This window comes from Amblyomma maculatum, chromosome 3, assembly GCF_055883805.1.
Source record: "Amblyomma maculatum isolate TAMU_Amacu chromosome 3, ASM5588380v1, whole genome shotgun sequence".
Classification (NCBI taxonomy): Eukaryota; Metazoa; Arthropoda; class Arachnida; order Ixodida; family Ixodidae; genus Amblyomma; species Amblyomma maculatum.
This window is the reverse complement of record NC_139346.1, coordinates 196,451,675-196,573,570: the sequence shown is the minus strand read 5'-3', so window position 1 is coordinate 196,573,570 and position 121,896 is coordinate 196,451,675. Positions and strand designations below refer to the sequence as shown.

The following is a 121,896-nucleotide window of genomic DNA, read 5'->3' as shown; positions in this document are numbered from 1 at the left end:
TTCATTTATTCGCTGCTTTTTCCGAAGACACCTATGCTAAGATAAACGACATGGACATCATATTATACCACCAGAAATCATTTTCGGTGCAGATGCAGGTTAGTGAGCATACTATGTACACTAAACGTCGATCAGGCCGGTGAATAGGACCTGAGTAATGTAGTCTCCTTATGTAATCCGCGCGGTTCTGATATAGACGCGCTCATGTTGTGAGGCGATACGGAGCTGAGCTGGTCTCATCACAGTGGACAAAGGTAGCTTGATGCACTGTCTGATCTTGTATTGTGTGCGTGAAGTGCTAAATGACACGGGACATAGGGAAGAGATGAGGACTGAATAATCACGATGCATTCTTCACCTGGTAAGGGTGGAAAACAGTTTCACTTTCTGCAATTTGGTGCGGCGACAGGGACGCTAGTTTAGTGCTGTTAGCGGCGATGGTCGCTACCCGCAGGCGCCACAGCCGTTATAGTTCCGGGTGCGATGGACGGCTACGAGCTTATCCACAGCGAGCTGGGCGCACTCGAGTGGTACAAGCTGTTCGATCCGGCCATCCAGCTGGCCTCCGAGGGATTCATCGTCGGGCGCCACCTGGCGAGTGCGCTTGAGAGACACAGGGCCTCCATCGAGGCCAGCGCCGATCTCAAGTGCGTCTGCGGTTAACTTCACTTCAAGCTACTCTAATCAATACCCAGAAAAAAAATTGCGGAGGTTAAAGTATACTGAAACACTTCATAAGGAGCGAAAGCACCCGCCACAGCGTTTGTGTATTTCCTCCGGGATACGGATTAGACTGTGTACTGTCTAGGAAGCCGCTGGGATTGTCCAGGCGAGACCGAGAGTGCCCCGCTACCGCGCGACGTGGCCAGATTGCGGACACACACATACATGTTAATTAGACGACGTTAGAGGGTTTTCGCTAGGCTCCGATCCTTCGGATTTGTTCTTTCGCAATGAAAACCAGGAGTCGTTTTCGTGGCCGTCGAAGCAGCTGCCTTCAACACTATGAGAAGAGCATCCGGGTGTCTTGCACGTTGTCCTTTAATTGTTCTGCGAGCAGGGGTTGGCACCATCTCCGCACATATAATACCGATAGCCATCGGTTGCTCCGGGAGTCTATGGATTGCAATGCAATACCTATAAATAAAGCCCTTTTGCAGCATGTTGAGTGTATGGGGACGTCTTCAATCCGCTTATTTCTGTCTGCAGTACTATCATGACTTACTTCCGTTCCGTGTCGTATTATCTGCCAACATTTCGACTTGGTTGATAAACTACGCATGCTAGCCTCGTATGCAATTCGCAGGACCCGTTTCTGGAACACGGAGACTAACAGCGTGCTGAAGGAGGGCGACCTCTTGGTACAAGGCACGATGGCAGACACGCTGAGCGACCTGGCCATACACGGAGCCCAGCTCCTGTACGAAGGAACATTGGCTAAGGAAATCGTCGAAAGCATCGTGGCAGGAGGTACCGGCGCGACTACTTGGCACAGTCAAACGGTTGCACATTCGCACAATTGTTTTCAGCATGGAGGAAAGAAAAAAATTTCGTTCCTCCATTGTTGTCAGCAAGATGTCGCATTCCGCGTCCTCGGTATAGCAGAAAGGCAACCGAGACTCGGTTTTGCTTGGACATTCTGAATATCGCCTTCACCGCATCGGCATTAAAACCCAGGGGATATTTGAACAATTCCGTAGCAAAAATAAACTCATTACTCCAAATGCTTTAGGACTGAAATTTTCGCATCTGTCGCAAAGAAAAAGGACGTGCTCTTTCGCCAGTCACCGTAAGTGAGAAATGCGTAAAGCCTGTGCGTTATCATGGTATCATGGCGTCAGGAGGTAACAGCCAGGCAATAGCGAATATTGATGAAAACGGCGTGTTCAAAAGGGAAGAAAAATAGGGGCCGCTGTTATACCTTATATAATACTTTATCATTGTGTAAAAAGCTCACAGTAAGGCTGCAGTAATAAGATAAAAATCAGCTGTGAGAAAAGGAGATGCAACACGCAATACCTACCTGACCGGAGTTAAACCTCAATGGTGAAGGCAAGAGGAATGAAAGAATGATTATTCGAATGCATGCGCTTAAACGAGGACACACAGGTACAAGACAGATAACAGGACAAGCGGTAACACTTTATTTCCAGAAACGGCTCCTTTTATAGTCGTCAGAGGGAGAAGAAAAAATAAAGATAGTAGAGAGATTTAGCTTACCGTGATCCGCGATCCGCCACCGTGACTTTCTACCACGGTGGGCGGAGCGCTCAAGCTGATTGGTCCCGACGCGGCAGGCCTGTGTGCCGACATCCAGTATGTGGCGCCATCTATCGGCGTCAAGAGGATCTGGGCATGCGCAGTGGAACGCGCGGTAGCGGATCACGGTAAGCTAAAACTCTCTAATAAAGATTGATCACGCACGAGATCAGGAGTAAGGCACAAGAATGGGACACAGCGATACAGCAAGACCTACCCCATTCCTAAAGACGCATTCTTTTTTATTTACCATGATCGAGGGAGTGCTAACGCAAGCACTCACACTCACGATTTTTCTGGTTTTTCTTATCTCTACCAGTTCGCGTGCTATAGCGTCTTTACCTCTGCTGATAATACTGGTTTCTTGAAGGCTTGCACTTCGCGTGTCTTTTTTTTTTTACGTCCTTCTCGCATTTCTTGCAGTAAAGCGGCAGATTCGAATCTGTTCAGTTCTTCAGCAAAAGTTCGTGCTGTAAACCTTCATTAATACAACGGCCTGTTTGTCGGATGTAAATCTTTCCACACTCAAATGGGATCTCATGCACAACAATGACCGCGAATTACACAAAATGCTTTGCATGCTGGGCTTGGCACACTTTTCTCAACATTTCCAGAATGAATCATTCGGCACAATGATGCGAGTTCCCGTCGTCTTTAGAGCCTCAGGAAACTGGCGGTTGAAAAGTGACTCCAGGAGCAAGTGATTAAGATGCCGCAAAAGCGCGGTATCGGTTACCGTGAGCTTTAACGATGTGCTGTGAGATATAACTATTGTTTTTGTTGTTGTGGCTGTAGGAAGAAGGAAAAGAAAATGCACGGGCCTGCTACTGGCTCTGTAGCTGAGCCACATCCACTGCCTCGTGCGGACAGAAGAGGAAATAGAGAAGAAAGGAAAAAGAAGAGGGAGAGAAAGACGCGCGCCTCAACAGCCGTCGTCCATGCTTTCTCTGACAACGCGACTCAACTGGCACAGAAACTCCGGGACCAGTATCTGTGTACAGCCCAAGACCCCCGTCTATTAGCATATTCTTATGCAAGCAGAGAGAACACAGAGCTGAATTAACTTTTCCAGCTCCATGATCTCTGGGTGGCTCTTGCCAAAATGAAATGGGGCACTGCCCCGGGAAGGGATAATGTCACCGTGAAGCTACAGAGCCAGTGGCAGGCCCGTGCATTTTCTTTGCCTTCTTCCTACAGCCACAACAATAACAACGTTAAAGATCCCCAGGTGGTCGAAATTACTCCGTAGCCCTCCGCTACGGCTCCTCTTTATCTCTTTCCACTTTCACTCCCACCTTCCTCCCTTCCCTTAAGGCGCGGTTGAGGTGTCCACAGAAAACAAGTGAGACAGTTACCGCGCCTTTCCATTCCTATAAATCAATATATCAATCATGTCTACAGATGCTGCGTCTTTTTTGTAAACCAAATATTTTTTGTCGACCGAGAAGAGTGACAGATACGGCACCTTTCCTTTCTTCTAGGCCCTATTACTAATAAACATGGAAGACAAGGCACTTTAATACAATGATCTCAAGGCTCTGTTTGTAATCGTTCCAGAGTGAAACCAATAAATTAAATATTGAAAATAGCGTCGTGTCTTATATCAATAGAGATATCTCTCGACTACAGTGTTGCAATCTCGACGTTTGGTTCATCAGCGTTGAACCCCCCTAAAAGTTTTGTCAAGGCGAAACCCTTTCTAGACTATTGGAACGAAATCTCATGCGCAAGAGTTGCGCGCGAGATCTGTCATATTACATTAGATTCCACAAGATTAGTTCTTGTCTAGCGTTCCTGCCATATGCAATGCCACACTCGATTGATTGATTTATAGGATGGGAAAGGCGCGGTAACTGTCTCACTCTGTGGATACCTCAACCGCACCGTAAGGAAAGGGAGGAAGGTGGGAGTGAAAGGGGAAAGAGAGAAAGAGGAGCCGTAGTGGAGTGCTACGGAGTAATTTCGACCACCTGGGGATCTTTAACGTGCGCTGACTGCACAGCACACGGACTCCTTTTCGTTTCGCCTCCATCGAAACGCAGCCGCCGAGGTCGGGATCGAACATGCTACACTTGAACGCGCGTCAAGGTGGTGGTGGTGGTGACAAACTTTATTAAGATGAGCCTTAGCTGTGACATCCTAGGGATGGAATGGCTCTTGGGTGCGTGTCGTGGCCGGAAGGTGACGTTTCCCGGCGACTTCCAAAGCCCAGTCCACCAGCTGCCGTTGGGCAACCGGCTCAGAACTGGACAAGGATCGCCACGCGACAGGAGCGATGGTGTACTGTCCCAAATACCGGAGAGTGTGTGACAGATACTGCGTCTTTCCTTTCCTGTAAACCAATTATATTTATATGTAGCAATGCAGTGAACGCCGACAAAAGGTAAACGATGAGAGGCAGGAAGAAAGGGTAGGCTTTCGCCATTCTAGTTAAAAAGACTAGAGACCCTCAAAAAATGTTTACAACTATGAGTGGGGCCATTGAAAAACACGGATTTCAAAATTTTCGTCAGCAGCCAGCCAGGTGGTAACGAACGCTCCATGCATGCCTTGTGACACCTAAACCGTGAGTGCATGCTTTACAAGCCTTGCTATTTGTGAACACGGTGTGTCCCATATTCTCTTTAATTCATTTTATTTCATAGAATAAAGACAAGAAACTTTGTACATTATTCGAGGTTCATTAATGAGGCGTAACTAATATGTGCCATACCGCAGTCATCCACGCCAACAGCAATTTTCTTGCGCATTCCGCCACGTACTAAGGCACAGCTGGTTAACTGTGTCTTTCTGGGCGCAGGCGGTTCCATCAGTGAAGGAGACATGATGGAATACGAGGCCGTATGGATGGACGCGATTAACCTGAACCTCATGAACGGCTTGGTGTTCCACTCGGCGCCCGCTCCGGGAAGCGGTACCCTGCTGGGTGCGGCCGTGTCGCAAGTGTCCCTCGAGTAAGGATGGTGGGCGATAACACGTGCAAAGCATGTTATCTCCTCACCATCACCGTGCCGTGTGATGGAAGTTGGAGTAGGCACTGTTTCAAAATATGGGTCGATAGGATTTGCATCGTTGTTCCCCGTTAAAACTGGGGTTCGCCTGATCGTAGTTTGATCGTAGAGTCCAGTGACTGGCAGTTTGCGAACTGCTACGATCGACAGGCTGACATTGCTCGCTCTAATGCACTAAGCTAATGTGGAGTAGCGCGTAATTACCAATGGACCGCTTTGTTCCTGATCAAAACTGTTCATGAAACGAGTCGTCAGTAACCAAATGGTGAGAAAATTTAGCGAAAATGCCCGACAGTAAAGTCTGATTCTGTGCATAATGGTGACAATGGGTGAAACACAGGCATGTGAGCTCCAAGTGCATTGTAGCTTCTGCTGCCTAAATTGCGTCTTACGGTAAGACATAACCCTTTGCTCTCAAGAGTTATGCAGGAAGAGGAAACTTTTCACACTGCCTCTTTTTTACAAGGAACATGCATGGCAAACGCAAAAAATTCCCGCGCTGCCAGAACAATTACGCAATTTCTATCGCGCCTTTATATACACAAAGCATTGCTTTGAAGGTCTCAGCTATGCTTCGTTAAGCTGAAGACTGAAGTTATGCAAACCAACATATTTTGCAACATCTGTAACTAAAACCACTTTGACAGCGATCTTGTTTCCAAAACAGGCAAATGAAACTATCCGTTCTCCAGAGCTTCAGTAATACACGGAGGCATTTCTTCCACCTATTCTGCGTTAGCGCAAACAGCTACTTGCATTCATTTCGAATACCTTGCTTCAAATGACGTCATGCGGCTCCTGACCGAAGGTTCCGCATATAAGCTGCAGCCATCCGCAGAACGCTCTTTCTCATCGGTAGTCGATACTGAAAAAACAAAAAATACCTGTCATAGCCAATGGAACCGCAAGTGCATCCGTAACGAAGTTTCTTTCTTGAAAGAGGTTTAGCATTGCTTTTACATTGAGACAGAGGTGTCGTTCGGAATACCGTGACCAAATCTATTTCGATTGTGAATAAGACAGCATCAGATGATGCCCGTTAGAAGTATATGAACGAGACGCACCGTCCTAACACACATAATGCTCTCTCTGTCTCTGCTGCCCAGCTTTGCCCGCAGACACGAAGAGGATGCCGTCGCCATTTCGATGATGTCTGGTAAAGAGCTCCACAAGTAAGTGCGTGGCTCCTGCTTACGAGCACTACCTGCTTTCTTCCAGTGGAACAAGATTGGTCGTTCCGTGCATGAGTGCACTTGTGTTCACGACAACAAATGGGTGAAATAGGAGTCAGCGTTAAATTAATTTCCTACCGTCTGGTAACAAGGATTGCTGTAGCAGCTGGAAGGCCCTTTCTGATTTATTAAGACAGTTTAATAATAGTATTTTCAACGAGGATGGCAGAATTTATTGCAGGAACGTAGACAGTGCGTGTTAGGGAAGCCCAGGTGGTCAAAATTATCTAGAGTCCTCCACTGGGTGTCTCTCATAGACTGGTCGATTAGAGGCAATAAACCCAATAAACCTGAAATATAAATTTTTTTTATCTCTTGCTATACTATCACGTCACTTGCGTGGCCCTTTGGTAAAAATTCCCACAATTTAAAATACCTTAGTTGCAAGTTGCAAACACGTGCTCTCTCTCCCTCCCGCACGCGCGCGCACGCGCACACGCACGCACACACACACACACACACACACACACACACACACACACACACACACACACACACACACACACACACACACACACACACGCACACGCACACGCACACGCACACGCACACGCACACGCACACGCACGCGCACGCGCACGCACACGCACACGCGCACGCGCACGCGCACACGCACACGCACACGCACACACACGAATTAGTTGCGCACACAAAGTATATTTATTGTTTTGTTGTTTGACATTTACATATGTAAACAAAAACCGTTGCGGGAACCCCAGGATTGATCCTAGTGACGAGGACAAAGATATAAACTTTTATTTAAGGCTGGCGAGAAATATCTGTTTTCTGTGGGCGGCCTCCTCAGTCCAAGAGGTTGTGAAGTCGAGACATCTCCTTAGTCTGGGCGACTAGACATATATGCTGTAGGGCGTTTGGCATTTTGAATGGGCATTCGTAGCTGGGTAGGCGATGGGTGACATCTTATGCAGCGAGGTGCTGTGGACGTGAGTGTTTTTATGAATTTTTGTTTTGCAGGATGACTGCTTCTTCACTTAGTTGCACATGAGGCGAAATTGAAATTAACTTTATTTCAGCGCCTTTTGCATTGATACTGAAGGGTGGTAGATTAAAAGCCATCCAAGCGGCTTGACAAGGTCCATGGCCCCATGCACTTGAAGAGGCAGACACAGGAAGGAAACGTATACAGGGCGCGAACTTTCATACCTACTCTCAGGCTTTCTTATGTAGGCATAAAAACACAAGAAAACAAAATCAAAAATCAAAAGAAGAAAATAAAAAGGGAACAGTGTAAATTAACATGGAAAAAGCTTGCCCACTCGTATTCAAACAACTGGGAGGGAGAAGAAAACGTAGCACTTGCATTCTGTAGTTGGTGCGTGTACGCGCAGCTTCCTACGCTTGCTACATGCGGGGGTCATGCGCATTTCTTTTTTTTTTTCAAGATAAGAAAAAGTTCTGAAGAAATGGTCCTTATACATAATGGCCATTTAATACCGATTAAAAAGAGCCTTTTTATAAAGTTGAGCATTGAGATTAAACCGAGGTCTTTAAAGAGGGATTCATTATGACAGCCCTGTGGAGAGTTAGTAATAGCACATATCGCTTACTTTTGAAATTTATGAAGTTCGTTAATGTTGATTAAAGTGGCGGTTGCTCCCACTAAATAACAATATTTGATGTTAATCATGAACAAACTGTTGTGAATTATGAGTGTAAAGCTTCTTGTTAAAAAAAAAAAAAACCAATTCACTGAGTAAGTCACATACCCTCGACTACCTGGCTGCGAACAAATCTATGTGCATGTATCAGCTCACATGTTTCTCAAAAAGTACGCCAAAGCATTCAACTTGACAGACAATTTCAATTTCGAATGTTCTGCATTTCAATGTAAATTATTGTCTGTTCTGCGGTTTTTCGGCCTGAACAACACTGGTTTTGTTTTAGCTGCATTAATGGCGAGAGCGTTTGCAGTGCTCCATATCGAAATTATTGCTAACACTATGTTGGCATAACTAACCACGTCAGTAGGATCTCACCCTCTAAAAAGTAATCTGGTGTCATCTTATTCATGGTTAATAATGCGTGGCAGTATCTATGTTAACGAAGTCCTAAGGGAATATATGTCCTGCTATTAAGTTTATTGCTGGGGCATGTCAGTTTATTTCTTGGACACGTATCCTGGCTTTCCTAAATTCTCACTGGCATTAGCGCCAGGCTCGCGTACTCTCGAGCTGAGGCGTTGGCAACCTCGTTTCCTTCCCGGCGGGGGGGGGGGGGGGGGGGAGGGGGTGACCCGGAGGATAAGATGTAGGCGTCTGTGAGGTGACGTAAGTGATTTGAAGAGATATGATAGAAATTATTCCCTTGTGGTAATTTCTGCATTCAGACTGTGAATTGGTGGAGATGCTGGCAAGTTTCTCACGCGCCAAGAAGGCTAAGGCGAGTTTATCCTTTTATTTTGTGACAGTGCCATTTGTTGCCAATAATTCGCAAGCCTCTTTAATAAAGGTAATCCATGACGTTAATGGCATGGTCGTTTCTTTCGCGTATCTTTCTGCATCAGTTCATCTAGTGTCTGGGTTTGTTCCCTGCGCTTCAATTAGTGCTCGAATTCTTGCCAGCCACCATTTTTTAGTGGTTGGTAGAATGAATATTTCACGATTAGGGGCTACTGTGACGTATGCTCAGCAATCTTCCGGAATGCGTTCCGTGGTGCAGTTTGGTTTCACGAATCTTTTTATCCATATTTATTTTGCGTTTGCATGCCCTACTTCTGTTAGCTTTAAGAATTCACTTGGTCAACTGTGTGCGCCTCGGCTAGCTTCTTCCACGTGTTGGGGAGGCCGAGGTGGAGGCATTGCGTAGAGGCGCGTACGGTTATACCAGTGGTGATTTTGATAAACTTGCGGATGAGAGCGTTCAGGTTTTAGACTTCTGCCTCCTTTAGAATAGGAAATGTTGTCCAGTATGTTACGCAGCTTATGAAGAGGAGGGCGAAAAACTATGCTAACTTCTACACGCAGCAAAGTATCGGTGTAAACAGAAGCATTATTCATCGATTACCGACAAAAGCCCGTTTTCTGTCGCGCCTATATTCATAATTCTCTCATCGTGTTCTTATTAGAAGCTAGTCCGTATAACATGAACAACCTACATCCACCAACATCAATGACCATGTATACAGTGTTCAAAACTGTCCATAAAGCAACCGTGTTACCCATAGTAACGAACCGTGAAGGAACACAAAACAGCCAGATTAAAAAGTAAACTGATTAAGGCCTCCTCCTGCGCGTGAAAATTGACAGCGAAGTGGAAGTTAGATAAAATCCCGGGAACTCCAAAGCCTTAAATTTATTGCTTTTTATTTTTGAAGTAATACCATACAACCCTTAATGGCGAACGAGATGTGTGATGACAACTTATGGCATGATGACGTCACTGGTATTCAGATTTTGTTCCTTGAACAGGTAGTGTAAATCTACACTTAATCTGCTGGATTTGCTCAACCTGGCTGTCACCGTAGCAGAAGTGGAAGTACTATTTTTTGTTTTCACTCCAATTCAGTGCGATGCTGCAGATAGTAAGGCGCGTCGACCCGGCACATTCATACTATTTTAACCCCCGGGTTTCTCGGTGGTGTCTGGGCGAAAGAAAGAATGAAAACTTGGGGTGCAGTTTATGTTTACCTTATGAATATCAAGCGACATCGTCTGTAAATTTCACATCTGCATTAATTCTTTCGCCTATCCGAGTGAGACCTTTAACGCTGTCAAGCTATGTATGTACAAGGTCGTACGCTTTTAGTTAGAACATGCATGCTTCCTTTAAACTTTGCCATTGTCTTCTAGATGGCCACGCATTCAAGCAAAGTGGCGCAGGCTCAAACGACCCGAAGGCGAGGATTCTCATAGTCGGCGACTTGGCTTCAATGCATGGTAGAATCGGAGGCAATGGCGCTCTGAAGAGAGCATGCTTCTTCGCACTAAGAGTGTACGACCCAGTTCATGTATGAATAATACATGATGTTGGGGCAGTCTAGATTTCGGTCTTTTCACTGTCCATGTATAAACGCGACAAATCTACATGGCCTCCAGTCTGATTCGCCGGATAGCGAGTTTCTATATTAACGAGACCAATTACATTGAAGGAGTCTAGCTGATCCACACACAAAAATACTGTCCGTAATTTCTGTCGCATATGTATAATAACAGGGTTCGAGCTGTCGTGAAGCCAGTGTATAACATGTCATATACTGTATACAGGATACGCTTTGATGGTATACGTCGTTTCTAGTATTTCTGCATTAAAAAGATTCGAGCAACGTTTGTAGCCGTCTGAGCTTTCCGCGGCAGTGTGATGATGTCGTCTCCAATAGGGCGCATTAAAACTGTCAAAGTTGCAGTTTTCCGAAAGCAGCCTTTGACATCATTTGATTGCGTAGCATGACAGCGACGTTTTAAATGGATGCAAACCAATCAATGTTCTTTTTTTTTATGCTAAGCCATATTTTGCTAAACGCTATACGCTGTGATTAACGCACTGTGTTTGCCTTTTCGCGCAGGCTTGTCGAATCGCTGAAGTTCGCATTCGCAAGACGAGGAGAGCTTGGGGATGATGTAGAATCTAGAAATGTAAGTGTACCATATTGCCACTACTTTATTCGTGCTTCCTTCTGTTATTAAGCAATCCTGCTATAGCGCAGCTTTAAGGCACCCATTTCTCGATTTAGCTAATCGGTGGAATGAACAAGGAGAAGGGAATGGGGAGGGGAGCGAATGCGGAGCATAACGCGCGATCAAAGCATAGCGATATCGAAGAAATCACACAGAGGAAAGCGAAAAGGGGTGCACGGCGGACACATGAAAGCCGAGAACGCGAAACCGTGAAGAGGAAAATGGAAGTTTCGGCGGCACTAGGCGTCAGCACCGAGATAGTGACAAGATCAGCGCGGCCCAGCAGCGTAGGTCGCGACAACGTAATGTAGGATTGAATAGTCAGCAAATGAATCCAGGCGCGGTTATCAGTCTAGTCACGAGGTGCCCTATGTCACCTGAATCATAATCGGGCAGCTTCATTTGCTTACTCTTCACCGCCAATCACACAGCCCTGACGTAGGCTGCTGGGAAAGTGCGTGATGCACCGGGATTGCTAAGTTCTCGAGGCTGACGGGGTGGGCGAGGTGACAAGGAGACAAGTGGAGGAGAATAGGGCGACTGGGACTGAAACTGTCACGCCCACTTCCGCTGTGCTACTTTGTGGTCGAGCAGCGGCGTCCCGTTCACACCTAGGCCGATCGCCACCGACTTTCAACACTGCGCGTTCCATATGTTATCGCCTATGCACTCACATGTCGCATTACCGAATATCATAATCGTCTGCCAATTGTCGCGCATGTTATGGTTTTAAGCACAATAAAAAAAGTCTATGTATACGATAGTTTGGTGCATTTTAACACTATAGCGTTAAAGGTTCCATTCACCGAAAATCCGGCTCCAGTGGCCTGCGTTGGCATTGTGAATGAAAAATCATGGCCGTGTCTCTGGCAGGCGATAACTGATAGCTGATATGGGCTAGCACTAACTGGACGTAGTAGTTACCTGACATTACGTTTGGCAGCAGCTGCCAACTCAGGCCTCTCCTTTCGCATGGGGAGGTAATATCAGAATAAGCCTTCCATGATCCTTGCATGCACGTTACCCGTAGGCCACACAGGCACGTTCGTAGGCTTTGTTAAAGCGGGGCTTTATATGTGATATGGTAGCCTACGCTATCGCGTCCTACCCTTAAAGGCGGAGCTTAAGTGTACCCCATAATTTTTTCAGGACGATCACTTTACTTCCTTAGGACGATAATTAAAAAGGTAGCTAATTATTATGCGAAGCATATTAACGTAGGTTTCGGGCCTTCGCGCGACGCCCGGCGGTGGCCACCATTGACCCTGAAGTGGGGTCACGTGACATGACGTCACGTGATGATGTCACACCGGCTGCAGATGGGGCCTCATATCGCGCCGTCGGTCGCCTCCCGGCGGTGGCCACCATTGACCTTGAAGTGAGATCACATGATGTGACGTCACGTGATGACGTCACACCGGCTGCAGATGGGGCCTCATATCGCGCCGTCGGACGTCGCCCGGCGGAGGCCTCCACGCTTCGGTTCGCGCCGTCGCGCGCGACGCGGCGGCGGCGCCACAATCGCTGCATCACGTGATATGTGACGTCACGCCAGGGATGAAGCGGCGCGCGCCCGCCGTCGCGTCAGTCTCTGTGCCCGCAACTGCGTCAGCGTCTTTGCGCCGGGCGTGTATGCGGTCAAGATGCCTACGACGATTAACCTAAAACCACGTCTCCGTTACTTAGCCCCATCCACACTGAGGCAGCTGCTTATAACATGCTTCGCATCCACTGGGCTTAACCTTGATAAGCCTCCAATTTTTTTTTACTATAATCATTCCTTGGAAAAAAAATATGCAGAATAGGCCACCTAACGTTCAAATATTCTTAGTATATATCAGTGGACAATGATATCATCTTCCTAAAAGAAGCTTGGTCACTTTAATCTCGGACAAATGGTAGGAATAAAGACAGAACTCTTTGAGAGTTCTTTCAATCCGAGACTGAGTAGTATACCGGTGCATAAAACGGCACCTAAAACGTGTCATTTTTGACTAATTTATATATCAAATTATTTACAACTGCGTAAATTCTACTTTTTGAACAGAAAGAGAAGACATTGCTACAGAACATTATCCAAAAAATTGATAAAGGCTTAAGAAGCAGCGATAATCCGCTGTTAAATCCCGATGACTACGGACTGACACATTCCTTTGCCGAGGATTATGGCGGTGCTCATCTATGTATCCGGGCTCCCAACGGAGATGCTTTCTCCATCGTCTCCAGCCTCAATGGCGAGTAAGTGCCTTCTGCATTAAAATCCGCAGTTCTTAAAGAGCTCTAGATAACCTTCGCAGTCAGACACGTGTATATTAAACCTGGGCTAAAACTTCGCGTACCTAGTCTAACTTTCGCGAGACTCCTACCTTTCTGTGGATTTAGGCATGCATTTCTAGCCAAGTACCTTTTTCTTATTTCATGATCTTTCGTTTCAAGATCTCACCGTGAATTAAGTAGGTTTGATTCATTTTTATTTTTGCGCAACTCATCTTGTGACGGCCGATATGAACTTCTGTCAGTTATTTCATCTGGCAGAAATAAATTATAGAATTTTGACCATGCATTTTCGACCCCGAAGGTAAATGCAACTGCGATGAAAGAGAAACATGCACACACAGCCACAGGGCGAATACAGATATCTTGTAAAGCAGAAAAAGAACTCTTCTAACATCTGAAATTTGTGGCAAGCTCTCATTTACTTCAATTCTCTTGTGCACTGCGCTTCCGTCACCTTGCCTAAGTGTCGCCAGAACTCGTTTGCAGGATGACAGTTGTAAGCAGCTTTTCTCATTCATTACGAAGGAAGCCAGATGCCATTGAAACAAAACAACGTAATGGGGGAAGAGGAAGGAGAGGGTGGAAGTAGTCCTTTTAGAGGTGGCGATATACACATTAAACTGGCGCAGGTTCGGCAGTATGTTCACAACTTCATCTGGTCTGCTGCTGAACAACTACATGGACGCTTTCGTCAAACGTCTCGAGCCGGGCGCACAGACAGCCAATCTACTGGGACCGTCGAAGGCACCCATGACCTCAATGGCCCCCGTAATCATCACCAAGACGTCTTCGGCTTTCCCTTTGCACTCGCTCTTCGGAGGAAGCGGCGGCATGGCCGGATTATCGGCGGTCGCACAAGTACGTCACAAGCAGCGTGGCGTTCTCTGCTTCCGTGTTTTCCATAGCATTCGCTTAACGTCGTCTAAAGTCGCAGGCAAAATGTACACAATATTTCTGAAAAAGCTGAACCTTGAGATTTATTGAATAATACGAAACGTGCGCGTAAGTAGCTGCAAGCTCTTTCATTTTTACGATCATCCTTATAATTCACACGCACCGTAGTATAATAGTACGTGGAGTTTATATTATCCCGAAGCGACTCAGGCACGCCATTTTGTCGCCGAGCGAGGAGCCGACCGGCGGCACAGAAAGATCGAGGGGCGCCGGTCAACAAAAGGCTCGCAGCAGCGATGATGGTGGTGACGACAACGCATAAAGGGCGCACATTTCAACTTCCCAGATCTATCGGCTCTTTGACGAAGTTCGGGCTCGGGAAGCCGCGCTAGAGCAAGAGCGTCGGAAACATAGGAATCGACAGCGTCATGCGGCCGCCGGCGACCAGGCACCTACTCATTGGTTTGGACAGTTTTTAGAGCGTTAGCTCCACTGATAGCATTCTTCAACGTCACATTAGTCTGACACTTGACCTTGAGGAATGGATCGCGCAGCAATAGCGCGTACCACGTGAAGGAAAGGTGCTTTAACTAGCCCTTCTGGTTCGAAACCTCAAAACACGCCTGCGAGAATGGAGGAAGGCGGGAGTGTAATAAAAGGAACAGCTGCCATTAGTGGAGACCTATGGAGTAATTTCGACCACTTGGGGATCTTTAACCTCCTCTAGCATCGTACAGCACACGGACGCCTTTGCATTTCTCAACAGAAAAGGCGGCCGCGCTCGGGTTTGAACACGAGTACTGATGGCTTGGTTTTGGTTTATGGGGTTTAACTTCCTAAAGCGACTCAGGCTAAGAGACGCCGTACTGAAGGTCTCCCTAAATTTCAACTACCTGGGGTTTTTAACGTGCGGTGATATCGCACAGTAAACGGACGCCTATCCGATTCGCCTCCATCGAAACGCACCCGCCGGCGGTGGGGTTCAGTGTGATGTCATTGCTGTGGTTGTTGCGACTGAAGGAAGAAGCAAAAGAAAATACACGGGCCTGCTACTGGCTCTGTAGCTTAGCCACCTCCGCTGCCTCGTGTGGACAGAAGAGAAAATAGAGAAGAAAGAAAGAGAAACGGGGGAGAAAGACGCGCGTCGGCAATAGCCATCGTCCACCACCGAAACGGTAGCGGGTGTAATGACGGCCTACAACAGATAAAAATATGGTGGAAGGTTAGCCCCCGCCGCAAGCTGCAGTGACCTACCAGTCCCAGCCCCGTAGGGCCAGGAGCAACCATTAACCCGAAGTCCCGCCCCGGGTACTTCGGCACAGTGTCTGCAAGATCTCTCTAGTATTCTAGCCACCGTAATGTCTCATCAAAATGTATCACCGGATGTGACGTCATCAGCTGTTGACGTCAGCACTCATGACTGGAAGGGAGTTGAGTCAGTTTTAATCAATATCAAGTCATTAATAATTAAGGATGATAATAAATAACAATAAAGCAATATCAATAATTATTAGTGATAATATAATACTATTATAATAATTAGTTATTGTGGTAAAAGAAGATGATACAATAAACTCATTAAAAAGTTGAAAATCACAAAAACGTCGAATTAGCATTAATGTTTTCGCATTTTCTCAATGCAATTTCTGCAGTGACCTCTAAGGTATTTTTTCCGCGATAATGTTGAATCATTTCGCCATATCCTACCATTTGTTCTCCAGACCCGCCGTTAAATGATACGGAGGCCGTCGTGTGGAGACGACTTCAAACATACACGCACCCACACCCGATTGTGGCGAACCGTGTGTTCCGGATTGGAGATTATACGAGTGTACACACTGCGAGTTGAGAGGGTCCCTTGACCATAAAATCTGGGAATGCTCAAATGCTCCTGGGAGGGCGCTAAATATAGGTTCTAAAGAGACCTAGGAGACCTTGCTGCGTATTTCGGAACCTAGCTCCAGCTCCGTCTCGTCAGACAAGCTGAATGGGCCGACGGGACTGGAGATCTCCCCGGCAGCATCTAAAGCTGTGCCTCTCGCCTTTCCGACCTCGTGCCGAAGGGGGGAGTAGAGGTGGTGGTAGTAAAACATTTTATTGCCATTGGAACAAATACTGGGGGCGAAGCTCCCTGAATGGCACTTGGGTGCACCCTTACTGCATGGGAGACGCCCTGTTAAGACAAAAGAAAGTCCTTTAAGAGCAATCCTCCTCATAGCACTGGAAATGATCTTCTGTCGGTCTTGACTTGAGGGGCTCTTAATGAGAGACTCCCAGTAGGACTCGGCGACGTTCAGTGATGGGGGATGAGGAAAGGTGGGGCATGCAAGAAGGATGTGTAGGAAGTGTCCTGGTTTGCCGCAGAGTCTGCGTGATGAGGAAAACTGGTCTGGGTATCGGGCATGTAAAGTGTAGGGTATGAAGCAGTCCAAGTCTGCAAGCTTCGACAGTGTACGGCCTGCGCTATGGTGGGAGAGGGGGCTGGGGGTATATATTTTCTTCGTTTGTCCCGGTAGTACGAGAGAATATCACAGAAGGAGAGCAGGCGCTCCTCGGCCTGCAGAGGGGGCTCCATTTCTCTAGCCCGGAAAGTAAGACCTCGGGCTAGGGAATTAACCTCCTCATTGCCAGGGAGGCCGGCATGTGCTGGAGTCCAGATGAGGCTTGTGGGGGGAGGGAAGGTGCCATTTCTTTCGGACAATAAAAGCTTTTTTCCTATTCTTGCTCCTCCACGATGGTGCAGCGGTTAGGGCACTCAACTGTTGTGCTCAAGCATGCGGGATCGAATCCTGGCCTCGGAGGCCGTTTTTTGATAGAAATGAAAAGTGAGGCACCCGTGAACCCTAGAAATTTCAGGAGCCTTCCACTACGGTGTCCCTTTATAGTCTGAGTCGCTTTAGGACGTCAAACCTGATTAGACAGGCAATAAAGAAAAGAAAACCGCGTCTCTCATAGCATGAATCAGTCTGGGGCATTAAACCCCATAAACCAAACCATCTAGAGGGAGAGGTTCCAGTGACTGTAGGAGAAGTGGCTGCTCCCGGCCCTCTGGGCTGAAAACCAAAGGCCTACGCCATTTGCGGCGGGTGCTCATTGCCACCTGTGTGTCTGTACCTGTTGTGTATGCCGTTATTGCACGTCTGTCTCTCTTTTTTTTTTTCTCGTCTTTCTATTCTTCTCTGTCCGCACGAGGCAGCGGTAGTGGCTTAGCTATCAAGCAACTTGCCAGGACCGTACATTTCATATTCCTCCTTCTTGCAGTCGCGACAGCAGCCAACTATTTTTTTTTTTGTACTGGGTTACGGCGACACCTATTATTGAACGAGATAACCAATATGTCGTGTAATAAAAGTATGGAACCTTACCGGCTTGTACGTCACTGACAGCAGAGAGTTAAATATTGCCTGAGCCTTTCCTCCCACTCACTTTCAGCTAATCACGTGCGCTGCGGACTATACCTACCGCGAGTGCGTCCTCAACGACGTAAGGATTCACCCAACCCTGGTGGGCAAGGAATTCGTTGTGAACGTCGCCGGCAAGAATCCGGATTGTGACGCGGTAATTTCGCCCGTCGCCTCTCTAAACCACAAGGCACAGTTGAAAGAAATAATTCTACGCGAGCACACTGAGTAGCGTAATTTGTCGACGTTCAGCCAAACAACCTTAAAACATGCGAAGTTTTAGCTATATAGAAAACAAGCGAAACGATGCGAGTTTGTTTAGATCTTCTCAGTGTGAATTCGGTATATTTATTTATTTTTTTAAATTCATTCAATACTGATAACCTTGTACAGCTCCAAGCAGGGTGGGTATGGTACTATAAACAAAGTCAATAAAGTATCAAAGTGTGGGAAAAGGCAACAAAGAATCATTTCAACCGGGTATAGTGCGAGGAAAAAGGAAGATAAATAAATATATATGTGCAAATACGGCGTCAGTGCATTAGGATGACGGTGGCGAGTGGGCCTCGACGTTGAAGGCGACAGATAGGGTGAAGGGTAATTACTAGATCATGATCTCGAAGTCAGAATAGAAATCGCAACCGGAATTGTTTCCTTCTTTTATCAAAACAGTGAATCCTATTAGCCTGCATTATTTCGGAAGGTGACTCATACGAAGAAAACATAGAGAATAAACTTTACAGCTTTCCTCTGTATCTTATCGCGGCGGGTAATGCATTTAGTAAATGAGTCCCAAACGATGTATGCATATTCAAGATTCGGTCTGATCAGTGAATTGTAAGTAATTTAACACTAGGGAGGGGGGGGGGGGGGTGAATGTGTAAGCTTATGTCTTAAAACTAGAGTTTGCATAACGTAGAAGAGCAGATATTATGTATATGTAAATTCCACCCGCATATTATTCCTAAAATACGTACATAATAGTACAGTTATAATATTATTACATACAATAATAATATATTACATTAACCTTTACCTGTCATTCATAGGAGGTCCCGATACAGTCGTTGAGACTGGTACCTTTTCTGTATGTATATGCTGGAATGTACACAACCCTGATATAATAAAATTGAATTGAATATTTTACATAATATCTATATGCGTATGTGTATATTCTATATGTCAATTCTATGATTGTAGTAAGCATGGCACCTAAGCACTTATATTTATTCTCTTCATGCAATGGTGTCGAACCTAGCCTGTACGTAAAGGAAAGCGGTGTCTTTTGTCGAGAGAAGCGAACAAGGACGGTCTCATTACTGTTAAGCTTCATATTCCACCTTCGACACCACTGACAAGTCTTATCAAGGAAGGAACTATGATCAATTTTATAGTTAGTTGAAGGTATTTCCTTAAAGAGTAGACAATCATCCACAAACAACCTGATTTTCACGTTAGGAAGGTCTACCGTGACAGTATCGTTGGGTTACAAAACCAAAAAAAAGGAAATGAAAAGACAATAATAATGGTCCTAGAACACTATCTTGAAAGACCTCGAAACCTACCGGAAAACAGCCTGATTGTTGCTCGTAAACTTGTACAAATTGGTAGTGATTGGTTAATTAGTTCGTTATCTATATGTTAAAAATTTCCACAAGGTTAATGCTTCTTAGCTTTAGTATGAGTTTGTCATGTGGAACTATCGAAAGCTTTGCGGAAATTTGGAAGTATTGCATCAATCTGCCCATTTTTACCTAGAATGCTGCGAATGAATGAATTACTGTCACTAATTGCGTCATTGTTGAGCAGCCTTTTCTAAACCAGTGTTGAAAATTGGAGACTATTGTGTGCTCACCTAGAAATGCGTTAATCTGATTGGTAATAACATGTTCGATTAGATTACAACATAACGATGTATGCATTATTCGACGATAATTTTGCGCTAAAGTGCGATCACCTTTCTTGTGTACGGGTGCAACTATGACTATCTTCCAGTCACTTGGTAGTTTTCCGTGAACTAATGAAAAACGATATATAGTAACAATAAATTTTGCAATGAATTCAGCATATCGCTTCAAAAACACGTTAAGAATGTTGTCAGGACCATATGATGATTTCCTTTTTAAATTCAGATAACTGTGCCGGGGCATCAAATAAAATTCACATCGGAGGGGTGAAATACTGTGTAATAGGAGGGCAAAAGTGTGCTTTAAACAAACTTGCAAAGTAGTCATCGAAAGGACGCGCAATTTCACCGACTATTGAACCATAAACAGACATTTTTGTCAATGGTTTCTTTTTATTGTTACATAATCGCAAAACGTTTTGGGATCCTCAACAATGAAGCTAGGCAGCACTGTAATAAAGTAGCACAATGGGGTTAGCAATGGACTATGAAACGTTTAAGTTCAGCCTGTTGTCTCTGTTGCAGTCGTCATATAGTCTTAAAGTCCAGTGACTCATTACATATTCGAGAATATATACGTGATATGCGAATTGCTTCGCATTACACCATTTTTTTCAGCTGGGAAGACAATTACTGTCATGTTCTATGTTAATAATTATATAAGATACGATTTTTTCTTTTTTAATTACCGAATCATTATTTAATCTGATCGCAACTTTAACTTCGCTCCTTGAGATTTAGAAATTTGGCAGGATATTTTATTACGTGGTAACATCAATACTTTCTATTTAAAGTTGAAAACAAAACTGCTACTGTGGGTTTACAAAGACATTTTAGCACAGGGCTTCTTCAGCTAATTTAACGGAGTCTGCACTAATAACTCATTGTGATACTTTCCGGTCAAGGTGTGCTGAATTTAGCCAAATATTCGTGCAAAATGAAATGCGACAAATAAAGTTAGTACAGTGCATGAAAATAATTATTATTTACGTCATGTTAACATTGTGTAATACTTTCAAGGCATCGTAGACACAAAATACGAAATAAACCAATAACAGAACGCTTCGTGATCCTTCCAATGTCGCACATTAATTTTTATTTAGGCATGGCGAGAGCGAAGGGCTTGAAATGGGCTCGCTAAAATGGGACGAATGTCCAAATAAGTGGAAACAGAAACATAGGCAGCAATTAATGTTTTAAGGCAGTATTATTGGGCCATTTTATTAAGCACGAAACTTGACACTATAGAGGACCAAATTACCGCCAGAAGAGCAACTACGGGAGTGCTTCATCTATCGTCCTTCAGATTTGGGAAGCGCTACCTTCGTACCATGAAATCAAACTTAAGTACACAGTGAAGCGTTTCGTCATGTTGATGAGTGCTTTCCTTCTATGAAGTTAGCGCTTCACAAACCACTAGGGGAAATTATTTTGCGTGATCTTTGCTGTCAGGCTCGTTTGTTCAAAAGCAATTTTAAATTGTGAATTGCAGTTGTGAGCAGCATTGTGACTAATCGACCCAGACGTTTTACTTTTTTTTATGAGGAGAACGGGAAACTGATGATGCAATTAAGGAGTCTCTGAGGTCAGTTGGAAGTGTCATTAAAATGCGGTAATCAATCGGTACACGCCAAGTACTATTTTTTTCCTATGTGGCCTTTTGAGAGCGTTTCTTACGATGCTGGGGTAGGCGACTGCGCAGGTATGGGCGGCAGAGCGGTAAGCGCTGTGCAGTGCAGTCATCATAGTCACAGCAATTCATAGCTCTGGCGAACACTTTTTTAATTATGATAGAATGCGTAATGATTGGCGTGCGCTATAACGATCTAAACGCAGACAGAAACTCGAATATGGAGGCCAACATGGCTCCTTAAGCGCCGCCTACTTTCTGACGCAGAAACAAATGCTCACGTCCTGTGGCCACAAGGTGACCGAGAGGCTCATTCCCAGCACGGCCATCGGAGTGATGCCCACACGTCGAGGAAGTTTTTTGGCCATCAACGACACCAACCATGTGGACGGCAGTAACGCAGGAGGCCGTTTCTCCCTCTGATTCTGGCCTCCTGCACTAATATAATATCATAATAATAAAACAATTCGCGCTTAATAGTAGCGCGAAAGGTATCTTGCGAACGCCTTCTTCCTTCTTGAACATAGATATTAAATATCCACTGGAGGCTATGTCTTGATGTGCCTATAAGTTGAAGTGTTTTAAAGTAAAAATTATCTGGAATTATCCAGGCCTTGAATATACGCTTTCTTCATACCGGTAACAACACTGATATATGCGTGCGGTGCGCTGGAATATTTTGGCAGCTTTTTGGCATATTTCCTGCCTTACTACTTGTCTGAGTATTTGTACATCAATTTTGAGTATTCGTCGTTTTTCATAAGGCATCTTGATTAGTTGCATCTGCATTTCGCGTTTTGTTTATGCCCGCTACGCTGGCTTTGTGATTTGGCGTTGGATTGCAGAGCTTTAAGTTACAGGATGGGATTCCGGCAGAAATAAGGTGAATGCTTCGGTAGACAGCGGCATTGTATCAACAAAAACTCTGTTGTAACTGCAAACTTCACTTGTCGATTTCACAAATAAGCTACGGAGCGTTGCCAAGAAATAAAACGGATCTCGGAGAGTAGAATTGTAACGCTGTTCACTCAAAGGCGGCGATAACAGTGTCATTTTTAGCATAGACGTCACAAGTTCTACTCCAGTAGAGGATAAATGTTTAACATTGTGATCATTTGGGCCAGTTGGGAATATTAAATCGCAATATGTATCGCCCCAAATGCGTCTGTGGTTGCAGCACGAGCGTCAGCATGACCTTAAACAGCGATAGAACTGTTTTGCACTGAGAACAAAAATTGCGTAGAGCTGTTTTTTTACCTCGTCAGCTCTTAATGTAATTTTTGCTCTACATTCTCAGCAAACTTCCGGTTCATTGTGCGAGATTTAATGGTGGGCAGAGTTTGTTGTGGCAGAAATGTATTTAAAAATATCTTATTTCGCTGCCTTAATTAAGGAGATTTCTGCGGACAACCTTGAATGTGTCACACGTCATGAAAGCTTGGCTGTTGATATATTCGCCCTGCTTTCGTAGCAGGACAAAATTTCGTGCTGTATTTGGTTCATTTAAGACGAATGCTGGCTTAAGTCTTCTCTTACAGCTGCCAGTTGGCTTTGCGAGAGTATCAGTGACTTCATTGAACGCTCTGGCCACAATAAACGTTCACAGGTAGATGCTTTCCGGTAAGATTTTATGTCACCGACACCAGGAGAGAAAGAGCGTAGCTGGTCTTCATGTAACAGTTTGACTTATCCGTCAATAACCTTGATTGGCGAATGTTCATAAAACATTTTCGCGGTCTTTACACTTATCTTGACGAGGCTGAAATTAGCATCCAGCGAACCGAATGGAACAGAAGCACTAGTTCTAAAATATGCCGCAAGTTCAAAGCAGTGATCGCTTGAATTTTATTAGCTTCCTCTTTGCTCGGATCTCATGTCACATCAAGAGTATTGTGTAAACCTGAACAGAAATGAAGCACCGCACCTCTTACGCATGCCATAATAAAGGTTTTCAGGTCAATCTGAGTGTTTCTCAGCGTGCAATTAGGCCAGATGTCACATGACACAAGTTTTTGGCACAACTACTGGTCGCCACTCAATTTTACTGCAAAAAAGTACCCACGCAGCCACTCACACGCATCTGCAGCCCGAGACATTGAAACCACTGCTATCCAGGTGCCCCACAAATACGAATGATGTATCGAAAGATTTAACATAATGGGAATCGAAAAGACAAATACCCGAGTAGAATTCGAGTTCAAAATTTGTCTTCGCCGCGTGTGTGATTGCTTGTACAAGAATAACATTCTTACTCAGCAGTGAGTCGCTAGAGGTGGCGCTATAAACCATGCGGTAAATCTTACCATAGGTAAGATTTACCTATGGTTAATCTACAGCCGTCAAAGCACACAAAGCCAATCTCCACTAGAGGGATGAAAAATATGAAGTGAGCGCATTAACTCTAAACTTTGCGGGGAGAAGGCAGGCCTGCACCACATGTTATGGACCTGCTCAAACAATCTACCTAATGAACTAAACGCAGTGCCAGCTACTGACGGTTGAGGCTGCCCTATCCAGTTCCTAACTCGAGGCTCGAAGAGCCCTCGTAAAACACGCACGGATAGCTGCGGCAGCCGCGGGAGTCCGGGTCTAGGGACCCCACCAACACCCCCCTCCCTTGTCTCTCTATAAAAATTTTCAGTCAGTCAGTATAGCCGTCATGTCACTTATATAGCAGAATCTTGTTGACGACATCCGGCGGAACGGATTTTGTGCGTTATGTCACTGGTTAGTATTGCGGATCGTGAACAAATAGCCTACTTCATAACGCTGGCGATGACGCCTGCTGCTCAGGTGCTGATGCCAGAGAGCGAAAAAACTAATTGCAGAATCCAGTACATGTGAGGGGCGAGAGTTTCAGCCACCGCATTCGATTTCGGGTATGAAGGCAGGCTAGGCCTGACAGAACTCTACTCCATCGCCCAGTTTTGGAGGCTGCGCATGTGCAATATGGACGCCTCCACGTGTGAAGACACGTGGATGGATGGACCCGCACAAATCGATCGCGGCAGCCTGCTGTTGGAGTCTGAGTGGGTTCTCTTATTGAAACGACCGTCACAAAGAAGCTACCGCACGTTCTGTATGTGTACTTCGTGCAAGTTGTTCGAAAACTATCCAAAAACTTTAAGGAAAATACAATTCGTTTCGAATAACCTTGAGCACAGACTATTTTTCTTCTTCAACGAATCGGACAGGAAGATACTTTATTCTTTAATAGAAAATCTCCAATATTCGCGCAACCATAGCTTATAAAGTAAAAACAAAAAGCCTTGTTGTAAACAAAAATTGGCGAGTCTCCTATATTGACCGTCATGAATCCAACTCCTCTGGGAGGCTTACAACCGTACTCTCTGTGGGTAACAGATCCCAAGTGCACGTGCTAGCTTCATAAGAAGAAAAAGAAGCCTCCATCTCGTCTAACACGCGATCGCTGGATCTAAGCCGTCTTGCCCCGATGACAGATTCAGAGCCTTCCTCAAGGGTCGGCGCCTCCAGCCCGACTGTGCCTTCCAGGCCCAACTCGATCATCGTGGCCGTGATGTGAGTCCGGTCTTTTACCTCTTATGGAGTCATCAATGAAACCAGAGTTGATTTCGTTGAGAGAGGCGTAGGTTGTCGCATCGCTATCTAGAGCGCCTCAGCGCGGTTGAGGGCACTATCCGGCCGTCCTCATGACGATACTCATGACAGCTCTCTCACCAGTGACAAGAGTACTAGTTTCAATATTTGTTATCATCTTCTGTGCACTTGCTGTTTTTTAAAGCTGCGCAGTCTAAGTTCTTGCTCGAGCTCCTGACTAAAGTTCATGGACACATGAGCTTCAGCATCGGGCCTGGCTGGAATTCCTGAAAGGAACAGATTAACTATCATCGAGCTTTAACGTAGAGCATACAGTGAGCACTGCGTTTGCGCTGTTTGAATCTTTAACGTTCCTCTTCATTTACGTCACAATAGCTCATTAAAAAAGGAAAATGTATGAACGCAACCACCCTCATCAACCACGGTTTGAAAGAATCGGAGACTTCAGTACCTTCTTATGTCGTTTCACGTCTTTAGAATTGTCCCACTGGGGAACACGTATTCGCGTACTCCTGCCTATTAGGTGGCAACTGTAGTAAGTCTGCTGCCAGAGTATGCCGCGGCCTAAAGATGAAAAGCTAGGCCTTTATAATGAGGGCTTTGGCAATAACGTTAATAAACGAAAACGTCCTCTGTCATAAGAGTAGGCACCAGATCCGTATTCCGGCTCTGTAAATTAGTGTCGCATTGGATACACCCATGCAGGCTGGACATCCCCTGGGAGTGCATGGCGCTAGTTCTGCTCCTGGCAGCTGGCCTCTGCACGGGTCTCACCTTGGCAGTTCACGCTCTGTGGACGCGCTACAGCGAAGGTGCAGCCCGCGGAGGAGTCGAGGAGCGCCTCTCCAGCAGCGGGGACTTTCGCTCGTATGCGGCCGCCACCGATGCCGTGCAATGCGCTCCCGTCACACGGTACGCGTGGTTTCCTCGCGCGTCATGGCCGACATTGGTGCGCATTAAGCGCATTCGCCGATGGGCTTAATTTGGCTACGTGCGTACCACACTCTGCAGCAGCTTTCAATCAAAAGCACGTGTCTGGTTGCACCAGTATGTTTTGAGCTGCCAACCGCACCGTTGGCGTAGCCGACGAAGCCCGAGAGCTGCTAACAAACACAGTCTCTATTCGAGCCTGGCATAAGTCCAACTGCCCAGCACGAGCCGCGCCCAAGCTGGCGCTAGCTTCCGCGAGCACACAGCAGTGCCCCCCAGGCTATCCAAAACTAGCCACTGCGAGTGGCTACTGCCTAATAGCTTGAGGGGCAAGTTGGTGTTGTGTTTCTTTTCTTGTGATTGTGTTTGTTGCCCCACATTTCTGGGCTACTGCCTACTACATCATCTCCCCTGACAGAGAAGCAGTCTCTTGGGCGGAACGACGCAACGTCCACACATTGTGTGCTGGTGGGAGGCGTCAGTGCACGCTGTGCGTGAATCTGTTGGAGAAACTGAAATCTCTGGGAGCGTTACGTCCATGCCGTCACTGAGAGATGCCTTGTCTGCGTGTGTGTTTTCATGTAGAGATGCCTCATAGATGTCTTGGGTCTCTTGCTTCTCTTCCGCAGGCTTGAGAAAAGGGAAAAGATGGGTCCGATTTCTCCACACAGTGCCGTCTCCGGTGCCAACCATAAACTATCTAGGATCGCCCGAGGGTGCCACCACGGCCCCTTATCGCTTTACGTGCGTCACCCATACTTCATTTCCGTCCAGAAAGTTGGGAAGTTGCTGCACGTCATGTCGTCTGTCGTAGTTTCTTCGCCGCTGTTCGCGGAAGCTAGCGCCAGCTCGGGCGCGGCTCGTGCTGGGCAGTTAGGCTTATGCCGGGCTCGAGTAAAGACTGTGTTAGCAGCTCTCGGGCTTCGTCAGCTGCGTGAATGGTGCGGTTGGCAGCTCAACATGGTGTCAGAAGTAACGCGACTCCCACAGTAAGCCAGCCCGGGGCCCCTTCCTGTCGCATTGTCACCCAAAATGTCAAAACAGCGTCTACGGCTTGGACTACGCGGCCGGCACATGGCATCCTTCGTCATTCAGCCACCCGAGGCCTTCTGCTTCACGGCTCCTGCCGAGTGGCCGAATTGAAGGAAGCGGCTCGAGCGTTTTTACACAGCTTCTGGTCTCTGCGACAAGTCATGGTCACACCAAGTCGACACGCTCCTTTACTTGATGGGCGATCAGGCCGAGGACGTTTTCGGAACATTCAAACTCTCCGAAGAGAATGCCAAGAACTTAGAGGTTGTCCTGAAGCAGTTCGACAACTTCTTCATTCTGCGGCGAAACGTGATCTTTGAACGGGCACGCTTCAACACGAGGGTCCAGCATGACGGCGAATCCCTGGAAGACTTCGTGACTGCGCTTCACACGCTTTCGAACTATTGCGAGTATGGCACCATCCGAGAGGAACTGGTTCGAGACAGGCTCGTCGTCGGCATTCAGTATAAGAAGTTGTCTGCGAGACTGCAACTTGACGCTGATCTTACCCTTCAGAAGGCGCTTGAGTCCGTCAGGCAGGTCGAAAGCGTACGTCAACAGCAAGCGGAGCTTCACCCAGAAACGCTGATAGTCAACAAAGTTGCAACAAGCAAGCAGCAAGTCAAGCATCCTACAAACGCTACTCATGTCAACAACGGCCGATCGCAGTCTGAACGAAGGCCACATATACGTACACCTGACGACGTTCCGACAACGTGTCGTTGGTGTGGAAAAGACCGACACCCGCGTTCACTATGCCCAGCGCGGTCACAGGTATGCAAGTGTTGCCCCAAGAAGGGCCATTACGCATCTGTCTACACATCATGCCGGGTTGACATCGTTGAAGCATCAGGACCCGACAGCGAACATACACTTCTTGGAACGGTCTCGTCCTTCAACACATCGACATGGGAGATGACTGTCCTCGTACAAGGCCAACCAAACAAATTCAAGATCGACACAGGCGCCGATGAATCTGTTCTCCCTTCCGCAACTTTCAGCATGCTTCGACATCAGCCTCTGTTGTCGTGGGCTTCGCGTCAGCTTTACGGTGCTGATGGGAGACTTATCGCAGCCAAAGGCATAGCACGTCTTCTACTCTCCTACCGTGGATGTGAAACGCTGCAAGTCGTCTACGTGCAGGAAGATGCCCACACTCACCTACTCGGCAAGCCCGCTATCAAAGACTTGCAGATGCTGACCTTCGTCAGCACCATCGCAAAGAAGGTGAGCCCAAGAGACGAATTTCATTTTGTTTCAAGGACTCGGCAAGCATACAGAGAGAGCACCGCATTTGCTTGCGCGAAGGAGCGAAACCATTTGCTTTGAGCTCCCCTTGCCGAGTACCATTTTCAATCTACGAAAAAACAAGGCTTAACTGCAGCAAATGAAAACAAAAGTGGCGTCATTTCACCTGTGGATGAGCCTACTGAATGGTGCGCGCCTATAGTGGTAGTCTAAAAACCATCCGGTGATGTTAAAATCTGTGTGGACTTCACTGAACTCAACCGTCATGTCCTGAGAGAGTGGCATCCAATCCCGTCAGTCGAGTATACACTCGGACTACTTCACGGAGCAAAGTTGTTTTCAAAGCTCGATGCCAAATTCAGGGTTCTGGCAGATACCGCTCAGTGAAGACAGCAAGAAGCTTACTGCCTTCATCACTCCATTCGGGAGGTTTTCCTTCAGCAAGCTACCGTTTGGCATCGCGCCAACTCCCGAGAACTTCGAGAAACAGATGTCAAATTTTTTGGAAGGCGTCAACAGAGTGGTGTGCCATATGGACGACATCCTTATCTGGGCCTCAGACGAAACAGAGCACGACGAGACACTTCGCAGCGTTCTTCAATGACTTTTAAGAGGCAGGTGTCACGTTAAACGAGAACAAGTGCCTGTTTCACCTCGACCAGCTCACATTCCTAGGTCACAAGCTTGACCAGCACGGAATCAAACCCAACGAAAAAAAGGTTGAAGCCATATTAAAAAGGAACAGTCTAACTAGCAGAAGTGAGTTGCAAAGGATGCTCGGAATGGCTACATATCTTGCCCGTTTTGCTCCCAACCTTGCGGACTTGCTCTAGCCGCTTACTTGCTTGCTGTCAAAAAAGCAGGACTTTGGGACCTTGTTCAACAGCAAGCGTTCGACAAATTAAAACAGCTAATTCCATCTTGGCTAGTGTTGGGGGTGTACGATCCTTCTCAGGAGACAGTGGTCAGTGCAGACGCTTCTCCTTTTGGACGATGAGCAGTGATTCGACAGAAACAGACCAGTGGTAACTTTTCAGTCATCGCTTATGCCTCCTGGCTTCTGTCTGACACTGAAAAACGATACGCTCAAATAGAGAAAGAGGCTCTTGCATTGGTTTGGGCTCACGGAAAGTTCAAGGACTACCTGGTCAAAAGTCATTCATACTCGAGACAGACCACAAGCCGTTGGTACCTATTTTACGTAAAAAGGTCTTGAAGAGCCAGAAAGCGATGTCGAAGCTTTCGTCCGCTGCATGAGGACAACTCTTCCCATCAAGCAGCACTGCCTTGAGTGGCTAAAAAAAGCCCACAAATCAGATCGCGTGTGCATATATCTCTGAGAACACTGCACAAGAGACTGGCCTTCCCGACAAGATTTGCCCCTGGACGTAAGAGCTTTCTAAGAGCATCGTCAACAGCTTACCGTAGAAGACGATTCGCTGCTCTACGCAACCCATGTGGTGGTGCCACTTACTTGCAAGAAAGAAATTTTGCGTTTTTTTCACGAAGGTCACTTCGGTATCACGAAGACACAGGCCGCGCAAAGGACTCCATTTGGTGGCCTACAGTGGTCAAAGACATCGCAACCACCGTAAAACATTGCAGAGAATGTGTCAAGACGTCCAGCAACCGCAAAATGCCTTTTCAGAGCACTGAGTTTCCGTCAAGACCATGGCAGAGTTGCAATGGACCTTTTATTGTTCAATAGCCACTGGTGGTTGATTGTGACTGATTACTACTCCAGATACCCGGAAGTGACTCGTCTAGAGAAGCTATCATCGAATACAGTGATCAATCCCTGCAAATCAATTTTCGCCCGACACGGCATTCCAGAAGTTGTGGTCTCTGACAATGGTCCTCAGTTCTCGTCCTCTGATTTCACCAAGTTTGCTCAAGAATGCGGATTCAAACACATCACATCAATTCCACGCTATCCTCAGAGCAACGGACTCGCCGAGGCTGCTGTAAAAATCATCAAAACTTCAATGAAGAAGACTTAAGACCCGTACCTGACCCTCTTATCCTACAGGGCGACTCCATTGAAAAATGGCTACAGCCCCTCTTAACTATTGATGGGGAGGCGGTTACGGACAAAGCTTCCTCTTATTCCCGGAATGCTTGTTCCCCATTTGCCAGAGGTCACTAAACTAAAAAAAAATTGAAACCCAATACCGCACAGCAGCGCCCCCCAGGCTATCCAAGGCTAGCCACTGCAAGTGGCTACTGCCTACAACAAACTGTATGTAGGTGAAATAGCGACGCTATTTTCTGCCGCGAGCTAGTGAGCAATATCAGAGTCACTGCATCATCATATAGGTTCTGTGCAATATGTTCTACCTGGCGCACTGAAGTTTGCCATTAATGGCAAACACACGAGCACACATATCTCGCTTGTGGAGCCAGGATCGTAATTGGTTTTCTCAGCGCAGCAAATCTGCCCTGTCATCTTAATTTTTATTGTGTGGATGTGTGTTTTTTTTTTACACAATAAAAAGCAGAATTTTTGGTAAATGCTTGTTAGCCGTCAAATACATTTATCAGCAGCATGGCATAGCGCAAACCACCGCTACCATCCGTAAAAACAAATGTTTCTATCCGCATATCAGTAAGCGGTTGCAGCAAAAGCTTGCAAACTTTCCAAGACGTGCTATCCGCGAATCTAAGCTTCCCTCCTCATCTTGATTCTACCCTCTGGACAGAAGTTACAGTAAAGAGAATATCATGGCTGCGGACTTATCTTGATGAACACCTTGTAAAGCAGCCGTCCTCAATTATTGCGGCTGATTCTAATTACTTGATACTAACTTTGTAGTCAGGGCACCATGCCACGACTTACGCAGTGCGTGCGAAAGACCTCGCCAGTGAAATAGCGTTTACCGCAGGTTCGTCTTCGAGCGCAACGGGTCTGTGGTGGACGCCGCCATAGCGACGCTGCTCTGCGCCTGCGTCGTGCTGCCCCACGCAGTTGGCATCGGCGGTGGATTCATCGCGCTCATCTTCGACAAGCTCGGTGCCATTTTCTCCTTTATAGACATTGCCACACAGTCGAGTAGGCTAAGAATTTCTTTCAACAATGAGGCATTCCTTAATGCACGTAGGCAGGACGAAAGCATCAGTTCTCATAAATCGGAAGTTAGAAATAACGAGATCCCGCAGTGTACTGTTTCACCTCCTTCATTCATATTCTAATCCGCACACGATGTCTGTCTATGTACGCAGGAAGGGAAACGCGACCCACGTGCTCGACGCGCGCGAAGTGGCCCCGTTGGCGTCCAGGCCGGACATGTTCATCCAGAACACAGACGAGGCGCTAGTCGGTACGGAGCTTTCCATCAAATCAATTTAAGTGGAAAACCAGATTGGAAATTCACGCATCTAGTACATTTCTTCGGAAATTCGCCGCTTTTTCTCTCGTGTCAAGGCATGCTTGAAATCGCTGTTCTTTTGAATTCTCACAAGTTGAGCGAAACTGAAGCTGTTTTGTGTATCCATGTGTCGCTGTACTGACTCAGTGGTTACAGTGCTGTGTTAACGAGCGAAAGCGCACAAATTATTCATTAGTGTTCACCTGAAAGCATCCACACGACAACTAAGTGAAATCTGCACAGCATTTTTTCAATCTCCGCAGTTCAGCTATTTTAGCGTGCTAAGAAGTGCTCTCATGTATAACCCAAGGCGAGCGTCGCATGTGTGGGTGCCGTCGCCCTGATTTGCTAAATTGTTTAGTTTTGTTGTTAATGCGAGCGACATCATTAGTTGTTACCATATCAGCCTCAAAAAATAGGCATCCAGTAGGTGACAGGTGAGAAGTCCAAGCACTGATTTCTTGGCAGGTTGGGCGGCGCTACAAGATCAGATGGTCCCGCTGGGGTTTCTTGACTCAATCCGTTTCATTTGAATTCGCGTGGGCCGCATGCTAACCGCCCGACTTCTTCGGCAGGCGGTCGTGCAGTGGCGGTTCCAGGCCTGATTCATGGCTTGGGCGAATTGCATCGGCAATTCGGCCGACTGCCATGGTCCGAGCTGTTCGCGCCCGCGGTGAACCTGGCGCGGTTTGGGTTTCCTGTCGGGCCCGAGCTGGCCGCGGCTCTGTCCGCAGCGCGCGCCATGTTCGACACCAACCTACGGGCGCGGGCGCAATTCTGGAACGACGTGTCCAACTCACCTTACAAGGAAGGCGAGACGCTCAAGCAGCCTCTGCTGGCGGACACGCTGGAGGCCATCGCCAATAGCAGCGCCGCAGCCTTCTACCACGGCAGGACGGCCAGGGCCCTCGTCAGGGACGTCAGGAGCATCGGTGAGGACAGGAGCATGATGGTGTTGATGCGTATTGCCGCGAAACCTTCAAAACTGTATTTGTAGTTTTTTTAACAGCCGCCGGCATACGGCCTTATTACTCTGATTCTGGATCGCGTATGAGTTCTGTATTCTTTGTTTGTTAATGCTCGATGTCGCGAGTCGCACCTTTATCAGTTCCGTTGTAGCGCAAGACGCACCGAGATCTGTCTCCAAGATTCCGGCCACTCGTGTGTCTTTCTACTATGTTCCAGTTTGTGCTGGCAGCAGTTTAAGACGTTATCTAGATTGTTCTGAGCAGCCTTTAAATTGAGCGTTGACGAGTGTGACGGGCATTCTTTGTTCGGCGATCGACGAGCACGTTTGTTGCTATCGCCGCCGCCGAGTTGCTTAGTTCTTTTGCGGGCGCAAGTCAGCCCAATAAAGAGTTTCTTCAGTGCAATCATCGACTCTTCATTTGTGTCATCGACCTTGTCACCACCAGGTGACAGTATTTTAAAGCCTTTATAGGCTCATTAGTATGGACAGGATTTGTGCATCCGTGGTGAATGTCACATCGTCATTGCCGCGAAATGAATAATGAGTAAAATAATGGTTATATGAGGTAGAGGGTGAAACAAAAATTATAACGACTGAAGCAGTGATAGGCGAAAGCTTGAGTGTCGCATTCTTCTACGCAACTGTTGCGCATGTAGCAATTAATGCTGCTACGAGTAAAGCGAGCGACTACTTTTTCACATTCTGCTAGTACATTAAGCCGTCAGGTGGTGACGAGTTTCGAGAATGTTCCAAGCATGTTTTGCACAACGTCTAGAAACATCTAAATTTAGATCATTAAGTAGACATTAATGAGTCATTAAGTAGTCAATAAATATATAGTTAGTCATTAATTCGTAATTGATTATCTGGTATTGATAATTAGCTCATTGATTAGTAATAAATAAATATTTAGCCATTAATTAGTAATTGCTCATTGATTGCCATATGGCCACATAAGGCACGCACTCACGCATACTGTGGTGTTGCCTGTGATTGGTTGAGACCTCTATGACGTCATGCCCACCTCAGCCAATCAGAGCCGCTGCAAAGCGTAACACTTTTGCTGACGACAACGATGAGCTTTCGCCTTAAACATTTGTCTGTGTGCGAGATTTTGTTGATGTAAATAATTAGTTAGTCAACTAGAGCCAAAAAGTCCATCAGACGTCAGAACAGCCCCGAACGTCAATGTTGTCCAAAATAGGTCGAAATGGTGCAAAAATATGTAAATTCACAAAGCAGAAAAAAGAACCAAAAGACAGAAAAGCAGGAAGAGTAAAAAAAGATAAAAGACAGAAAAGAAAAGAAAATAAACAAATGAATGAAAAAGCGACAAATGAGTGCCTTTAGCCTTACCGCTCTTAAGATAGATCTAAGTGCCTCCAACGAATGTTTTACAAGCAGAGAGAGCGTGGTCGAACAGCGCTAAGCTAATATAATTACTATGCACAGGGTTGATCAAAGCCGCGTTTTTCGGATTTCGCGCGAGTGCAAAAATGAACTGAAAAAATTCGCTGTCAAAGCCATGTTCCCCCTAGATCGACATGCCATGCAAAAATGGAATCAATTCATGATGCACTTCTAGTAGTGACTTGAAGTGGGTTAACAACTGTGACGCCGAGTAGTTCGCGTAGGAACACTGGGCAACCTCTGATTTCTTAGCGTCGACGTATAGTAGCCGCAGATGATGAGAGGAGCGTCTAACGCCCGCACAAAGCATATGCTCGCATTGACGTAGTTCTGCCACCACGCGGACAAGTCGCAGCGTTGGTGTCACCATCGCAATTCTTGCTTGAACAGCTGTGTACTACGTGATGGCTGCAATCCTTGGCGCCGGAGTGCACGCTCTAGATAATCTCCCAGTCTAACAGTCTTGTGCATTTGCAGCGTTGTTTCGGTAGGTAGTAATTTAAGAAACCTTTCGTAATTAGTACTACTTCACCTTATGATTTTTGAAGTGATAAAATACCAACGTACGAGAATTTGACACTCCTCTCAACCCCACTAGGATACCTATGGATCGATGTCTTGTAGCCTTGGTAAATGGCATCGTGACCGACAATAGTAGCTGAAAATGTTTCCGGTAGATTCATTCCTTGCAATAAAACCACTCGGTTGCCTGCTGCTGGGGTGAAATAATTACTCATTTTCTGCACACTATGCATATGCTGAAGCTCTTACGATATGCGAAAAAGTACAAGCAACAGTCGAACAAACCACAACAACGACCAGTACGAAGTTTAATGGCACCATGCCAGGAGAGAACTTGGTTGGCGCCGACATCAAGCACGAAAACTCACGTAGTCTGAGGAAAATTGGAGGTGTTCACTTGAAGTTTCACCTGCCCAGACTAAACTTATCTAAAGTAGTTTAGTGGTGAAAAGGCTGGCTAGTAACGATTTAATTTACTCCGCTAAGGAATGGTGTAGTGGGCGAAGGCGGTTTTACGCTGGGCAGGCATCGGCTACCTTCTGAGCCCATTCCAGGGTCTTGCCCTGAAGATCAGACACTGCGCTGAGCAGGGCCGCCACCCACTGCTCTTTTGAATGAATATTCACTGGCAGAAGAAAATTCTTGAGCTTAGCCAGCCCCGTTTATCTGCTGTCTTGAATTGTCATTTTATTGAGCATTGCAATCACGCCAGAATTAAGATGTCTCTTATATGACGTTCTCGACCTCGCTTAATGTTCTTGTTCGGTGGAATCTAAAGCGATCGCCTTCACTTTGTCGTGTTACGAACTGAGAAGCCGACAGGCAGTTGATGTTGTATTGGCGCCCGAGAAGTTGCGAGCTCAGCTGACTTGGAAAAATTCTCATTTCTGCCATGCGCAGTGCACTCGCTGTAATCGTTGCACATTCTTCATTGTCGTTTTCTGTAGTTCTTACGCAGTTAGATTTTAGAAAGTTTCAAAAAGTGCACAGAAAGACTCGAAGAATTACAAAGACGCAGTCAGATTGAGCATAAGCAAGAAAGTATGGCAGAGACCTTTTTAGTTTTGTGAAGACGAATCGAACAATGCAAGAAAAATTGCGTTAATTTCCTTTGCGCAGGCGGCATTCTGACGCAGCGGGACCTGCACGAGTACTCGTCCAAGTGGCGCGATCCCCTCGAGGCGGAGCTGGTAGACGGCTCGCGATTGCAAAGCGCACCGGCGCCCAGCTCGGGCCCCGTGCTTCTGTACGCGGCCGCGCTGCTCAACCGCATGCGCGCCCCACGATCGCAGGATTTGCTCTTCCATCGCATGGTGGAGAGTTTCAAGTACGCCTACGCCAAGCTGAATGAGCTCTCCGACGAGGACTTCGTCAGCCTGCCCCCGGTAACGGACCTTTTACACTTCTTTTCTTGCTCTTCAGGACCCTGCGGTAGCCGCGCCCATCTGAGCAGTAGATGCAGACAAGCCGAAAGGCTCAGCCTGGCTCGTCATAGACAATTTTACCCCATTCTTCTCGTTGTTTGCTGGTCCGCTGTACGTCCTCCACAAGTGCACTTAAATCATGCTGTGAAGATAGAAGTCTAATACCAACGGATACAATTATTATTATTATTATTATTATTATTATTATTATTATTATTATTATTATTATTATTATTATTATTAATATTATTATTATTATTATTATTATTATTATTATTATTATTATTATTATTATTATTATTATTATTATTATTATTATTATTATTATTATTATTATTATTATTATTATTATTATTATTTATGGCCAGTCTTTCTGAATGAACCTACATGATTAAGGATAGGGGATTTAGATAGGCGTTTGAAGTTACCTGCAGGAAGAATTTGGGTTTGGCGAGCCTGCAGTGCTGTAGGGTTTATGTATAAAAAGACAACCACTTCTTTCCGGCTGCATAAACTGGCTCGGCGGTACATTTCTAGAGCTAGGTTATGAGCTGCCTCACTACAGAAAGACAGGCATGAGCAGGCGTCCAGATTAGGCGAGTGCGCTGTGGGGGCTGATAATTTTCCGGAATACGTGCAGGTTGTGGGGATACTCTTTCAAGCGTGTCGTTACATATCGCCAGTTTTTATTCGCTGACAATGAGTCTTGCCAGGATACCGCTGTGCCTAGATAAGTGGCTGTTTCTTTAACATATGTGCTGAGGGCGTATAACGCCTCCAAATATGAGCGTATCATGATCTGGGGTGACCGAAGGTGCTATTGTGTCAGCCGAGGAATCTGCTGCATCTACATATTGCACAAGTATCATTAACCTAACCGAATATGTGCACGTTTCATTATCCTTCTTTGTGGATGTTATATATGGCGTGCTGGAATTGATATTAGTTGGACCACTGCTTTGGGACCAAGAGATAACTTCGGTCAATACTGTACCCATGGACGGGCTTACAAGGATAATTTTGATATATGGTTTGGGCATGCATGTAATTTTTGACCGAGGTTCAGAGCGTAGTTACCAGCTTTATAACAATTACATGATTACTGCGTCGTATCGACATATAAGAATTAAGATATGACATTCACGATCTGAACGCTGCGTTGCAGAGCATGCGCAGCATCACCTCGCTGGAGCACGTGCGGCGCACTTTGAATCTGATCGACGACCAGCGCACATACGATGACCCTCGTCACTACGGTCTACACCGACTGGGGCGCATGCAGCACGGCTCGTCGCACTTCGCCTTTCTGGGGCCCTCGGGGGACGCCGTCTCTCTTACGGGATCCTTGGGAGAGCAGTGAGCCATCTTCCTTCTTCTCACTACACATCCTCGTGCATACTGATCTGCCTTGACTGGCCGCGGCGCTTCTGAGGCATTCATTGTACAGTTAGCTTAAAGTCTTTTCATTTAGGCAGCGTCTTTTCTTCTTTTCACGTGCCATCTAGAGATGAACAGATGTAACGTGTGACTACAAATGCCTGACGCTACTCTTTTTAATTTTACGCAATTTTCCGCTCCTGTCCGTCATGTGCAATCACTTACCAGAGCAAAGCAGCTTCTTGTTTGTGTTTCCGTTTTCTTTACTTAACGCCCTTCCCATGCTGGCAGCTTCGGTTCCCGGTGCGTGTCCCCATCGCTGGGCGTGGTGCTGAACAACCACATGTCGGCTTTCACGCTGCCACGGCCGCCGCTGCCGGGCTACCAGCCCAACGAGAACAACTACATTGAGCCCGGCAAGCGGCCTGTCACCACCATGGCGCCTGGACTGCTCATCGACCGCCGCGGCGATGTCGTACTCGTCATCGGCGCTTCGGGTGGGGCGCGCATAGTCAGCTCGGCCGCGTCCGTGAGTTGATTCGATGAGACTCTGGACCCTTGGAATTTATGGCCGAGTGACTACTCTGGACTAACTGATGTCGGCGACAGTGCATGGCCAGAGTGAAATGGTGTCGCAGTATCCAGCTGTACTGCGTTCGCTTCTTTCTTTGGGCAGGCATAATGGAAGCGGAAGCTGAGCTCTCTCTCAGAAAAACTGAACAGTTTGCGAACAAAACGGACATTATCTGATGTAATTTCGCACAGTTCGTTTATGTTGAATTTTATTAACACGGGCCGTGTGAAATAAATATCTACTCCATTCTTTACATGTCGCGAAATGTTACTCGATACATGTCGTGTGCATTCTTCTATAATTGCTTTTTCTGGGGCTATCTTGCACGAAGAAGTCAGCCAGCTTCATAATAGGTGGTATGCACTGAGCCCACATGGCGCCCAACTATACCGGCGACGGCCATTTTTGCGGTGCACGCTTCAGACGAACTCATGCCAGTACTGCTCCGAAAGGGTTCTTTCGTCGGGTTACGGTGGCTCGCGTGCCACATTCATGTTGTCTCTTGGACTACGCATGCATCGCAATCGGGCATGTAATTGTCGCACTCGATAGCTGCATGAAAATGTGGAAACAAATGCCACTTAGGGTGGGCACATAATCTGAGTAGCGCTGCTCGAGCCGAGGTACGCGAAAAGGGCGCAGTGACGAACGTTGTTCGCGGGATTAGATTTCCCTCTATTCAGGAAAGAAAGCTTCGGACAACGCTGACAACAGCCGTTCCGTGAATTCGGAAAGCCGCATGTGTTTCTGCAGTGGGTCTGCAGGGCTCTCGCATTACTCTAGGCGACGTATCTGCGACCCTTGAATTCGATCTCTTCTGCATATGTGATCTAGACATAGCGCTTCAGAGTTTACCCTCGGGGTAACCTACGAACGTTAAGGACGAGTTTCATCATTGATAAGCGCAGGATGGACGCTAAGTTTTCCCAAAAGCTATACGTAAGAAATATGCGAGTTGGTCCTGTTTTGGACCTTGATATGATCGAGTCGTTGAGACATGCGCGTTTCCCCGGGGGTGTCGTGGCCACCCTGGCGATTACTTTTTTTTTTCCTTGTACACATGCTGAGAATCTATGCTTGCGCCAGTGTGCTAATTCAAGCTCGCCGCCTAGCTCGGCAACCCGCCACTTTAACTCAATCACTGATCTGCACGTGCAGTGTTTACAGATGCCAACACGAAACACAGACACCATAGGGATGAAGCTACCGAGTATCGGCTACACACTCTCGTGTCGGCTTTTGTTAACACGCACGGCGCACAGCCCAAAAAGGAGCCACCACCAGGCACTTAGCCCATTTTGATGCCTTAATGAGCTACCATTAATTGCGACTGTGAACAGCAAACTTTGTGTCAAAAAACAAAAACATTTCTCTAGTGGGCTAACAATAACGCTTCCAAATTCCAACTCTCCATTTCGGGGAAGCGCTGTTGTCCTTGACCATTATCTGCGTTTCGAGTGAGCCCACGGCGTCGTTGGACTTGTTTCTCGGCCTCGGCTCGAGCGGCGCTAAGTAGCGCCGCTGCCCACCCGAAATGGCGTTTATTTGCGACTTAGTTTCTTGCGGCGGTTGCGCGCGCCGACAGCTGGCCGGCTGATTCTCCCGTGTGCACGAATTCCAAAAGGCAATCTGAATGCGCTGCATGAGGAAAGCATTCTAGTGAGGCGTTCGTCTGCTACATGTACCACAAGTATGACGGCCGGCGGCGTAGTTGACGCCACGTGAGCGCCAGTGCATACCATCTATAATGGCGGCGACTCCGCGTTAACGCTGTGCCGTGCTTCACTCGCAGGTGATCCACAACATCGTGCGCCGTGACATGACCGTGCAGGAGGCAGTCGAGGCACCCCGCCTCCACCACCAACTGCTGCCCAACGTGGTCGTCTACGAGCAGCACTTCTCAGAGGTGCGGCATTTACGTATCAATATTAACGCATCTTGCTTGTCCGGTCACCGTTTCACGAGCATTGTGTTCACGGGCAGGTATCAGATGAATTTCGGGGAAAAAGTTTCGGAGGAGAGGAGGATTATTTCCATTCAATTCGTGTTTCCCCTTAGTACGCCGAGCCTTCTGGCGAGCCTTTGTAACTAGCACGCTAGGGACTTGCTGGATTAGTAACGGCAAATAAATGTGCCAGAGTTGCTTAGTTTGCGCCTTTGCGGGTGAGCCATTTATACCAAACGGTTAAAGGCAAGTGCTTATAAAGATGGCGGTATACAGTTTCTATATTGAAAGCCTTCTCTGAGGGCACTGCCGCATCATATAAATCATTCTACGGGGAAACAATGGCGACTGCCCAATTCCCGATTCCAGTTTATGATAGCTTCTACAACGTATTAACATTGCATCCCCAAGGGAAGCCACAAACGAGCTTAAGTGCAACCCTCACCCCCCCCCCCCCCCCCTCCCTTTTAGGATTTTCTTATTTTTCTGTTTTGTCTAGTCGTCTTGCGTCAGTTCGCTTTTCTCCGGCAATGTTTCACAGCCATCTTCGCGACAGAAGACGGACGTAACTGGCAGTAATAACTGATGGCGTAATTGTCTTCCCTTCCTTCGGCGTCATTCAGTGCACAGACCTTTGTATCCTGCATCACATAATTGACTTCGCGCAAATGCCTATTCAGAGCATGAGCTACCATCCTCGACCCGCAGGAGGTGCTCGAGTTCCTCCGCCAGCGAGGCCACGTACTGAAGCCCATGGACAAGCGACCCGCAGCAGTCAACGCCATTGGACGCGCACAAGACCGCGTCATCTACGCGGTCGCCGACTTCCGCAAGGGCGGTATCGTCGACGGATACTGACTTCTGCCGCCAGCTTTTTTGGACATTGCCCCTGCTTTCTTTTCTGTGCTCTTTATCCCACCTTTCTCTTTTTATTCTTGGATCTGTCCTCTCCTACTCCACTTCGGTCAAATAACTGTGCACGGCCATGGTTCGCAGGACAAATGTAGTCTTTATCTAGACTCTGAATATTTTCTTAGTGTTTTTATTACTTTACCCCGTTTATATGTTTTCCCATAGTTTTTCTTACTGAATAATTTCTACATAGATTCAATGGTAAAGACAGTGGTGATAAACTGAAACAACCCTGCGTAGATCGATTTTAGTGGTTTTATAGTCGGCCCTTTTTGGACACATTCGCTCGAGAATTTTTATAATAAAATGAACTAATTCACTGTTTGACGAATACCACAAATCTGGGTGCGCCGTGCGGTTTTCTGCATGAGTCAAAGCTAATTTATGCAAACTTAAAGGACTATAGACACCAAATTTCATTGACTTTTTTTTTTTTGCTAATGATGTGTAAGATATTCCTGTATATGGATCCCTACGCAGTTTTTGCCTACGACCAACAAATAATTTTCTAATTAAAGTTTTTTTCTCGCCAATTTCGGTTTCGGTTTCAGCAATCTAGAGATGGCTGCAACGTCACAAGCAAGTCTAGGTCACGCGCGGCATGAAGAAAATGCGATATAATCGCCGACTCTTCATCTAGTGTAATTCCTGTCTTTGAGGCAGGCTTGCTGTAGTGTTGTGTTGAATTAAGACTGCACCGAAACGGTCATAGCGCTGTTTTATTCAGCCCTCACGTGACCTTGACGTCACAGTCATCGGTCAGCTGTTGAAACCGAATCTGGTCGGAAAAGAAAATCGATCATTAATTCTTCAGCAGCCGTAGGCGAATATTCTTAGGTGATTCATGTACAGTACTGTCATACGCATTTCATGGTCCTTTAACAGTTTTATCGACTGCACAAGTGCAGCAAGTCTGACAAGTGCTTAGTGACAATTATTTGCCTTGATTGAACTGCTTTTGTGACAGGAGGTGGTGGAGAAACAAACCCAATCTCGAAAACTAAACTGTCAGAAGTGACTTTGGTTTGATCAAAGTGATTGGGAATACGGGAAGGCCTGTTTTATTTACTTCAAGCAAGTTATCCTGATATCTGATCAAATTAATCTCACGCCATATCCTTGAAAAACTCGTCGAGTCTACTACATGATACTGTCTCGCTACGCCTCATCGGCCCGATGTCCCGAGCCCCTTGATTACACGCAGCCGAAGTGCAGCTGATCAACGACGGAAGTCGACTGCTGCCTGTAGACCACGGGAGCTGCCCGGTTTCGTAATTAAAAATCATAAAGATTGGCCATGTTCGGAACCATGCGCACCGTTCTCCAGGCCCTGCTCAAACATTCGAAACGTAAACGCAACCACGGGATCTTTTTATTCAACGCGAGGAGCCTGGAAAAGATGGAATCATTTTGGTTCGGCCACCTTGCAAGCGGCGGCGGCAGCGGCAGACTGTGGCTGTTCAGTCTGTTGCCAGTGCTCGGGTGCGCTGGTCAGGCAGTGGAAAGCGTGCATCCTGGATAGCACGAAGGCCTGCACCACGAAGAAATGATATACGAGAACAGAGTTTGAGAAACGCCGTTACAGCACATGCAGTAAAACAACCGAGCAGTACGCAGAAAGCAGAACGTGGAACTGAGCTCTCGAAAGAATGGAAGAAGGAATAGTAAGAGGGATAAGGCGCCGTTTGTTAGAGGCCAAAAAGAGGCAACCGTCACATTTCTCACGCTTCAAATTTCATTACACAGACTCTGGTGGCGGTAGAGGCTTTCTACCTATATGCTTAAGGCACCGCACGAGACCAGAGGCCGAGACTGGAGCCCAAAGCACAAATCCTTTAATTTATTTCTCGATGAGTCATGCCCAGTTCTGGCCTGGCCTAGGCAGGCTAAATTATCGCTCTAGTAAGTACGCCCAGCCCGGGCCCATTCTCAAAGTAATATAGGAAGTAAAATTCTCACTTTGAGCAAGTAGACTTTTACTACATAAATAACTGGCCGACAAAGAAGCTGAAATTGCAGTAACGCTTCAGGAAATGTTTTGGAACAAAGTGATAATGAGGGGTGTTCACATAGCTTTTCGAACTGTTTTCTCGTAGATGGGGAAAAATTAAAAAAAAAAAAGGCACTGGGAAATTCCAATTAGCTAAATGAAACCAGTTGTATACACGCGTAATCAACTAGTTATCCTTCAGAATTTTTTTCAGCTACATTTTACGCCCCGTTATGTCTAAATATTAAAGCTTTCTCTCTGCCAACAAAATTGCATTTATTTTTCACGAACACAATTTAACGGGTCAAATTCACGACCAAACCGGTCGCCTTTCAAGAGAGACGAAATGCAAAAGGGCTTGCGTACGTTACAATGTGGTTCAAGCTATGAGAGACGCAGTATGGTGAGACTCCATGTCAGTTCAGCCACACGCGGTTCTTTAATGTACACTAGCGCAGCGTAGTAGACTCATGCCATGTTCCGCGCCTTAATCGATACGCCGGCCGCCGCGGCTAGGATCAGACCCGGCTGCCACGGCTCAGCAGTCGAGTGCTGTAATCACTAAGCTACGAGGCGGGCTATTAAGTAAATATATAATTATTATAAAGCAATTTCTCATTGCATATTTATTTCATTAGTATAACTGCTGTAACATCCCAAGTGTGTATTTCGTTCTAAAATCGGGAATCAAAAGCTGATCATCGGCCCCCTATGTACAGGCCCAAGCCAGACCCGGGAACGAAAGCCCAAGCGCGGCTCAGGCCCCCATCTTCAGGCGCAGGTCCGGCGAAACGGATCATGCCCCGGCCTGGCATTCGGGCCGGCCCGACGCCGTGCAATGCTCTATTACCGCCAACCATTCACTACGACCAGTGCAACAAAAGCTTGTTACTTCTCACACTGTGCAGGGCGAACCTTGAAAAGGCTAATCTATAGCCGCAGCAGAAAGAAAGAATGACACACAGCACTCGGCAGTTGGGGAATCAAATCTGCGCCCATTTCATGTATTATCCTTGTGCAGTGTGAAGTCAATGGATTCTGATGGGTTACGTGTGGGTGCTAGAACACGCATGGCCTTGTCGCTGGCGACTGATAAACATAGATCTTAGATACGGTTCCAGCCTCAAACCAATGAACTAGTAACAAGACCAGTCTAAAGACAATGGTTTGAGGTATGTTTATCTTCAAAGTTTTTAACTCACCTCAGCAAGAAGCCACGATGTCGCACTGATCACTCTTGTCGTGTGAGAGAACTGCGACGTGAATAAGAGTGGCTCGCTTCACAAGAAGGCACATTTCGCATGCAAACCGTGCTAATTATTTCGTGCTTACTCACTGTGGAAGACATGCCGAGAAAGTTCATGAGGTTCTCGGGCTGCATTAAAGAGATGGAAATGAGGGCCATTCACAGAAAACAAATGTAGTTTGGTGGTGTGTATTGCATTTGGAGACGGTACATTTAGAACAAGCCTACAAACATATTTACGCGCCCAGACATGCACATCCGCGCATGGGCTGGGGCATGCACACGGGTGCACTCACTAACATTCGATCTCTTTGTATCGTTGTGCTGAGGTAACGTGTAGTCTGTATTATCTAATATTAAACGTTTTGATATCTAGGGCTTCAGATGTCCAGACTTCACATAGCGATCACATTGCAATAGCAACACGAAATTTTGAGTCGTTACTGCGTCTCATTATATCTTCTAATCTACTTTCAATAAACATCGCGCCTGTCAAGAAACAGTGCTCACAAAATGATGTTTTAGACAAAGAACAATCTGTGCCTTGCAAGGATTGTTAATTACATGCCCTGCTTCAGTGGCTTCCCATCAATCCCGTGGTAATGGTGCGTATTCTATTCAATAATTTCTTCTATCCGCCTAACGTGAATGTGCTTTTGTATTTAAATAATTTCAGATTTTTGTCGAATATATTTAACTCTGCAAGCTCTAATGAACACAGTTTACTGCGGCGGTGAAAAGAAATCTCTAACTACAACCTTGCTTCCGTTCAGTGAGCGTTGTTCTCGACAAAAGAGTTCAGAGGCCTCACTCTGCGCACACAGAATGTAGTGTATTTCCCGAGAGATGTCTGTCCTCATTTTCGTGTCCCTGGAACTCCAGTGCTCAGTGCAGTGAGCGGAACTGCCTCTATAGCTCTCCAGTGTCTCCCAAGGTCGAGGACCACTACTCAAGTTACAGCTAAGCGACAGCTCCTTTAACGCATTAAACTATTCTGAACATTTTGGCAAAGACATTTCCAGAGAGAACGCTGGCTATTTGTGAACAGAAGACTTTCGCTTCAGCAGCGTGTTTTTGCCAAATGCTGTCAACAGGGGGACCAGCCAGAACCGGCTTCAAAGCCTAACAGCCCAGCTTTTCGTCACCTCAGCATCCAAGTTAGCAGACTACTTAAATGGGCGATACTTTTTCGTCAACTTGTACAAAGTTGTTCAAGACCTATTACTCATTCGGACATGTAGACCCGTAAAACTGATCTACGTTGTCCGCAAAAAAAATTAAAATCTCACCACGATGATTGTTTCGTAGAGGACATTTCCGTAAGCATAGAGGACGTTGCCAACAGTCCGGAGGAGGATCCAGGCAAAGGCGACCTTCATCCCTTTCGTCTGGGCCTGCGTTCACAAAGGAAGTGTGCAGATGTCCTTGTGAAAATGTTTCCAAGATTGAAAGCCTCAAGGCCGGGAGGAGCAGGCACTACTTGACCGGAATGATCATTTAAGCGCCACAGTCTGATACTCACATCCGGTGAGCAGCAAAAAAGAAAGAAACGCGTTACGTATTAAGTTTTTTATCTACACTTATCCCGTCGACTTCATTTTTTTTTTATAATAACGATATGGGGGAAATAGAAGACAAAAGTATGTAGTTTGAACAGCCAGGAGCCTATTTGTCATTAAAAGCCTTAACCACTTATTTTCTGCTACTGGTAAACTTCTCTCTCTTTTTTTTTTTTTTTTTTTCAAAGACCACGCTCAGACAAAATACAGCGCTTAGAGCTAAACGGGCTTTAAATATCTTCAGCCAATAAAATATCCTATGCCAACTTGACGTCATAAACATTTGCTCTTTGCGACTTGCCCTGTTGGCGGACAGGATCCACCAGGCACACATCGACATCGTGATCACGCGCACGATGCCATTGATGGCGGCTCGAAGGTACTCTGGCATGGTGTCTGAAAAAGGATGCAAGTGAGCCACGAAGTGGCCGACTTGTTTTATTGTCCCACACACACGCTAAATAACCGCAGTCTTCATCACAGAAATAATTTTAATTGGCACAGGTTGAGTCAGAGAATGCTTTTCTGAACGCACAAATATTTTAGAACGTACTTCCACACCTAACTTAAGCCGAAACTACACTCAGGCTACTTCTACATACCAAATTTAACGTAGAGAAAAAGCCGAAACAGCTTCATTGATCACTTCACGTGCTAGCACTTGCTAGGGCTGCCTAACAAATATATTTCACATGTAGTGATTATCGCAATAAAAAAAAATGAAGTCAACGCCTCCTATGCGCTGCTCTGCTGTCACTTTTATAATACTTACGGAATGACCACAATTATTTTTGCTGAGTGATATTAAGCGGAATACATTTTTTCTTTTTCTAATTTATATGTGGCGCATTGCTCGTGACTACATTCCTGAAAACAACTGTGCCCGATATGAACCAGAAGAAAGGTTTTCACAAGCTCGAAATGCACATCGATTAGTGGACTTAAACTGGCAATGCGGTATGTGCTACAGATGCGACCACGCACGTTCTGCATAACATCTGGAAGTGTTAACTTCAATGGGCGGAACCAGTTTGGACGGAGCAAAAGGACCAATTATACCACTACTCTTGGCTGGATGTGATGCGTCACTAAAGGCACCCACATGGTCACTACTTACCTGCTCCTCTCATGTCCCATTCGGTCACTACTCACCCGCTCCTCTCATGTCAGCGATGGTTGCCAGACTGTACGTGGTCTCGCCTACCAGTGCCAGGAAATTTGCAATCTTGAGGGAAGAATTAAAAAAAAGTTAATCGAAAACACGAAAATCCAGAAAATAGACATAGGGTAGTAAAAACAACTGTAATTACTTATTTCGGACCCATCAAAACAACTATATATATATATGAAGGAAAGAAGCCAACAGTCGCCGAGGCCAAGGAAAGCATTGGGGATGGTACTTTATGCCTTTTTTTTTTATTTCTACTTGGATGATCACAGAAATTAGTAATGTAATCTGTTTTCAGGGGAAATATAATTAAACACAAAGTAGAAGAAAAAACAGCGTGCCGATGGTGGGAACCGAACTCACGACCTCCGAATATCGCGTCCGGTGCTCTTCCAACTGAGCTACATCGGTCGCTGTCCCCCCTGCTACTTTCTTGGGTATTTATGTTGTCTGTATACGAACCTTGAGAGTGTTCACCAGCGCCACCCTCAACCATAGCGGCGGACGTGGGACGTCCTGTGTTACCGCCAGCGTCACGTAGAACGTGATCCAAGTAAAAATTAAAAAAAAAAGGCATAAAGTACCATCCCCAATGCTTTACTTGGCCTCGGCGACTGTTCGCTTCTTTCCTTCATGTATTTATAACGAGCACCCTCATTTTCCCTATATATATATATATATATATATATATATATATATATATATATATATATATATATATATATATATATATATATATATATATATATATATATATATATATATATCACCTGTACGTATAACGCCTACTGCTTCGTCGTTTATTGTATGACAGAACCACAGACATTATAGAATGTGGTTGTTGCCAGGTGGTTTCATCGTGTAAGATCCAAACCAAAACCAATGTTTCGAATTCAGTGACAAGGGCTGACATACGTGCATTACGACTACCACTGCCATATAAAGTAAGCATTCTGGAAGGCGAGCTTCAGTTGTTAAAAAAATCGGAATGCTGCAATAGTTCTTAAGGTTTAAGTTGCACTCAAGATCACTTCGTTAGGGCACCACCAACGCAGAAGTAGGCCGTCATGTCAGCGCCCGCTGGCTTGTTACGACGTGAAATACCACGGTCACATACTTGCAATATATAACTACCTAATTCTGAAGCGCCAATGGTGGACTTTGGCTGTAGGGCACGCCGGTGTGGAGAACTTGAGGTTAATTTTGGCCATCTGGAGTTCGTAAATGTGCGCTCCATGTGTGCCTTGACACACATGGAGCTTTGCTTAAATACATCAACTGGAACGCGGCTACGACGACTAGGCGAACCCGTGTCTTTGCGCCGAGGAAAAATCATCTCAGATACTATGTATGCCGATCTTCCCGCTTCTATACGACTGAAGGCAACTAAAGTGGGACAGAAAAGTAACGCTTACCCCGTAGACAAAAACCACCAGGCCCACACTGGGCATCTCACAGCAAGTCTCGAAGAACATGGTGGGCTTGATATGGACTTTTCTCGTAAACCGCACTAGAACAGCTGCTTCGGTGTCTTCTTTCTCAGCTAACAGCTGGATCGCAGACAGCAAAACTTTTTCGGCATAATCAACGCTAAATGCTGTTAATTTTCTTCGAGTTCATTTTCAAAGATGCAAGTGATTTTTTGTTCTTATCTTGCTTCAAGGTTGTGTACTGTACACGTTTTGATCGATTACTTCCTTGTGTTTGTCGTTCACTATTTGAATATAAGTGCTGCAAAGGTTCACATTGTTTTCCTCCCGATAATTTTCACTTCCGTTGCTTTCACCTTGGTGTTCACCTATATACCGCTGTTGTGAGAGCTCACCGTTAGCATACGCACTCTGCTATTGAGGTATTCGAATTTACCTACGGAACATGCAGTGCTGATCGGCGGTGCACCTCTATCAGCTCTGTCGGATATTACGCAAAGTCCCACGCATACGTTTGTTTACTACAGCGTACATGTTGCAATTGTGCCTAGTTATTTCCCACTCATGTTTTTCGGTTGCAGCCCTACGCCTTCATTTTTCGTAATGCCAAACCATTTCTTAATATGAGGCCTTCCAGAGCCTTTTCTACGCACTGCCCATTTGATTAGGACGAACATCTCTTCTTCGAAGAGCCGTATGAATAAATTCAGCTTGCTCAATTAGCGCAATGTTTTGTACCTAAAGCTACACTACTCTACCCTTCGTGCATTTCGCGGTGTCTGAAAAATAGCGGCAGTGCGCATGCGCCAAGACCGGTTTTCGCCACAGGTGCGCCGTGCGTTGTTGCAACTGTAGAAAGAAGGAAAAGAAAACGCACGGGCCTGCTACTGGCTCTGTAGCTGAGTCACCTCCGCTGCCTCGTGCGGACAGAAATGAAAATAGAGAATAAAGAACGAAAAGAAGAGGAAGAGAAAGACGCGCGCCGCAACGGCCGTCGTCCATCACCGAAGTGGTGGCGGGTGCGATGACGGCCCACAGCAGATGCGCCGTGTGGGCCGCCGCTGGCTGCGTTCGCTACAGAGGGGAAGGAAGTCAGTGGCATCCCAGCAGACACACGCACCAGTACGGAGAGAAGAGTAGTTTTCGCACTGCGCATGCGCGCACCGCCGTGGAGAGCTGGTCGAGTGGAGCAGGAAAGCGTCTGCCGGCATCGCATGCTTATGGCATAAAAGTAGATTCTGCATAGAACGCAGGTGAACTTCGATGTGTTCAACGGAACACTGGTTGTGTTCGATGCAATGCTCGGTCACCCGCAACCAAAGCTATCACTCCACACTCGGTTCAGCAGCGTTGAACCTCTCTTTCTTTCAGAAAATGTTTTCGGTAGGCACTGTAACATATTAGCTAATATACAAAGACAAATCACCCGGACTGAACCTGGCATAACTTATCTATAATTTCAAAGCGAGGATTTCACCAACCGCTACAAATGATTATCTGCGCGGAGAAGATGTCGCATGAGAATTCCAGACAGAAGCTAAAGGTTGCATCAGTCTTGAGAAGCTTTGTGGCAATGTTTACGAGACGTTTCTTACTCCTCAGAAAACCCGGTGTGAATAGTATAAGGCGAGAAGGAATAAAAATGACAAGTAGAGACATCAACAAAGAAGAGATCATAGATTAACACTCTTGTTGACAACGTGTCGCTGCGTTACTTGGCAGCTCTAGAGAGTTCGGGGCTCCGCTGCTCGTCGGGGCTGGTGGATGAGGAGTCGATGGGCGAGACCTGGTGCTCGTTTCGCGTCTCCGGAAGTGGCGACGTCAGCTGCGGCTCCACAGAAGCCTCGTTCAGGTTCTTCGCGTAGACGTGTAAGCGCGAAAGGATGTAGACCTGCAAGATACACTACACGTATGAGACAGACATAACTGAATCTTGAGTGAAAGGATGAGTTAGAGGCTACTGAGATAGAGATCGATTGATGGGTTAAATTGAGTGCATTGAGGATACCAGTTCTTCACTTAATCAATGGAGAAGACTACTCAAACCTGATGACTTGTCTGAGATAGAATAAAGGCATTCTGTTTACCGCTTAGGTAAAATGAATCATTGAGGAGAAAATAGGGATCACAAAAATTAGAAGACAGACATAGAGACCTAGCACAAAGCTTAAACTTACTTAGTTTAGTCTGTGTGCCGATGGCCGTTAGGATATGAATATGTAAATTAGTAGGGTACTTAACATCATGCGAAGGGATGAAGAAAGGGAGGGAGGGAGGGGGGAGGGAGGGAGGGATTCGTATTGCGTTATTTTTGTGTGCATTGTGGAGTACGAGTGGTTGAATCCGTATTGCGTGACTTTTGTGTGCATTGTGGACGCGTTGCCTTTTTCTTTGTCGTTTCGCGCTGTGTATTTGACGACACAAGCGCTAAGAATACTGCGCATCTTCCTGTATTACAACATCTTTTCGATGCATAAGACGTCAAAGACCAACCTCGACAACCAACCAGAAGATAGCATACCACACGCGGAGGTCAGTCGGTATCTGTAGAAAGAAAGAAATTCAGCAAGATAACGTGAGTTATTTTTTGTTTTCGGAATGGCGCCAAATCTACCTTAACAAGAACTTAGAAAAGCGCGAAGGCTTAATGTCCGCAGAAAACATAGCGCTCATAAAGCAGTTATGTGCATAAGCTTTATACCTACGTTATAACTCTAGGCCACCATGCATTTACAGAAAAATTATGCAAATATTTGACCGATATGAATATCTAACATTGGATTTCATTTTTTGGGATGTGAAACTGCAAATTGTACCTAGATAATTTCAAAAATATTATATCTGCATTAATAATATAGGCCCATTCATGAAAGCAATGCTCAAATATGAGCCCAAATGTGACTATTATGTTATGTAAACCAACAAGCGAAGAGATCATAGAATCAGAGCAATCAGAGGTATTGTTGTGCTTCACCAACATAAGCAAATGTGAATATCAGGCTTCTGACACAGACAGCCTTTTTTTCTTTTGTTCCCACTTCGGCGGCGGATATATAAACCAGTTAGAATTTATATAGGATGTAGAAATTTTCTCCATATCAAAGGAGCATTCTAAATTATTGATTGCATCGACATATAGACGCCGACAGTATACAAAACAATAGGACCATCCTTTTCCCGTTATCTCCCTGCCTGCGTCTACCATTTCTCTAACAGAAATGAATTAGCAACCTAGTACCAATTACCTAGCCCAACTAAACACTTTAGAGGTTAGTGTAGCGGAGGCAATTAGCAACCTAGTACCAATTACCTAGCCCAACTAAATACTTTAGAGGTTAGCGTAGCGGAGGCACATTTTCGCTTCCTCATTAAAGGGGCTAATGTTTCCGTTGCCGTCGTCTTATCGTCTCAGCTCTTTAACTGGTCTATTCATGTTCTACGAACTGATTCCTAAAGTAGACCCGAAGAAAGGGTAACGCCGCTCGGAAAAAAGCAAAAAGTAAAACTTAAGCTTATAATGTCACTCACGAGTAGAGTTAGCTCAATTTTATCTGTGCATCAGCAGGACATGTCTCAGTTTTGATTTGACATAAAATTTGCTCACAAGGTTTCTAAGCTTTACGGGCAACGTTTGCTATACCCGTGCTTTCAAAGGACAGACAGATGAACCAGCTTGACATTACACAAAATTACACAAAATTAGATTCTCAGTTTGGCTTAATTATTTACAAAATAAACCCTCACTGATTTAACCGTCCAGTAATGAGCGAAACTAAAGAGCCAGCTATCCGGAACTTATAAACGGCCTCAGTAATCATTTAAATTAAAGAAACGGTACCTTTGTTTGCGTTAGGTTGGCATAGGGCAAGTATCTTTTACTGAAGCGCTAAATAGGTCCATAAGGTAATATACAAAGTATATAAATTGACTGAAATATATCAGTCAGCTTCCAAATGTGTTTCCTTAATCCTAAACATAAAGAAGTATGTATCCCCACACACAAAAAAAGAACAGAGCCGCTAGATGGGTCCTGACATCGTTTTTAAGGACGCCAGGAGTTTTTCCTTACCCAACTGGAAATCTTGATAACGTTTATAACGGTTCTTGGCTGCAATTAAAAGACATGCGTTCACATTACGCAGATTCTGGAAGCTCAGTATCTTTATAGGAGCTACAGCCCACAGGATAATGTAAATTGGCCGCACTAATATTTATTTATTATACCCTCAAGGTACACAGTGCATTATAGAGGGGGAGGGGCAAAAAACAAGGCAAATTACACAAAATCTAGAATACAAATATAAAAGATATAAGATAAAGAATATAAATATACAAGACACAAAAACAACAAAAAAGGCAAACAGAAAAATCAATGCTTAAAAGAAAAAATTGTCCCGAGTTTCACATGGTAGTACGAGGAAAATAGTACAAAATGCAATGTAAGTAAGCAAACAATTTTACTATACACATTAAATCACTTGTTACATTACTTTACAAAACAAAACCTTGGACGGAAGTTTTAAAGTTATGAGTGCTGGTAATGCTTGTAAGGGACGCAGGTAAGTTGTTCCGATATTTGCTAGTTTGGGGAAGAAACGAATACAAATAGCTTACGGTGTTACAGGAATATTGACTTTTTTGGTGATGATTTAGGCGATGGTATAGGCGAGGTGAAATGTATGGTTGTGGTTGAATCTAAAGAAGACGTAAGTATGAATTGTGATAATATATTTTATGAAAAAGACATAGGCGAGATATTTTTCTGCGGATGAATAACGGCGAGAGGTGTAGGAATGATTTCATATTAGCTTACCAAGATAAAGAATTCGTAGCCCGCAATCCCCATGGTGTAAATGAAGTTCCCGCACGTTCGGATGACCATGGCGGAATAGGCGAAGGACATCCCAGATATGTAGTCCTGCGAACATACACAACCAAAATTTTCTCTGAACAATAAAACAGATGTATGTCATGAGGCCCTGTATGAAGGTAAGGCTGCATGATCATGCTCATGAAGTTTTCGACGGCTAATAAATGTGTAGTCTTCCTAACGTGGAACCTCACTGCACGTTAAGAACAAAACGGCTGGACGTTTAAACTCCTCCTTTAAGGCTGTGACGTAACAGCGGTAATGACTCCCGTTTGGTGCTCCCCTTGCAAATCGTCGCTCCCGTACTTAAACTCTACTACTAGCTTATTCCCCGGTTCCTTTTTATATGGGCATAAAAATTATCTCACACATACTCATAAGCATACAGTCGCAAGCTACCGCATTATACGAAAAATCACCCGACATAGACGTAAACCCCCCTGTAAAGAAGCCGTCCTGATATGCCTGCGTGGCCTTAGGTAGCGTGCCTAGCTCGGGATCTAAGCATCTGGGGTGTGGTTTGATTCCCATCCCACCTCCCCATTTCAAAGGAGCTGCCTGAGCTGGCGGCTCATGAAATCTCAGCCATGCCATGTGACCTCGTGACGTTACAGAATCTTTCGACCAGTCAGTGCCCAGTGCCCCTTCAAGAAGTAAGCTTGTGATTTTTTCATTCATAAATGCGTCGTCAGATTTTCTGGAGTGTATGTGGGGCCTTTAACGTCGTCGGGCTAAATATCTGTTCACTAAACTTTGTAATGCGTGGCAAAAGGTACATTATTTGTTAAATAAAACCACTCCTTAGTGATAGTCGTGCGAAGTATCACGCGATATATAAGCCTCATTCTGTGCCCCATTAGAATGCCCCCAAACTCCAATGTTTCATTCTAAAAACGGCATGCTTCTCAATCTTGGCATCAGAAAACGAACCTCGAGAACACTCGTAGACAATTGACAATATCAAGGAGCTCTAAGGTACAAATGTACGCCATACGTAGGTAACTTGAGTTGTGTTGTCAGCAGAGTGATTGACTTTTCTTGTTTTCTGGGTGTAAGTAACTCGGAAGGAACACTTATAAATGCAAGTGTTTAATCAGTGAAAATCATGCAAATTGGTCATTAGATGCGACGAGGATGCCCTATGTTTTAAAATATAATCCTCTTCCTTTGTGATAGTAGCTGAAGTTTAGGAGAGACCAGAATATCTGAACTGCCTTGATTCGTGCTAATATTACTTATGTGCACCTACGCACGCAGAGTACATTAGCTTGTAATGTACGTTAAAAGAAGATAATATTTAGCCCGGACATGCGTACTCTTATTTGCTCACACCTTCTCTTCTTTCCAAACCTGCTCCACTACATCTCCCCACGGAAATCAGTTCGGCGTGAGAATACTGCGATCTCATCACATGCACCTGAGGTCACGTTCAGTCTTGGCTGTACTAATGATGGCTACGTTTCAGTCGCCCCGCAGAGACAGAGTCTTGAGAAGGTAGACCTAGCGCATAACTGACTCAGCTGCAGTGGCCAGTAAGACTCGCCTGCCTGGCTGCATTGATCCAGTAGAGACACATGAAGAAGTGCACCGACTGCAGGAACACGTGGAGACCCAACCTCGAGAGCCGCTCGGGACGGTCTGTAATCGAAGCAGCGGGACGCGTTAAACACGTTCCATGCTGCGTGGACAAAGCGATATAGTGGTAGACGTTCGTTAAGCTGCATTTTAAGGAAACCACTGATCAGACTTAACTATTCCCGAATAATAATTAACGAGCTTTATACAGTGGGCTAAAGCAGCTTTCTAATGACAATAACGGCACGAAATAGAAAATGGCAACCGCTTGCATTTTTAGGTGCTTGCATCTGTGAACGCTGTCCAACGCGACAGAGATCACGTTTCAAATAAAGATAGGCGAGTAACGTGCTTCAATCCGCATGCTAAACGTCTGAGACGAGGAGGCAGGCCAGACGTTGCCTTTACGACTTAGAGTTCGGAAATGCTTATTGACTAACTCGATTCCATGATGATCCAAAGTACCATGAAGCGCAAAGTTTATCGAATACATTTGGTAGTTATGCAGACTTTGCATAAGCTCTGTCCTGCGTTCTAAGCGCGCAAACATGTATGTATCCGAAACGTCGCATGTTTTACGATGCCAGTACCACGGCCGCTCAAGGGAAGCGTGTTGTGCGTTTCCATTGAGTGGCCCTGCCGCTATATGCGAAAGCTCAAGCCACTACTTGAAATAAGATAATCCCCGTATTATTAGATTTGCTGATACTATAAAGGATCAAGCTGCGTCGGCAAATTTTAGAAATAAACAATTTGCTATTCGCTTTTATGAAGCCCCAGCCGGGGGATTCAGCTGAGGAAACGCGCTGTCACGAACTGACAATCTGACAAAGGCGTTAGTGGCCTTGTTTACTTACCGGAATAATCAGAGATGTCGTAGATGGCGTCATAGCCGAGTTTGGCCTCGCTGACTGTTGCGATGGCAACGATGAACTGAAATTAAAGAGCGACATAAAATTCACACAAAAAGATGGATTCACCGCAAGAAAAAATACACGAAAAATGTTTTTCTAATGCCTTATGTTGCCCTGCGTACCCTCAGTAAGTTCACTTTATAATAGAACAATGCTGCAAGCTATTATGCGATTAAAACTCATTTTATTGTACACTAATTACACACGTAATATTGCTCTCTGCACGACGCTTTACGTCACGAATCGGCCCAGAGATAAGTAAATGAAGAAATTGAGCTCACATTCTTTTCAACGTCATATGAATGCATAACAGTTAAAACAGACAAGCAAGACCATGCTGCGTAAAGGAAAGACATCCTTTCGTTAATATATCCTCTCGGCCTATATATTTCCTAGCAAGAGAATTGTGAAATATTCAGATTTTCTTCCCTGGTAAATCATTAGGATTGCCCTTGCTGGATGCAAACGAAAAAAAAAAAAAGCGCCCTTGACTGAATGCTTAACCTTTAGCATGACTCCCCCTCCCCAGGAACACGAAAGACCGCTACAGGTGTAAGCCACAAAAGAAAGCCAAGCTATGAACCGCCCGAGTATCCCTCGCTGTCACGCATATGGCTCCTGTTCCGACGCAAAGCGCGATCACTGGGCTCATCCTCGCGCCCATTAATACCACAATTTTAACTATCACATCTTCGGCTCCTGTACTTTTGTTGCATAGAAAACGTTATGTGCGTGCACCACAATTTCATCGCCCTCTCCTTTGGTATGGCCTTGTGTGAGCGCAGGGAATTGCCACTATACCCTTCTATAGCCACTTGTGTACTTTAAGGAGTCATTCCATTTGAATTTTTCAAGGCCTGTGTGAGTCAGGCAATAAAATGTTTTCCTCATTCATTCCCACGCCAATTCCTACTTTACTGCATGATTTCATAATGTGAGTAGAGGCATTATATCGTTACCGAAGAGTTTTTTAATAAAGAAAACGCACATAAGAAAACGCGGATAAGAAAACGCAGATAAGAAAACGCAGATAAGAAAACGCCCATATGGGAGAAAACACATCAGAAATAGATGTTGCGGTATTCTTTCGCTTCTTATTGTCCGGTCTAGGTCTAGTTAACGCGTTTTTGTGTATTCAAGGCCATGTTTTGACCTCACCCAAATTTCTATCCTTTCAAATGCATAATAATATAGTATTTATTGCCCCAGCTCGAAATTATCTAGGAGGCGAGTGAAGTGCGATGTAGAAATAAAGAGGTGGAAAATTGCTCTACGTACCAAGAGTAACCGAAAGATTATTACCAACAACTAAATAACTATGAGGTTCGTACTCTCGAACCAGGTGCGAAAATGTGGTGTCTACTCGCAGCTACATTTTCTAAATGCGGGCTTGAGCTAGCGAAACTAGGAAAGAGCGCCGTTAGCATTGTGAACTGTTACGGATAGAAGTGCGCTCCAAAAAGCCATGAACTCAGATGAGAGCAGGATTCTTTTTTAACGTCCTCCCAACCAAGGTTGATATATTCTGCTAGTCCTGAGGTAGATTTTCATCGTCAAAAATACAGATTATGTATGGCCGGCGACGGTAGTAGATTTCAGGTGGAACTTTACAAATGTGGATTACTTACGTCTACTATGTTTGTTTTTTGCGAGGGGCGAGGGGGGGGGGGGGGGTTAGTTTGGAGTCTACCAGATATCTAGTGCTCCGCATCTAAGGCAGGTGAGGCAGAGTATCTACCTTAAGATTGGCAAAGTATATAGAACCTTGATTAGGTATCACTCTAGAGGACAAGTCTACTTCCATCAGGCTTGATTTGCGTACGCGTTGTTAAAATGATAGCCCACTTAAAGAATATCGCCACCGTATTCTTTGTTATCAATTGTTCTACTGAGAAAACGACTAAAGTACCACAGTGGCAACAAAATACTTGTATGAATGAAGTAAACAACAACCAAACCTGGCTGCTCCGCGTTTCTATTTATACTCTTTATACCCCTCTACCTTGCGCACTAAAACATTTTCATTAATCTAGCTACTATATGTGTCCAAGACAGCAGCGGTCGCAGGAAGGGCACACTTGGCGCGTACATCTTTGCTCGGGAAACGTGTTTTCCTAGGGCGTATCAAGGTTCATTCCAAATGTCAGCGAATCTCAAGCTTGTGCAGACATCTCGCGTTATCGATCATCACAAGCCCCATGTCACTGCCGGCTACTGCTTGCATACGATGAAAAAGACAGCGGAGACAGCTCACAGAATAAAAAATCATGGCCCTCGTCGTGCCTGGATTCTTGTTCCAGAACTCTGACGCCATTGTTCCTGTGGAAACAGAAAGATACACAAAGACGATGCCATGGCCACGTTCGCTCCATTACAGTTCTCTTACACTGCACAAACTGCCCATAATAACTTTGCCTGCGGTTCCAAGAGTTCAGTTGTATTCAAAATATTTCGCTCAGACCGGAATATCCTTATATTTGTTATGATACGTCTCACTGCTCATGTTCTCAAAAAAGCTAGTCAGCCATACGACATGATAGACATGGCCAATGCAGCCCTCAAGACAACAACTGTGCAGACTTCCCCCTGCAGCTTCTGCTTATCATAATACCGTTAAACAAAATTAAAGCAGATGCAGCACGACTTAGCCAAACACTAGTCGGCACTTTACACTACAGCCAGGAATAATGTTACCAGGAAATCTCAAATAACAATTTGAACGCACGACAAATATGCTGCAATGATGTCTAGTCGGCGGTAAAAGTTCGCATAATGCGCGTATGCAAAACATCATTCCAGTGAAGTCATCGAATAACTTGCGAGTGCGACGCGATGTTTAGCCTCCACCCGCTAGTTCTTGTTTTTACTCTCACAATACAACGGCGTGTACCCACAAGGAGGATTTAAAATGACCAGGTGGTGACTACCTGGTATCAACACCATGCGAGTAGGCTTTAACGTTGCGCTGCAGTAACAGTTTTACCCAGCACGCATATACCATGAACTTTCGTTTCCAGTTGCATAATCCCGCTTATACTTACTGAGATCCACCACTATGCTTCCTATCGTGCTGGCAAGACACAAAAAGCGAGACTTTCTTCTTTCTCATCCGGCACCACGCACACACACACAAAATCGGTAAATGATCTTCGTCTTCTACATAAGTAGGCTCGCAATGGTTGACACTCGTGGCCAGCTGTTGGCGTCAAATTGGTTCACAGGAAGGGAAAGGCGCAGTAACTGTCACACTTGCTCTGTGGACACCCGAACCGCGCCGAAGGGAAGGGAGGAAGGTGGGAATGAAAGTGGAAAGAGAGAAAGAGGAGCCGTAGTGGAGGGCTACGGAGTAATTTCGACCACCTGGGGATCTTTAACGTGCGCTGACATCGCACAGCAGGATAGAAAATGGGTACCCACAAATGTGTGTGCCGAGGGATTTTGTATCAGAGAAGTGGGACCAAAATAATACAACGTCCCATTTCACCCACCACATTGGTGACCGAAGTTCTTTACCCATACCAGTTCTGAAACTAAAAAGCAAAATCTTCCCATGAATGGTTTCCAGATGATGATACTAGTGAGGTGAAAAGGGTGCGGCGCCCATTTTTTAGGCTAGACAGTCAGCTTATGGCTTGCGCCCTTATCATGTTTTGGTTTACTTACTCATAATGATGTAGTTGACGCGGAAGCCTGCTAACCTCAAAGTTGCGGTCCAGTGAAGCTGTCAAGCAGTCTCAACGCCCTGAAGCTTCGAGTGGGCTATGAGAACTTTCTTAGCGGAGGTCTCCGAACTAATTTCTACCACCACTCCGGTGCCGTGGGGAGGAGGCGGAGGAGGGTGGCTGATCCTGGCCCTGATGGGACAAGGACAGGTAGGCCACCGCCGCTTGCGGCGGGGGCTAGCCTGTCACCGAATTTTTATCTGTTGTAGGCCGTCATTGCACCCGCCACCACTTCGGTGGTGGACGACGGTAGGTCATTGCTTCAGCAGATCGCGCGTAACCATCATTCATACACGCCTTTCTTAGAACTAAAATGCCTAGTAGGGCTGAGGCACTGGCTATGGCTGGCTATGACTATGAAGCCAATTAAGCGTGCAAAGCCAGCTATGGATTCCGCCGACTGCAAGCTTGTTTAGACAGCCAATTCAGTTTAAAGATTAATGACGGTCATTTTTCGCCAAACGGCAATGAAACGTGGTTCTCAACGTAAAAGTTGCTACAAAACGGGGGGGCTGTGCTTGTTGAAGTGCTCAGTATCACGTGGGAGACACAGGATGACGCCGCGGAAAATGTTCGTAGAACTGAAATGAGTATAAATGAATTTCTTTAAAATGAAGGGCGTTTCCATAGCGTTCAGTTGAGGTTCGAAGGGGGGGGGGGGGGTAATAAAATTTGTACAACTATATACTGCGATTAAACGACGGTTGTTAATTAATTATGCTAACTTTTATTATTTGTAACTCTAATAATTTATGACAATTTCAACTATTTAATTCTTCGATATTTCGCGTCTGTTGAAAAAAATTAGAGGGTGCGAGTACAGATATTTTTAACTTGAGTAGCGCTTTCTCAAAGCTCTCTGCGTAAGTGACGTTCTATACTGTGGTAGGCTACAAGAATACGGGTAAACGACACAAGTATTCGGAGCGTCGCTGGCGGAGAGAACATCAGAACGCTTTTCTGTATTTATATTTGTGTGAGTAGGGCTTCGCCAATCATGAAACGCACTCAAAGACCCGGCATGGAGTGGTTCACTTAGACAAGGCTACCAGCACCTGCCAAAGCTCAAAGTGTGTAGAAAAGGCGGCCCTTTGTCATTGTAAAGCAGCGCTCAGTGGCAGCAACAGGTCAGAAATCACTAAAGAAATACGGCCACGAAACGCCCAGACATAAAACAATTATTACTAAATCTATGCACGTACATCTCAGGACAAATGGGCAAAACTGATCACCATGTTTTTGCAACCTGAAAAATAACAACGCCATCAGTCACGTTGTCACTGAAGCGACGTATAAAATCAAGAGAACATAGACACTTTGATAAGTTCTGTGCTGTTGAACATAACTTTAAAATTTTATCTGCAGGGATCATTTGAAATAGTCCCGTTCACCACACGCAGATGGATCGACGCAGCCACGAACGCTTGAGCGCTGAGATTATAATGCACGTTGCTTGCCTAGGCACCTGTAAACCTGACCTAATTCTTTGAGGTTTCCTATAGTTTTCACTAGTTGGGACGAGGAAGCAAGAAATAGAAAGAAAAAAACTAAAAGAAACGCCCACAGATCCACACACGCGCACACACCCACGCACACGTACAAAAAAAAAAAAAAGAAAGAAGCATCGCTGCCGCGCCTTGTCTTTCATTGGTACAGAAGCGCGGCGAACAAGACTGATGAGCGCCGAATAATACTGACCAGAGCTTTTACAAGAAAGTTTTTTCTTGTTAAGGATGCGGTTTCGGTAATTATTTTCTGGTTGCCCTTACCCTCTGGAGGGATACGACGTACGTATATAAGAAACGCAGTCCAATATGCTATTAGTCCGCAAAATCATGGAGGTCAGACCATTACTGATCGGTAAGGCTGTTTCGACTTCGATTTTTTGAAAGCTAATTTTTGCTCATCTATGGCCAACGAAACATTGTGAGTCTAGAAATGTAGTGATATCCGTGCACTTCCAGTTTCGCAAAGCCATTGCAGGATGCAAAAAAAAAAGAGAGAGAGAGAGATAAAAGCATTGCTTAGGAAGTCCCCAAATCTCCAAATACGGATCAATACTGGGGCTTTCGCCACTTTACTGCCAAGTAAAAAATAGTGGGTCCAATATATGAAAGCAACGGCCGGATTTTTATTGAGAGAGCTGGTATGGAAACCCGGATGACCGAAGCTAGCAGGGAGCTTTGAACAAACATATTCATTCTCCTGGCCTGTCTTCAGACAAGGCTCAGTCAAAATTTCGTACAGCGCCATTTTTTACTGTTGGGCTAAGACCGTCGTACAAACTCCAATGCTCTTGAGCGTCACTAGATATTTGAAAGACAAATATGATAACTTCGAAAATTTTAGCCAGGATTAGGCAAAGGAACCCACTGATGTAAATTTAAAGCACCAAGTATGATTTTAAGAGTCCTTACCTGTGACCCTAGAGTGTTATGATAACAAGATAGAATGACATACGAGGTTATACGCCCCAAAGCTACATTGACTCTGAGGCACGCTTTAGAGTAGAGCTTTGGATTAAACCATCCGCGCTCCTTTCACGTGAAATCAAATCGCACAGTACAAGGGCGCCTTTAGTTCCGCCTCTACCAAAATGAGGCCTCGGGGCAGGGTTCTAACCCTGGTCGCACGCCTCAATAGTTCAATTTAATTCAATTCAGTTTTTATTTCCCATGAGCACATGGAGTGGTTCGAGGGAATAAAGACAGAAATGGATTCTTGACGTGACCCTTGACCCCCCATTGCAAAGCATCAAGAAGCATGCAATGTGAAAAATACAAGGTAACAAAAAGAGATTAATGGAATAATAGCAAAGTGATCGAGAAAAAAATAACAAAAAACATGGAATAAAAATGCACGTTTGCAGCTCGGTATAGCCTAAAAAATAGCGCATACAGTCAGCATATCTTTGCGGCGTACTCTTGACACTTTAAAATTTCCTGCCTGAAACTTATTTAAAAGACGGGGTAACGTGTCTGCTGGGCAATGTGTACCATGCATTATTCGGTATTTTGGAACGTTCCACAGTTCCCTGTGTCGGTTAGAGGATACCCAGGCATACATCAAAAAATGTGCTGCGTCCCGAGTTTAATTTGCGCTGTATTATTTCTTTTTTTATATATCAGCAAGCCTAATTTTGCATATTTAAGATATTTTTACAGCCCTGAATCGGTGGTAAGAATAACACGAATGTACATTTCACCGACGTTCAGTACTGAATGTATAGACTTCTTTTGTAGAATGTGTATTTTAGAAGATAAGTAGAATGTACATGCATATGTATATGTATAAGTTAAATATATATACTCGAATGTATATTTTATTTTTGTTAGTACCTGTAGTTATTTTCCATCTAGCTGCACATAGTCCACGTGGGACATGAACATTAACTTTGTATAGAAAGAAGCAATGATGCCGGTGATGAAACACGTGACACGAGAAAGTTTACTGCCGACAGCGTCAACGCGACTTTCCCAGCTTAGTTGACTGCTAAAATTTACACCTGATAATTTTAATGTCTTCTATAACCTCTACTGTTTTCAAATCTAGCTGAAATCAGCCCGCTATCGTTATACCTTTAGTTGAAAATCAGTTGAATCAGAGAATCAGTTGAAACATTAGTTTTTAGTGACCATCGTTGCAGTGTCCTCCGCGTCCTATTTGCCTTGTCTATCACTTTTACACATATGACGAAAAAAGCGATGTGACATCATCTACATGGATAACACATTTTAAATTCAGGCATTGATTAATAACGTTGTGAATATATACAAATTAAAAAGTAAATATCTAAGGATGCTGCCTTGAAGTACGCCTGCAGTTGCTCCCCCCCCCCCCCTTTTTTTTTTTTTTTTCCGAGGAATGCAACTATCACTACCAGTAAACGGAAAGCTGCGCGTAAGATATGGCGCCAGAAGCGAATGAACGGGGCCCCATAATCCGTAGTGAAACAGCTTTGCAAAGACCCGATTGTGACTAATCTAGTCAAACGCCTGAAAAAAATTCTACAAAAACGCCAAGAGAAATTTTTTTTCTTCGAAAGATTACAAGATTTACTCTTGTTTCCATAATAATGAGGCTTTGCTTCATTTACGCGTAAGAAAACCAAACTGCGTATCTGTTATTATTTGACACAATGGCATGCCATTGTGACACCAGAACTGGCCTGTAAATAATTATATATGTTTATCGCTTTTTTTTTTGTAGAAAGCTGTAACTTTAGTAATTGCGCTTATACCGTCGAAACGCTCCGGATTCAAGACTTAAATATATTGTTATAAGCCAGATGTATGATGAAGATGAGGAACTCGGTTTAAGAGGACGAAGTATATAACCTGGTGTGAGTGGAGGGGCTGCCTAGGTCGTGTACGTCTTTCCTTGGGCCCAGTAACGTTGCGTTACGTGGTGACGTCAAACGTCTTATAATATGTGCTCATATTGGGGCTAGAACATCCAACACAGCCTTAGCAGGCAGTATCAGCAAATAGTCCGCATCGTGTATCCGCTTTTAGTCATATTCTTGAACGTAGCGAGCATTTCGGAACATGTAGTTAGATTTAAGTAAATAGAATTTTGTACGCGACTCGACGCGAGCCTCAAATGTTATGTTCGAAGAAATAAAGCTCATTCAGGAACTCAGTCGAGCGGCCCAATCATTGAGTCACTGCGGCGGCGCTAAGACCCCCGATGAAGAGGAGCGTGGGGCGCTGTAAACGACACCATGGTATTTTTCTCTTGGATGAACGCGACCGGTACCCAATCCGCGTACTCAGGCTTGGCTGCCATGCGCCCTAACAACTGAGCCACCGTGCCCGGGCTTTATGCAGAAAGGAATTTTCTGGCACTCCAGAAACATTACTGCACTGCAGTGGACAAAAAGAAAGTGATGGCATGCTTTTTCACTGACTTGATGGTGACAGGTGATCAGCGCTTTATAGAGCTACGTCGCTCTGCTATGTTTTCAGTCAATGCAATAATTATTCTGTCAAAAGGCTCTTTTAATTTTGTTTGCTTTGCCTTCGCGCGCTGGCACGCATAATCTGCAGCAATGGCTCAACTGGCTTTAGCATTAGGCTGCTGATGCCAAGGTCGTGGTTCCGACTCTGATTATGACCTCGATTTTTCGATCTAGCCAAAATACAAAAAGCCCATATGCTGTGCAAAGTGAGCTTATGTTAGAGAAACTCAAGTTGCATAAACTATCATCAAGCCTTCCACTGTAGCGTCTATCATTGCCTATGTGCCGATTCGATATGTTAAGCTCATGTTTTTGTGCATTAGACTATAACTCCAATCTACAGCCAGTAGTATACCCTCCGCTCTTGCCTCCTCCCCTCCCTCTCGTGCCCACGATTCTAATACCTCCAGAGAACTTCGAATGCTATAAACTCATGGTGAGAACACATTCTAAGACGCAGACGTGTTGTCTAGAAACTCAAGCTGTGTAAAGGACGGGCAAATGGCCCGAGCAAGCTGCAATGCTAAAGCATATAGCGCCGCACGAATACCACTGATCGTCCGTAATTTTTTTACGTTGGAATCCTGCAGCGTGCTTCCTGGCAGCAGTGGCGGCAAGGAGCCCCTTCTATGGTGACCCACGTTGGAGGTGCATCTCACGGGCGCCAGGAGACAACCCGGGAGAACTTCACGTGAGTAAAGCAGAGGAATGTGTTGCCCAACCTTGGAAGCACTAAAGCTGTTCGCTGTGCTCTTCGATTAATGTTTTGCAACCTTGAGCGAGAGGAGCCCGAGGGGATTGTTAGAGCTAGACGCGTGTACCACAGTCATCAGAATCACAATGTCAAAATGTCTCTTTTAGGCGCCGTAGTTAGGCATGACTCGGAAAGTTGCAGGCGAAGGGCACTCGTGTTCGTTAAATATACGGAACGACACTTACATATGTCTACTCTGTATGAAGCATTTTAACAGCGACGAAACAAAAAAAAAAATGTTCTGTTTCGTAACCCAACAGTGCTTACAGCATAAGGTTTTAAAATATTGTCCAAGCTTGCACTATGTTATGCAAATTGCGAAACTAACCCCTAGCAAGCGTAAGCTTTCTGTTTTCTTCTTTTTTTTTTAATTTTGTGCCTCATTTACTCCTTCCTGCACGACGTAAAGCTAAATCGTAAGCCGGAGGAGTCCAGCTTCGCTATAAAAAAAAAAAAATCTGAAAGAACAGAAGATGCTTCCGTCGAACTTTTCCCACAAGTCACCTCTGTACTCACGTGGCTATCCCTGCTGCCAGACATGACCACCATTTTTATCAACCGTGTTTGTCAGCGACATGAAGGTTTATGTGGCATAAGCAAATATGGCTATCATGCGCCAAGAACAAGGCTAAATGGTCTGTTTTAGTTGTTAAGTGAAGTTAGTTTTTGATGACCTTTTTGTAACGCGGATCTATTAATGGCTTACGACATCGACTTTCCTGAGAAACATAAAAACGTGTGTAAAATCTACAAGTACGTGCTCGTATCGGATGAAATAGGATGTGTGCATTGTTAAAACAAGTTAAGTGCCTTGTCCTTCACGCTTCTGTGGTTTTGTGCATGCGACTAAGATGCGATTTACTAGTTCATCGAATCATATTTCACGTACCTGTCTTCCCTGTTAGCAGTTGTGTGTAGCGTGCGTGTCCCCTACGCAAAGAAGACATAAAAAAGGGAACCGATAAAATGTTCCGGATGTCTACATGATTTTCATTTTTCTAATATTGGCTTTGCAGAACAAAGCTTGTTTGTTTTATCTTCCTTAGAATCATTTCACTTAGCTCTCAATTTGCTGTGCATTAACTTTGTCTAATCTTCGCGTAGGCCTCGCGAGCCTGCATAATGCATCGAAAAAATAACAGGATGCCCGACATGATTGCTATTCTCTGAACCTTCATTCTGATTTTTCTTTTTATTTCCCTAGGTCGCGGAAAAGCCGGATACTTGCATCTACTTCTGCAGCACTGACAATACGACCTGGAATTTCGGGCTATACTTGGACAAGACACCATGCAAAGTAAAAACAGCTATTAATTGCTACTGGCTTCTGGCGATAGAATGTGACGAGTATTCTGGCGCACACAATACTGCATGACAGTGCACTCAATGCACGGCAATGCACCCAGTAGCCCGCAGTAGCAAAGACGCTTAGTGACGACGAGTCCAAGGCAGACAAAAACATTACTGCGTAGGTCGCACTATGTTTACACTTTTTACGAGCTTCTGGAGCAGCCGCTTTAAGTGCAGCTATGAAGGCACTGCACCCTACAAGATAATTTCTGCAGATATACAAGCATGCAAATAGGGCTGCAGCTGGCAAACGGTTTGTTACATCAGCTATCTAAAAATGAGGTCTACACTTGATTTGTTCTTATCGAAAGATTGGTCTAATATTTAGTTATACTTAATATTTAGTTAATGTTTCTTGTTGTAATTGTTGTTGATAATTGCAGCGTGTTTATTACAATTGTATCACTCCCCCCCCCCCCCCCCCCCCCCCCCATGTAATACCATTCTTTGGAGGGCCTTTAGGGGTAACCTAAATTTTAAAAAATTCAGATTCACAGTGATAAGTTTTTGTTGTGCGCAAGACAAAGGGTTCCCACTTGAAGACGTTAAACTGACACGGTATAACGTGGGCGTACTTATGTATTGTATACTGGCAACTAATCATCGCCGAGATTTTAATATTTGGTCGCCGCATTTCTCAATTTAGGATATAGCGAAGGCACAGATACGCTATTGCGCCAAATGGTTTTAATGGCAGCCAAGCAAGTCTGATTCTCAAAGCCTATAGTAGTAAATATGCCCTCCGTGTCAAGAAAATACTCTAACGACTGCCCACTATATGTCTTCAACAACAGCACAGTTGCCAGGGGCACCGACTCAAGGCGACTAAGAACTGAATGCTGGCCGTAATTGCACCTCACTTAGTATATACTAAAACATTTATCTTGCACCCACCCTAATGTAGAAAGCTGATGCGTTGTTGTACGACGTGCTGCAGTGGTCACATGTAAATGGCTATATTGCCAATACAGAGCATGCAGGCTGTCCTTATAGATATGAACCTAATGCAAAGGACGGATGATCGGCCATCACGTGAGGAAATATAAAAATGTACTTCAAAGTTAGGCGAAAATTTTATATGCGGATAAAACTGGGACAAGCGCACCTCGAAGAATATAAACTTCAGCTTGATAGAAGCCTTTATAATTCACCAATCCTGCCACCATTCGAACTAGAGCTTTCCACGAACAACATCAAATAAGGTGGCCTGACGACTGTGATGTTTTCAAGCATCTATCAATGAATATCGAATCCAAGTGCCGTATTGTATCATGCTGTAAGGACATTGAGGATGCTTATTGCTCTATGATCGCCGATTAGATGATGGATGTGTTGTCTAGCTTCTGAGATATGCGTAACCGAGTCTAATAACGCACGTTCATGATTATCTGTTACGACTTCATTTGGTTCGTGTACGTTCTAAAATAATTTTCTAATAATGGGCAGGATGTCTCAACAAAGTGCGCCTTTCCTTCACTGAATTTAAACAACAACAAAAACAAAAAAGAATCCGTACCGATTCCGCCCGACGTGCTGCTATAATCGGTCAGCAGAGGTTGGAGGGAAGAGATCAGCGGCGTTCATACTGTTCAGAAATGACCTTATAATTTGGTGGTGCTCTGTAAGTAATGACCTGAGGTACTGTCTAATTACATAAGTACTTCTTAGTGCTAATAAGTACACATGCTCATACGCTAGTAAGATAAAAATGTTCGTGAAAGACCATACAACATACACATAAACACCTGCTTGTTTGTAAGCTGTACAGGCGTAATATGCATGCTGTATTAGTCAGGTTCGCAATACGCCTAAAATCTAATTTTTTTTTAAATTTTCTTGAAACTAGATCGTTTGTTTGAGACATGCGGCAATCTAAATATTTCGCACTGTGTGCCGTGTCTTAACCATTTCCATTTCACGCGTGACGTTATATTTAGCGCCGGCTTTGTCAGATGTTTGAAAATCCCGCGCGAAGTCCTGTGGCTGGGACGTCAGGATCCTGTCGACAAATTAGGAATTCGCATTCAAGAACAACAACGCCGGCGACGACGCTGACCTGCAACTCGCATACCCTTAACGCTATCGTGTTACTATTGGGCGATTCGGCAATGCTCAGGCACGTTAAGCAAACCCTGCAGACGCTGTACCGTGCCTCGCTCATTTCTCTCCCAGAGTGCGATGTCAGCGCACGTTAAAGATCCCCAGGTGGTCGAAATTACTCCGTAGCCCTCCACTACGGCTCCTCTTTCTCTCTTTCCACTTTCACTCCCGCCTTCCTCTCTTCCCTTACGGCGCGGTTCAGGTGTCCACAGAGCAAGTGTGACAGATACTGCGCCTTTCCCTTCACCAACCAACCAACCAACCGACCGACCGACCGACCGACCGACCGACCGACCGACCGACCGACCGACCGACCGACCGACCGACCGACCGACCGACCGACCGACCGACCGACCGACCGACCGACCGACCGACCGACCGACCGACCGACCGACCGACCGACCGACCGACCGACCGACCGACCGACCGACCGACCGACCGACCGACCGACCGACCGACCGACCGACCGACCGACCGACCGACCGACCGACCGACCGACCGACCGACCGACCGACCGACCGACCGACCGACCGACCGACCGACCGACCGACCGACCGACCGACCGACCGACCGACCGACCGACCGACCGACCGACCGACCGACCGACCGACCGACCGACCGACCGACCGACCGACCGACCGACCGACCGACCGACCGACCGACCGACCGACCGACCGACCGACCGACCGACCGACCGACCGACCGACCGACCGACCGACCATCTCGTCTGCGGAAATGTGGTGTTTGTGCATTCATTATCAGGAGCAGCAAATGGCAATTTCCCTACGTGTGTCATATGACGGTCACAAAATTATTAAAACGACCATAAAATGTATACCCTTGGTGAGACCTGGAGGTAACCAAAATAAAAAGATCCTCTTTACCTGCTTTTTTTTTAGTTTTAGCATCTGCCGCAGCGTCACAGCTAGCGCTTCGCTGTTTCGGTAGATTAGTCGTCCTGCATGAATCATTCCGTGTCATATGTCTATTCGAATGCATATGACTTGAATGTATATGACTTGAGTTAGACTATTGCTATTCGATTCAGCAGAAGGCTGTCATATTTGTATTCTATTCGGTTTTCAGAAAGCACTGCTCGCACACTTGTCATTTCTCTCCCTATATTCTAGCTTTCAGTAAGTCGTAGTAGTAGTAGTAGTAGTACAGTAAAAACATTTATTTCAAAAACGACGAAGTTTTGCTTCTTGATCGCCCACAGCTGCGCGTTCTTAGTTCGGAATAAATTAAACTTTCGACACTTTGGTTTGGTTACGAGGCGTCATCATCCTCATAAACTAACTCCTGTATTTGCCCGCACAAACCAATTCAAATATTCATTTTTCCCAATGACTTTAACCGAGTGGAATGGTTTGCCTTCGCATGTGTTTGAAGGTACAAATGTCCTCTCCGCAATTCAACAATTTTTGAAGCAGTAACGTCTATTTTTTGTAATATATCAAAAATGTGTTCTTGTTCTTTCCTTCTGCTCTCTTCTTTCCACGGAAAAATGTACTGTACATAGGTGTGTATAACGATGCTCGATTGTGCCCCATTCCTGCCAGGGCCTTTTTATGGCCTGCAGTATTGTATAAATAAATAAATAAATAAATAAATAAATAAATAAATAAATAAATAAATAAATAAATAAATAAATAAATAAATAAATAAATAAATAAATAAATAAATAAATAAATAAATAAATAAATAAATAAATAAATAAATAAAGCTATTACACTGCATTTGTATCTGCCAGGCGCGCACCATTTGAGGATATGGGAAGTAATTAATTCTCCGAAATGCTAATGCAAGAACGTGATGGCTCGGCCAGCGCATCTTCCGTCCGTTTCCATCATGGCTGGCGTGTGCTAGGTAAAGGCACTGAGGAACAAACTGCTCGGATGTGAAGCAAACCCCTATTTTTATGTTATTTTATTTTTGCTATTAAGAGACAATCTTATACGACAGCTTGATATATAATTAAAATACAGGTATCCGGGCTCATTCATCAATGATTCTTTGAAGACAGTGGCATGATTTTAATCACTTCGACTATATGCGATCTCTTTTTCTTTTCCTTTGCTTTTTAAATCTGCCCTAATGGTGCAGGTCGAAGGCAAAGCAGGAGTCTGCCAGGAAGGGGAGTGCGTTGAATCTCAGGCCCCAGGCCTTGACAAAGAAAAGAAAGTAGAAGTTGGTGGAGAAGGCGCCCCCGTATCTCCGGAGTCACCAGCCCCGTCCCCTGGACCACTGGAAGACTTAGGCGAACAACCAAGCACTCCATCTCCTTCAGGGCTTGCTAGCGCTGATGACCAAGGCTCTCCAACACCGATCGCCGAAATCACGGAAGAGCAGTGATGTATAATAAGGCCCGATCGCGGCAGGCCACCTAGTGCCTCTGCCTCAAGATCTGCCATGTTACAGAATAAAGTGCATCCTTTGGGAAATAAACTCAATAAATCCGAAAACGAAGTGTAGGTTGAACAAAGGGTCATAAAACATCGCTTAATTAGTGTAAAAATAGCCTGCAATGAAATGAAAATGAAACATGGGCTTGTCCTCGATTTTCCTCGTCCATGTTTTATTCTTGTACTGCTTGTATTTTCATTAACTTCATTATAGTCTACATTGTCAGTTACAGAGACGCCGCTACCAAGAGGGCTGATAGGGCTGCAAAGTGTCCTGATGGCAGTGAAGTGACGTCTCATTTACATTAAGCAAATGGAATACATGAAGCATGAGATAGAGGGGGAGGGAAAGGGGCTTTCCTATGGTCTTTAAGCGTTCCCGTAATTATCGGTATATTTCAAACTTTTTCACGCAAAGTGCCAGTCCAATATCATCCGTGCTCCCTGTCCCCAGGTTTTATCATGTCAAGAGCATGGCAGGTCGTTGAAAACGCTGACGTACTCGGCCATAGACACGAAACGCCCGCTTACGCCTTTTGGGGCATGCTTTTACGGAAAAAAAGTTACAAGGGTTCAACGCTGCTGAACCAAATATTGAGCGAAAGCATTAGCTGCGGGTGACCGAGCGTTCTTCTTCTCTTTTTTCTTCTTCCTCAGCCCGCATATAAAGCCCCGCTTTAACCAAGCCGTATGAACGTGCCTTAGTGGCCTATAGGGGTAACGTGAATGCCAGGGTCCTAGCAGGCTTATTCTGACATAACCGTCCCATGTAAAACGAGGACCCAAGTTGGCAGCTCCTGCCAGCCCGTGTGTCACGTGGGGTGTGACGTCACATCATCACGTGAGTAAGACGTAACTGCGGCCGGGTCACGCGAAGGCTTGGAAGTGCGAGTAGTATTGCTTTCGCAATAAAAGCTGTTAACATACGTGCTTTATGGCTTCTTTGGCCAAGCCAAGACCAGAACATCTCCAGCTTTTCTTTAATGGCTAGCTGAACGCGAAGCGTCAGTTGCCATGCTCTCAACGACGTCATGACGTCGCGAGAGCCAGATGGCGTCGCGAGAGGCTTCCGCGAGTGACAAATGCTGCGCCTTTCCTTTCTTGTAAACGAATTATAGAACGCAGGTGAACTTAGACGCGCTCGACATGGAAGCCAACGAGAGTTTAGCTGCTGGCGAACGGCGCAGAAGACTGCAGAAATTAACTTCTGATCCTGAGGTAGTCGCTGCTTTTCGCTACTTATATCAAGGCATAGCAGATCTAAGCCATCTTTAATTTTTTCTTTGCGGCTCGGTTAAGGTCTCCGCGAAGAATTGTGACAGATACTGCGCCTTTTCTTTCCTGTAAAACAATTTGAAACGCCGTTGATGCCTGCTGAACTGAGTGTGCTTCTATATGCTGTGTGGTGCAGTCTTCGAGGAAGCGCTAAATAAATGGCGCCGCACGCACGCCTGGATCACCCGGCGGGGTGAACTTCGTATACGCATGAATCGCCTGGTGACGTCATCACCAGCCGTGATGTCATAACCTGATGTGATGTCACGACTTGCCATGGTGTCATCAGGTGATGACGTCGTAGTATCTTTCATTCGCGGAATCACGCTGATGCATCTGCCGGACAACACAGCAATGAGCATGCTTACGCATTTCTCCAGTGCAGACTGCAGTGACCTCGGATTTTTTTTTTTTTTTTGGTTTTCCCTATACATGAGAACGGATACGCATTCATCTCATGCTGTCTTCTTGTGTGTCGGAGTTTGGCCGAAAATTTTAACGCGAAAGCCTGTAATGCCCCATTCAGTGTCCGGCATCCTGTCCTGTCCTATTATAGCTGTCAATCATCCTGACAGCCACGCCGGGCACCTGAGAAACGTATCTTAGCTCTCTTTAGGGCCATTTGTTTAACCTACACCAGCTACACTAGTGAAAAAAAAAAACCACCTCTGGCAGTGGGTATCGCCAGCTGCGCTGGTGATGGTGACAAACTTTATTAAGGCTAGCCTTAGTTGTAACATCCTAGTGATGGGACGGCTCTTGAATGCGTGTCGTGGCCGGCAGGTGATGCTTCCCGGCGGCTTCCAAAGCCCAGTCCACCAGCTGCCGTTGGACAGCCGGGTCAGAACTGAATACCGCAGCCTCCCATCGCTCGAGGTCTGTGAGTTGCCATTCGGCTGATGGAAGATGCTCAGAGCAAGAATAAAGAATGTGAGGAAAATCCGCTTTGGGAGCACCGCAGAGGGTGCATTCCGACGTGAACAGTCCCGCTAAGTAGGCAGGGGAGAGGAAGGTGCGGGATTGTAGATGGCGCAACGTCACCTGCTGCAATTTAGTAAGACTTGTGTAACGGGGGATAGGCAAGACGTTCTTCACGGTAGTGCAGAGTGATCTCGTGGTAAGCGACCATACGATCTCGAGCGTCTCCCCAGGTGTCGGCGGCTCCTGCTCGGCTGACGAAACCTCGAGCTAAAGAATGAGCCGCCATTACCTGGGTGGCCGACGTGGGCTGGAACCCAGGGAAGCTGAATAGGTCGGATAGGGACGGGAGACCGTCTAAGAAGCCGGAACGCTGGTTCGGAGATACGGCCTTTCGCAAAGTTTCGTACCGTTGTTTTCGAATCGGTGAAAATGAGGGTCGCCGATGTAGTAATGTAGTAGCAATTGCTAAGGCTACTGCCGCCTCCTCCACTTCCGCGGAAGTGGAAGCGATGACAGTACCTGCTGTAAGAGGGATGGAGAAGTTTGACACCATACCGCCAATGCAAAGGCGGAAGAAGAGGTGTAACAGGCAGCATCGACTAAGACGGTCTCCGGCTGTGTGCCATAGTGTTTGCGTAGGGCTGCAGCCCTAGCAGCACGACGAGCTGCGTAATGCGCTGTCGTCTGCTGCAATGCGCGACTCACGTTCGGCCCATATTGTCGTATGGCGTTTGGCAACTGCTTCTTAAATGTAACTCTGTGAAGGATGTATTATTTGAGCTACAGTATTATCAAGCTAATTTACACCATGCGGCAGCATATCAGACTGTAAACAAGACTGCGCGATTTGCTACATCCGCATTTTGGGGGTGTCCGGATTCACAACACAGGTTATTCGGGGAGTTTTAAAAGTAGACTCTCTCCACAATGATTCAGCATAGTTAGTCACACCTTCCTTAAAAGCGCTGGCTAACATTTAACGACCGGCCGCCACTACTGGTGCCCTGCGAAACGAGAAAAACGTTGCGGTAAGTTGTGTTAAAATGTATTTCTATGGGTCGCCCTCCCAACTCGCACCCCCGTGCGCTTCGCGACATTTTAAAAGTACTTCGGCTCGGTAATAAGATTTCATACTACTAAGATCTATTTTAGGATGTACACAGTTACTGTGCACCGAATAATGACATCATAGGTGACCCGTGAAATGAGAAAACGTCTTTGAAATCTTTCTGTTCCATGTATTCCTATGGGCGCTAAATCTCTCCCCCCCCCCTCCCTCCCCCCATTCAGTCGACTGCGTCGCCGCGAGTGTCCCCCTTGTTTGTAAACACGGTGTTGGTCTATATCCTGGCATAGCTGATCTAAGCCACTGCTATGTTTGTTTATAGAAGGAAGTCGCAGCCCCTGAACTGCTTTTTTTTTTTTTTTCATTCTTCCTCTAGGAGGCCACGACGAGTTAACCTAAAAACCCTATGCACCTTACAGAGATCACTGCAATACCGAAATTCATCTGGTCCCGATTTAAAAGCACATGAGCTGTAATGACACCCATCCCATTTTTCTGAGCCACCAAATTGTGTTCTGTGCGAACACATATTCGGCACTAATGCCGAAGCCAGCAAAGATGTAGACACTAGTCATCTCTCTTTTTGCTTTTCAGGGTGACATGTGGCTTCGATTATGTCAGAGCCCTCCACAATGGCGCCAGCTTCTCTTTACTTCCCACCTTCCTTCCTTGTTTACGATGCGGTTCAAATATCCCCCAGATGTCGAATGTGACAGTTACTGCGAATTTCTTTTGCTTGTTATTTTTATTTGCAAGCGCCTTTTGGCCGACAAAAAAATATTCGAGATCACTGCTGAATCTGCACTGAAAAAAAAAAAAAATTACTGACGATTACCTTACTTCCTAATGCGAAATCTGAGCGCAGCAAATAAGCTGTTTCACCTTTTCGATAGATTGAGGCAAAGAAATCGAGCAACACATGTATGCGCTATCACAGAATTTTTTTTTATTTTTCACACCTATCCCTTTAACAAAGACTCCCTTCTCGGCGGCGGCGATGAGCTTCTGCTTCAGCCTCGCTTACACCTGGTTGCTCTCGACGGTGGCGATGAGCCTCCGCTTCGGCGGTGCGAACGGCAGGGTATTCTCGACGGCGGCGATGAGCTTCTGCTTCAGCCTCGCTTACTGCTCTGGATTCTGGCGGCGACGGCGCTGGGCCTCTGCTCTGGCAGCTCGTTTAGCAGCAGCAGCAGCAGCCGACGGAGGACTTCCACCGGTCGTCTCGCTCATGGCTCAGAAAGAACTGGCAGATAATTTCGCAGTGGCGAACGGCAGCGGCAATTTCGGCTCGGGCGGTGCACATATACAGATCCGCCGCCACCGATCTGACTCTCTGATTGCCACCGCACAGGGGTTGCATTGGAGGAGGAGCGAAGAAAGGAATTAAGTTCGAGCCGGCGCTTTGACAACCGGAGACTCGCGGGAAGAGGGGGGAGGGGGGCGGCGTGTACACCCAGCGGCAAACGATGGGGGCAGAAGCGCGCGCAGCAAGCGGACAACGCTATAAAGGGAGGAGGGAAGAGATAGCAGCGACTGACTGATGCTGCTGACGCCGATAGTGAGTCAACCCCAGCTGCGGAGTTGGTTTCAGGGACAACGCCGCCGATGCCGACGCAAACAATATGATACCCTCGCTTCCGCAGCGCCAAGAACCAGGTCTAGCCGTGGGAAGGTGGTCACGTATTCGTCGACGTGCCGGGGCCTACGTGAAATATCGGCGCGTCGGCAACTGAAGAGCAGCACCCTATCCGCCACACAGGAACAGGGGGGGGGGGGGGGGGGACCCTCCCCTCCTCTTTCTGCATGGCGGCGACGGTGTTCTATGCAGTCACGTTATCTCGACTCTCTAGCGGCGTCAGCGGCATCCAGCGGTATCAGTCGGTCGCTGCTAGCGCTGGGGGGATGAAAGGAGGGCGGAGCTGGTTACGAGGCCGACGACGACGCCGACGCCGACGCGAAACCCAGGGACGGACGCCAAAGAGCTGCGCTCTAAAAATGCGTAAGCCTGAGCATTACTGTGTTGTCAGCAGCATGTGCCAGCGGGATTCCGCGAGTGACAGATACTGCGCCTTTGCTTTCAGTAAACCAATTATAGAACGCCGATGAATTTAGACGTGTTCTAAAGAACAACGGGCGTTCCACTCACACACGTTGCCGGAAGCTGAGAACCGAAACTAGAAGCTGGATCGCTCCCAAGTATACACTTAACTGGCTCTAACTAATTACATAATTAACCCACAACAACCTTTTGTCACTTGAACACCTTTTCTGTGGAAATAAATAAATGTCAATCATATGGAAATAAATATCTCGGCTAAGTGCCACAGTATTAGGTACGAAAGCATGGTGCCATGCTGCCGTAAACGTGACACAGAAATTAAGAGTAGACGCGAAGCGCCTTTACCGCCTGTCTATTCCGCGCATACTTCTATGCTCCATTGTCTCCATTCTCAGTGCACACCTACAGTTGTCAGGGGTGCATATGTCGCCGGTTTCGATTGCAATATAGCTTCCATATGGACTAGAAAAAGATGTATAATGGGGAGCAAAATGCTGACACCGCACTAAATGCTGCACAGCGCATTCGATTCATCATCCTTGGGCACAGTAGCCGAGCGTCCTGACCACTGCGCCACCACGGCGGTTCAAAATCTATTTGCAGCGCTACAATAGGTAAGAGTAGCCTGAAAAACAATCAGGATTGCACGTACTGCATGATTGAACTCGTTCTCGTAGTGTGTGAGCCAGCCTGACATGTAGTGTGAGCCACCCATCATGTGTGTGAGCCACCCATCATGTAGTGTGAGCCACCCTGACAATAACACAGCTTATCCTTACATTTCGTAGTGCCGCCAACAACTTGTGAAACGGATCGAATATAGCTTTCATAGCCCAGTATCGAACAACGTTCGCGATAGAGGTGTTCCAGAAAAGATTCACGTAAAAAGTCCCTAAAGCAAACAATAGTGCATAGTTAAAGCAAACCCTAACAGCTGAGGGCTTTCTGTTAAATTCAAAAACAACCATGTTCCTTGCGTAAATATTTTTTGTTAACTTCAAGAAAAAGTACATATATAGCATGAGCTGAAAAAAAATCTTGTTTTATAAATAAAGAAATTTATGTTATCTTTATTTGATGGATATTGCAGTACCCAAAAACCAAACATTTCTGTTTCTGTTATGTTATTTAACAGATATGTTTTTACAGTGTACGCTAGCGTCATCCTGAAGCGTGAGCAGCCATTTGTTCTGCCGTCTTTGGCAGATGTTTTTATAAGCATGCATGTTTGGAAAAGAACCCTCATCCAGCCTTGAGAATCATAATCAACAAGTATTACGGTTAGCATTGACAGTACAATGAACGACAAAGCCAAAGATGACAAAAAAAAGCTTAAAGTTCACTTTGTTTAGCAGTATGCTTCAGTTACAAGACACTTTAAGGTTTAATCATATGTGACGTCACGGGCTTAAGGTTAGGGTAGACGTGAAGGGTTTTAGACCCCTACAGGCATATATAAGTGATCTGAGACCCCCAGCCACGCTAAAATGCATTTAATGCGTGAATTCAAAGCCGTAAACCAATTTTCATTGTTTACTTATAGAATCAACATCTTTTCAGCGGTGGTAGGAACATTTCTTGATTTTTTTTTGAAACTTTCACCATGAAGATCGGCATGTTCTTTATTTTTTTTTTATCCGTTTCGGAGAAAAATAAGTCGGCATGTGTTTGCACAAAAGCTCGAGCCGCTTGAACTAATGTTTACTGCGCTCTCACCAAATCCCTTCGATTTCGTTGGTTAAGGCACCAAATAAAAGAACTGTTGACGCTCGCGAGATATTATTGAATATTCAAAGGCCTTACTTGTAACTTTTCATGCACACCAACCTTGTTCTTGTTATAGTTGTGGTTAATTTTTATTTCAACGTCTTACGGGGCAATTTTACTGGATAAAAGCAATTCCCCCAACTTGTTCACGTTTTGTTTAAAGTGAAGCTAAACGTCGCTTTAATAAAATAATGTGTAATTAAGGCTGATTTTCTTACAAATTTTTATTTAGATACCTTTACTCTGAAAACCTTGCCGCACGAGCCAGTCGAGGCTATTCAGAAGCGCTACTTTTGTCCTGGTAAGTAAGAGGGCTATTAAATAGTGGCTTAGTGAATGATATATGCTCCATGGTCAGATACAAATAATAACAGCAAATAATAATACTCGGCTCTGCTTGCCTCAACGTTTGAGAGGTTATGATTCGTCTGGCGCTTACCTATATGTATAGCAATGTGAAAAGCTCCAGCAAGGGCAAATTTTATGACGAAGCAATTCTGTGTGTTGATCGCTATAACTTGATCGGTTTTATCTGACTAATATGCCGCTTAGTTATACTGGGACACTTTTACGTCCAATACCATCAGGTACACTGACAGAGCCGCGGTAGCGATCACTTGTTTCATGACTTTGTCACAAACTTGACAAGAAGCCACCTTTAAAGATGAATTCCCTGCTCTCAATGGAACTGTGTGCAAAGAAAGCCACCAGCCGCTTTCTCTATTTCCACTTTCCTTCCCTTCCACCTATGCTCGAACCATTATACACCAATCTTCGACAAACAGACTTTAAGCGTCCTATGATTTGTATCACACTTTTATGTGCTGGGATCTAACCAGAGTGAGAGGACAAAAGGCACATGTTACGTCAGCATGAAAACAAGTTTAATTAATAAACTAACCGTATAGGTTCCTGATGCCGGTGCTACTACGCTAAGAGTGCTGAGGTTCTAATGGCAAGACTCTAGTCGTCGAAGCCCTCAGGGGTGATGATTTCCACGTCGATCGCTGACCTGGTCAGCTCCAGTTGTGGCTGATGCTGGATGGTGGAATGTTTGCTCGGCTCGGGCAGGTTGGCCAGGCTTCATCTGGATCTCCATCTTCAGGGCGGAATTTATTCGACAGCTATCGGACCCCTTCTACTGCAAGATTTTTCCTCAACTAATAATCGCTGCGCGGGACTCGTCAAGTGAACAAATCTTGCTCCTTCCATTCCCTCGTCACGGGTCATGATGAAAAATAGCCCAAACGGAACACAGAGACAGAGAGGAACAAGGAGAACAGGCGCTACCACGCATAGTTGCGAGTTAGCATTTGTCCTCGTCGTTACTGCGTGCATTCTTGTTTCCTTTGAGCTATTCTTAATCAAAAACGTGAACCAACTTGGGGTTATAAGCTTTAAGCAGGATCTCTGAACTTCTCTAGACTGGCGGTGGTACCTAGACGAAATCCTGTAGATACGAAGCATGTGGCTTGACGCTTGGTGGACTTTCCTCGCAGTTCGCGGTGTTGTAACCCTTGCGAATATCTCGCCTTACCTACTCTGCAAACGCAGGCGAAAGTTATTTCCGCGACAGAAATGGGCAGAACACCTGACAGCTCCCGTTTACCAGCTCTCCCTGCGTGTCCTTGTTCGCGTACATGCACTTTGCTACTCGTGTAATCAGTAATCGTTTAGTGCTAAAACAATACTACCCCCATTTTCAGCCTTTCTCGTAGCCACGGTCGGTAGGCACGTTTGACCTTTAATGACCCCAGATGGCTGTGACGTCATACCAGGTGAGAGAGATGGGCTACCAAGTCGAGTCGTCGGTTTGCGGTGGTCGGTAGGCACGGCGCGCTGCAGCTGGAGCTGCGCTGCTACCGAGTGGAGGCGCTGCTGTCACCTCTCGCAGTTGAGAGGAGGAGGAGGAAAACGATGGGTATATAAATTCTCGCGCTTGCTCAGCTGAGGCACTCGCTATGCATCCTGATAAACGGAAAGAAAAGTCACGCCGTCTCGATGAAGCCAGGAAGCGACAGCGGGCTACAGAGACAGAAGAAGAATGGGAACAGCGTCTCGCTGTGGTGGTAAAACATTTAATTTGGGAAGCAGGGTACATTACAAGGGTTGAGGTGGTTACTGATCTCGGCTGGTGTCTGTCAGGCCATGCCTGGCAGCGACCGCTTGAACCCGGTCGACCAGCATCTTTCGCACTGCTGGGTCCGAGCTGGAGACCGCGAACTCCAAACCCTCTTGGCCAGTGAGGCCCTGTTGGGGCGGTGGCTTCAAATCTTCGCATAGAAACATTATGTGATTGAAGGTGGCTCTAGATGCGCCACATAGAGAGCATGTGGGGTCGTACCGGCCCGAGTGTGCTAAGGCCAACCAAGCTGGGGAGGGAAAGGTTTTGGCTTGTAATTGTCGCCAGATTATTTGTTGGGGTTTTGAAAGAAAGGTGTGAGGTGGGGGATATAAGAGTTGTTGTTCTCGGTAGTGAAGTGTTATGTCATGATAGGTGAGAAGTCTGTCCCACGTGCTTCCCACGTCCTCGGTATGCCCCGCTCGGTTGGCGTGCGCTTGAGCAGTTGAGTGGGCTGCCTAGTTACCGGAGTTGCCTGCATGGCCTGGTACTTAGGCGATGTGAATGGGTCGGGGAGCTGTGGAACCAGAGGTTAAGATTTGATGGGCGACTGGGTGTATTTTTCTCTCTTGCGAAATTTTGAATGGCCGTTTTAGAATCACTGAAAATGAGTGTGGCAGTGGAAAAGGAGATGGCTAGCGCTATGGCTGCCTCTTCGGCTTCTGTCGACGTTTTTGCTATGACAGAGGCAAAAACTATGTGATTGAAGTTATAAGAAATCACACTGATGACATATGCCATGGGGTGACTGTATTCTGCCGCGTCTACGTAGGCCGCTTCGGTGTCAGTCGCGTGTGCTTTGTGTAACGCCTTGTCTCGAGCTTCTCGTCGTGCCTTGTGGTGAGCAGGGTGCATATTTTTAGGTAGGGGTTGTACGGTAAGGTTGTCCTGGATGTGTTGGGGAATTGGGTGGCTGTTTTCAATGAGTGGACCAATTGGTTGGAGTTTTAGCACTGCGAGAATGAACCTGCCCGTCTCTGTGGAGGAAAGTCTGTTGGTCTGGTAAGTACGATGAGCTTCCACTAGTTCTTGGATTGTGTTGTGCACTCCCATGTTTAGGAGGCGTGTGGTAGGAGTATGTTTCGGGAGGTGAAGTGCTGTTTTGTATGCCTGACGAATGAGTGCGTCCACTTTCTCAGTTTCTGCCTGTGTAAGATAGAGATACGGGATTGAATAGACCATTCGGCTGACACAAATGCTTGTACAGGCCGTCGTGCTCTCGCATGCCTCTGTGCTTGTTCACTATTCGTTTGATGAGTCTGGTAGTTTGATGGGTGGTGATAGACAGTTTTAGGATAGTTTTTGTGTTGAGTCCATTGTTTTGCAGGAACATTCCCAGGACTCGAAGTTTGCTGACCTCGGGCACTTGGAGCCCATCTATGGTGATGTGTATGGAGTAAAGTATTTGCTTGGTAAGGCGGCGGTTTGGGTGGAGCAACAAGAGTTCGGATTTAGTGGGGGAGCACGCTAGGCCGATGGATGCTGCGTGCGTTGCCACTACGTCCGCTCCTGCTTGAAGAGTGTCCTCTATGTTTTCTACATTTCCCGTGGTTGTTCACAGGGTCTCGCTCGACGGCGCGCTCGAGATGCAGCTAGACGGGCGCGACGCGCTTCTCTTGAATCATCCTCAACCGGTGACGACTCCGAATAGAATGTAATGGTCACTGTCCATCACAATATTTACATTACATTCATTACATTTATTACATTGATGTCATTACTTTAGATGTTAGTCCAGTGTTAATCGTACAGTCAACATGGTACACCACACCTGGCTACACTACGAGCTAACTATAGCGTAGCCATGCTATTATTGCTTTTTCAACCTACCGGGCTCAACTAAAGCTAAGCCGCAGCAATTTTTTTAATATGTTTAACTATTATACCACACATTTTTATTAGCATATGGTCGTTAGATACCAAATTTGATATGAAGCCCTGATTTAAATAACCCGCACGAATATGCCTCCGTGGTCTGGGGGAAACGTGTAAGGGTTCTGGAGGGCTGAATTCCGTTGTCATGCTCCCATCTCATAAGTGAGGCCCGAGTTGGTAGCGCCTGCCACTTCGACCATTTCGTGCGGTCTCGTGACGTGACATCTGCCAATTGCCACACGCATGCAGGTGATCTTTCGCTCACAATGGCAATGGCACCGAATTTGCAGGGGAACTGCCTCTTCAACGAGCAGTTTTCGGGAAGTCGGAAAACCATATAACATTAAAATTATCTAAACAAGGATCCGTAAATGTATTGGTTTGTTCTAAGGGAATAACAACAAATTATGCCCATTATATTGTTCGGAGTATTGTTCAGTGTGGGATACTTTTGGAAACATTGTGTTTTTCTTGTTTTTATTTGGCATTCAAAATTCACGGAAAGTTTATATCTCTACTTATAACTATACCGAGACACAGACGTTGCACAAAACATTTGACCTTTGAGACTGTAATGTATTTGACACTATAATGTATATCGTTGGTTTTAGCGCATGTAAACAATCAGCCGAAACGCTTACCAGTTTTACTTTATTCTTTTTCTGCCGGAATGAATCCGAAATGGATCCGACAAATAGAAACGAAGCCTGCTGGAACAGCAGGAAGGATTCTGACAAAACAAACGCTACCTTGCCGCGCATTGTCTCACATTTGTGACATAAGTACCGCGGAAAAGATTAATGAGCGTTGAGCAATACTTGCCACAATTTGTCACCCCAAGTCTGTTTCCTCTTTGAGGGTGCCGTATTTTAACTTAGTATTTTCAAGTTATCCTTATTCTTTTGAAGAGCATGACGAATGTATATAAGACACCCAGCCGAACAGACCGCCAGTCCACAGAACGATGGAGATCAGGCCATTTCTTATTGGTAAGGCCACTGTGAGTTTTTCTTTTCTTTTTCTTTTTGAGGGGGGCGGGTATTTTTCGCAGAGCTATAGACTGCATGAAAATTTTCACTCTGGTAAATGCAGTAGTGTTAGTACACAAACACTGTTGGGTACCAAGAGTCCTACCATGTAAGATTTTCCATTCACGTGCCGACGGGCTGTGGGGTACAAGCAGCGGCCGCTGTATCAAGCGATAGCTTATACAGATGATTTGTTCGAAAATCCGTTGGCGTGGTGGTGGTAGTAGTAGTAGTAGTAGTAGTCGTAACCTCGTGTAGGAAATAATCGGGCCGGCGTAAAAAATATTATCATTATAATTGTGGTCCTAGCGATGGATCATTGGGCGTGTCATGAGCGATGACGAGTTGATGAGGTCATTGCAATAAATTGATGAACTTATGAAACGAAAAAACAAAAAAGAGGGGCTTCAATGATGATAGCAATACTCAGAATGAAAAGGCAGTGTTTGATAATGATAATTAAGGAATTTAGAGTGTGTAACTGATGAATTAATTAAACAATTAAAATACTAAAAAATTGGGGAAAATGCTGTTCAGTAGTTGCAAAATGCCCAGAATAAAAACCCAATTCTTGATGATGCCAGTTAAAAATTAGAGTGTAGAATTGATTAGTTGATTGAAATATTTGAAAAAAATGAAAAGTCAAAAGGAGGTTCAAAGGTGTCAAAATGCTCAGAATGAAAAGCTTATGCTTGTGGATGATAATTAAAGATTTAGATTTTGTAATTGGTTAATTATATTTTGAAGTATTTGAAAAAATAAAAATCAAAAAGGGGACTCAAAGGTGTCAAAATGCGGAGATTGAATAGCTTGATGATGCTAGTCAGAAAATTTAGTGGAAATAATCAATAACTAATTGAAATGCTTTAAAATATAAAAATTGGAAAAAGGGAGTTCAAAGGTGTCAAAATGCCTAGATAAAACGCCAATGCTTGATGATGCCAATTATGAAACCTTGAGGGTTTAACTGAAGAAATAATTAATTAAAGTAATTAAAGCTAACAAATGCTTTCAAAGGCGTCATACTGGTCAGAATGGAAAATATTAATTATTATTATTATTATTATTATTATTATTATTATTATTATTATTATTATTATTATTATTATTATTATTATTATTATTATTATTATTATTATTATTATTATTATTATTATTATTATTATTGGTTCACAGAAAAGGAAAGGGGCAGTATCTGTCACACTTGTTTCTGTGGAGACCTGAGCCGCGCCATTAGGAAAGGGAGGAAGGTGGGAGTGCAAGTGGATAGAGAGAAAGTTGTGTTTGTAGGAAGAAGGCAAAGAAAATGCACGGGCCTGCTACTGGCTCTGTAGATGAGCCACCTAATAATATTAATTCGTTCACAGAAAGGGAAAGGCGCAGTATCTGTTCCGCTTGTTTCTGTGGGCACCTGAACCGCGCCATAAGGGAAGGGAGGAAGGCGCGAGTGAACTTGGAAGAGAGAGAAAGAGAAGCCGTGGTGGAGGGCTACGGGTAATTTCGACCACCTGGAGATCTTTAACGAGCGCTGACATCGCACAGCACACGGACGCCTCTTCGTTTCGCCTCCATCGAAACGCAGCCGCCGAGGTCGGGTTCGATCCCGGGTTACAGTGCCCGGGTACTCCGGTACAGTAGTCGGGCGTCTTACCACAGCACCAACACGGCAGGACACAGAAGAGAGAAAGTAGAGAAGAAAGAAAAAGAAGAGGGAGAGAAAGACGCGCGCCGCAACAGCCGTCGTCCACCACCTAAGCGGTGGCGGGTGCAATGAAGGCCTACAACAGATAAAAATTCGGTAGCGAAATGGAGCGGCGTTCATGGGTTGTGTTTGTCTAGGGGGTTCTGGCTGTGTGATGTTAGTGCACGTTAAAGACACAGCTTACGTGGTTCTGTTAGAGATCACCAGGTCGTGGAAATCACTCCGCAGCCATTCACTTCGGCACCTCTCTCTCTTTCCACTTTCGCCCACACTTTCCTCCCTTCCCTTATGGCGCGATTCAGGCGTCCACGGAGCACGTGTGACAGATAGTGCGCCTTTCCTTTCCTGTGAACCAAGTAAGTTCAAACTTGACCTTCAGGCTGTTTGAAGGTCATCGGAAGTACATGACCATGGCAGAAAGTCTGCAGAATGTCACCGCTGGATGTAACCGCCGGCCGTAATCGACAGACGCGTCATCAGGAAATGTCCGCCGCGGGAAGACAGATTAAAGAAGAGAAAAATGGATGATAGTGATAATAATTATTAGGGATTATAATAGATCATCCTGAAGAGTGAAGTTGAATGGACCTTAGCCAGCCTTGCTAAAAACAAAGCTAGCGGAATTGATGGCATTCCAGCTGAGTTGCTTCAAAACCTAGACCATGACGCTGTTAACATCCTGCATACATTGTGTCAGAAGATTTGGACAACACTGCAGTGGCCACAGGACTGGAGGAGGTCAGTTTACATCCCCATTCCAAAGAAAGGCAGTGCCTAAGATTGTTCCAACTACCGCACGATCGCGCTTATTTCGCATGCTAGCAAGGTGATGTTGAAGATCCCCCAAGGTAGGCTGCAGCAGTATGTGGATCGGGAGCTTCCGGACGTGCAAGCCGGGTTTCGCAAGGGCAGAGTAACTACAGACCAGATTGCCAACCTTCGCTGGATCATGGAAAAAGCAACAGAGTTCCAGAAACCCACCTACTTCTGCTTTATTGATTATGCGAAAGCGTTTGACTGCGTAGATCACAGCAGATTGTGGCAAGCTTTCCAAAAGATGGGAGTTCCAATTCACCTCATCTGTCTCCTCAGGAACCTGTATGAAGGGCAAGAGGCCACAGTCAGAACTGGGCATGGTCTTACTGACTGGTTTTCGATTGAGAAAGGAGTGAGACAAGGCTGCATACTGTCACCCTGCCTATTTAACCTATATGCAGAGGGCATCATGAGGAAGGCCTGTCTGGACGAGTCTTCAGCTGGAGTGAAGATTTCTGGAAAACGTATCAACAATCTTAGATATACGGATTATACCAATTTAATGGCAGAAAGTGAAGTGGAATTCGAGACTTATGATGCGCGTACAAGAAGAGAGTGAGAAGTTTGGGCTTAAACTGAACATTAAAAAGACAAAGATCATGGCGTCTTGCCCTATTAAGTCCTGGAGCATCAAGGGACAAGAAGTGGAAGCTGTGACAGATTTTCTCTTCTTGGGCTCCAAGATTACCCGGAAGGAGACTGCAGTCATGAAATTAGGAGACGCCTGCTTCTGAGAAAGAGAGCCATGGTTAGCCTTGACCGCCTAGTAAAGAGCAGAGACATTAGTCTGCCAACCAAGATCCGTATAACTCGTGCTATGGCCTTTCCAGTTGTGATGTATGGATGCGAGAGTTGGACTGTGAAGAAGCCTGACCGCCGAAGAATTGACGCGTTTGAATTGTGGTGCTGGCGGAGACTCTTGAGAGTTTCTTGGACTGCCAGAAGATCAAATCAGTCGATATTGTCGACCGAAAACCCTAACTGCTCATTGGAGGGTCAAATTCTAAAGTTTAAGCTCAGCTACTTTGGTCATCTGATGAGAAGAGAGGAGTCGCTGAAGAAAGATTTGATGTTGGGAAAGGTTGAGGGTTTCCGGAGAAGGGGTAGGCAGCGAACGCAATAGTTAGATGGCATCCTCGAGGCGCTGCAGATTCAGTTATGTGACGTTTGGAAGATAGTGAGAGACCGGAAAGCGTGGCGTGACATGGTCCACAGGGTCACGAAGAGCCGGACTCGACTGAACGACTGAACTGATAATAGATCAGTAGAGATTATAATGATAATGATTACTAATGACTTGTAACAACCCATGTGTCCCAGGGCGACTTTTGGCGACTAAAATTCATTGTAAATGACTAAAATGCCCAGTAATCAGTAGTGAAGATTAAAATGACCTACTAATGACACCTAATAAAGAATAGGCCTAACGGCGACTTGTAACAGCTACAATTGATTATAAATCACTAAAAATGTTTAGTAATGATTACAAATGAGTAAAATGAGTAGTAACGACTTGGACTGTTCACTATGTCTAACGATGATTTGAAACGATTAAAATTGGTCGGAAATTACTAAAATGCTTAGGGATGACTACTAATGAATTTTAATGACTACTAATGACTTGTAATGACCAATACTCTAACGATGATATGTAGCTACTGCAATTGATTAGGAATCACTGATTCGCTTAGTAATGAGTAGTAAGGACTAAAATGACTACTAATGGCTAGTTATACTAGGCTTTCACCGTTTACCTCGTAAGAGATATCTTGAGACGCTGTAATTTCTGAAGTTTCAGGCTTCTCCGGCTATGCACGTGGGCTCCACGTATAACAACAGTGGTTGTATGCTGATAGAAAAAAATGCAATGAACTCATATTCTGTGCGCGGTGTGTACGTTAAGGAGCCACAGACGAACGAAAATATCATGTATATTGCACCCAATGACCGCATTTCTTATGCTTTTAAGTGTAGTTGTTACGAACCTTGACTAAAAGTACCTAGACCAGCATGGTGAAAGGTTTGGCCATACAATGAAGCTGGTGCTGCGGTGGCCTTGATTTTGCTGCTCAGTCCCACTATACACGAGTAAACAACACAACCAATGACTTTGTAATTTTGGCAAGGATAGGGGAGAGGAATCAATTAGCGCGAATTTAGAGTACACTGACGCTTATGAGAACCCTCGAATGGTTCATATTTAAAAAAAAATGGAAGGCACTGTACGATTTTAATGCACCCTATCGCGCAATGGTGGACAAAACAGTGCTCGCAAGGAACATGTCCTTTCAGTGACTTGATGGAAAAATGAAATCAGCGTTGACGTTTTCAGTCAGTGCTCCTGCATGCGCAGCCAAAGTTAGGAATCATCCCACAAGTACCTCTGTTTTTATTCTGTTTCCTCTGCGAACGTCGCTTCCCCAGCATGCTTCATGGCAGCAGTAGCAGCGAGGAATCCCTTCTATGGTGACTATCGATGGAAGTGCGTCACACGGACACCAGGAGGAGACAAGCATGGGCTTGAAGTGAGTAAAGCAGGGAAATGGCTTGCTAAAAATTCAGTCGCAGTAGCTGGACTGCTCTATTGTTGCGCAGTATTTTGTATAATGCTGGCGGTAGGTAGACCAGAATCAGAGAGGCAGGCTTACCCTCATGTTTATACTCTTTATTCGAGGCAGAAGCTTTCCGACAGTGAGTAGCTCCCTCTACAGTTGTTCGGATCGCAATGGCCGACTCTGCCTTCCGGGCTCTATTTAAATAGGGCTAAGTAAATTCCGAATGAAGGACGCTTTCCCAAAGAGAGAAGTACCTAACAGAAAGTAGTTATGTCCCCTATGCCGAGGCAAGTACAAACAACCTTGAATCAAGAAAGAGTCACTTATTAATATGGCGCTGAACACGTAACAAAAGTTGAAATTACTATTCCCGCATGAAACTTTGCATGTTGTCATTGCCTCTAACATACCATATGAACCAGTGTATCCTGCGTTACTACATATTTTAGCGACCAGACGGTTAGACAACACGTTCGAATTTGAGTGTATCGTGTTGTCTTTTTTTTTTGTCATTTATAGATCATCGAAAAGCCGGATGAGTGTCATTACTTCTGTAGCAATGACCGCAATCGTACCTGGCTCATCGGAATATACGTGGATGGAACTTCATGCAAAGTAAGTAGCCGGGAATCTCTACAGCCACCTGACGCCTTATTATGCTAAGCATGTCGGCGTATACAAAATAATACTGCTTGACAAAGCAGCGTTGCTCGGCAATGAGCATTGTCTGGTCCACCATGCGCAATAAATTGTAATCGGGCCTGGAATCTGAATAAGGTCCACCGATTATGGCTTGATTATTTTTTTTTTTGTGTTATTGAAGTTTCCTCAGTTTCTCAAGAGCCGTTAAAAGGCGGTCCCATCCGAAACTCCAGCGTCAAAAAAAAAAAAAAAAAAAAACACTGATATAGTCGAACGAGTGCCTGCATAATTAGCAGTTTTCTTTACTGGATGGGAACGTTTTAGATAATATAGTATGGCGGCAAAACAGAAGATTCATTTTCCGGCGATCCTGGGCAGAACCGCGGATTTTAAAATCTCGCGAAACGAAGAGGCGTCCGTGTGCTGTGCGATGTCAGCGCGCGTTAAAGATCCCTTGGTGGTCGAAATTACTCCGTAGCTCTCCAATACGGTTCCCCTTTCTCTCTTTCCACTTTAACTCCCACCTTCTTCCCTTCCCTTACGGTGCTGTTCAGGTGTCCACAGACACAAGTGTGACAGATACTGCACCTTTCCCTTCCTGTGAACCAATTATTATTAATATTATTATTATCTCACGATAATTTCGCGAGACAAATGCACAAAAAGTGTAAGACGAACAACAACAACGCCCGAAGTAGACGGGCACCTTCTGCGACTATGGGAAGCCAGACGCTGTCTCACCAAAAGATGGCGGAAGCAAAAACACAACAGGAAACTAAAACTAAAGATAGCAGAAGTTACGGCAAAAGCTGAAGAATACGCAGCGCAACTCGCGAGACAAAATTGGGAACAATTCAGCGACTCGCTTAAGGGAACCTTAGGTACGGCCAGAACCTGGAATCTCCTAAGAGCACTAATCGATCCGACCAAAACAAAATCAGAAAACAATAAAAGCATCCACAGATTCATCCACTCCTTCGAGGGTTCGGACACCGACCTTTTAGAGAAGGCACGAAAAAAAATGTTTCGGTGATCGCAACCCCTCACGATACCAAGGAAACTATCGCGGAGCCGAAAACGAGAGACTCGACCGCCCAATAACTGTGGAAGAAGTTTATGCGGCAATAAGGAATACGACCAGAAACACGGCAGCAGGAGCCGACAGAATCGACAATGCCCTGATCCGAAACCTGAGTGACGACCTCATACAAGAGCTCGTAAGTTTTCTAAACAAACACTGGGAGGCGGAGACGGTTCCCGAAGACTGGAAACACGCCGAAGTAATTATGATACCTAAACCTGGCAAACAGCTCCAAATTGAAAATTTCAGGCCCATATCGCTCACGTCGTGCCTCGGCAAGCTTTACGAGCGGGTGGTGATGCTCAGACTGCAAAATTTCATGGAAGATAATGAACATGTACCCCATACCATGTTCGGCTTCAGAGCAAAACTCTCGACGCAGGACGTGCTGCTTCAAATACAAGAAGATGTGCTCCGCAACGTACCCCGAACAGGTGAAAATGTCATAATGGCCCTTGACATCAAGGGAGCATTTGATAACGTCAGTCACGAAGCGATCCTTAGAGGCCTAGACGACCTGGACTGCGGACGCAGAATCCACGGGTACGTCAAAGCCTTCCTGTCAGATAGAACTGCCACCATCGGCATGGGAGACCTTCGATCGAACAAAATTCAAGCGCCAAACAAAGGAACACCACAAGGATCAGTCATCTCACCTATCCTCTTCAATATAGCTATGATAGGTCTAGCACGAAAACTAGAGAAGATCGAAGGCATCAGGCACGCCATGTATGCAGACGACATAACAGTCTGGACGAACACCGGTTCCCTCGGGGAGAAGGAAGAAAAACTACAGGAAGCGGCCTCCTGTGTACAGAAATATCTCGGAGAAAGAGGACTCGCATGCTCGACTGAGAAATCGGAACTGCTTCGAGTGTGGAGAGGCAAACAAAACCGGACCGTCCCAACCAGTGAGAACCTGAAACTCAACATCTACCTGGAAGGAATGCCCATCCCTGAAAAGACAAAAATAAGAATATTAGGTATGTGGGTTCAATCGAACCAACGCAGTAGTCACACTTTTACCATGCTCAAAGCAACAACGCTACAAGTGACACGCATGATCACCCGCATCACCAACAGGCGGCATGGCATGCGCGAAGAGGACACACTAAAACTAGTTAGAAACCTGGTAGTGAGCCGAATTATGTACAGCCTGCCCTACCAGTGCCTCAACAAGAGTGAAATACAACAAGCTGATGCCCTGCTACGCAAAGCGTATAAGACGGCGCTCCGATTACCGCGCAACACGTCTACAGAAAAGCTCATGGCGCTTGGATTGCAAAACACATTCGAAGAACTACGCGAGGCGCAGCTTGAGTCGCAAAAACTCAGGCTACTGCAGACAACGACTGGAAGAGCGCTCTTACAGAGACTCGGATACTGTGAGCAGATGCGAGAAATAGCGAGGACGGTAACGATCCCCGACGAACTTCGCAAGTCCCTCAAGGTAGCTCCAATCCCGAGAAACATGGACCCTAACCTCCACCAAGGTAGAAGAGAAGCAAGGGCCAATTTTATTCAAAAAACATACGCTCCTGAATACACGACTGTGTATGCAGACGCGTCCTCGAGAGGAGGACAGAACAAAATTGCAGTGGCCACGGTGGTCAATTCGTCTCTACGCGAAGTGACCAGCGCCTCTATCCGACACTGCACAGCAGCAGAGGCCGAGGAAGTAGCCATTTCTCTAGCGGTGGCGGAGGGCTATAGAGCTGGGCGGTCGCTAACGATACTCACGGATTCTCAAACAGCCTGTCGAAATTTCATGAATGGTAGGATTGGTCGTCACGCGCTTCGTATACTCCTCGAAGCGAGCGACAGATTTAAAAACCACGAAGAAAACAAGACCAGACACAAAATTATATGGGTACCGGGGCACATGGGGGTGGCAGGGAACCAAGAGGCTGACAGGATAGCTCGAGCATACACTACTTTCCGAGCATCCGACGTGTCCGCGGAACTTTTGCCAGCACCCAAGGCATACTCGGCCATACTAGAAAACTATAGAGGAAGAAGAATGCGATATCCCCCACCGCACAGTTCTCTCACCAGAGAGGAAGCTGTCATATGGAGACAATTACAGACGGGTTCATACAGAAACCTACACATACTAAACAAAATGCACCCTACCATATACGCTGACAGATGTCCGTGGTGCTATGAAAAACCAACACTATATCACATCACATGGGCATGTCAAAACATAGATGTGGTCCCCAAAATTCGAAACCCGAGTGCGGAGCAATGGGAGACTCTGCTGTCCAGCGACCGCTGCGAAGACCAGCAAAGTCTGGTACAGCGAGCCCAACGGGCGGCAGCAGCCAGCGGAGCCCTGGACTGAGGGCAACCGACCATTGTAAAAGAGTGGACGAAGTCGACGGAGAAGACTCTTGTGGATACAAGCAGACATCTCTGAAGACGTCCAAAAACCGCCAAATAATATAGGACTAAATAAAGTTTTTCCTCCTCCTCCTCTTCGTAGATTCAAAGTGAAAACCAAGACGACGACGAACCGTCTTTGCAGGCTGCGAGGTCGTTCTAAACTGGGTTTGGCTCGCGAGAAGCGCAGCGGGGTTTACGGAGCTTACCCCAAGTACACATTCTTGAGGAAAGCCAGGCGGCTGGGCGGGGGACGCTTGTACCCATTTCTACCGTTGGGCGTCCGGCGGTGGGTTTCGAACCAACCACCTCCCGCAGCCGAGACACACGCCCTATAGCCACTAGGCCACAACTGCGGTGTGGTTTCTCAACGCTGCCAATTAACTAAGTAGAAACAAAAAAGGTAGCAAGTGTCTGGCGTTTGAAAACAGGCTGTGTGCAAACAGAGCGCAGACGAGCAAGCTGCGCTTTCGAGAATTTAAAATCACCCCGTTTGGCAGTGGCAGCGACTACTCTTGTGCAAAGTGTGAACGAATAGAAAAGCCATTTTTCGCATTTAGCACTATAGATAAGCAAGGTCAAACGGTCTTCATGATGCTCGCAAAGAAAAGGAGCCAGAGGAAATTGCCAATTACTTTCTCTGCACTTTCAACTGTTGAAACTTTCTCGTTTTGCAACTTTTGTATGCATAAAGTTCCTTAAACCCATGCTACACTGAAAATAAGTATAGATGTACAATTTTTGTGCAGGTGAGTGATTACGACGAAGTCATCTTTCCTGCCCACTTCTTTATCGGTGTGAATAACTGTCACTTATGTTCCAGTTTTGTTTGCAAGAAGGGGATAGATGTCCCGCAAGAAATATAAGGCGCATATACAAATAACTTGTCTTCTGGCCATTTCTTACGTTCCGCCCGTGTAATGACCAATCGTATATAACTTATTTATTAAATTTTAACGTTACAAAGCAACACGCGGTATAATTGACTCGGTATCAGAGGGCTCAGTTAGTTTAGACCACCATGGAGTTCTTCAGAGATTATTCACATAGCAAAGAAAGCGGGCACCTTAGGTTTCCTTTCGATCAAATTGCAGCCGGACAGCTGGGATTGAAGTCACGACATCGAGCTCTGCAGTGCGCGCTGTAACCGCCGAACCGCCACAGAGGGCCTACTGATTGGAAAATAAATATAACGAAGTGTGTATAGAATGTAATTAAAATTAAATAATCGCGCTGTTTTATTACACTTTCGTGAATAATCATTGCGCAACATGTTACCACACACGCATGTCGCTTTCAGGCTTTCAGTTATAGACACAGCCAAGCATAAAACACCTGCGCTTGGAATGCACCCGTTATGCGCTCAGCGTTGTGTGGCAGCAAATCGTGCCCCGTATATAGAGCCACCTAATTGTATTCTAGCCGGTGATTGTGGGAAAAAGTTCGCGGAAACATAAGCCCTCTCTTATGTGAGCTCTCGCCTGCGGATCCTCGTTCGCGTATGCACATTGCTACTTCGTAGCCCACGTGTAACAGTGACTTGTTGGTAATGACGAGATGCTCACACATAAAAGAGAAACACAGAAAAAGAAAAAAGGAGATGAAAAAAGCGCTCTTTTCATCTCCTTTGTTCCCTTCCTGTGTTTGTCTTTTATGTGTGCGCATCTCGTCACTAACAAGAAGCCATGCACCAACTAGCCCAACAAGAAGCTCTTCTAAACTGTAACAGTGAACTAGACTAAACAATGTAGCCGAAGGAAGAAAGTCCTTTCCATGGGACGCCTGTTCCCGCAAATAGGGAATGAAGCGGCGGCGCTGCTGTCAGTCGTCATTTAACGCGTCTGTATGCCATGGTGTACCTGAGTTTGTCTGCAAATTGACTTGCTAACTTGTATTACGCAACATGTCTGGCACATGAAACAACCAAGTATTTGTTTCTGATTGCGTAGTCAATACTCCAACGTTGTTTTGAGAACATAACAGCATCCGCTCAAGCGTCATTGTAAAACTAGGTATTTTGGCGGCGGTCCCATATCGCACCCTATTGAAATTGGCCCAAAACAAGCAACGTTTTTGAGGACACGTGGGGGTCGCCGCCTGCTACACTATATATTCTATTTGTCTCTACCCTTATTACGGAGCCCTGAGCCTCAGATCTAGCGCGAACACGAACACTAAAATGGGAGCAGCTAATGGATACAAAACATTTGCACAGTTGATCTCCGCCTACTTTGACACATTGCTGAGGCAAACGGGCCAGTAGTACTCGGTTAGACATCTTTCCGTTACTTTTTTGATCTCGCACTATCCTGACCACCATCTCCCAGTACCCTGATCAGCAACTGCAATGATGAAAACTCAAAATATCGGCACGGTATTTTCGCGGAATCACTATCTCGTCATACGCTTTGCCCTTCTGATTTCCTTAGTACCTGTATAGAATCCCGGATTCCTCGAGTATTGTTGTGCTAGTTACACTATGGCGTTCGTGCTAGCCGAAGGTTCTGGTCAGCCCTCAAAACGGGCACACGGCACCGCAGCCCCACTCTCTACCTTGGCACTGGCCTTGGCAACGCTTTTGGCGTAGAAAACGCACTTTTGCCGATCTAAACAGCAGTTTTTCATAGGGACTGCACAACATCCCTCTACGAGCGCACAAGCCACAGAAATAAGCAGCTCCTTTAAATCAATGGCTGCTTGCTCAAGTCTAAGTTAATCAGAGCCTGTGAATCTGCAAAGCAATTGAAAACATGGTGCAAATATAACTATCTCACCCGACTGTATCGGTGACAGCTATATGTTACTCCAAATTTGAGAGATGAAAGCGTGATAGTTATGGACACGGAAACGTACGGTTAATGGCAGAGATTTTTCTTAGTGCAGACACGGTTTGATTGTTTATTAAACTATAATATTGACGTGAACAAACTCGAACTCGCATGTTGGCATCAAAGGAAAACTTGAAACGTTTGCCAAAAATCTGTCTAAAATAGCGGTATAAAAACAATGACATCGACTAATATTTGTGCTCCCCCCCCCCCCTCCCTTTCTTTGAATTCACTGCGATCCCGTAGACTCAAGGCAAGCAAGGCGTATGCCGGGAAGGAGTGTGCGTCGAATCCGCGAAATTGAACTATGAGAAAGAAATAGGAAAGCCTGACAGTGGACCCGGAAACATTGACGTGGCCCCTAACCAGCCAAGCGAAGGGCCTTCCGTATCGTCAGAGCCTTCAGCCCTGGCCCCGGGCCCAGTTGACAGCTTAGGCGAAGGAGCAAGCGCTGTATCCCCTTCAGGACCTAAAACCGAGGATTCCAGCCCTCCGTCTCCTTCAGAACTGCCAGAAGAAGAAACCCTACCTCCGCCTCCTTCAGAACCGGGCAACAAAGAATCCAGTCCTCTGACTGCTTCAGAATCTCCCAACAAAGATTCCAACCCTTCGCCTGTTTCAAAAGCGGGAGACGAAGAAACCAACCCCCCGCTGCCTTCAGGAACAAGTGAAGAAGCCAGTGTCCCGACTCCTTCAGAAGCAGTTAACGAAGAAGCCACACCACCGCGCCCTTCAGAACCGGTCGAAGAAAAAACCAGTCCTCCGACTTCCTCAGAACTAGTTAACGAAGAAACTACGCCTTCGCCTCCTTCAGAACCGAAAGGAGAGGAAACCACTTCTCCGGCTGTTTCAGAATCATCTGAAGAAGAAACCAGCGAGGAAATCTGAACACGAAGTTATTTACTCATACTGTAGTCTAACGTTTTGGTCCAAGCAGGATTACGTTAATATGCAGCAAAACAAACGAAGATACTGTATCTAATATATAAAACTTTTGAAAACAGACCTCTTGTTCACTTTACAATGGGATTAAATGGCATCCCAACTTTTTCATAAAAATATCATAGAAAATATTTCATTGGAAAGAGAATTACAGCCTGAAACTGTGCCTAGAAAAAATGCGGTCATAAATGCATTTATTTTAGCAGAAAAAGGAGAGTGGTGCACACTTATGAGTATATGCTTGTTCTTGCGGTGAGTGTGTTCCCCTCCACAGTAATTTGATATTAATTTTGCCGGCGAAGCTGTTGGGACGTAACGCAAGACAACCAATTTTTTTTTCTTCCATGTGAAGGTGCCATATGTTTACATAGTTCAGTTGGTGAATCACTGCTTTTACTTGTATCGAAATATTTCTGACAACGTTTCTTAGTGCTCGCTCTAATTCGTTAATAAATTCTTTTGTATTAGGGTTCCGTATCAATCCGACATATCCCAGTTTGAATGTTACAAGAGAATTACAGTCTACCATCTTGGTTTAATGAGGGGGGGGGGGGGGGGGGGGTTAAGATTTATTTTAATGAACCACGATTTTCGTATCGCTATTTAACAGATATCGGAAATGAGCGCTAATTATGTGGGTTTGTTAACAACCGTAAGTTCTATAAGTACTTACAGCTCTCAACCTCTCCGCAAAGAATGCAAACAAACGTATTGCAATATTTTTCCTCGTAATGAGGAGTGGTGTGCAGTTACATTCCCCAATGCGCGCACCAGTGAGTTACTGTTTCCTAAATTATCTCACATACTCGGGAAATGAGAGTAAAATAGCGCTAAAACAAAATAAGGATAAGGCTCACGCCCGTCCTTTGTAACTCTCCGTCGTTTCAACATAACGCTGTTTTTTTGTTTTTTCATTAACTAAGCTACGTTCGACAAACTGCACACCAATTTTGCACCTGCATGCCATATGGCCAAGATCTGGCCAGAACATGGGCGCGGACGTGTCCTATTTGGGTTCAGTGTTTCCATACAAACAGGAAACTGCAAAGCGGCTTTTCATGACTATAGTTTTTTTTTGTACGTTTCGCGAATCACTCGTACTACACCATGAAAATTGTTCTCACGAATAAATAGAGAAAAATGTGTATTTATATTATGCAGATAACACTGCTTTGCGTCTTTCAGCACGTTATCAACACTAATAATTCGCGCTTACTGAAGTGCATTTGTTTCATAACGTCGCGGTTAGGGCTGGTTCCCACGCAGGATACTAATCAAATTCAGCGAGCAGTGGCTCTGCGAGAGAATGCTTTCCACAAGGCTCTGTCTCACATGTATTGTTAGGAGCAATATTCCAAGACAGGGCCAATTGGAAAAACAGAGCGAACGCGCCGCAGAACGGTTTGCGCCCATACCGTCGACTGTCACGCCTGAAGGTTAACCGCGAGCCCAACCTAAGTTCCTAACGCTACCGCAGCTACCTCCGCCGCAAGTGCGATCGTAAAGTCTCTAGATAAAGCTAGTTCGACCACAGCGCGGAAGCGCCCAAGAAGGTTAAATACTTTAGGTGACCATGCTTCCAGTCGAGGTGTTGCATGACGTTAAGAAGATAGAATAAAAACCGGACTAGGGAAGGACGCAAACGAGGTATGTGAGAAAGTCTTGTGCGCATTCTCTCCTTTCCCCATCCGGTTTTCGCGCAGACTTCTTCACGTCGAGGTTATATAAAACTTCTGTAGAGGAGGTGGTGAGGTGAATGTGAAGCCTGTGTCAGCCATCTTGCAAAATACAAGAACGACGCGTCGCCTAAGGATCCCTGCACATCAAACATTTGTTGGGGTGTCTTTATTCAGATGGATATAGCCGCTCAGGAGGAACTCGCAGCAGAGCGTCAGGCGTGGCGAATCAGCAAGGCAGCGACCAACTTCTTCGTCCTCGAGCGCGCCAACACGCGATGCATGGCAGTGGCTATGAAGACGAAAATTACCACACTACACATTCCATATGTGGCTCTTGGTTTTTATTGCGAAAGCAATACTAGGCCAGGTTTCGAGACTTCAGCGTAGCGTGGCCGGTAGTTACGCTTTACACCACGTGACTACTGACGTCATACCAGCGCGAGAGCTGGGCTACCAAGTCGGCTCTTTAGCGTAGCATGGCTCGTAGCCACGCCGGGCGTTTCGCGCTTCTCCCACTAGGTGCGCTGTGGTCTAACAGGTGGACTCTAACAGGTGTTGTCGTCTTCCATTGGAGACCCTTCGCCTCTCTTCTCTCTTCGTTAAGCAGAGGAGGGGAGGCTGCGCTGTATAAAGCATGCCATTTCAGCGCTTGTAAGACAATTCGTCATGCTGTCTGAGAAGCAGAGGGAGAAGGCGGCTCGCCAGTGTGAAGCCAGGAAGCGACAGCGAGCTTTAGCAAACTCCTAGGCTTAACTACAGCTAAGCCACTGTGATTTTGCTTTTTTTGTATATGCTTGACAATTTTACGCTCTCTTGTGTTGCGTAGATTAAACCTTTACCGACAAAACTTTGGGAAACAAAACTCCACTTATTTAAACTTGTCCATGTCTGAAGTTTCCGGGCTGCTTAATACGAGCCCGCCATACCTCTAGCCCGACAATGTACCACCATCAAAACATCAAAATTCTGGGAGGTACACGCATGCATCTAGGTGCGGCATCCAGTTTGGAGTTTCTTCGCGAGCAGCATATACACTCCTCACCAAAGCACATTGCTCCCGAAACACGAATTTGGACGATCTTGATGGCTCAATCGGCATGCCTGTCCATCATACGACTTTTCCAAACACTGAACAGTTCCATCAACATAAATAGATCATAAGGCGCAACAGCGTTTTTCTCAAGAGGCAAAAATCTAATAGTATATGGTGTAATTTCAATGTCCTTTTTAAGAGTGCATTGCAGTATATGTCCCAAAAGAACATAGAATCACGGCACATAATAGAACAATGATCAATTCTCTCAGGCACTTACAGAGACGGCAATTCACCGTCCAGGGCACAGACGCCTCTTTATCATGAAGAAATGTCTTGACAGGCAACGTCGCTGTGAGTAGCTTGAAAAAGAACGTTTTTTGCGGCTGCCTGAATGCACATTCGCCTAAACACTTTAGATAAGGCTTCCGATACAACGGTGTAGGGAAGAAAGGCTCAGTGAGAACCTGGGTCATCTGCTTTCTCGAGAGGCTATACAGGTAATCTGTAGAGAAACACACAGTGAGAAAATTGAAAGTGTCAGCAACCTCCTTAAGGAATCCCCATAAAGGCCCCTCACGAGCCTGCCCAGTCGGTGCGAATAAGTAAGGCAAATGAGGGACTAAGACGCCTAATGAGCACAGCTACAAGAAACGGGTGGTTTGCCGACTTGAAAAAGAAAAAATGGACAACAAGTTGATGCACAAACATGTGAACAAGGCCCACTCCACCAAACTGTGAGGGAAGGAACAAGTTCTCACGCCGCATGGGCTCCCATTGAGAGCGCCACACAAATGTTGCAAATATTCTGTGTATTACTTGTACCTTCCTCCTCGCACAATGCAGGACATGAAGTACATATGCAAGCTTTGCAAACAAAATATGGTACAGACCTGTGCCCTAGCAAACACTGAAAATTCGCTACCCGTGCAAGCCTGTGTTTGTCACCGCATAGGTACGATTTGTAAATCCCAGTAGGCTGCGCTGTTGCGAACTTGGTGCAGCGGAAGCACTAGGTACTGAAGAGGATTAAAATCCCAGCATATACCTCCAAACTTTCTTGGCCTAGTGCCCCAAAGGCCCAACCAAAGGCCTTTGGATTTATCTAAATAAAGAGCCACGCCTGATACATCGCATACTGTTAAAGTCAAGTGTAAAGCCTCAAGTACACTCTTTTTGTGAGAACAGAAAAGGGCGATATCATCAGCGTTGGCTGAAACCTTAACTTCACATTGAGCCAGACAGCAATCACGGATGACTGCACTGCTAATTATACTGAGATAGAGGGATTCCAGATATAATGCAAACAACGATGAAGGCAGTGGTCATCCTTGACGAACAGATGATTCCAGTGGTATTGGTTTCGTTAGCTCCTAATTCACAATTATTCTTGTATACGAGTTCATATAGCACAGCCTTATGACTTTGAGCAAAACGTCACCAATGTTTGCATGCTCCAAGACCGCGAACAAGAAATTGTGCCGAACTTTATGAAACACCTTCACCAGGTCAATTTGAATCAGAGCTACTTGGCCCGTCTCGTCTGATACTGTCTCCATTACTGAACGTGCAATATGGATGTGTGTTTGAACACTGCGCCCTCTGATACCACATACCTGATGCGAGATAGCGCTTCTTAATTTTCCTTCTCTAGCGTAAGAATGATAGTAGTGACGGTGATAGGCTAGTCAGCGGCGTATTTCGGGTGAGCGTGTACTCAGCAAGAACGCTCACTCGGGCCTCTTCTTTCATGAGAGAGGGTGACATTACAATCAGCCTGTCATGACATTTGAATTCCCGTTACCCCTTTGGCACGGGCAGGAGCTGCCAACTCGGGTCGCTCCTTTCATATGGAAGGGTGATATCAGAATCAGCCTGCCAGAACCATTTGCATTCTCGTTACCCTTAAGACACGCAGGCACGTCCATACGGCATGGTTGAAGCGCGATTCCATATATGCGGAGGCAACCACACAGCTCACCGGCGCCTTTTACGTTTCGCCTTTATTTGCAAACGCGGCTGCGCGGTTGAGTTCGAACATTAACTGGTACTCCGGTTGAGGCCCTCCGAGAGTTATGTACGACGCCCTCGATGTCACATTCGCAGCGGCAGCGGTCTTTAATTGACCACATCGTTGAAGGCTAAATCAAGCTGCTGCATGCGTGGGTGGAAATGGAGCCCTCTATTTTACAGGCGAAAATTCCTTATTGCGAACCCGCATAAGTCAAACAAAATAAACTTAATTGGAGCTAAAACGCCGGAGAGAACATGCAAGTTCTCTATCCCACAAGTTCCTGCTCATAACGCTGGGCGAACGAACGCTTGCGAACAAGTTTCTGCAACCATGTGGTTCACGCTACAAGCACGCGCCAGTCACCTTACTCAGCGTACGTGAGTTAACGTCCGCTTCGAAAAAGCTCATCACTGTACTTGCAAGAGAAATTTCATTCTCCCTAAGCAAACTTAACATGTAGTATACCTGCCACTAAGGCAGACATAACCCTGCGCTTTGCTCCGTGACGCCGAGCCCGAGACTCGCCGAAGATTGCAAGATAACGAACGAAACTCGAAGGTTCATGGCAGTACGAGTAAGCAGGAGCACACGGCGAGCCGTTCACGCGCGGGACAATGAAAGCGACGCGAAGCGCTTCCTCTTGTTAGTGTTCTTCTCAGTGCTCTTCCTTTCTTGTCGCACCTAAACCAGACGAAAGCTCACTGGCTTCGGAGCTCCGTTAAAATGGACTATGGCAACTGCGACATCTAGTTTCTACAGCCCAGAAGTCCGCGGATAATTGATGTCAGTTAGAAACCAATGAAGAACACGCAATATTTGTGCCACCACGACACCAAGGTGACACCCTACAGACGGCCTATAGTGCCTAGGTAAGGGCTGACTGCTTGAAAACGTTGCTCTTTGTGTGAAATCGCGGCGGCTTGTCACAAACAGTATCGTTTCCCTAACTCGCGCAAACCAAGTCACCTCGCACACATTCATGATATGCTGTGGGTTGCAGGTTGGCCTTTTTTTTTCTTTTTTGCTCATTACAAATTTTTTCGCAAGGGCAGCCCTATAAGCAGCGCATTCTCTGCTGTAAGCAAAGAACTAAAGGCTGCTGGACGCAATTACGCAGTTTCTATTCTGATCTCAGCTGCCGCTTTTCGATGGAGGCAAAAATCGTGGCCCCCATGTGCTGCGCGAAGTCAGTTAAAAAAAAACCTTCATTGTCCAAATTTCCCGAGATGTCCACAAAGGCATCCCTCATAGCCTGTGTCACGTTGCTGTGTTAATCCCTATAAGAAAAAAATCCCTATGAGGCAAAGTGCGGGCCGATTACGAAAGCCTCAAGTGCCACTAAGGTATTTCTTTGAAAGCTATGTCACAAAGTTTTGTTACTAAGCGAAATGTTTTATTTATTCAAGGTCTACGAAATTTGATATGCTATAGGTAAGGTACTGATTGCTTTATGAGCCACAAAATGGACACCAACAGCACACCTATGTGAGCAGTTCCTGCTGCACCCACTACGGCGTTTCTCACAGCCTAAGTCACTTTGGGACGTTAAACGGCACAAACCAACCAACCAACTTTTTCAGTTCACATAAACAACTTGGTTTACAGATCAGTTCGCAAGACCATGCTCTCCAATGTGGCTACCTTTCATGTCCATGTGACATGCTAAATAAATCGCATGTGATGAGAAATCATTGAAAATGATCAAGTAATCAACTGATACTTGTAATATGCCTTGTGAACAACTTCTTTGTCACAAACACCTTTGTATTCTTGCTCAAATTGTTTCAAGAACAGTTACTTTAAAAATTCATGCTGCCTACTGATTCAGAAGTATACAGCGCATTAGTGACAGGAACAAGAAATGGGGACGCACACACAGTCACTGTGTTTTCATCCCCTTTTTTGTGTTTGCCACTATTGCATTGTGCACTTCTGTATCATGAATAAGCAAGCCAGCCACTATACATTATCCCCATTGTTTCCTTATTTTTCACGTTTCGTGTTGTTATTCCTTTAGTGTTACATCCCACTCACGGTCGAGCCACTATCCCAGCTTTCCTTGTGCCTTTTCAGTTATATGGCATCTCATTTCTTGAAATCACGAGACACCGTAAATATCTCTTTAACGCGTAATAAAAGTAAATAATGTAATCTAACGATAAAACATATTTTATTGAATACAAATATGCACACATTACAGTGCAAACACCATTCCAGGCTTATTACTGGTGTAACCTCTTCGCTCTTGCAATTCGTGGAGATCACGAACATTTATGATTGCATTCGTTCAACTTTTTACTCATATTCTTTTTTATAATTCACATGCAAGAATTTGTAGTCATATGACTAAATATTTGTGCCTGCACAGCTTTTAATAAAGGGCACCACTTGTGCAGCTTTCATTATTTCGAAGTCGAATGCCTCACTGCACATAACTGTTACGTTTCCTAATAGTTGTACGCTTTGGTCTTTTAAGATAAAATTCAAAGTTATAAAAAGCATAATAGGTTGAATTCAGATGTTCTCAAAAATTTGTTTCCAAAAACTATGACATGGCTTTACTCAGGGTGAAGAATCTGATTACCTGAAAAGGAAAATAAAAAGGCAAGAGCAGCATGGAAATGTACAGTTTTCGGAATGTGTTAAACAATGAAAAGGCAAATTTATTTTTTATTTAAAGGCTCTGCTAGACGTTGAGGGATGGATTGTAAAGGTCACACAAGGAAGCGATCAAAACACCATTCAGGTCTTTGTTGTATGCGTAGATATGCGAAACTTAATTCTTTATTCTAATTTTGTCGTTCTGTAAGTTTTCATGGGCACCTGTACATCAACAGTGTACTTAGCCATGCACTTTTTTCTCCTACTATTGCCTCTTCATTTTATTTCAGAAGTCACTGAGCCACGGGTTCTCAGTACTAAAAAGTCATCCCCGAGAAAACATTCTTCCAATTTAGCCCTGCTCGGCTGCATGACCACATTTCTTCTTTTTGAGGCAAAACCTACATAATCCCTGCTAGGGATGGTTGTCATGCCCAGCTGAAAACTCACGTCTAAACGTTGGCTTGCGTACTGAGGCTCATTTAGAACCATCGTTCACTTTTCCCTGATAGTGTGTACTATCCTCTTCTGATCGCTCTACCTGATCAACATAATTTTAATTATTACGTTCTGCTTTTCACAAAACCCCTGCACGCTTTTTGCTGTGATTGCAAGTACTTGAGCAGCAGCTAACATAAGACAATTCTGAGCAGATGTGGGGTCGCGTGAACACTATATCTCTGAGTATCCAAGTAATGTCGACAGTGGAAACCTTTGTCTCGCATGTAAAAGAGCTCTTGTAATGCAGTTAATTGCTGCCTTAGACTTAATCAGTATCAGTGTCCGCAGCACACCAAAAACTGCAGTGTGATTTCACTCAACTACCAAGTACTTTTGGCTCCCCTGTTAGGCAGGGATGTCGAGCAGCATTCGAGAAAATCAACCAAGCTGGGCACTCCTGCCGAGCAGCGACTTAATGCTGTTCTGCTCTCATTTGTTTTCAGTTTTCAATTTCTCTGTAATTTTGCCAATAATTTCTGTTTGTGCGCTTTCTGTAATTCAACGAAATTTTAAGTTTCTTAGCAAAAAAAAAAAGGCTAGTTGTGATTTCACAAAATTTTGCTGTCAATCTTTTTTCTGTAATTCAATAAAGATTTTATGTTTTAATATTGTGTTAAAAACAGGCCAGCTTGCATATTCACATAATTTTGCTTTCAATGTTTTTTAGGTCTACAGAAATGTTCCGTTCCTGGCATCTTCTTATATAACAAGCCCACTGTAAAAAGTTTTTGTTGTAAAACAAATTTTCTGTTCTGCTATGTTTTGTGTTTTGAATTTTTCTGTGATTTATTTATTTGTTTACAATTGATGGAAAATATTTGTGAATTGACAGAAATTTTCTGTTATACGACGTTTTCTACTTTTTTTTTCGTCGCACGTAAGAGAAAATCGTAGATATATGTTTTTTTTTCCGAAAGAAACGCTACGACAAAGAAGAAGAAGAAGCAGAAGAAGAGCGCTCGGTCAATCGCAGCTAATGCTTTCGCTCCACATACGGTTCAGCAGCATTGAACCCTTCTCATTTCTATATGGGCCGGTAGCGTACGCTCTCGCATCATACCCTTAAAGGATGAGCTTAAGTGTCCCCAATAATGTAACACCTTACAATGATAGGGCGTGACAGGGGAATAATATAGCAGACAAAAGAATCTTCAGCCGTTGCTGTCGCAATTCAACTAGGGTTAGTCAAGTTAAACCACAACTATTTTCTGCTAAAACGGATAAAGAAGCCTACCCGTTTCGGGTCAATATCTCGGAAAAAGTTACTTGGCAGAAAATGTTAAGCGCTTTTTTTTTTTTCAAGAGAAGCTGTCGATGCTTGAAATCAATGACCCATTTTTGTTTAAGATTTCAACACAGGTTATTGAATGGTTACGTTGTAACGAAAACAAGAATGTGTCTTCCTTCTGTATTGGCATCAAAACTTTGTTTTACTCTTTACTTAAGACGCCTTATTACTGTCTGTAAAACAAGCCATTGACATGTTTGGTTCTATTTCTTTTCAGAATAACTCCGGTGTAACTGCAAACATGTTTTTATAATTACTCAATTTATACATGAAATCAACTTTCGCGACCTCGGACAAGGGTACCTACCTGCAAAAGCGCGGAATTTGCATTGGTTCATGCATTGCTCCTGTACTAAGTGATCTTTTTCTCGCCATGCATGATAGAAATCTTGCTCAACGCCTTGAAAAGAGCAGCGTTTTGAAAGGGTTTAGATTCGTAGACGACTTTTTAATCATCATTGACGATGGCAAGGTGAACTTTACCCTTAGTGCTGAAAATGTATGTAATGTTTTTTTTAGGCGAAACATGTCTCCGTTAATTCTGACGCATGAAATGCCCCATGAAAATTCTATCAGGTTTTTAGATGTACGACTCAAGTTTCTTGATGATCACACTTGTTGGGGTTATGAACCTCGGACGAAAAAAGCGCTTCTCCCTGCGGTATCAGCGCACTCGAAGCTGGTAAAGCGAGGTGTAGTGAAATACTGTATATGCAATCCCCTAAATAAGTCTTGTGTACATGTGCTCCGTGGAGCCCTGGCGCTACAAATTAGTCGGCTTTATGATGCTGGTTACCCTAAGCCCCTTGTTAGCGCTATGGCTGAAAGTATGCTTAGGAAAAAAATTGTACACGAGAAGGATGATCGCAGAAAAGTAGCTGTAATTCCATATGTGCACCAGACGTCACACAATCTGAAAAAAAAAGTCGGAAATCGAATAAGGGTTCAAATTGTGTTTTCTGCTTCGTTGAAACTCTCAGTATTATGTAAGAAAACAAACCCATTCGCAACTAAGGAGAGCCCTCGCAGTATTAATCATCAAAACCACTTCGTCGGTTGTCAAGAGGGTGTAGTATGTCGCGTGCCTTTGTCGTGTGCCCGCGAATATATCGGACAGACGGGCAGATGTGTCAACACAACATTGAGAGAGCACAATAACAATGTAGAAGAAGGGAACCAAGGTCAGCTCAGCCTGCAATGCCGTAATTGCGACAATAAATGTGAACGTCAGCATCGCAAAAAGCCATGCGTACCAGCTTTTAATCAGTACACGATTGAAAGTAACCCAAGTAGCACACATTACGAGGCCCACTTGGGGCCCGTATGGGCAAGTTGGGCTTGGGCAACCACAATAACACCCATGAGGGCCCCCTTTAGGGATCAAGCGGGCAAGTCCAAATTGGGCTTGCCCCTGCTTTTTCCATCTGGGCATCATATAGGCGTGGGAAGGGCTAACTGAGTACATATTCCCGCATCTGGCCCTCAAGGGTCCCGCTTGGGAAATTTTAGGGCCGATGCAAATAAAATTTGGGCTTTGTGTAGGAAAAGCCTGGGCTAATCTAATTGGGGCTGCCCATTCAAAAGCCTAATAGGTCCCGCATGGGCCGCGGCGGGGCTAAGTATGGGTATGCCGGCACATTGCCTACATGGGACCCTTGAAGGGTACTTGAGGGATGGTCAGACAAAAATGTGGAATTCATGCAGAAAATTCCTGGGCTGCCCCAAATAGGGCAGCCCACCAAAACCCTAGATAATTTCCGCATGGCCGCTAGCGGGGCAGGCAAGTGCTCCTTCCCGATGCTGCCCGCATTGATCTCTTGCGGGGCAATTTAGGGCAGATGCGATGCAAACGTGGGCCTAAAGCAAATTGAAGACGGGCTAGTCCGATTGTGGCTGCCCACGCAAATGCTGAATAGGTCCCGCATGAATTGCGGCCGGGCTGAAAAGCGAGCACACCCCCACGCAGCCCACACGGGTATTTCTTGGGGAAAATGCAACATATATTTATAGTCCATGCGGTAAAAATAAGATCAGCCCGATTGGGGCGGCCCATGAAAGGCCGCAGTGGGCCCCAAATTGGCTGTAGGCGGGCTTACCGCTCGGAAGCGTCTCCACCACCATTTTATTTATGTAAATCATGTTATACCGGCCACTAAGTACCTCTTCTGGAGGTTTCAGATAACTGTCCTAAGCATATCTATGCCATGAATAAAGACTATCTATTTTTACTCTAAAAACTACGTTAATTATGCAATATCGACAAAAAATATGCAACAATAACTGTTCCGTTTTGCGAGTATGTACTGAACGACCTCCAAATGTTTCCTGCGGCATTACTATTCTACACGCAACACCGAAATAAATATTCAGACCAACATGTTGGGGGTGATGTGCGCCAGCCCACATTACTGTAGTGCTGGGAATAAATTTCTATCATGTTACTGAGTGTCGCATACAAGCAAAAAAATAGTGCTTAAGTTTCACACTTCATGATTATTGGAACTTGGGCAGCCCAGAAAATGCCAGATTCAACCCATGAGGGCAGCACGTGGGTCAGCCTGAAAGGAACTGGCTTTCGCAAATCTCGCGCATGTGCAATTCAGGTATTGGAGGGAGAGAAATTATCGAGGCGATGAAGATTGCGCGTGCGAGTGATAAGTATGTGAGCATGCCATCGGTCTTTTTGAGCCAGAAGGAGCTCAGATTTTTAAATGGATGAGATTGGGCTCCTGGTGCTATGCTGTGGCATCATGACGAGTATGGTTTCCTTTTCCCTTTCTATGATTTTACCCTTGCTGGCGTATATATACAAGGTACGCTTGGTGAAATAAACAGTTGGAAGTCAGCGCTCTATTCTCTTGTGCCTGCTCGTCCCTTCTTTCTACCTGTGCTGTTACTGAAGTCTGCTGTGCCTCGCTCGACTATAGGAGTGTACGAGCACGATCATGTATGTAGCCATTTTGACAATAACATAGGTCGTCCTTACCTTCCGTAGTGCTGCAAACAACTTGTTAAACGGCGCGAGTATAGCTTTCATATCGAAAGACGTTCGCGATTGAGGTGTTTGAGAAAAGATTAACGTAGATAAGAAACCCTTTCTGTTAAATTCAAAACAACAATCTTCCTTGCCTAACCATTTTCTGCTAATTTCAAGGAAAGGCACATATATAGCACGAACAGAAAAAACCCGTCTTTTAAATAAACAATATTCTGTTATCTTTATTTTATGAATGTTTCAGAACCTACAACAGAAAAATTCCCGGTTTGGTTGTGTTATTTAACAGATATTTTTTACAATGTAGACAGCGACACGAGTGCGAACCCTGAAGCTTGATGCCTTCCAGCTGATATCGGTTCTGCCAACAGAGCAGCTGCACTGTCACGTATCGTTTGTCGCAACACCTTCTCTGATTCCAGTAACTGTCTTAACCACCACTACTTATCTATTTACACAGCAGCATCGCAAGTTGCTCTCCGTACTTTGCTCAACAAATACTTCTGTAGAAGTGCTTGGATCGGCTTGTTTGCGAGCTTCATTCTTATTCTTGAGGGTGTAAACGTTCCGGGAAATTTACGAAATTTATTGAGTGAACGATTGTAGCCAGAAACAAAATCTTGTATAGTCTTGGTCAACAGTCCTTAAGTCAAAACATGTTCGTCCCAGCTGCAAAATAAAGCCACCACGGCGTCATTAAAGCCTGAACTGCTATGCCACAGTTTCTTGCTGTGATAAGAAATAATTTCCGAGCATTTTAGATGCCGTTTGTTCATTAATGATGGTGTGACGGCTCTATTTTGTTGCTGAGAGGAACATATTTTGGCTTCAGAATTTCTGACTAAGACTGCACATGCTCAGCATGTGGGCTAATGCTCGATGGACACTTCTCGCGCCTTGCAGTGTTGTTATCAATGCCAATATATGGCCTCACATGGCCTCACTTTCTCCGGAAACGGAGGCGAAAGTAAGTCCTCCGAGAAAAAATCGACGCTTACTAGTTCCTGCTTGCCGGTTCCCTTTAGAGATTCTCATCCAAGTAGATATACTTTGATACTCGCACAACCAGAAATCCTTTAATTTGTGCGTACATTATCCCACCCATTTTCATTAGCATACGGTCGTAAGATATTACACTACAATGGAAGAACACCGGACATAGATATAAAGCTATCCATTACCCAACCTACACGAACTTGCCAGTGTGCCCTAAGGCAGCGTTTCTTACTCAGGATACAAAAAGGGTGCTGGAATACTGGATTCTGATATCAAACTCCCATCTCAAACGTGAAGCCCGAGTAGGCAGGTGCTGCCAACTTGATCATTTCCTTATAACATCCGATACAGTTATTGTCCAGATACAGACTGAGATATGCCGCCGCATCCCTTGTTCCTCTGAAAACGGCTAAAACGGAGGGATACCCGTCCTCGTCATCCTTTGAAATTACTCATCAAGTAGTGCCGCCGTCTGCTTCCTCAGAAGAGCTGAAACAAAAAGCGGCTCCATTTGAGACGCCGCCACGCTGCTTCCACTTTGTCAGACTGGCGATGGAGGGCATACGGCGGACCGGCCTGGAAAGAACACTAGGAAAGAACCAGAGAGGGCGGCAGATACTTTAACGGTCCGAGTGATCAACGGGCCGTCGAATCCTGGACGCTGTGCAAAGGTTGCTCGATAGTGAGCACTGAAAGGTTTCGACCTTCAAGTATAGGAACAAGAGAAGTCAGGGGTGCAAATGTGACTGGCGGGAGATCGTGGAGATAGAGATCCGCGGTGTAGACGGAGACATTCGAACGCTGGTCGCCATAGATATAAAAAGGTCGTCGTTCCTAAAATAGGTCCCCGCTAGGTCGATGGTGCATTCGCGAAGAGGCCGTGGTGATGCTGCCGATTCCGAGGTGACCAGTCCGGGCGCCTACATGTCAGCACGTTCGGAGGCAAAGAACCCCGCATGACCCGCCTTCGATGATGTCGAGTACAAAAATGTCGACCCGGGGCTCCTGAACACCATCATTTTCTGCAACGAAGAGCCTCGTGCGGCTGCCCCGTGCCGGCCCTATGACATGGCCGATCTCCAGACGCCGACGGAGGAGGACATTCGACGCATCCGCGGTGAGCCAATCGCCACTCCACCTCCTTCGAAGTGCGGCAAGTAAACCGTTATTGTAAATCTTATCACTTTGTTTCTCTTCGAGCCTCGACATGATTCATGCCAGAGACATATTTGAGTCACTTTGGCGCAAGCCTTCCGACCACTCCATGTAGGATATTCCCGTCGTGTGGTCTCATGACGTCATACGACCCGACGATCCTGTTACCATGGCAAACACCCCTTGCTCAAGCCATACCCTCCTGAAGGGAAGCCTAAGTACCAATTCAATCCAATCCTTGATCTTTCGCCCACAACGGTGATGCTAGATTTCCTGGAGAACGGATAATATAAAGAGCAGGCTTCGGAAAGCCAGAACATCCGGTAACAATAAAAATATCTAAACATGGGTCCGTAAATATTTTGTTTAGTTCAAAAGCAGCAGGCTTATACATGTTAACAAATTGTGCTCATTACCTTGTCTGCAGAATTCTTCCGACGCTTTCTTTATTTCTAGATACTTCCCAGCAACCGGTAAAAACAATGTTTAAGCTAGTTTCTAGAGTTCTTTCTTTTTTTCGGCGTTCGAAATTTTCAGATATTTTTTATTTATCTCTACTTAAATTATAACTGCATGTGCACCTTGAGACGGATCGACGTTTCTCAAAACATCTGACCTTTGCGAGTATAATGCATATTGTTGGTCTTAACACCTGTCAGCGATCAGCAGAAACGCTTAGAAGTTTGGCTTTTTTTTATCTCCCGGAATGAACAATACGAATACAAATAAATTGTGCTGGAACAACAAGAAATGTTTCTGAGGAGAAAAACACAACCCTGCCGCGCCTTCTATGGCACTAATGGCAGCAGTGAAATAAAAAAGATTTATGTGCGGTGGATAATAATGAGTACAAATCGTGGAAGGATTGAATTTTTTTTTTTTTTTTTTAAGGATGTGGCTTTGTAACATAATATTTTCAGGTACCCCTTACTCTCTTCGAGGACACAACTAAAGTATAAAAGAAACTCAGCCGAACAGGCGTTCAGTTGACAAAAAGATGTGGATCAGGCCATTTCTGATTGGTAAGGCTGCTACGATCTTCATTTTTGGAAAGTTACGTTTCGCGCTGTTATAGGCTGAAAGGAAACGGACAGGCTGGCTAATGTAGTGATATTTTAGTACGCATAGCCCCTGTAGAATGTAAAGAACCGTATCTCGTAAGATTTTCCTCCCATATTAGGATCAGCTGTGGAACACTGCCAGCGCGCACACTGTATTAATGAAATTTTTTAAGCGTCAGGCTCCTCGTGCAAAATATGAGGAAATAGGTTCCATATATAACAATGGCTGTTGCATTTTGGTGGAGGAATAATGCAAAGACATTCGTGCGGTAAGACATGGGCGCACGTTATCGAGCTACACACATTAAACTGCACACCTGATGAGTTGGGAAATTCCGGCCAAGACAGGGCGAAGGAACCAATTAAGGTAAATTTAAAACATAATCAAGCTTATGGGAACCCTCTACGGGCATATGTTTTAAAGTGGAAGGCACTTTAGCCCCTTGAACACACCATAATGCACTAGAGCGCAAAAGAAAAGTATTGCAGACAAGGAAACGTGTCCTTTCAGCGACTTCATGGAGGACTGCGGTCAGCGCCGGCATTTTGTGCCAGTTCCCGCTCTGTGTGCAACCAAAGTACATAATCTCACAGATACCTGATTTTTCTTTTTCTCATTTCGCGTGCGCATCTCTACCATAGTGTGCTTCCTGGCAGCAGTGGCGGCAAGGAGTATATACTCTACCGACCCACGCTGGAGGTGCATTACACGGGGCCGAGGAGACAACCCAGGAAACGTTTACGTGAGTATAGAGCAGAGGAATGACCCGTGTAACTTGTGCAGGACGCAGAGCCCGAGTCGCACTCAATGATGGCTAGTATCACGTAATATTGGCCGCATAAAGGTCGTAAACGGACAGGTAGATGGGTAGCAATCACAACGGTACATTCGGGTGAATTTCAAAGAAATAAGCTCATCGGCAATGACTTATTCTCCCGGCTTTGTATGCATTCCGCGTCCTAGCTAAGCATGACTTGACACAATATGAACTAAAAGGGTTAAACGTTGAGCTATAGTTGGATGTTCATACTTGAATGACGTGAATAAGCAAAATCAGCTGCGGCTGTGGATGCCTGGCTCCGTTTGCAGCGGCAGGACATTATGTTTCCGGTGGTTTCTTCGGCCGCGTGAGCCAGTCGGCGCATGTGACGTGCATGTTGCAGCGAGCGCTCCGAGCTGGCTGAGCCGGCTGCAGCCATCGCCAACTTATCATCCTAACGCTGGAACTGGACCATCGAGACACGGCCGCAGGTGATTTTGGTTCGTTCAATTTACTGTAGTGAGCAGCACAATCGTGGCTCGAGAATGCGCTTGTCACGTGATTGTTTTTGTATTTCATGGGCTTTTTTTGGAGCTCGGAAAAAGATATACGTGCGAATTTCTATATCGCAAATAAATACAATGGGGGTTTCTGAAGGTGATCTCCAACTTTTCAAACGACATTTATCCTCTAAAGTCAATATTAGACAAATAAGAAAAACAACCTAATTAAGTGAAACAAAAAAAAAATTGCCTGTGGTGTGCAAAGCGGCTTGCAGCTGTATGCAACTGGTTTCCCTGGCCTATCTCAAATATTCAACTTATAGCTCTTGAAACAGGTTAGTTGGGAAACCCGGTATATCCTCAAAGACTGCACACTTCACTGAGTAGGTAGTTCGATGCTAGGTAGTTCAATGAGTAGGTAGTTGAAAATCAATATGCAGAAGACTAAGGTAATGTTCAACAGCCTCGGGAAGGAACAGCAGTTTACATTAGGTAGCGAAGTACTGGAAGTAGTTGGCGAATATGTCTACCATGAAAAGGAAATAACAAGAAGAATAAGATTGGGATGGAGCGCATTTGGCAAGCACTCACAGATTATGACTAGCAGCTTACCGGTATCGCTCAAGAGGAAAGTATACAACAGTTGCAGCTTACCTGTATACCTATGGGGCTGAAACGTGGAGGCTAACCAAGAGAGTTCTACTTAAGTTGAGGACAACCCAGAGGGCTATGGAACGAAAAATGGTAGGGGTAACATTAAGAGATAGGAAGCGTGCAGAGTGAGTCAGAGAAATAACTCAAGTTACTGACATTCTAGTGGAAATTAAGAAGAAGAAATGGACATGGGCAGGACATGTAGTGCGAAGAGAGGATAACCGATGGTCGCTTAGGGTAACAAACTGGATTCCAAGGGAAAGAAAGCGTAGCAGGGGCCGGCAGAAAGTTAGGTGGGCGGATGAGATTAAGGGTCAAGTGGATGCAGCTAGCACAGAACCGGGTTAAGTGGAGAAATATGGGAGAGGCCTTTGCCCTGCAGTGGGTATAGTCAAGATGATGATGATGATGATGAGTTCTATGCACGTTGCACTTTTATTTCAATGAACCGTGCCATTTTTTGAACTCTCGCTGTCTTCTCACTTATTTCCTTTAATTTCCTTAGATCGAAGAAAAGCCGGATCTCTGCATCTACTTCTGCACCACTGACAAAGACACCTGGTATTTCGGACTGTACCTGGACGATACCGATTGCAAAGTAAGCCACCATATACAGCTAAATGTGTCTAATGCCTTACTGCGATAAGCATTTTGGTGCACAATATACTGGTTACCAGTGTACTCAAGAGCCCTTAATGTGTGCTTCCCACTATCCAATACTCCAGCCTCCAACCACTGGCATGATCAAAACATAGGCAGTAATGATAAATTTCTGGGACCGACAATAGCTGCCTCATGGAATAAACCATGACGTTACGGAGGATGCCTCCGATAGGCAGCCTAGAGAGAACCATGCATTTTACAAACTAATTCGCCCTTCTTTGTCGATGGGCAACCTCTTGTAAGCCGTCTTTTCGGCTCTCAAGTTTCTATAGTATAAAAGAAAGACAAAGAAAAAAACTGTTGTTCGGGATTTAAGCACAGCCGGCTGTGAAGCGAAGCAGTAGACAAACGGCGTGCGTTTGACATAATTAGACCCCCCTCCTTTCTCAATGACATCGACGTCTAAGGCGTTGGTGACGTTGATGAATTACAAAGTGAGAAGCACAACAATGCATTTAATGGCTACATTCTAACTTTCCTTTGCCTGTTCTGCTACCACCAGAATAAATGGCAATCTCAACTGGGACACATAAAATTCGGGAAAAAGTAAGAAATATTCGCACTGAAGCCAGCTTTTTCAGGGAGGTGCCTCTAACCAAAGGAAAGTAATTGAGCTCGAAAGAAAATTCTGTTAATTTGAGCAGGGTGGAAACTATTACCGAACCCAGGAACCTTGGATTGCGAGATGTGTACGCTATCCTGTCCAACACGAGGGTATTTTTCTTTAATTTTTCATAAATGTTTCTTATTACATCTGGTTATGTACATAGAGGGCTATAAAATATACAGAATAGATACAAATCGCGGAGATGTTGCTGAACTGCACTGAAAATTGGCCGTGAAACTTCACCGGCTTGATCTGAATAAGGTGGCCGCAGTCAATTCGCGATGCACACGAATAGACCCGAACAATTATCGCGTTCATCTATTAGGCTAATATTTATAAAACAAGACACCACGCGTAAAATTAATAATTTCATGAATGCAGAGTACCGATCCTAGTGAGATAAAATGCGTATACTAGACAATATTGATTTTAATCCCCGCCATGCTGGCTCAGTGGTTAGGACATTATATAAGTTAATCCAGGAACAAGCGTGCAATTCGTGCCGCGACAACCTCTTTTCGATAGACGCAAACATTAAGGATTCCTTGTACTGTGATATGTCAGTGCATGCAAACTTGTGGCCAAAATTCGCGGACTTCGCTACGGCAACCTTCAATAGCCTGAGCTTTTTTCCTTTTTTTTTTTTGGAGGGGGGAAGCAAAATCTTTGTTATTATTAGCATCACTGTCAATATCACTAACTGCCACTATCATTATCGCTCGCCATAAAGAGCAGCGGTGGTTTCCATTACAACCACGCTAGCATGACGCTAGACAAGGAGAACTGAGATACAGTTCTCATGTGCCCGGCGTGGCGAGGTCGTTCTCTAATGACCATTGGTTTAACCATGCTTAAACGTGCCTGACTTCTTTAACTTGCACGTCCTGCACTAATGAGATGGCCGCATGAGCTCGTGTCAAATACAGCACTTTCGTTCTTTTTTTCGAAAAGTTTGCTAGCGGAAGGTGAGCGCGCAGCCAAAAGGGGCGCTACAAATTTCAGATGCATAATAGACGGATAGGTGGAATAACTTTATTGTCGAACACATAAAGTGACGGCTTCAGAGAAGGAAGGCTTTAGCCCTCCCTACTAGACGACGTCCAGGAGTCCTTAGATCCCAGCGGCGTCTTTGGCCAGTCGGACAGTATACATAGTCGTCAAGGTCAGAGCTGCTCAGTAGAATCTCCCACCTTTCTAAAATCCTAATATTACTACCTTCAGGTGGCACCTGAGGCCATACCCGCATCATATAGTTGATATCCGCCCTGTCCGTACATGACAACCTGTCAGTGTACTGCCCTGGATAGAATGGCTGCAAGCCATCGGGATGAGATAAAAGTTTGTTTGCAGGCGATGCTATGGTGCTGATCGACCTTCGTCTAATCACAGATCTACGGATGGGTAATCGGCCCGTCCCTTTCTGTTGTGCTCTGTGATCTTCCTGTATCTGGCGAAGCGATCGCGTTCAGTGAAGGGACAGGGCGGCACACCAGTTCGGAAAGGAGCCAATTCGTTAGCCGCCTCGTTCCCAGTTAGAGGTGTGCTGGGAGTCCAAATAATTTGTATCGGACTCTCGTCTCGGCAGGTCTGCAGTATTCTTACTGCTTCAGGAAAGATCCTGCCTTTAGAATAATTTTTCACTGCTGACTTTCACTCGCACACTATGATGTTGGCTATACTGCCCGCTATCGTGAGCGCAATTGCAGATTCTTTCGCCGTCTTCGTCCTGTCGATTGTGACCAGGCGGGAGTGAAAGTGGAAAGAGAAGAAGAGGAGCCGTAGTGGAGGGCTAAAGACAACTTTCAACCACGTGGGGACCTTTAACGTACACTGACATCGCACAGCACACGGACGCCTCACCGTGTCGTACTCCATCAAAAAGCCGTCGGCGGTCAAGTTCGAACCCGTGTACACCGGTAGAGAAATGAGGTGAATTTAAAGCTGCGTCCCCGCGGCGGGGCACTTATAGGAATGGAAACACGTACATTGTGCCACAGTTCTCGATGGACATCTGAACAGCACCGGAAGGGAAAGGTCTTATCACAAACATTTACTTTTTCTGCCATGTTTTGAACATTTCCGACAAAATCAGACAGAAACCTAGCCTAAACATGGATGCAGCGACTGCTTTTCGACCGAAAGAACCGTTACGCTCTCACGCAAAATAAACGAAGCCAGACTAAAGTATTTTAGCTGAGAGATGCGAAATATTAGCGAAGTCGATTTTCAGTTCATTAGTGCGCAGTCTGATATGTGTGAACCAGCTTCTAATTGTATGTTAAAAGCTCATACATTATGAAGCAAAAGACATATTTAGTGTTATCAGTCGAAAAATGGCTGGACATTATCGAGAAGTTGTTGTGGCCTTCAGAATACTGTGTGCACTTTTTTCATTATGCAAGTTATGATGACACTGCCCAGACGAAAACAAGTCCACTTGTGGAAACGTTGGCTAGACTTGCGAACAAAGGCTCCTCCTCTACCCTTGTTAGTGCTCTTTCATATTGTGTAGCCATCTTCCTCTCATTCTACCCTTAAAGGAAGGCGGACACATATGCCTACTATCTATTCTTAAATGCGAAGGAACAGACTTGCATGCAAGCTTGCAAGAGAGAGGAAAAGAGGTCGCCGCATTGATTTCACTTAATTTGAGTAGCCGCATCTTATTATCGTTCGGTGCCACCATGGTTGTGTACAGCCACAGGTGTGTTTTTAAAGCCTTAAAAAATTTAATAGAATCTAAACGTCTATCTTGTTAATATGCTTTGAATTTTTTAATCTGTAGATACAAATCACACAGGGTTCACATCCTGCATGCGCTATGAATTCGCCTTTTTGTTTCGGTTTTTCATATTTTAATTTCCTTCTCTCTTTCTTAGGAATCAATTCATTTTTTGGCACTGTAGTTATACACCTAAAAACATATCTCTGTACCCCAATTCTTGGCTGATTCCCCTGTGTAGGTATGTGCCATCAATTTAGAGGAGAACAACAATAATTAGCGCCAAAATGTTTATGGCATCGAGTAAAAATTTGTTTCTCATTTTTTTTCCTATCTTGAAAACACTCTAACCACGTAGGTTGAAGGCAAAGCGGGCTTGTGCAAGCAAGGGGAGTGCATTGAACGGGAGGCACCACACGCAGGGGAAGAGGGAGAAAAGGGAGGCGAAGCTCCCGGAAAAGACGATGAAAAGGCAGCCAATGAAAATGGCGGAAAAGGGCCCTCAATAACGACCACTTCAGTCCCGAATCCTGGACCACTGGAAGGCTTGGGCAGTGGCGATTCAGAAACAGACTACAAACCTGGACCTCCTGAAGCAGGCAACAGTGAAGGGACCGCCGTACCGAGCGCAACTTCGGCCCCGAAACCAGGATCATTAGAAGACTTCAGCGATGGCAATGCAGGAAAGGAAAATCTTGGGTCCTCTGAACCGGACAGCGAGGATGGACCAGAATCGTCCGGCGATAAGGAGTCCTCCGTACCAACCGCGTCGTCAGCCCCGAACACGCAACCATCAGAAGGCTTGGGCGATGCCGCTGCAGGAACGGAAAACAACCCTGGGCATTCTGACACAGGCAACGGTGAGGAGTCCTCCGCGCCGACCGCAACTTCGGCTCCGAGCCCAGGGCCATCGGAGAACTTGGGCGATGGCAATGCAGAAAAGGAAAGTTTGTCTGGGGCTTCTGAACCGGACAACGATGATGGACCAAAACTTTCCGGCAATGAGGAGCCGCCCGTACCGACCGCGTCGTCAGCCCCGAACACGCAACCATCAGAAGGCTTGGACGATGCCGTTGCAGGGACGGAAAACAACCCTCGGTATTCTGACACAGGCAACGGTGAGGAGTCCTCCGCGCCGACCGCAACTTCGGCTCCAAGCCCAGGGCCATCGGAAGACTTGGGCGATGGCAATGCAGAAAAGGAAAGTTTGTCTGGGGCTTCTGAACCGGACAACGATGATGGACCAAAACCTTCCGGCAATGAGGAGCCGCCCGTACCGACCGCGTCGTCAGCCCCGAACACGCAACCATCAGAAGGCTTGGACGATGCCGTTGCCGGGACGGAAAACAACCCTGGGCATTCTGACACAGGTAACGGTGAGGAGTCCTCCGCGCCGACCGCAACTTCGGCTCCAAGCCCAGGGCCATCGGAAGACTTGGGCGATGGCAATGCAGAAAAGGAAAGCTTGTCTGGGGCTTCTGAACCGGACCACGATGATGGACCAAAACCTTCCGGCAATGAGGAGCCGCCCGTACCGACCGCGTCGTCAGCCCCGAACACGCAACCATCAGAAGGCTTGGACGATGCCGTTGCAGGGACGGAAAACAACCCTGGGCATTCTGACACAGGCAACGGTGAGGAGTCCTCCGCGCCGACCGCAACTTCGGCTCCGAGCCCAGGGCCATCGGAAGACTTGGGCGATGGCAATGCAGGGGCGGAAAGCCCTGCGACTTCTGAACAGGACAACAGTGAAGAGCCAACAGTTACCGGTTATCAGTAGCCCTCCGCACCAACCACGTCATCAGCCCCGATCTCAGATGCATTGGAAGGCTTTGGAAATGGCGATGCATGAACCCAATGTAGCCTTGGGTCTTCTCCTGAACCGGACATCAATGAGGGGCCAGAAACTGCCAGCGATGAGAGCCTGGAGGCTGTCAGTTACTGCAGTGCAAATCCTGTCAGCGAAATCGCGAATGAGATATTGAGTCAAGCCCACAAGGCGGAAACACATCCATTTTCTTTGCTCGAAAATTCTGCCAAGCTTTGCAGCAATAAAGAATCATTTGCTAACGTTTTGAGTAATATTGCATTTTCTGTGAATTTATACATGCAAGAAAGTCTTCATAAATAGCGTCAGAGAAATTTGCACATATGACTAATTATTACAATTATTTGAGCCCTGGAACACTATCCGAATTTCTCCTTCTTGATTGCATCCCTTCTTGTCACAAAATAAGCGCATCACTTTCATGAAAATGCTGACACGCAGTGGATAAACATGAAACGCTGCTTTCTATCTAGAATCCTTCGTTTTCGAACATCCTAAATGTCAGACAATTTTTATTTCCCCCAGCATAATTAGTAAATACTGGGTTAACTCGGTCTCTGCAACAAATATTGTCTTTTAAAAATTGTCTAACCAAAGGCGTTGCACGAAACTAGCAGACGATCTTTGTTTAAAGCAATATCGGGGCTGTGATTTCCCCCGGAGCGATATACCACGAAGACATCTACAGATCACCTTTCGTTTTCCAATGGCATGTGAAGAGGGTCGTTTACAAGTTTTTATGAAGGCTGTGCGCACCTTTTGTAAATACTTAATGACATCGTCCCTGGACCACAAACATGTGGTAATTGCTAGCAGTTCTCACAATAAATTGAAACAGCCATGTCGCAATATGTCTGTTCCAACATGTCGAAAATGCTATGGCTACAAAGTAGTCTCATGCTGAGCTTTTAATACTCCAGGTACGTAGGTATAAATTATTTTTACAGTTTACAGATTTCCATTTGAAGAAAAATGAGAGAGACTGCAGTGGGTGTTGATAGATTTATTTAAAACATTTTTTATTTATAGGCTATTTGAGCGTGTGCACGGGTGGGTCACCTAATCCGATAGTCCACTGATTTTCGCTGCTGCATTGGCCCTCCAAATCAACCAACGCTGACCGTCAGGGTCATCGCTAAGAAGAATAGCTTTCCGTTTCTGTTCTTAGTCGTTTGGAGTAGGGGTCTATAAGATTTAATTAGCCTGTACACATCATGTGGTAGAGGCTAGCTACTGTAATAGAAGAGACATCTGGGCGAGTTGGTATGGTGACATGATAGAAAAATAGCGCAACTGACGTGGACGGAGGTGAACAATCGCCCGTCCTGTTTGTTCACCTCCGTCCACGTCAGTTGCACTGTTTTTCTATCAGGCTATAGCTATATCTACCCATTGCAGGCACAGCTGAAGGAAGTGTAGGGTACCATTACTATAACCCAGCAGGCGTTGGGTATGTGTCTGTTTAATCTCCAGAGGTTGGTCTCTTCTAATTTATAAAGGGATTTATGTAGTGTCCGGTACACTTTCCCAGCTGTTCTGTGTGGCGCGAGATTGTCGGAACACATTGCTCAGAAACCGGCCGCGCGGGGCACTGAACACTGCATTAATGATGGCGGCGCCTAGCGGATGCATGGATGCCAATTATGCCACAGCATGCTCTACGGTCATTAGGGGAAAGAGGCCGAGAATGCATGTGAGCAGCTTCGTTTCCTCCTCGTAGTTTCGACTTGGCTGAGTGGAGGCTTAGTCGGCAATGAATAACTTCTGAATCAATCCATTGTTGAAGCTGCGACAAGCATTCTGAAAACCTGTGAGTACAAGGACGTCGGGGTATTAGATGCTTCGAGCGGCTGTGCTACAGCTATGCCAATAGCTGCCTCCACTGCGTTAGTGGGGTCAGACGTTTCACTGAGGCGCAGTTCACCAGCGATCCTAAAGGCGTTGAGACCGCAAAACTCATCACTCCATTCTTTGATCCTGCTGCGCCCACTTATAGGGTGTTGGGTTGCTCGCCCCATTTCTTCTCCAAGGCTTTTCTCATTTTCATTTTGCATGTCTATGCAGGTCGGTGGTACAGCAAGGTAGACGTTATGAATGGTAAAAAGCTTAATGATTAGATAAATATTAACTAAAATCAACCACACATTTTGCTTTGGGATATTGAAGCACAATAGAGTGAAATTAACTAGCATGTTAATATGGGCAATATTCTAGAGCACTATAGCCCGGGAGCGGCGTTCACGCTAACATGGCTGACGTTTCGTGTTCAGGTGGTGGCCTGTCTCCCCGGTCCTTATCTGTGCCATGACACGGAAAAAAAGTACCCGCCTGTGTTACTTGCTAGATCTCACGACGTCTCCGGGCCTCATCATCATCGGCCTGTTAGTGGTTTCCTTCTGGCGTGTTCGTCAACATTGCCACGGCAGCCACATCGCAAGGAGCATCATTGCAAGCAGCAAGGAGCGCGGGATATAAGAAGCCCCTCCATTTGGCCAAGCTTCAGTGGGAGTTTCACCTGCAGCGTCGGGTAGCAAGAGACCAATCATTAGAGAAACACTATTCTAATCTACCACTAACGACGTATGTCGGCGTGTCAGAATACGGGGATAAGAGAGCCTATGCCCTGGCACTAGTCGATCACACGCACGTATCGCTTACAAAATTCAGGAACGATAAACAAAGCACGAACCTCAGAGAAGGCAGAAGAGTCGGCTGTAGCTCTGGCGATTGTCATGACGAACTCCAAATTCATTTTTAGCGACTCGAAAACAGATTCTAAATTTCGCAAAAGGTAGACTTCAAACAGCAGCTGAAATTTTGGAGACTTTTGATCACTCTAAAAAGTCACGTTCGATTAAACTTGTGTAGGTCCCCGCGCACTCGGGTCATCCTGTAAACGAGGCGCCGCACCAGTTTGCCCGAGGATTCGTCGTAGGCCGGGAGGTGCGTTACTCAGAACTGAGATCGGCTAGCGAGGGAGACCCACGTACAGATGAATTACGAATTGTTACAAAAACAACAGACTGAAATATCCAGAACCCAATCCTACACTCATAAAATTACAACAAACACTACTCAGAAAACTTCAGACAAATACATGCTGTAATCCACATAAATTAGCACAAAGGTATCTAGGCGAATACAGCCCCTCATGTTCCCTTTGCGGTGATCAGAGGACAGATCTAGAATACATCCTGTT

At 45.5% G+C, this 121,896-nt stretch overlaps 7 protein-coding genes across 7 annotated transcripts; 5 read left to right on the top strand and 2 right to left on the bottom strand.

Annotated features, from left to right (window-relative positions):
• The first annotated feature begins 483 nt into the window (after positions 1–483).
• LOC146197354 (scoloptoxin SSD14-like) lies at positions 484–21,667 on the top strand. The gene is made up of 9 exons (XM_084597173.1): positions 484–647; positions 1,307–1,470; positions 5,060–5,213; positions 6,377–6,442; positions 11,025–11,094; positions 13,184–13,374; positions 14,043–14,271; positions 17,740–17,865; positions 21,512–21,667. Exons 1-9 carry the CDS (start codon positions 484–486, stop codon positions 21,665–21,667), a joined length of 1,320 nt encoding a protein of 439 aa, XP_084453299.1.
• Positions 21,668–29,026: 7,359 nt separating this feature from the next.
• LOC146197353 (scoloptoxin SSD14-like) lies at positions 29,027–35,749 on the top strand. The gene is made up of 5 exons (XM_084597172.1): positions 29,027–29,058; positions 30,916–31,082; positions 31,974–32,330; positions 35,420–35,670; positions 35,723–35,749. Exons 1-5 carry the CDS (start codon positions 29,027–29,029, stop codon positions 35,747–35,749), a joined length of 834 nt encoding a protein of 277 aa, XP_084453298.1.
• Positions 35,750–36,892: 1,143 nt separating this feature from the next.
• Positions 36,893–40,863, top strand: LOC146197352 (scoloptoxin SSD20-like). Its single transcript, XM_084596475.1, has 4 exons — positions 36,893–37,080; positions 37,393–37,630; positions 39,468–39,581; positions 40,329–40,863. Exons 1-4 carry the CDS (start codon positions 36,893–36,895, stop codon positions 40,476–40,478), a joined length of 690 nt encoding a protein of 229 aa, XP_084452601.1. The 3' UTR covers positions 40,479–40,863.
• Positions 40,864–41,929: 1,066 nt separating this feature from the next.
• On the bottom strand, positions 41,930–47,970 carry LOC146197351 (uncharacterized). Its single transcript, XM_084596474.1, has 7 exons — positions 47,911–47,970; positions 46,480–46,552; positions 45,629–45,723; positions 45,058–45,162; positions 43,859–43,897; positions 43,725–43,775; positions 41,930–42,063 (listed from the first exon to the last, which is right to left on the bottom strand). Exons 1-7 carry the CDS (start codon positions 47,968–47,970, stop codon positions 41,938–41,940), a joined length of 549 nt encoding a protein of 182 aa, XP_084452600.1. The 3' UTR covers positions 41,930–41,937.
• Positions 47,971–49,575: 1,605 nt separating this feature from the next.
• LOC146197350 (uncharacterized) lies at positions 49,576–52,831 on the bottom strand. The gene is made up of 4 exons (XM_084596473.1): positions 52,739–52,831; positions 51,995–52,033; positions 50,419–50,469; positions 49,576–49,816 (listed from the first exon to the last, which is right to left on the bottom strand). The coding sequence occupies exons 1-4, from the start codon at positions 52,826–52,828 to the stop codon at positions 49,637–49,639; spliced, it is 360 nt and encodes a 119-aa protein (XP_084452599.1). The 5' UTR covers positions 52,829–52,831; the 3' UTR covers positions 49,576–49,636.
• A 7,883-nt stretch (positions 52,832–60,714) lies between these two features.
• On the top strand, positions 60,715–70,639 carry LOC146197349 (uncharacterized). The gene is made up of 4 exons (XM_084599169.1): positions 60,715–60,866; positions 64,557–64,657; positions 65,925–66,017; positions 70,277–70,639. Exons 1-4 carry the CDS (start codon positions 60,821–60,823, stop codon positions 70,523–70,525), a joined length of 489 nt encoding a protein of 162 aa, XP_084455295.1. The 5' UTR covers positions 60,715–60,820; the 3' UTR covers positions 70,526–70,639.
• Positions 70,640–82,625: 11,986 nt separating this feature from the next.
• LOC146197348 (uncharacterized) lies at positions 82,626–95,690 on the top strand. The gene is made up of 4 exons (XM_084596472.1): positions 82,626–82,649; positions 87,631–87,731; positions 88,281–88,376; positions 94,941–95,690. Exons 2-4 carry the CDS (start codon positions 87,639–87,641, stop codon positions 95,580–95,582), a joined length of 831 nt encoding a protein of 276 aa, XP_084452598.1. The 5' UTR covers positions 82,626–82,649; positions 87,631–87,638; the 3' UTR covers positions 95,583–95,690.
• The last annotated feature ends 26,206 nt before the right edge of the window (positions 95,691–121,896 follow it).

Bases quoted from the DNA above. Each gene is read 5' to 3' on its own strand.
- LOC146197349 (XM_084599169.1), top strand. From the start codon at position 60,821: ATGCTATTAGTCCGCAAAATCATGGAGGTCAGACCATTACTGATCG. The intron at 60,867-64,556 runs GTAAGGCTGTTT...GGAATCCTGCAG, and splicing joins GGTCAGACCATTACTGATCG to CGTGCTTCCTGGCAGCAGTG. The intron at 66,018-70,276 runs GTAAAAACAGCT...CTAATGGTGCAG, and splicing joins TGGACAAGACACCATGCAAA to GTCGAAGGCAAAGCAGGAGT.
- LOC146197351 (XM_084596474.1), bottom strand. From the start codon at position 47,970: ATGTTCTTCGAGACTTGCTGTGAGATGCCCAGTGTGGGCCTGGTGGTT. The intron at 45,163-45,628 runs GCAAGTCGCAAA...TTGTGAACGCAG, and splicing joins GGATCCTGTCCGCCAACAGG to GCCCAGACGAAAGGGATGAA. The intron at 43,898-45,057 runs GTGAGATTTTAA...TCTTTAATGCAG, and splicing joins TCTACGAAACAATCATCGTG to CCCGAGAACCTCATGAACTT.
- LOC146197354 (XM_084597173.1), top strand. From the start codon at position 484: ATGGACGGCTACGAGCTTATCCACAGCGAGCTGGGCGCACTCGAGTGG. The intron at 11,095-13,183 runs GTAAGTGTACCA...CTTTTTGAACAG, and splicing joins ATGATGTAGAATCTAGAAAT to AAAGAGAAGACATTGCTACA. The intron at 17,866-21,511 runs GTAATTTCGCCC...TTTCTGACGCAG, and splicing joins AGAATCCGGATTGTGACGCG to AAACAAATGCTCACGTCCTG.
- LOC146197350 (XM_084596473.1), bottom strand. From the start codon at position 52,828: ATGTCCTTCGCCTATTCCGCCATGGTCATCCGAACGTGCGGGAACTTC. The intron at 52,034-52,738 runs GTAAGCTAATAT...TTTTAATTGCAG, and splicing joins GCTACGAATTCTTTATCTTG to CCAAGAACCGTTATAAACGT. The intron at 50,470-51,994 runs GTAAGGAAAAAC...TTCTTTCTACAG, and splicing joins TTATCAAGATTTCCAGTTGG to ATACCGACTGACCTCCGCGT.
- LOC146197353 (XM_084597172.1), top strand. From the start codon at position 29,027: ATGAGCAGTGATTCGACAGAAACAGACCAGTG. The intron at 31,083-31,973 runs GTAGGCTAAGAA...CTTCTTCGGCAG, and splicing joins AGACATTGCCACACAGTCGA to GCGGTCGTGCAGTGGCGGTT. The intron at 35,671-35,722 runs GTCAGCCTGCCC...CTTGCTCTTCAG, and splicing joins AGCTCTCCGACGAGGACTTC to GACCCTGCGGTAGCCGCGCC.
- LOC146197348 (XM_084596472.1), top strand. From the start codon at position 87,639: ATGGCAGCAGTAGCAGCGAGGAATCCCTTCTATGGTGACTATCGATGG. The intron at 87,732-88,280 runs GTGAGTAAAGCA...TGTCATTTATAG, and splicing joins GAGACAAGCATGGGCTTGAA to ATCATCGAAAAGCCGGATGA. The intron at 88,377-94,940 runs GTAAGTAGCCGG...GCGATCCCGTAG, and splicing joins TGGATGGAACTTCATGCAAA to ACTCAAGGCAAGCAAGGCGT.
- LOC146197352 (XM_084596475.1), top strand. From the start codon at position 36,893: ATGCGCAGCATCACCTCGCTGGAGCACGTGCGGCGCACTTTGAATCTG. The intron at 37,081-37,392 runs GTGAGCCATCTT...CCATGCTGGCAG, and splicing joins ACGGGATCCTTGGGAGAGCA to CTTCGGTTCCCGGTGCGTGT. The intron at 37,631-39,467 runs GTGAGTTGATTC...CTTCACTCGCAG, and splicing joins TAGTCAGCTCGGCCGCGTCC to GTGATCCACAACATCGTGCG.